This window comes from Plectropomus leopardus, chromosome 1, assembly GCF_008729295.1.
Source record: "Plectropomus leopardus isolate mb chromosome 1, YSFRI_Pleo_2.0, whole genome shotgun sequence".
Lineage (NCBI taxonomy): Eukaryota > Metazoa > Chordata > Actinopteri > Perciformes > Serranidae > Plectropomus > Plectropomus leopardus.
Genome location: NC_056463.1, coordinates 39,143,031 through 39,254,618, shown reverse-complemented (window position 1 = coordinate 39,254,618; position 111,588 = coordinate 39,143,031). Strand labels below are relative to the sequence as shown.

Sequence of the window (111,588 nt, the reverse complement as noted above, 5' to 3'; positions counted from 1 at the left end):
GATGTACTATTTTGGAAATTATTGTTTTTACTGTATTTGGTACTAAATTGCCATTGTTCTTGACAGGAACTTCCTGGGAAATTTCAGCTTCCCCTTTCATGTTTTACTCTTATGTAACATTGTATCATAGGCAGTCGTGTCCAAAGTCTGGCCTGGGGGCCAGTTGTGGCCCTCGGACAGATTTTATACAGCCTTTGGCATGTCTGTCAAAATGTACTATATAATGAACACAATACTGGCTAATCAAGCAAAATCATCTTGCATTATTTTGTTCACCTCACAATGGCAGAACAGTCACAGTTTGTAGACATGCACCAAGTAGGAACTACAAATACCTTTTTTTTCTTCTTGAAAATGAATCAGCTGTCTTTGTCTCATTTGTATGTGATTGTATTTTTTTTTATTTTTTTTTTTACAACCCCTGTGATGCAGGAAGCAGCTGCCCACCAGGTGTTTTCACATCATCTTATCTTGCCCCCATTCAAACAAGTTTGGACACCTGTCTAATTTAAAGGGGATGTAAGGTTGCTAACAGCACCTCTACAAAATGTGGGACTGTCTTTGGTGTGGCTGGCTGGCTCTTGAGTTAAAGAAATTCATGAGGCAGAGGGCAGTGCAAAAAAAACAGGCATTTTTTAACAAAACTTGCAACTGAAACAGAAATAACCGAAAAACAGAAAAAAACAATTTAAGCAAAATCAACTGAAAGGAAAAAGACAGCAGCCTCTCAGCAGGCTGCAAACAAAAAATCCTCCACCCCAGTCAAAAGCCCAGGTGTCCTAATAACCCCTCCTGGCCCCACCCTATTTGGACTCATCCACTTCAGAGGGGCAGGGAAATCCACGAGAGGGAAACAACAGCCAAACTCATCCTAGAGATCAACATCAATGATCAGCTGGCAAAACTCAAACAGCCATACATGAATCACTTCATTGATAGCCCTCGGATGATCTTCACTCCTCAGTTCTATATTTGTCGCCAGGGCCTAATCACAGCCACAGCCAGAGGAACTCAGGCTGCTGAGCCCCCCAGCCCTCCTCAGCCCAGGCTTCAGCAATTACAGTGATTCTTTTGAACAAAGAGCAATACATGTTGATTAAATATAAACCAGGTGTCGAAGAACCAAAATACAAAAACGAACACAAGGCCTGGTTTATAAAAACCCAGTTTTTGAGTCATTTCAGTGGGTACAGTACAGAAAAACACTTGACTGACAGCTTCAATCTGATAACAGGACACAGATGTCCTAATCAAGCCTGCAGTCAGTGGCTGCTATTGGGGATCAGGGCAGGAGGAAAGGGTATGGGGAGAGAACCCTTTCACAGGGAATTTTTTTAAAACTAATTGTTTGTCAAATCAGAGATAATTTGCACCTCACAGTATGACTGGCAACCCCCTCGTCAGGAATTTCTTCTCTGGAGCCTCATGTTCTCTGTTATTTTTTGCATATTATGGAGTAACCTCAAGCGCTGTGCCCATGACTGAAAGATCAGAGATTCATTTCATGGCTGCAGTTGCTCAGATGCAGCTCTGTTTTCAGTTCCTTCAGTCAGGGGATAACTCTTACTACAGCAACCGTTAGTTCTTAGAGAAACTGTACTTCAGGGTTCCCACGGTCATGAAAGACCTGGAAATGTCATTAAATTTCACAATCTCATTTTCTAGGAATGGAAAAGTCATTGAATTAGTAAAAAAAAAATATAATTAAAAAGTTTTGGAAAAGTTGTGGAATTTTGTTGTGTGCAGTAAAATTAATTGTTACAGTAATCTTACAATGATAACCTTCCACTTAATGTACCATATGGGGGAATGTATTTTGACTATACCAGCCAAGCCTTCCTTTTTAAGACAGGTTACATGTGTGTGTGTGTTGTAGGCTAGTGTGGCAACATTTTGCAGGAAACTAGACTCTCCTGGGTGTGTTTGTAGAAAAGTACTGTAACCCAGGCTGGCAAGTGCTGCAAACACAGTGAAGTTCATACGTTTAAAAAATTGAAATTTATTATTTGACCTTGAAAAGTCATGGAAAAGCTCTGAAATTTTGTCCATGAAAATTTGTGGGAACCCTGGTACTAGTAAAATGGAGTTAAGAGTGATATAAATTTCATCCCTATATCCCTTCGGTTTGTTGCATGACCACAACATATGTTTCCAGGCCATTGATGACTCAATCTTTGCTGTTATGTGTGGAGGTATTAAAGGGGATTTAATTTGGTTTTTTTTTTAAACTGATAAAGAGAAAAAGACCCTTTTTTATGGCAACATGAAAAGCAATCTATTTCATAAAAGTGATCTAAATTACTTAAAAATCTAAAAAAATAAATGCAAGAGGTAAGTAAGCACTCACTGCTGTCTGGCATATGATATGTAAATATTCTTTTTCGTTCAGAATTTTTAAAAAATGAATTTGTAATGAATTCCATTTTAACAACATCACTCTACTCATAACTGCAGCTGAGGGCATTATACATATATACAGTAAGCAATGAACAAAAGAACAAAACTGATATTACAAAAACAAACAACACAATATCTAACTTTTCAGTAAGGATGTGATAAGTCCTGTATTCACCAAAGGCCTATTCACATCAGGGTCCCTGGCGTTTTCACATACCAATAACTGGGTTAAAATCGACACTGACATTCCAAATCCAACCAAAGAGATACTCGAAAATAACCAACACCTTCACACTGAAAAATCACTTTTATAGTAAACAGTAACCTGAATAGCAAAAACCGATATGGTGAATTCAGAGGTATTTTGGTTTGTGGTCGGACTTTTCTGAGGGTTGTGGGGATGTGCTGGTTGCAGTGGTTGAAAGTAATGACGTACATTTATTCAGGTACTGTATTTAAGTACACTTTTTTATGTACTTGCACTTGACTCTAGTATTTCCATTTTCTGTCTATTACTTATATTCCACTACAAGTCAGAGGGAAACATTTTGCTCTTTACTCCTCTACGTATATAATATGGCTTTAGATTCTTTAATTCATGTGAAATATCATAGAGGCTCTAAAGCCTCTATGATACTTTATTGATTGCACAGGGGAAATTGTGATTCGTTACAGTAGCTCTGCATAGAGAATTATAGCAAGTAGAATAAACGATAAGCACCAATAAGAATGAAAAATATATAAGAACAGAAAATAGAAATACAGTAAGAGCAAACAATTGGCACATTATGTAAATATTTAGATATGTAAAAAAGTATGTAATTAAATATGCTCAGTATGTAAGTGTGTAATCTTAAATGTAAAATACAATCAGCTCTAATCTGTGAAAATCTAAATTTTAATAAGGATAATGTGCTGAGTGTGTAAGTGTGTAAAAAAACCTATAAAACTATGCATATGCTACAGTGCAGTGTACCAACTAGTATGTAAGTTAATTTTTTTTTTTAAAAAACAAAACATTAATATGTGTGCATTTATAAAACACTAATATATTAACATGTATAAAAGTGTAAATGAGAGATTAGTGTTTTTCTGACAGATGTCCATTTTCAAGCGTCAGAAATGACCATAGGCTGTATATATATTTATGTATACTGTATTTATATTTATATACAGTCTATGGAAATAACCAAGATTTCGTATCCCCGCCCATTTGTGACGTCAGTGCTGGCAGAGAACGGGATACTGGGAGAGCCGGAAGAGCCGCGGACAGCACATCAGATCCCAGATCTGTTTCTCCATCAACGGACAACATCCAACAGGGGGATTTTTAACAGCCACTTTAGACTCTGGTCGGAGCTCCCTTGTCGCACACGGTGAGTAATCAATTGTAGACATTTTAATACTTAATTGACGTTACATGGAGAAAAAAAAAAGCCTCGCGGTGCTCGCGCTGACTCAGTGAATCATTCCAGAGGCATGTTAGCTTTAGCCAGCTAAGCTAACTGGGAGAACTGGAACAGGAAATGCCTCAGACACACAGCCAGCACTATTCCACAATTCGGAGCTGAATGAAGCACATTTTACCGAAGCTCTGGACTGAACGCTAATCCCCGTGTGTCTGTATGAGCATTAATAAGGTGTAAACCTGTTCCCAGAGGCTGTCTATAGGTAAGAGCCCCTCTCTCTGGATACCAGACTGAAAAACACTCTCTCTCTCTCTCTCTCTCACACACACACACACACACACACACACACACACACACACTCTCATGTGTCAGTGTTGTAATGAGTTGCTGTGGAGAATAAGCCCTCACCGGTGCTTTGTGATCCTCCATGTGTGGGGCTGATAGTCCTTTTCTAAATGTGGCCTGACCTACTTGGATTGAAGCTAACTAACCTAGAAGCTAGGATAACCGAGCTAACTTTGTCCCCATATGGAAACAGCCTGAAAGCATAAGTTTTACTTCACTCCACCAGTTGCACCCTGACATCCAGGATTGAGTGTCACCTCACAGTCATGTCTACCAGCACTTTGCTCCTCCAGCCTGCTCACAAAGACTAAACAGCCTTCTGGGTTCAGTACGATGGGTGTGGTTGTGTTGTGTCCTGTCATGGTAGTCGAGACTTGTCAGGCTGCTTCCTGGTCTCTCAGAAACTTTTTCCTCTGGAGGTGAATGAAGCCACGTCTCCCGCTGCCCTGGGCTGAACACAGATGCTGGTTGCCCACATTGTGCTGAGTCAGGATTTGGGACTAGTACAGACAGCTTTTATTAGACACCAGGTCACTTCAGATCAGCCAGAACAGGCCAAACTGAAACACTGTTCATCATGTCTCCATCAGACTGTGCCTTTGAGTTGAATTAAACTTGGAATAGAGTTTAATGTTGTCACTATAATGGGATTTCTCACTACATTACAGTACCTTTAATGCCAAATTTTAATTAGCATTTTCGTTATCACCAGGAAAAATTGACATTGATGGCACACTATTGAATTGTTTTAAAAAGATAAATAGCCTAGACTAAGGCTATAACATGACAATGTAAAGTGGACTGCACCTGTGTAGCACTTTCCTAGTCTTCTGATAACTCAAAGTGCTTTAACACTACATTGCATATTCACCCATTCACACATTGGTGGCTGAGGCTAGCGTACAAGGTGCAACCCGTTACTCAATAACCATTCACACCATAGACTGTAAAGATGGAGGACGCGTCCCCTCTTACCCCTGCAATGCCTCAGTGAGGTTAAAAATATCTGAGATATGGATGATGCCATCCTGCGATGGTGATGTCATTGAGAGCCGGAGTCTGCACGGTAGCTATACCACCAATATCTGCGGTGGGGGAGTTCCTGCCAAAACACCCGTCTGACCAATCACAAGAAGCTCCGTTGAATGTGAGCGCACAGATTGGTTTTCATTTGCTGTCAATCAAGGTGGAAAATCCCCTTTTTGTAGAATAAATAACTTTATCATAAATAAGCTTATCACAAAAACAATTTCTTGAACAAACATCAGGGTGATGAACGACCTTCAGTGACAGAAACCACCTTTGGGAAAAATGTATTTGGTGTGTACTTTGAGTTTTTTCTTGGTTAGTAACAGAGAACAGCAGATTAACTATAACAAATACTAACAGTAAGAGAAAGCGCAGGAATGCAATATAATACTGTCAGGTCATCGGTATCAGCAGAGAATGGCTTTAAAATGAATTATTGGCATCAGTCTTAACATGAAAATTCCTGCTGATATGACGGGCTGGCAAAATGACTCTTTAATTATGTGACTTTATAGTTACAAGAGGTCAAATTGTCTCCGGTTTTGGTTGTGGTCAGGAAGAGCATCATCTAAGCCTCTTAAAGTGGGACAAGTTGTTCCACAAGAATAAATGTTTTACATGTAACCAAGGTCAAAGTAGCTTTCTTGTTTAGCCCAGTGACTCAGTACATTTTGAAAAATATTGTGATTTAGGTCAATATCTGCCAGTAGTAGGCCATCACAAAAAGAGTAGGCGTGCTGTGTCAATTCCATTACGGGAGAAACTTGATGTTCTATGCAGTTAGGTGGAAAAACTCATGTGCCTCTATCGGCATCAGCAATCAGCTAAAATGAGTTAGAAGATACTTGATCAGTATCCTGCTCAAAGTCAATTCATCATGAAGAGTGCCTAGATGGTCAACACCTATATTAGAGCTGTAACTAATGATTATTCATGTCACTGATTTATCTGTAGATTATTTTCTCAATTGATCAACCAATCGTTTGGTCACCACAACACTAGAAAACAGTAAGAAAAGCATATGCATTTTTGCTTGAAAAATTACATAAATGATTAATATATTATCGAAATTGTTACCAGTTTATTTTCTGTTGATCAATAATGGATTCCTTGACTAATCTTTGCAGCTGTAATCTATTAATACTCACATGCCCAATGTAGATTAGTAAACTGTGCCTGAAGTCATTTCACCTATCCATACTTGCTGTGAAGTGATCGTCCTCTAGCCTGACTCAAATGTAATCGAGCAGAAACAATCAGTCGAATAATTTGTAAATGGAATATCTTTGACTTTTCGACCATTGATTGGATGAAGTTTTAAGATGTCACTGTCAGTTTTAGGAAATTGTGATGGAAATCTTTCCGCTAATTTCTGACATTAAGAAAAATGAATTGGCAGATTAATCAGAATTGTAAATAGCAGCACCCCGGGATGTAAGAACAAAGTCTTTGTTCTTTTCAAGCCTGCATCTTCAGTTCAGCTGAAGCTAATAAGAAGCCGAGTTAGCCAAATAAAGGTGGTACCTTCCTAAGTTTACAGTCTTTCTTATATCCTGATGTTGGAGAAGCTGGAACCAGAGAATGATGGGAGTGTTGGATTGATAAATGACTTAAATCATTCATTTAAAAAATGTAATTCCTCTATATTTGTCTAATTGATTAATAATCTAATTTTTCCAGCTCTACATGCAAGTTTTGTATAAAGATAGATTTAAAAAAATGGCACACAAAACTGCAGTTAATAGTCTAAACATAAGGTCAACAGGCTGAGCTATTCCCAGAGCTTTTGAACATATCCCTTGGCCATCCTCAGCTTTGAAAAAATCTTAAATTATCCTCAAAGACAAAAGCTTTGGATCTGGTCTCTCCGACCATATAAAGTATGTTTTTCTCAATTAAATGACCTTTTTCTCGTTTTCAGTGTGTGTTGCAGTAAGGATGTGGAAGTCAACAGTAGGACAGCAGGTCACTGTGTCTGTAAATGACGAGGGGGACGACTGGGAGACTGACCCTGACTTTGAGGTACCGATGGACGCTTCTTCCTCCCACCATGACCCCTTTAGTTCTCCTCAGTCCACTTTAAACACTTTGTGCTACATCCTTCACCCTCACCTTCTTTACCCTTTAACATTCCTGGATATATAGAATGACGTATCAGAGAAGGAGCAGCGCTGGGGGGCCAAGACGGTGGCGGGCTCAGGACATCAGGAACACATAGAGTGAGGAAGCAAATATGTTTTCCTTTGGTATTCAATGCAGCATGGAAAGCCCCAGAAAGTGTCTCCTGACTTTTTCGTTTCCTCTGCATAGTATATGCCAGCTGCGTATGACCGTGTCGACGGAGCATACCAGCTTGAAGCAGAGGGAGTTGGACACCATGCCCAAGGCCTCACATGGATATGGAGGAAAATTTGGAGTGCAGCAGGACCGAATGGACAAGGTAAGAGGGACCACAAGACTTGAGCTCACAGATATGCTATTACAGACATTTCCAAACTTTTCAGAACTTGTACCACTGTACCACTATGTGCCAAACCAAATGTCACAAGTACCACCTCTCACTACAGACATCAACAAGGCAATAATGAAAGAGCCACCTCGCCTATGATAATGATAATAATAAAATTAATTTAGGGATGCAACGGTAACTGGTTACAATGTTAACTGTGGTAAAATTCCCAGATGATTAGAAATATCATTCAATTTTAATTATCATGATAACCGTGTGAGATTACCTTGCTTTGTAATTATGGTAGAAACTGCCAGCGGGGTTCGAAATTTACACCCCTCGAGCTCCAATTACCAGTTAATCTCTGAGGTTTATCCGCTACACTGGTGGATAAATGTTTGTGCCTAAATAGCCATTTATTAAACTCTGTTGAGAGTCTGCAGCATTTTTAGGGGCGCACGTCTCTGCTGCTCTGTGCAGCTGCTCCTGAGGTCTCTGTCACACATAAGTCGAGATGGAGAAATAGGTCCACATGCATAGGGTGGATTTTTTTTTGTCACCTGTTTTTCTTAATCTTTGAACTGTCTATTTTAAGATTCTGCCAGGTCCCAAGGTAAAATAATGTCCCATGGGGTTTATTTTTAACCCTTTATTACACCTTTCCCGAACCCGATCCTGAAAAAGAAAAAAATGAAAATGCAAATGCAGACAAATACACACATTTTCCATAAAATTCTGACCTGAGGAATTCAGTAAAATTATTATTTTTAGGATTCAAACACATCTTGACTCTCGACTAAGCAAAAAAAAAAAAAAACAAGCAGAAAACGCTTAAATTGCATCTATATTTTCCTTATTTATTGATAACCTTTAAGTCCCACTGTTGTAAAATTGTGACATCTATTTGAAGCTGGCACTCCCGTTGCCTTCGTCCCCATAAGTGCAGACCAGTTGGCGGGATCCCCGTTGTGGTGCAGGGGCCTTTCGGCCCATCTTCTATCCTGTCTGCGCTATCCCCCTCTTACCCTCCTTCTCCAGCCCCCTGGAGCCGGGGCGTGCCCCGTTAGATCTGCATGTGTGGCCGTGGCTGCTGATGGACTCTAAGTCTCCGTGCTTCCCGTGTTAAACATACGTTGCTCCTGTGGAGGTAAGAGGGGAGGCAGAAGGGGCTGGGGGTGTCTAGTGGGCCCTCCTTTGCTATTGCGGGGTAATCGTCGGCACATTGAGAGGTCATGAGTTTCCCATGGTTGAAGTGGCCCCCTGCTGCCTTCAACAGATGCCACATCCACACCTATTGGACGATGACCTCAGCTCAGATGAGACAACCCGCCTAATATAAGCATATTATTTAGTGTAGGAAAAAAAATAAACCAGGATTCCCTCAGTAGCAGCGAGTGAGGCGGGAAGAGCCCTGCATCGAATCCCTGTCGGATGGGCAGAATGGGGAGATGTGGCATATGGTAGACCACTTGACTGGTGTTGCTTGAGGGCATGAGTCCTTTTGATCAAGGATCAGCCTGTGGATGGTGTGAGGCCTGTAAAGGCCCTCATCGTGCTAGGGGCCAGTGTCTTCAGAGTTGGTTTGTTTGGGAATGCAACCAAAAGCGGATGGTAAACTCCATCTAAGGCTAAATACCGGCACAAGGCCAATAGTTGACATTTACCTTAAGGGAAAGTTGAAAAGAAGCTCAAGAGAGAGAGTTCAAGGGGACATGAAAGTTGGTGGGTTGGGGACGGTCACTTGGTGTGGGAGAATACCCTTTTGGGACCTTTCCATGGTGCTGGCCTTAACTTCACAAGGTAAATTTCCTCTAGGGCAATGCCGTGTAACTGGCTCCTGGTTGGCTTGGGATGAAAGTGGCTCGAGACTCTGGCTACAAGCTTTACAGCGCCCTGCGCTGGGATCTTAACCCTCCCCAGGGGAGCACTCATTGTGCCCTCTCTCCCTGCAGGGAGGAACATGGCCCCCTGCTCCCAATGCAAATGTAGGCTGGAACAGTCTGTCCTCAGTGCACCCCAACCGCATCCCGTTACCAGGGCGGAGTGCGGGCCATCTAAAAGGTGCCAGGGGTAAGCGGCGATGTTGGCAACCCACCCGACCTGTCTTGAAACATCAATCAAGGAGCCTAAAGCATGCACGAGTCAGAGGGTGACACCCTGTGGTGCAATAAAAGTAAGGGCCATCTTGTACCAGCTGAGGTGGATCCTGCCCCCGGGGGTCGGGTGTACCACTGGCCCATCTCAGCCACACCGTTGAGGAGATGAAGCATGAGTGCAATGTATAGGACTGAAAAGATAGTTAACAATGCCAGGGCAGGGCAAAACTAGAGGAAACTCTAGTGGAGGCCCGTAACAATTCAGATGTGCAAATCGACTATCTGACCTGGGTATGAATCAAATGCCGGGTTGGTTGGTTGGTTAATAATAATTAATATAGACACCCATGTTCAACGGCTGTTCACACCGTGTCAACAGCCGTTGAACATGGGTCAGTCAAGTCAAGTCAATTTTATTTATAGAGCCCATTATCACAAAACATTGTTTGCCTCAGAGGGCTTTACAGTGTACGACATCCCTCTGCCCTGAGACCCTCACATCACCCAAGGAAAAACTCCCGAAAAAGAACCCCTGTAACGGGGAAGAAAAAGGAAGAAACCTCAGGAAGAGCGGTAGAGGATGATGAGGGATCCCTCTTCCAGGACTGACAGACGTGCAATAGATGTCGTAAATAACAAATGAAATACAATCATGGCAAAAAGGAAAGAGAGAGGGGAGAGAGGGGGAGAGAGGCACAGCAATAATAGAAACAGATGCATGTCATATTACAATAACGATAGGTGTGAAATTATTAATTACACTCTATGATGATGTTAAGGGTGATGATAAGAGTCTCATGCGTATATTGATAGGGAGGTGTCCAAAGGCAAGATCACAGCATCAGCGCAACCAGGACCAGACCACGATCAGGGTGAGTGGGGGGTACAGTATCAGTACAGCCACAGCACGAGCACAACCAAAGGCAGGGTCACAGCATCAGCAGCTGTCACCATGGTCAGGCACAGCCAAGGTTACGGCCAGTCTCTTAGTCAGTCCTAAGAGACAGGCGAACGCCGTTTGTAGGGTGGGCTGATGGCCCGTGTCACCCCCTGGCCGATCAAAAGAAAGTCAGGTTCAGATCCCTGAATCTGGAGTGGCAGAGATAGGCACTGTGATGCATCCAGTGTGATAATGCAGATGATCTCAGAGAAGCTGGCGGGAGCCCTGGGAAAGTTCTCTTCTCTTTGTGAAGGGCAGAGCGCCCTGGAATGGGTTCGCCCCGAGAGAGGCCCCGCCGGGTTTGACACACTCAAGGGACAGTGATAGGTTGGGAATTTGACTGGGGGGTTACACCTAACAAACGGTAATGCAGGTGCTCTAAGGCTATCTCAGGGAGGACAGAAACCTCCCGTGGAGCAGAAGGGCAAAAGTTTGCTTGATCTTTATTTTCAGTATGAATACAGACCGTGAAACCAGGGCCTCACGATCCTTCTGACTTTTGGGGTTTTAAGCAAGAAGTGTCAGAAAAGTTGCCCCAGGGATAAACTGGATAGTTGCGGCTGAGCGTTCATAGCAGCATAACTGTTTCATCCTTCGATGTTGGCTCTTCGTATCATTGTGAAGCAGAATTCACCAAGCAATGGATTGTTCACCCACTAATAGGGAATGTGAGCTATGTTTAGACCGTCGTGAGACAGGTTAGTTTTACCCTACTGATGATGTGTTGTTGCAATAGTAATCCTGCTCAGTACGAGAGGAACCGCAGGTTCAGACATTTGGTGTATGTGCTTGGCTGAAGAGCCAGTGGTGCGAAGTTACCATCTGTGGGATTATGTCTGAACGCCTCTAAGTCAGAATCCCGCCTAGACGTAATGATACCATAGTACTGCGGATCTGGCATTGGCCTTGGATAACAGACCTTGGTCAGTCATCTGGGGCCAACCGAAGATCAGCAGTATTACGAATCTTTGTGATCTGTCGTTCGTGACAAGGCTGAGGTGCGGACAGATCATGGTTGCCACTCTTCTATCTTGCATCTCATGTTTGTGGAAAACCTGATGCTAAATCACTTGCAGACAACCTGATTCTGGGTCAGGGTTTCGTATGTAGCAGAGCAGCTGTCTCGCTGCGATCTATTGAAAGTCAGCCCTTGATCCAAGCTTTTGTCAGCGGTGTGCATGGGCCCCACAAACTACCATTCTCCCTATTGCTCTGTTGGAGTACCAGGGGCGCAAGTCTATGGTGTCCGACAAGGCTAAAAATATGCTGCATAAACAGAAACAAGTTGCATATATAGAAACGCGCTGCATAAACAGAAATGAGTTACATATAGAGAAACGCACTGAACATACAAAAACAAATGCAAAAGGAAAACGCAGTTGGACTGAAAACGAGCTACACCCTCATTTTCATATAAAATAGTTGTCCTCCAAGCAGGACAATTTACATTGGTCTTAATGTGCAGCAAGCGGTGAGACGAGTGCTTAAGGACCGTCTACAAATTTCAACACCATAGAGCGAAAATATTCAATAACTCAATTTTTATATGGTGTATATGGTGCACCAAATTTACCTCACACATCAATGGTATACCAGTGATTGCGCTACAGCACTTAGTTAGGGAAATTGTGCCTTCATATGTATAGAGGGAATTAGTGCAGTGTCATGACTTTTACTTCTCTAAAATAATACACTTACCAATTTGGTGAGATGGATGAGCCTGTTTGGATTGGCACAGTCTTGAGGTTTTGACATAGGAGTTGCACAGCTCTCGATGGTCGTCTTTCATAGTCTTGATCCATTTAATTTTCTCAAAAAAAAAAAATCCAAGAGTCCTTCAGGTGAGCGTTTTCATGAGCAATTTGCATGGCAAATGAGACAGCTTCATGTAGTCATTGCTCAGAACTTTGCCACAACACAGAGGGGTCATCTGTCACTCTGATGGTAAATCCCCAGATTGAGGTGCCTAGCAGGATAAAGGCATTTCATTTTCTTGCTGTAAGTGGTGCTAGAAGTGGTCATTTGACTCTGACTCCTCTTCACCTTTGAAATGTTCCTCTGACTCTGGATTGTCAGCGCCAGTGCTGTCACTTGCCTCTGGGCAATTTTTTGGACCATGTAGCCATCCCAAAATTCCACTCATTTCGCTAATTACCAACTGAAAAGTCAGAATCCGACTGTGTTAAGCTTATGTGACAGCATGGCATTTGACATCATGTCACGTCTTACCATGTAGCTATGCACAGGTTTTATTTATAAAATAATTGAATTACTAAGAACCATTTTTTATGCAATTGTAATGGGGTTTTATGCAATAATTGTCTATTATAAAATGCAATTAAATCGCATTTTTTTTTTGGTTTAACTTGACTTTTACTCTGACTTGGACCAGTCAGGTCTTTCAGCAAGGCTCTTGCATACCCACTAGGTGGCACACCACATTTTGGGGTTCACTGTTCTATTAGGACGAAGCTGGACCGGACAGGTTGGTTTTGCTTTCACACACGTTTTGCCCTCACCCAAAGGTCCAGTTAATAACTGTTCTGGACTGTTAGTCAGCAGAGGATCTCAGTCTGCTCCCAGATGGCCTTTGAGGATTGAATGTTTTGTGTTTCTGTTTCCAAGTTCAACAATGAACATTAAAACTTAATATTCAGTGTTTCCCATAGAATAACGGGGAGCGGGGGGCTGACAGCAAACTTTTTCCCTTTTTTTATGGTGTGTCATTTTGTATCATTCTGTGTCTCCTCTCTAAATTCAGAGGTTTTAGCAGGCATGTGAATGCAGCAGGCAGAGCTCTCCATGACCTCTTTTTTTCCTCAGCAGCAGTTTGTGACTTGCAGGGTGCATGATTGATCTGTCAATCCATTTACAGCTGATCAGATCGATGGATGAGAGGAGTAGCTGTTTGTGAGTGAATGCAAACTAGTAGACCCAGCAGAATGAATGGTTAGGTTTCACTTTCACTGAGCCTGGTGTTCTGCTGCTCAGTCTTTGCCCACGGTGTATTCTGCACTACAAGAGTGTGGTGCAATGCATAACCATATGGTATATTCACATATTACAGTAGCACTCCTAATGAAAGCTCCAACTCCAAAATAGGAAATCTATTTGTGGTGGCAAATGTTTTCGTCATGGCGGTCTGCCACAAATAAATGAATGCATGTGAAATTTTGGATAGAGAATTAGATTTTTTTGTGAAATCTGTTTGAAGAGGGAACCTGGTATCCTTAAATTGTATTTGTATATTGCAATTACTGTAAACTATCCTCATCTTCAGTGGAGTTACATGCTTCTATTGTAAAAGTTAACACACTCAGTCTTGTCTTTTCCCCACCAGCCTGAGCTTCATAATGATAAACATTTCATTGTATTTTGATGTCCTTGTCAAGCAGGAAATCTGTTTGTCATGTCTCTACAGGTTATTGTTATTATCCTCAGTGTAGTGTAAGACTGAAACAGAAATGTGGTCAAAGACTTGGAGTCTCTGGTTTCAAAGTGTGTAGCGGTTCATCACTACAGATGAGTGGCTGACACCAACACGACCACAGGTCAATCCCTACAATCATATTGGCCCCAACGTGCCTCCTTTTCACTTCATTCTTAACACCTTGCGTGTGTACAGTGTGAATTGAAAAAAGCTAGAAAGATAAATTCTTCTCTTATGCTGCTGGTTGCATTACTTTCACCATTTTCCTTTGAGTGGTGAAACTGGTTTTGCTGTAGTTGTAGCTTTTCCTGCAGCTGCAGCTAAATATGAACCAGCTTGCTAGATCCCGGTTTGTATTGTTTTGTAGCTTTTTATGTTCTCAAAGTGGGCACTTAGAAAATTTGACAAACTCCATTTCACAGTTCTGTAAGCTTGCGCAGTAGTTTCTCTAATGTTCACCTCAGTGTGTGTGTTTGTGTGTAACAGAGTGAGTCAGTTGTGGCCATTTCACACTCGATAATCTCTCCTGGCAAGCAACGCCATCCGTCCACACCTTCCTCTCTCTGGCCTGTGTGGTCATTGCAGCGTGAATGTGATGACTGAGCACTGTTTACACCACACTGTGTGCATCTGTGATGAGTCAGATGTCACCACTTCAAACTGCTGGCTGTGTTTTCAGCGCCTTTGCTCATTTTGTGTCCCTAACCTCCTCAAATGTTCCCTTATTGCCCTTTTTTATGTTTGGTCTTTTTCTGTGTTTCTTCACAGTCTGCTGTGGGTCATGACTACCAGAGCAAGCTGTCCAAGCATTGCTCCCAGACGGATACTGCCATGGGATTTGGGGGAAAGTTTGGAGTGCAAGCTGACCGCGTTGACCAGGTTATTTCCTGTAGCTTACCAATCACCAGTGCTGACAACATGTCCATAATTTCGAATATGATTCTTTGTCGATGTGTAAAATGTCTGGCTGCCTCTGAAGGAGACGACTCACACCTGTTGAGACAATTCTAGAAAATGTTTGTAATCAACGTAATTTAATTAATTTCAACTCAATTCAGTTTTGTTTTTAAAGCCCAATACCAAAAATCCCAATTTCCCTCAGAGGGCTTTACAATATCAGATATCTCTCTGTCCTTCAAAGGGATAGAAATTCTGTCATTATGTACTCACCTTTGTGCCGATGGAAGGTCTGGGGAAGTTTTATAGTCCACAAAACACAGCAGGTGGGTCCTAGGGAAAAGGCATTAAAGTAAATGGTGACCAGGATTCAAACGTTAAAAAAATACATAAACCAAATAAATACAAAACCACAAAATGTCTCCATACTGCTTGTCCGAAGTAATCCAAGTGTCCTGAAGCCCCGACGTGCCAAGTTGTTTTGAAAACATCATGTTTTTAGCCTTGTTGTAGCCTGTAGCTGCTAGTGTGGAAGCTGCTTTCACATATGCATGAGACCAACAAGAGCTTGCAGTGTCTGCGCGTCAGTGTTTACATGCTACCTGGAAACTTCCCTCTTTCTATCATGCAGCATTTTTGGGTGAACCATTCCTTGACCTTTACAGCAGATGAGGAAAGGACCGTTTAACAGGGGGAAAAATGGAAGAAACCTCAGGAAGAGCGATTGTGGAGGGATCACTCTCCAAGGTCAAACGGATGTACAATAGATGTTGTAATCTGGCATGTGAACCACTAATTAAACCTTAAAATGGGATTATCCAGAAAACATATTAATTGACAGCAGTATCATCCAGGGTTGAAAATTAACTTTTTTGTTCACCTGCTACTCACTGCGCAGTATCCAAACACCTCTTTATGTGGAGCTGGAAATTTGGTCCTTTCTTTTTATTTTGTGGCCCTGCTCTCTAAACACTTTTCACTATGACCTGATGGACAACAGATCCATAATAACGTGTCCCTCCTCTGTCCCTCCGGACCATCCATTCTAGCACCAATTGCTAATGAACGCCTGGCTGAAAGTATAGTTAATTCTGACATGGGTCAAATATAAAAACTGTTGTATTTTATCTGTTATTGTTTAATTACACGTCAAACTGAACTTGTGAGTCTAATTGCAGTCTATAACTATGTGATTGGGATAAAGCTAGGGGTGTGCGATATGACGATATTAGATCGTGAAGAATTAAAATGTGTCCACGATCTGCTATCACGGAGAGATCGTTATATGTGCTACAGTGCACATTCTATCTGTTGTAGTTCAATGCTCATCCACGCGACGCATCCAAACATTTTGACTGGACCTCAGAATGCGGTTTGTCTCTGGGGAGGCGGCAGGCAGTGCAGTCTCCGCCAGTCACACAGGAATGTTCATCCTCGGGTCTGAGTGGAGCTGCAGAGGGAGGATGTGTTAATGATCAGAGAAAGCAGCTCCCCTCCACTGTGTGACTGTCTAACGTTATAAATGTGTTGTTTGCATTTTAACATATTTCAGGGTTGCCAACTCTCACGCTCCTGGCGTGTGACACATGCTTTCACTGTCAGTTTCACACTCTCATGGCACCAAAGCAAATCTCACGCCAAAACACTGACAGCAGAATTGTTTAACAATTATGTAGCGCAGTGAAGGACCTACTGTAGGATACAGCTGATTATTTGACAACCGATCAAACAGCTGATTGCCCCCGTTGTTCTGCTATTCTTTTTTATTTTAGGACTATATTTTTAAAATTGGGAAATTAACTTGGTTGTAATGTTCAATAACATGCACAATAATCTTAAAATCCAAAATAAGAAAGACTTGTGATAAAATTGTGATCGTGATTTTGCCTTAAAAAAATCGTGATATGATAATTTTGCCATATCGCCCACCCCTAGTGGAAACTATCACATACGTGGGGTACGAGGGGTAAGTCACCAGTAGAATGACTGTGCTGCTTCTTCCTCTCTTCTTCCTCTCTTCTTCCAGTCAGCTGTTGGGTTTGAATATGCTGGGAAGACGGAGAAACATGCTTCGCAGAAAGGTGATGTCCCAACTCGTCTTTTTACATGTCTGCCTCAGATTACTTGTAGTATAGTTTGATGGATTTCTCTGAATAAATCCCAATAAAATGCAGCTGTATTAGGGGCATGGAACTAACTTATTTATTCAGTGGACCTGGTAATAACTTAATGCAATCGCTGTCTATCTCTACCCTTTTCTTATGAGCCAGTCAGATTTAACCAAAAGCATAAGCTCTCCATATAGCCTACGGGAGACACAATTTCCAGCCACAGACAGTTTGATGAGCCTGTGGCTGTTTGCCAACTGTACCACGTGCACTGCTGTTGTGCTGATCACAAGCTGCCTGATCTCTGCTCTGCCAGGATCCTACTGTACACACAGGCCATGTTTGGAAATGTGGTGATGCTGTTGGCTGGTTAAGCTGTTGTTTTTCTATTTGTTTTTCTGGCAAGTTTTAAGTTACGCTACAGTTGGTGAATGACGTGAAACTTTTGAAAATTTTTGTTGCTAAAGCACATTAAAATTTGAAGTAAAGCAAGTTTAAGTGCAAACATTCAGCTTTAAAGGGATAGTTTAAATCTTTGAAGTAGAGTTGTATGGGGTACTTATTCATACACAGTTCATTACCTACAGTAGATAGCAAGCAGGCTGGGAAAATGATGCCGTTGTGTCGCTCTCTTCAAAGCCAGATTCCATTTAGAGAAACAGTGATTTAACATCACTGAACACAGGAGCTGCTGGTCTGCTGCTGCCTTGAACTGTTATTTTGTTTGTGTTACGGTGTGATTTTGGTGCTTAAAAGGGTTTGTTGAGATTCACCAAAGTTACACAATAACACTAACGAACTGATGGAAGCAGCAGTAGAACGGTTGCTATTGTGATCAGCAACTAAAATGACTGTTTTTGGCAGTGGAGTCTGGTGGCTTTGATGACACACTGCAAAAATGGCCTGTCAAATTTAAGGCCAAACACCCTAGATTTAAGCATACTTGCACTTAAAAGAAGCAAATTTGGCTGCCAGTGCAGTAAGCAAATTTTGCTTGTTAAGATGTCTTAAAACCAGTAAAACTGTGTGCACTAGATAATCCATTTATACTTAAAACAAGACTAACTAGATTTTGTAATCTAAATATAAGATTATTACACTTGGTTAGATCGGCAGTTTTTGCAGTGCAGCATACATGGGTAATTCAAGTTGTTAGCGGCTTCCTTGTTGGAACGGGCTGTCTGACGGAAAGGTATAATGGTGTTATTATGCTCAATATAGTGCACACTTGAAGTGATATGATTTGTTTGGGTTGGACTTATTTTAGGTGGCTGAAATAAGTTTTGTTGCTTACCCCTCCACAGCAGCACATTGCATAACTTAATTGTCAGAAATCCCACCAAAAAATCACAGTACTATTTGAGCTTGAATGAATTGAATGAATGGATTGAATTTGAGTTTTGGAATAAAGCCAAAACAAAAGTACTTGTAATACTTGTGCACTGCACTGTGTACAGTATGAAGAGTGAGCCCGGTGCTCTGGGAGTCCACTCAGGCTTCTTAGCTTGTAGTATTTTGAGGCTGCATTCCCATGGCCCCATACTGTCATCACTTTTGTGTTGCGTTCATCTTCTGCACGGAGGTGCAGAACATTTGCCCAATTCCAATGGTTCCTCAGTAGTGTCACTGTTGAACAACAGTGCAGATATGCTCCTGTTGTCACAACACACACTTAAGTGTATATCTTAAAAGAAAGTGGGTTTAAAAACTGCATGACATGATTGTGAGATAATGACAACAATAAATATGTCTTAAATGAATAGTTCACTCCAAAATCAAAAGATGTATTTCTCCTCTTACCCGTAGTGCTGTTTATCAATCTAGAAAGTTTTTGTATGACTTGCAGAATGTTGGAGATATCAGCTGTAGAGATGTCTGCCACTCCTCCAATATAATGGAACTAGATGGCACCTGGCTTGTGGTGGCACCAAAAGAATAAATTTGAAAAACTCAACAGCAATGTCTCGAACTAGAAATCATGATCGGGTTACTCAAGGTTAAACTACACCCACCAACCCTTGTTCTTGTGACAGCGCGACTTGTAAACATCAATGGTAGAGTCCCCAGCTGAGCTGTAATGTTAGCTAGCACAGTGGTGCTAGGTGAGCTAGCAGTAGATGCAGGCTTCCTTCTGTGCCGTGATAGGGTTGGCAGGTGTTGTTTGGCAGAAAATAAATAGCTCTTACCTGGGTGAAACTGCTCACAAGGTCTGTGGATTATCTTGAGTAGCCGGGTAATGATTTCTTGAAAGAGACATTGCTGTTGAGTTTTTCAGATTTTTATTTGGTGTTCTGAGCTATAGTTGGGCTATACTGAGGAAAACAAAGATTTTGATAAACGATCACCAGTAATGTGGATATAATCAGTAAATTGGCAAAGATAAACAAGAGTGCAGCTTAAACAATCTGGCAAATCAAGAGTTACATCACTTAACTGTAATGCAACAATTAAAACCAGGTAACACTTTTATATTACGTTATCCAAGATCTTAGGCAATGTCTAGTCTCATATCACATTATACATATAATAGATATACTGTATTACCCAGACTAAGTTTGAGCAGAGGAGCAGAGTGCCATCCAGTTCCATTAAATTCAAGAGGAGACTGGCATTTCTATGGCTAATATCTCCAGCACTCAGCCTCTCACATCAAAACAGTCAGGACTGATGAACAGCACCACAGGGGAGAGGGAAACTATGTGTTTTTGATTCTGGGGTGAGCTGTCCCTCACGTGTTTGATTCTGTCTCAGCTCTGGCCACTGACAAAATATATCAATGGAGAATTTGGAATTGGGCTGCTTTGAGATCAATGCTTCCACACTGCTTCACCCTGACCTTTGACCCTTGCCCCCCCCTGCTTTGCTGTGTAGACTACTCCACTGGGTTTGGGGGGCGATACGGCGTGCAGAAAGATCGTGTTGACCAGAGCGCATTGGGCTTCGATTACCAGGGCAAAACTGAGAAACACGAATCCCAGAAAGGTTTGTCTAGATTTCTTGCCATGCGGCATTTCCATTAACGTGGAGAGAAATGGAGAAAATGTGAATAATGTATACACACTAACATCTGCACACTCACACAAACAACTTGGTCTGACTCAGTGAGCGCAGCTCCACGCAGGTCCTGACAAATTGTGTTATTTTGCATTTCTTCCTCTTCCTGCATTCCTCAGCCTTTGCTTACTCGTATAATGTTGCAAACACTGGCTTTGTTTTCTCTTAGTTGCCTGTGTGGTGTGATGTTTGTGTTCGTCAGTGTCTGTTTATAAGATATTGCCCTCGGTGCATCTGCCTCGGAGGACTTAAAGTAATTGGGAGTCTTTTTGTACGTAGGTGGCCATTTCCTTTCTGAAAGTTGTCTCCTGTCATGTGTTCCTCCCTCCTGGTCTCAGATTTCAGGTGATTGGCACAGACCCGCCAGCGTACTCCAGTCTGTTGCTGGTCTGTGGCTTGAACATCACCCAGCTGGTTTTCTGGGGGAGTGGGATATTTTAATATGCTATCATTTTTAAGCATGTCCTTTATTGCAAAGGTATTGGTTTTCTACCAGCTCACTCTTTCTTCTTGAAATGCCAGATATACATCTCTGAAATATGCTCAGACTTAGATAAGGTGTACTAATTTTCTGTTGACAGTGCAGTTGTATGGGGAGAGGAACATTAAGGGGTGGAAGACTTAACTCTGCTACACTTCCTGTCTTAACTTTGGATTTTTTTTCTCCCCACCTCCCCTTCTCCTGCTCTGGCCACTGGCAGATTATGCCAAAGGCTTTGGCGGCAAGTTTGGTGTGGAAACCGACAAGGTGGACAAGAGTGCCGTGGGCTTTGAGTACGAGGGCAAAACGGAGAGGCACGAGTCCCAGAAAGGTCGGTATCTTCACAGTCACAAGATCACTTAATAGGATAAACATATTGGTCATGAAATGACAAATACTTTCAGTTACAGTGCTGTGAAAAAGTATTTGCCCCCTTACTGATTTCTTACTTCTTTGCACCTTTGTCACTCTTAGCCATTTCAGATCAAGCAAACTTAAATATAAGTTTGTAAGATAACTCACAAAATGCAGTTTTAAGTGCCGATTTTATTTATTAAGGGAAAGAAAGCCATCTGAACCTACATGGCCCATGTGAAAAAGTAATTGCCCCCTACACCTAATAACTGATTGAACCACCCTTAGCAGCAACAACTGCAGTCGAGCGTTTGCGATAACTGGCAATGAGTCTTTCACATCGCTGTGGAGGAATTTTGGCCCACTCTTCTTTGCAGAATTGTTTTAAATCAGCCACATTGGAGGGTTTCCAAGCATGAACCGCCTTTTTAAGGTCAGGCCACAGCATCTCAATTGGGTTCAGGTCTGGACTTTGACTAGACCACTCCAAAACCCTCATTTTGGTTTTTTTAAGCCATTCAGAAGTGGACTTGCTGGTGTGCTTTGGATCATTGTCCTGCTGCAGAACCCAAGTGCGCTTCAGCTTCAGGTCACGAACTGATGGCCGGACATTCTCCTTCAGGATTTGTTGGTAGAGAGCAGAGTTCATGGTTCCTTAAATCAAAGCAAGTCGTCCAGGTCCTGAAGCAGCAAAGCAGCCCCAAACCATCACACTACCCCCACCACCATGTTTCACTGCTGGCATGATGTTCTTTTTATCAAATGCTGTGTTCATTTTACACCAGATGTAACGGGATGCACTCCTTCCAAAAAGTTCAACTTTTGTTTTATCAGTCCACATAATATTTTCCCAACAGCTTTGGGGATCATCAAGATGTTTTTTGGCAAAAGTTAGACGAGCCTTTATGCTCTGTTTTGTCAGCATTGGCTTTCGCCTTGGAACTCTGCCATGCATGCCATTTTTGCCTAGTCTCTTAATTATGTTGAGTCATGAACACTGACCATTACTGAGGCAAGTGAGGCCTGCAATTGTTTAGGTGTTGTTCTGGGTTCCTTTGTGACCTCTTGGATCAGTCGTCGCTGTGCTCTTGGGGTAATTTTTGTAGGCCCACCACTCCTGGGAAGATTCACCACTGTTTCATGCTTTCTCCATTTGTGAATAATGGCTCTCACTGTGGTTCGCTGGAGTCCCTAAGATTTAGAAATGGCTTTGTAACCTTTTCCAGACTGAGACATGTCAATTACTTTTCTTCTGATCTGCTCCTGAATTTCTTTGGATCGCGGCATGATGTCTTGGGTTCAATATGGCCGACTTCACCCTGTCAGACAGGTTCTATTTAAGTGATCTCTTGATTTGAAAGGTCTGGCAGCAATCAGGCCTGGGTGTGGCTATAAAATTAATCTCAGCTTTCCACAATAATATGATTAAACACAATTACCTCATCATTTAACAAGGGGGCAATTACTTTTTCCACACAGGATCATGTAGGTTTGGATAGTATTTTTCTCTTAACAAATAAAATCATCACAGAAAAACTGCATTTTATGTTTACTTGGGTTGTCTTTGTTTAATATTTAAATTTGTTTGATGATCTGAAACAGCTGAGTGTGACACACATGCAAAAAAGTAAGAAATCAGGAAGGGGGCAAATACTTTTTCACAGCACTGTATGTTCAGATCAGTTGATGAGAGGAGAAGCAAAGTGCAAAGCGAGTGAAAGCAAACTTTTAGACCCAGTTTAAGGAAGTTTCACTTTCACTGCACCCGGTGTTCTGCTGCTCAGTCTGTGCCAAGAGTGTAGTGCTTTGAATAACTGAATTGCATGTATACTTCAACAGCACTTTTTTCTCAATTCAGCAATTTTGTTTTTCCCGTGCTGCACTCGTCATATCAGGACTACATCATCAGCAAAAAAGTCATGTTTAGAAGAGAATGGCCCTTCTGAATATGGAAGTCTTAACTTTGCGTTTTTAAAGATACCTGCGTTCATATAATACCATTATGATAATGATCCTTGTGTAAATAGATCCAAAACAACCAAAAAAGGTTGTAGTATGCATGACAGGACAGCAGCTGGAGGTCTAACTTTGTAATGACACACCATAGAAGAACACCATATGGATGTGACGTCACTGTTGTAACAGGATCCGTGCATTGCCAGTTTACACAGTGACAGAAGGGATGATGTCTTCATAAGATTACACTCTGGAACCCAGGTTTCATTTTCAGGACCCAAGATCGCCATTGTAGTGTGAATGAAAGGCCAAACTGCAACAAAAGCTTAACGTTCCATGCAAGAACCGTTGCTGTGTAAAACGCCACTAAATGAGCGCAGTGAGGAAGACTCCGAGTAACTTACTTAATATAAGTTAAAGTTAACAATGACAACATCAAGGCTTGGGACAAAGAAGTGAAGTGATCAGCCAGAATAAATTGATTGAAATGTTCAACATAATCTGATAACTGAATCACTGAAACAGAATGATGAAAAACTAAACTATAACAAGAACATTGACACAGGTTTAAGACTTTATAAAAAAGAAATAGCTGACATAACAAGACATGTTTCAATGAGTGAACACTCTGCTGCTGATGTGTTACCAGTAGGTCATTTGTCCAGAGGGCCTGGAGGAGTCCCTCTCATGTTTGTCCTGACTCATCTGGACTCAGCTGCTGCACAGTGGAGCAGCTTTACATGTAATTTCTTGTTTGACAAACCTGTGCAGACTTTACTGCCTGACTGGCCAACGGCAACGTAGTAGATAGGGGCTAATGTTAAAGTGTTGATGACCTCAAGAATTTCCCACAATGCATCGGGCTGTATTTGCTTCCTCGGTTTGGCTATGTGGTGGCAGCTGTGATAACTGGGTCACATGCTCTGATAACAGGGCTAGCCATTTCAATGCAACACTTTTAAAATGGCTTGTGCAAAAGGCTGATATCTATTTACAAGTCTTAATATTGCACACATGGATTAATGATTGTGTTTTTAAATATTTACATCACCCAGCTGCTCCACTGTGACAAACTAGATTCACTTGTACAATGAAATAAGTTTTTAATAAATTTTTTATTTTAAAAATCTTCATCCTAATTGACATCACCCGCTTTACATTATAGAGATATTAGTGAAGATTCCCCCTTTACAGATGACACACTGCATTGTGAAAACATGAAATTCAGTGATGTGTAAATCTGCTGTAAACCTGCAAAATATTAGAGCGCTTCCTACAGATGAGCTACTAGAAGTGTAGTAGCTAGCCCTCTGAAACCCGGAGCGACATCACTTTTCTTGTCCCGCATTCAGATGCCCTTTCACAATTATTTAAACCTCTGAAAGTGGAACTCTGAACAAATTGGTGCGAGTTGTATCACAAACAGGAAAAAAGGCAATGAGCAACTTGGCAAGAAATTTCCTGCAAAGTGCAAGTAGATATAGAAAATTATTTTTTAAAAAGCCCATAGAGCTATATTTCTAATAACATAATTATATATTTTTATTTTTTTACAAATGTATTATCATTTTCAAGCAGTTTTGTTGTCGGTAGTGTTCTTTTATCTTTTCCTTTTTTTGTGCTGATTTTCAGTTAATTTTCTTGTACTTTTACTTTTTTTATTTCTTGCAAATTTGTGTCATTTCTCCTAAAGACACCCATTACCTACTTTCCATGTTTTTGAGAGAAACAGGCCAATTGGCCCCAGTTTTAAAGGAATTATTAATATCTGGGGTTAATAGATGATTATAGACAATGTTATGTTATTAAATATGGCATATTTGCCTTTATGTTTGTATCTGTGTGATAAATTGGCTTTGTATAGCAAGTATCTAAATATATGATCTAGCCAGGAGCAAACTCTCCTGTCAGCTTCTCTTATCTAAAACCAGATTGTCAGTAGAAGGAAATTTAATATATAACAGTGTATATCTGTGATGCAGTATAACAATAGTGGAACTGTGATTGTATCCATATCATGCACCTGTACTTCACCTTCTTAAACCAGATGAAGACATTTGGTGTCAGAAACATGTTAGGGTGTTAATGTGTGCTTCTGTCTGTGTTGTGTTTCTGCAGACTATGTGAAGGGCTTTGGGGGCAAGTTTGGTGTGCAGACGGACAGACAGGATAAGTCAGCACTGGGATGGGACCACCAGGAGAAACTACAGCTTCATGAGTCCCAGAAAGGTATTGGCTGTGATTTGGTTTCTAAAAGTTTTAAGAGACGTTCAATGTATCAAAAAGATAATACAGCTGTAGGGATTTTATTTCTATCTGTGGTTTTGCTTATAGGATGCCCATACCCAAATAAATATAATGTCCTTACCGTTTAAATCTACCAGAAATGCCCCCATTTATCAGACTTAAAATGCCAAATCAGTCATGAGCCTAAGCTGATGTTCTGTCTTTAAGCTTAGGAATGTGCTGCTGTGGAGGGGTGAGCAACAAAACTTATTTTAGCTGACTAATAATAAGACCCTCCTAAAAAAATCAATATCAGTGTAAGTGTATGCTATATTTAGAGTATTTTGTCTTTTTTACTTCTCTTTCAGTAAGCCTGTATAACAACGGGGAAGCCATTGATGATTTCAGTTCCCCATCTACGTTCTCATCAAAGCCACCAGACTCCACTGACAAAATCATTTTAGCTCGCTGATCACAACAGTTGCTGGTCTACTGCTGCTTCCATCTGTTAGTTAGTTTGTGTTATTGTGTAACTTTGGTGAATCTGAACTAACCCATAAAAACACCAAAATCACACAGTAACGCAAACAAAACAAGAGTTCAAGGCAGCAGCAGACCAGTCCCTCTTGTGTTCAGTGATGTTAAATCACTGTTTTTCCAAATGGAATCTTGATTTTTTTTTGGTAGGACTATTTTAGGTGGCTAAATGATATTTTATCGCTGACTCCCTCCAGCCTGCTTCTCCAAACTGGAGTTGTGTTGATAAGTACCCATACAGTGCAAAAAAGCCTGAGCTATCCCTTTAATCTTCATATATGCGGAAGGAATTTATGCCAGTTTAACACTTATTATCTTTAGCTGAAGCTTGTCAGCGTTTAAATTGATAAATAAGTTCATTGTAAATATATCAGATTTACCGAGAAATGTATGTGGCTGCTGGATGTTAGAATCTATCATAAATAATAGCCACAAGTTTCTCTTGTTTGAATTGTTGCACATCACACCTCCCATTTGACTCTTGCTCAATGTTTAAACGGAGAGAATATCCACCAGCCCCCAGCCTTTACAATTCGTCTGCTCTGAGTTCAGCACACATGTTCAGCACTCAGCCCTGCACTGCAGCTCTGTTGTGGTTTTATTGTGGCTTTAGATGCGGTCTTTCAAAGGTTGACAACTTCCTTAATCTGCAGGTTAAGAAAAAAAGCCTCTGATTGAGGAAGTGAAACCACAGCTCAGATTTGTATTTGCATGTCGGTCTTTATAACTTATGATGTCATTTAAAGCAGTTGGTAATAATGTCAGGGCCACGTGGTACTCGACCAGTCTCTAAACAAGCTTCTCCACAGCATACGCATTAATCTGTGTTCAAACAGGGCGTATAGACCTTTTAAACACAAATCCAGGATCGTTCAATATTTTCTACAAACAAATCACCTCAGACCACGTGTTACACACAAAGGATGAGCCCAGCTGTCTTAAATGGGAACACGTAGCTTTTATCTTAATGCAGAGCATGTTTAAACGGCTACATTTAAGAAATCTTAAATAGACAACAGGAGTAAAATAGCTAATTTACAATTGAACTGGCCAAATGTATTAAATAACTGATACTGTCACTTTCATCCTCAACAGCTGTCATAATTTAAATATTCAACCACAATATAATTTACAACATGAAAAAGGCATCAACATCAGTAGCAAGAAGGAAACAAATATGGTTGTAAACCTGTTACCATTGAAACAGTTGGCTGTCATTTATGATTTTTTTTATGAGTCCTTTAACTTGTATTGGGAGCACCGCAGCATTTCCCTGAGATTTTACTCTCAGGGTGATGTGGTGAACATACTTGAAGTATTGTGGCTTGTTCCATGTGCGATACATAAAATAACTATATCACTAACGTCACATTATGTGGTTTTTATAACCCACCACGTTTCAGTTCTCTCACTCTCTCCTATGGCTCTCTCTCTCTTCACAGACACACACACACAGCAGGGCTTTTGCAGAGCTCCAGACCATGACTATTTTACATTTAGCAACCATGGAGCACTACTGCAATTTGCAAATACTATTAATAATGGACTTGAGAGCTGTTAGTTTGTTGCCCATAACAGTGAATGAATCATCACAGTTAAAGGTGCTGTGGTATCTGTTTAACTTTCTGCTAACATCCAACTGTTGACCGGAAGCTTTAGGTCTTCAGCAAAAACATCAACGCTTCCAGCCTGAGAAACGCCAGGTCCTTCAAAATAAAAGCACCATGGGTCCAGCTTTGATTTATTTAATCATAAATATACTTTTTAACAATGTTATTATAAAAGTACTTTAACTTCTTTATAACAATATTTCATTAAATGTTATTACAACAGCAGTGTATTCAGTGTTATTATGTGACAGTAGCTACTTTGTTTAACTTAATTGTAACTTATTTGCTCAGATGTAAAAGGGTTAAAATTTGGAGGTCTACATCTTAATCACATTAAGTTTAGATTCTAGTTCATCAAAAATGAATCTAGAGCTCTTTCTAGCCTAACGTGATGTGTATTTACTGTACAGCCTCTCGTCCTGCTCTTAAATTTAGAATTGCTCTAAAACTATATACAACTTGACATTTTTAACGTGTAGACAGTGTCGGCTGACCTCATTTTGAAAGCCCACATATCTTCAGAACGGCAGCCAATCACTAAATGTCACCAGCACAGTTCTCTCCTGAGAGCAAGCAGGTGAAGAAATGAGCCTAAAATGGAGACCAGGTACAGAAGAAAGAAAGATTCCTCTTGTGCATAGAGAGGGAGTGACTTCCTGAAAGACCAGCTGACCAGAGCAGAAAGGTTTTATCCTTTTAATCACAGCTCACACATTATGTGTATATGTATATTAATCACAACATTATGTGAAAAAGAAAAAAGACTTTAGATGTCTCCTTCATGTCAGTAAGTGTTTCTGATCCTGAAAGGCCTGTCCGCTGTGTCACTGTCTCTGTATGCTTGTCTTTTTATATGTATATATGTGTGTTTGTAATGTGTGTCTGTCTGTCCATATGTGTGTGTGTGTGTGTGTGTGTGTGTGTGTGTGTGTGTGTGTGTTATGTTGCAGACTATAAGCGGGGGTTTGGAGGGCGGTATGGGGTAGAGGTGGAGAAGCAGGACCAGTGTGCTCTGGGCTATGAGCACAAGGAGAGCCTGGCTAAGCACGAGTCCCAGACAGGCACAGATACTCCCGGACTACCCCACCCCCACCCACAACCCCACCTCCCATTTCAAAATCCCTTTTTATTATCGCCCATCCTTTGTCCGAACAGTACTCCCTCCTAGCTTACTCCTGTTTCTTTGGCACCGTCCTGTCATCCTCAGTAACAGCTGTTTTCTGTTAAATGACGGACACGCCTTCCTTTCCTTACAGACACATCCCTTCTGGCAGAACAACCCCCACCCCTCACTGTAACACAGCCTCCCACCTCTGCAGCACCAACCGAGTAATGTGAACAAAGTAGCTCAGTAAAGGTTCAGTCCACCTAAATTACACAGAACATGTTTTCTCACTGACATCTGGAGGCTTCGAGCAGTGCAGATATTTGTTTGCTGCTGAGACTTCTACCGTAACACCCATACAATGGAAATGAATGCCCACATTTGTATTTCACAAACCAAAGTGTCTCTCCAAAACAATCTCTGAGGTCATCACATTTATTCACAGACCTAATGGTCCCAATATTAGAAAATAAAATAGAATCTGTAAGCTGTGGTCTATAAAGTTTTTGATCATGTTTTTCATCAGCTACATCACACACAGCTGGCTGGTTATCAGGGAATCATAGGGTTTAATTTAGCTCATTTCTCTTTTCCAGAGCGCTTTGAGCCTTAAACATAAATTATGTAAAATACATCATGTAATGTAGTGTAGTGTAGTGTAGTATAGTACTATATTTTATTTTATTAAATTTAATTAGAAAATGTTTTATTTTATTTATTTGTGTTTTTATTTATTTTTTATAAAGTAAAATGTTTCAGTGGCAGGCAAAAAAGATTTAAAAGAAGAAGCCATTTTATTATTCCTGTGGGGAAATTGCTTTTTTTCCACTCTGTAGCTATTAACGTGTTACGTTCATACAAGCTGGACATACACAAACAGAGCTTCTACACATGCATTAAATGGAGAGTGAGGGGGATGCCCATGGACAGGCACCAAGAGCAGATCCACTTGTGGGTCCACTCAAAATGGACACAAGTGGCTTGCAAAAGTGTCAAGTGTGAGGGAACAACAGACAGCTACTTAACAGAGACCACAAACTAGCCTGATGACATGGATGACATGGCCAAATGCAGGTATGACGCTGAGCATATTAAACTGTGCAGACCTCGAACTAATGACCAAAGACAGCTGGAGCCCGTGGCTGGACCAGGTGGGGGCCACTGTTATAGACATGTCACTGAGTGGGAAAATGTGAATCTTTTGTTATTTGGGTGAACTGACCCTTTCATCTGAAAGAAATCTTCTTTGTCTAAACTCTTACCATACAGTGTCTGGTCTGTGCTGCTCAGGTGTCGCTAATTTCCCCAAGTCCTAGACTTTTTTTTCCATTGCTTTATTTATTTATTTTTGAAATTATGGTGCTAGTTTGTGCAGAGCATTCCCTGCTACAGACAGCCTTCATTTTGGCCCAGGTGATGTTAATCAGTATGCACATAATATTAATAATAATAACAAAAAGAATTCTACAAAACAAGGACAAAAGTTTGATGATGTAGAGATCTTTTCGTGGCTTGAGCCATACTTTTCTATTAGGGCTGTACAATTTACAGATTTTCTTACCGACAACACAATGTCAACTTCCGCAGTAAAAACATCTTGAAAAGCTTTGATATTGCACTCAGAGATTTTTTGCGTAAGGTGAAAGAGAGTGGAAAGCTGCACTTTAAACGATGTAACTTTATTTTTGATATTGGCATCTTTTTTGCTCATGAGAAGAAGAGAAGAATTCAATAGAAGAATGTTGGCAATAATTTTCCTTTTTTTTATTCAGCAAGCAATTTTGCTGATTAAAGCAGTACACTGAAGCTGCAGGATATCTGTTAATTTATTGCACCTAATACCCTTATCATGATTTTCAGCATCATAAAGGGTGTCTGCAGGTCCTAAAAGTCTTAATATGTCTTCAATTCAATTTTAGAAATTTTAATCCATAAAAGTCATTACATAATGTTAAATATAAATTTGTGAGGTCTCAGTTGCCACAAACACTTTATCTTATTTCATTTATCCATCTTTAATGTTTTGGTCTTTGTCAAAATAAGTCAAGCCATTGGGTGTTTAAGTCCACATTTCTGATTTTTCAAATCTTCAAACCTACCACTGAACCTAACAGTGTCCTTTTACTTGACTTGCATTTTCTTGTTAGGCCTCGTTTATTAAAAAGAGACAGTGTAAATCAATAAACACACAAGGTATAAAAATGCCAGAATTAGTTGGGAGGCTAATTTTAATCTGTAGTCCTTTTGCCAAAGTGTTGCAAAAGGCTTCCTAAAAAACAACAAGGCAAAGGAACAAAGAAATAGGGCATACGGTAAAAAAGACTTCTTTAAACACACGGCAAGAGAAAGAGAAACAAAGTGAGACAAAATAAAGCAAAATAATAATAAAAAAAAATAAATTAATCAAACAGGGCAGGACATGCAATTTAAAGACTGGAAAAGAATACACAGATTTACTATAAGCGGTAATGACATATGTACACATAGGATGACACTGCTAAGCAAGCAGGACAGAGTTTCATGCTAACTACAGTTTATTGTTGGCAAAATGTAGATTATCCTAACTCACTCACATTATTCACACGTAAACCTTCCGCTGCACTGTACTGTACTGTACTGTACTGTTTACCTTTATAATTACCTGCAATGCAGGTAAGTATAAAGGTAAAAAAGAAAAAGAAGATGATTAGTCCAAAATTTGTTCTTAAATTTGGTTCAAATTATCTGGAAAAGGCCTTAAAAAGCATTTGATTGATGTGTCTGATACCTGTAGACACCCTGGTTATAGCACATCACATATTCTCATATTTTGCAGTAGAAATGACAACATTATGAGAGATTTTCCATTCTTATTAAGGTGGTGTGTAGTGGCACAGTGATGCTCCTTGATCACAACCCTGCTGTTTCTGCCATGACGCTGTTTGGTTTTACTTCTGCATTTATGTTGTGCATGATGTCTTCCGGGCACAGTGCATTTTATCACATCCTCCTGCTGCGATCACACACAGACGTGGCTGATCTTTACTGCAGAGACTGAGCAAAGATGGCTGCTTGACCCCAACTGTCTGGCATATATTGAGATACTTCTATCTGTTCTGCTGCCGTCACTGTCTGCATATAGTTTTTTGTTTAGTTTGTTTCTCCTCTACAGGTTTGCATGAGCTCATCAGCCTGTCCTTTTGATTCCAGCTGTGCTTGTGTTTATCAGTGCGTGTGACACCAACCACAGTCTGCTTCATCGGAACTTCTGCAGACCAGAAAAACTTCTGATCTTTGTCTGTCACAGCAAAATTTAAGAAAGAGCCTGATCAAACTACATAGTCCTGTAAAGGTCTGCTCTAAAAAAACAAGTTGTGATGCTGCTCACTGTGGATGGGACATTCATGTGGAACAGGGACTGACAGTTACTATCTTCTGTTGGTCACCAGATTATTCTAAAGGATTTGGAGGGAAATTTGGTGTCCAGAATGACCGGATGGATAAGGTAAGAAGTGTTTCAGTTTGAACTTGTGGATCAAGCTAGAAGGGGAGAACTTTGTCATCCATCTTTCCCTCTGTGTTTGACAGAGCGCAGGGACTTTTGAGGACGTTGAGAAGCCGACCTCATCTTACCAGAAAACCAAACCTGTGGAGGCTGGTGAGCGTTCTCCAACATCAGCTGCTCTCCAGTCAGAACTTTAGGCCACCCGTCAACTCATCACATCATCTCCTCATTCTCCCAATTTTTCACTCATCAGCTTGCAGCAGCACGGGAAGCATCAAGGCCCGCTTCGAGAACATCGCCAAGCAGAAGGAGGAGGAGGACAGGAGGAGGGCCGAGGAGGAGCGAATGCGTCGACAGGCCAAGGAGAAGCAGGAGCAAGAGGAGGCGCGCCGTAAAATCCAAGAGACGGCCAAGGCCCCTTCTCCAGTCCCTGCAGCAAGTCCCAGCCCCACTCCCAGCCCGACTCCACCAGTCCAGCCAGCCACCACCCCGGTGTACCAGGTGTGTCATAGTGGTTTTACATGATGTCTCTCTGTTGTGGCCTTAACCCTTTGAGACCTGGAGTGACATCACTTCTCTTGTGGTACTTGCAAGTGCCTTTCACAGGTATTTAAACCTTTGAACCCTGAGCACATGTGTGATTTCTTTCAAAAACATGGGAAAAAAGGCAGTGAACAATTAACGTGTTGGTAGGAAATGTTTTAACAAACTGCAAGAAAATAGTAGATGTAGACAATTATTTTTATGAAAGGGAGAGAAACAAATCTAAGGAAAAATGAAAAAAGCGAGGGAAAAAACTGTCTGATTAAAAAATGTCTCATTATCATAATTACATATTTAAAATTGTGTTTCACAAATATGTACTTTTCCCATGACTTGTATGCACTGTTTTGGGGTTTTTGTTCTTTCTTTTTTCTTTTTTTTCTGTCATTGCTCATTGTCTTCTTCCCATGTTTTTGAAAGAAACCAAGCAGATTATCGCAGGTTTCAAAGGGTCAAAGCTACAAAGTAAAACTTTTTAGAAGAGACACAAAGAATTTGGTCTGTAATGTTTATAATATTGCAAAAGAGGAATTAATGGAAAGATGCTGCAGGTGAACCAGTTATGTAAACACAGAGGTGGAAAGAGCGCTAGAATATTGCAGTCAAGTAAAAGTAAAAGTACTTGAGTAAAAAAAGGCTTGAATAGAGCAGAAAATTGGTTAGTGAATATAAACTCACGTTACAGGTTTCTGCATAACATTTTTAAAGGTAAGGGAGTGTGGAAAATCTTAAGCCTACTAAATAATCACATGAAAGGTCAATGCATGCACTAATGGAACAACATGAACAGCATGGCCCCTTGTGTCCAAACCAACAATTGTGTTTCTTTAGGCAGCACTTTGCAGCCTGTACACACAACTGATTATCATGTTAGCTGAACTAGAAGCAACCTGAAGGATTTCCCACACATTTATTATATACGGCGGCCTGCCAAGATGAAAATACACTCACCGGCCACTTTATTAGGTACACCTTGCTAGTAACGGGTTGGACCTGCTTTTGCCTTCAGAACTGCCTTAATCCTTCGTGGCATAGATTCAACAAGGTACTGGAAACAGTCCTCAGAGAGTTTGGTCCATATTGACATGATAGCATCACGCAGTTGCTGCAGATTTGTCGGCTGCACACCACATCCCAAAGGTGCTCTATTGGATTGAGATCTGGTGACTGTGGAGGCCATTTGAGTACAGTGAACTCATTGTCATGTTCAAGAAACCAGTCTGAGATGATTCGAGCTTTATGACATGGCGCGTTATCCTGCTGGAAGTAGCCATCAGAAGATGGGTACACTGTGGTCATAAAGGGATGGAACATGGTCAGCAACAATACTCAGGTAGGCTGTGGCATTGCAACGATACTCAATTGGTACTAAGGGGCCCAAAGTGTGCCAAGAAAATATCCCCCACACCATGACACCACCACCACCAGCCTGAACCGTTGATACAAGGCAGGATGGATCCATGCTTTCATGTTGTTGACGCCAAATTCTGACCCTACCATCCGAATGTCGCAGCAGAAATCGAGACTCATCAGACCAGGCAACGTTTTTCCAATCTTCTATTGTCCAATTTTGGTGAGCCTGTGCGAATTGTAGCCTCAGTTTCCTGTTCTTAGCTGACAGGAGTGGCACACGGTGTGGTCTTCTGCCGCTGTAGCCCATCTGCCTCAAGGTTTGACATGTTGTGCGTTCAGAGATGCTCTTCTGCATACCTCGGTTGTAACGAGTGGTTATTTGAGTTACTGTTGCCTGTCTATCAGCTCGAACCAGTCTGGCCATTCTCCTCTGACCTCTGGCATCAACAAGGCATTTTCGCCCACAGAACTGCCGCTCACTGGATATTTTCTCTTTTTCGGACCATTCTCTGTAAACCCTAGAGATGGTTGTGCGTGAAAATCCCAGTAGATCAGCAGTTTCTGAAATACTCAGACCAGCCCGTCTGGCACCAACAACCATGCCACGTTCAAAGTCACTTAAATCACCTTTCTTCCCCATTCTGATGCTCGGTTTGAACTGCAGCAGATCGTCCTGACCATGTCTACATGCCTAAATGCATTGAGTTGGTGCCATGTGATTAGAAATTTGCGTTCACAAGCAGTTGGACAGGTGTGCCTAATAAAGTGGCCGGTGAGTGTATATATCGGGCTACGTTATAAACATCTTTTTTTGTAGCTGAACCTTTCATTATATGCACTGTTGGAAACACATACACCGTTCAGGCATTTTTTTGGTTCACACTCTCTCAGTGCAGAGCGTACTCTGGGCACAGAGGGAGCAGCAGAACATCAGGCGCAGGGAAAGTGAGACTAAATCGTTCAATGCACTGGGTGTACTCTCATCCATCAGTCTGATAGGATCCACTGATCTGCTATCCACTCTGCGAATCAAAGCTCCACAAACTGCGAGGATAAAAATGAAAAACACTCAAAGTTGGCGATTATCGTCAAAATCAGTAAAAAGCCCTTGCACACCGAATATAAAGGCCAGAAAATTCGTCAGTGAAAGGAGAAGTCACAGCTGGCATAGCCATATGAGTCAGGCTAACATAGCACCTGCATCATGCAAACATCCCATCCCATTCTCACTAACATAGTAGCTCAAGAACGCCTTACTTCAAATGTGGCACAAACCTCCACTTGAACTCAAAGATGAACTGATTAGATTTTGGTGGTCATAGGCCACAATGATCTCATTTTTTTAACCTCTTACTGGCATTATTAGAAGTTAGTTAATACACTGAAGCTGATTAAGATGAACAGTAATTTTATTGTCATTAAGTAGATTGCGTTTGCCTTTGTTAGAAGACAGAGGAAGTGTCCCATGATGCCGCTGAGGAGAACGGAGAGCAGCCGTACGAAACAGAGCCACAGCACCAGGAGGAGGAACTCTACCAGACCCCTGAGGAGACGGCAGGAGGAGGTGACACTCCTTTCACTTGTGTTGTTGGTGACTGTTTCCTCTCTCACTTTAACCTGGCTGCTGTACAGAAAGAAGCAGTTGTTTGGTATTTATGCTTGATACATGAGTCATTAACCCTTAGGGCCTGCTTTAATATAACACACACTCACATCGCTCTGCACACAAAATGTGCATTTCAAAATCAAGCTTTGAATGATACTATACATTATTAATATTTTCTACTTTCATCGAGATCATGTTTTACCGACATCAGTCCTAATCATAAATATCAAGTCTTCATTAATTTTTTAAAATTTTAACCCTTCAAATGCCAGGTTTTTGTTGTGATGCCACTATGTTTTAAGATGAAAAAAAAAACAAACACAAAAAATGAATTATTTGATGAGCAGAAACATTGATATATATATATATATATATATATATCAAATATATATATATATATATTATTCATGCAGTGTCAAAATACTCACTCATACTGCTCTGCACAAAAAATCAGGCTATATAAAATATTATGCATTAATATAATTTTCTACTTCCACAAAGTTTATTCTTTAAACCAGCATCAGTCCTAATCATAAATATCAAATAATGTATACATTTTTTGAAATCTTAACCTGTTGCATGCCAGTATTTTTTGTCATGATGCAACCATGTTTTTTTCTGATTTAAAAAAAAACACACAAAAATGAATTATTTTCAGTATACTACATGCAATGTAGATTTTTTGTTTTGTTTTGGTTTTGATGATCCCAGCCTGGGATATGTCAGTTATTAGTAGCAGCATTGATTTGTTACAGTGCACCTAGTGGAAACAGCCTATATTTGCTCCATATGCCAAATATGGGATAAATGGGATCAAAAATTGCAGTTTGAATGGGTTTCAGTGGCGCATGAATGTAACAATTTTGTCTCTGCAGTGTTTTTTTAGACTGTTCTTAAGACGTGGAAATTCCAAGATTCAACAGAAGTACACAGTCTTGCCAAAATGTATGCTATAACACATGAACACAGCCAAAATTATCAAAAAATGAAAATGAAAAGCGTGTAAATTGTGGCAAACAGTCCCTAAGGGTTTAGATGAATCATAGTAAGCTTTTTAAACCATTCAAAGGCTGGCAGGGTAGATAAAGAATGACATCATCAAGGCATGTAAATCTATATTTTTTATTGAAAAATAGGCTACCTTTGCTTACACATAATGTTCCAAGTAAAATGAGTCTCATCAAGGGTTGCACATGAATAATAACCCTATTTTAAAAATCAATTATTAGTATGCTAGTCAAGAAGAGGCAAGACGTTAACACAAATAATTTTCCTCAGTTTTAGGCTGAAATATTGTCAGATAAAACAAGAAGAAAAAACATTTGCTAACAAACAAAAACATACATAAAGATTTTTTCTGGCTAATTAGTTTTTTTTATTGTTTTTTTTTTTTTTAGATTTTTTTTAGGCTTTTGCCTTGATTGATAGGACAGTACAAGTATAAATATTTATGTGTTCTGAGTTTGTCACATCACAGAAAAATGTATTATTTACCAGCCTGCCAAATTTGAAAAAGTAAAAAACATTATCATATATTTAAAATGAAGTTTCAAAACCATGAAAAAAGGCAGTATTGTCCTGCCCAGAGACACTGGGGGCGTGTCTGCTGAAGGGCTGTGTTTAAGCCATTGTTAGGTGACTGGCCGAGTAGCTGAGTTGGGCTGACACATTTAAAAGCTCTGTTAGTGATGGATATTCTGCTTATGCTTATATGAGTGTGGCATTTGACAGTAAAAAAAACCCTTTAATGATCTAACTCCATAATTCTAACATTTAGAAATGCCTAGAGAAAAAAATCCCAGATTTTGCTTTTACCTGTACTTCAACAGATTTTCTCAGTTTAAAAAAACAGTAATTACATGTGTAGTAGTAACTTTGTATCTGTGGTAAGCCAAGTAGTAGCATAGAGCCTTGCATCTGTGATAGCCATGTGATAGTCAGCCTAGCTAGCTTAGCTAGCTCAGCTTAGCCTCCTGAGGGATAGCCATGTGTTAGCTTAACTTAGCTTTTGTATCTGTGGTAGCCCAGTAGTAGCATAGCCTTGCATGTGTGATAGCCATGTGGTACTGTCACTACCTAAAGCTTGCACAAACTTAAACTGTAAGGCAAGTGTGATGCAGAGAAGGTAGCATCAGCATGGTCACTACCGGGAGCTGGCATAAACGGAGCCTGCTGAAGGTGGCATTGCTGTTTGGGCTGTGATCACTATGAGATAACTAACCTAGCTAGCATGGCTAGTGTATCTGTGATAGCCATGTTGTATCGTAGCTTAGCTTTGTGTCTGTGATAGCTTTGAAGTAAGTAGTTTAGCTTGTATCTGTGATAGCTTTGTAGTAGCTTAACTTAGCCTTGTACCTGTGATAGCCAGGTGGTACTGCCATTACCTGGAGCTCACATGAGCAGAGCCTGGGTCTGTTGAAGGTGGCAGGGCTGTTTTGGGCTGTATAGGAGCAGTGACAGCTGGCACTAGGCGAGTGGCTTTGGGACGCCTTCACTGCCTAGCCTCCTGGAGGTGTTGTTGGACCAACTAGGTGAAACACTGATGAAAGGAGGTTCCCACCTGATGACCCCAAAGATGTGTTAGTCTTCACTGCTCCCTGACCTTATATATTTAAGCCATAATAGCTGATTGGTGACCCTAGTTTCTTTAGTGAGTGCTTATTCTTTTCTGGAGCACAAGTTTCTTGTGTTCAGTCGAAATCCCGTCCGTGTGACGGGGAAGAGGGAGGAGCTTGCAGAGCTTTCAGCTCGATCCGGCAGTGGTGGTTTTTAGTCCGTTTAGACCTGCCACCCTGGCTCTGCCTCCTCTTTCTTTCTTTTCTATTACTGCTCTCTGGCCTTTATATTTAAGTCATTATTGCTGATCAGTGACCCTAGGATCATCATTGAGTGCTTATCCTTTTCTAGAGCACAGTTTTATTTGTGTTTTAGTTGAAGTCAGACAATGGAAACCCTGGAAACTATATACAATATACAATACAATACACAAAAAATAAAAAACATGTACTAACTGTTTATGTGTACTCACAAAACATCATCCTCTTGCAGATGGCCAGCAGTACGAGTACAGCGAGGACCTCGGGGTGACAGCAGTGGCCCTGTACGACTACCAAGCAGGTGAGATTTGAGAGCTGTGAGTGGAGCTTCATCTGGGACACAGTATGAGACAACTCAGTCACACCACTGAAAGTTTCAACAGAAATCTATTTGGATGCACCAGAATCTTTGGATTTGCTTCCAGAAGCAAAGTAAATTCAGGCATTGCTTTCACATAGAGTTGAACTTTGGGGTAATTACACAGCGGAATCTGAGCTGATGACCAGCTGCAATCAAGACAGTGCTGAACTTTGATAAAGAGCCAGAAAGTCCCCCCAAAAAATCATGGTGCTCTGCAGAGCGACATGCAACATCAGTAGCTTTTGTCTTGGTCATTGCTAGTTTTGTTTCTAAAAAGATCCCAACACTTGTACTGCATGTGAGTTTGCTCCATCACTGAGCTCCAGCAGCACATTCTTCAGAGGACATGCTAACTAATGTCTCTGTGTCACTCTGCTGTGACTGAGCTCCCACAGGAGCTCCTTTCACACATGCAGCCACATACAACCATCTGAGGGCAATCTAACCTGTTGAAGCCACGAGGGCTCTCTCACAAGGCTGGAGCTTTAGCCTTTACATTTATGTGTCACTGTCACACACGGCATCATACACACCTGAATGTCATCATAGAGATGTAAAGGCTGCAGCAACACAAGGTTCAATATGCAGAGAGAGGCATCTGTGTGTTGTTCAAGATCACATTGGTTAATTTGGTTAATCAAAGAAAATTACAAGATAATGTTTGGAAACAAAACAAAACCAAAGTCAAACAAAAACTAAAAAAATTAACGATGTGGAAAAAGCCCTTAAAATTATTATTATTATTGTTATTATTATTATTACTAATAATAATAATAAGTTTTAAAAATGTTTTTACAGAGTTGCTCATTGCTCCATGTTTTTTAAACCAAACCCATCAACTCGAGGTCCAAAAGCTTTAAATACTTTGAAAAAGTAAGAGTGTAGTCACACAAACACTGGCTATGGTTACTTGCACACCAATATTCCAAGTGATGTGGGTCATATAAACAGCATATTCTGTTTAAATAATCTGAATTAGGCTGTTTTTCCAAAAGAAACATTTTCTGATTGAGACATCCTTTAGGAGCTTTATGTGGACATGTACACAGACAATTTGAAATATATGTCTCATTAAATTAAAATTAATTTCCCGTTTTAGCTGGTGATGATGAGATATATCCTTTGACCCCGATGACATCATCACCAACATCGAGATGATCGACGAGGGCTGGTGGCGAGGCGTGTGCAGAGGCGCCTACGGCCTTTTCCCGGCCAACTATGTGGAAACGTTCGGCAATGATGACGCCCTGTCAAGCCAACCTGTGTCCCCCCGTCCTTGTGCAAAGAAAAAAAAAAAAAAAAAAGGAAGGAGACAATTTGAAATCCCTCTTTTCACACTTTGTCCTCTCTCTCTCCATCTCATCTTGCGACACTGCGAGACGTCCTCAGGTCTCCTACCCAGCTTTGTTTTTGCTCCTTTTTTCCCAGCCCTCCTTTACCTTTCCAACTCTCAGATCACTTTGTTTTCTGTGCGTGCAGCAGAGGACAGGGAGGACGAGGCATCTTTGAGAATATATACAACTCATTATCTGGGCTTAATAAAGCTTTGCTCTGCACCTCCACTTTGTCTTAGTTAAAGCTACAAAATGCAACATGTATGCTCAGGGCCCGAGATGACTTCAACAGTTCACCTCCTGCCTCACAGCCAGAAGTTACATTTTGAAACTTTGTTTATAACCGAATTCGAGTTGAGCTGCAGGTATCGTTGCTTCTTTACATCGGAGAGGAATTTCAGTCTGACCAAAGACCAGAGTGACGTCAGCAACGAGTCTGAAATGTCTCTAATGAGAGTTGTGCACGGGGCTCAGGGCGCTAACTGTAACCTTAATGTAAGCAGGAGCAGACACGAGTGGAAAACAAGCCTCCACTTTGGATTGTTATGTATATTGATGGCTATATACTGTCCAATACATCGACTGTGGACCAAAAAGCTGATGAAGGGCTCTGCTCCTCGATCTGTCCACATACACATTGCTGTGTTGCACAGAAGTTAAATTCCATTTAGCTTTCCTCAACACTTGCATCAGTTCTAGTGCTGATCATAAATGATCCTCCTTTACTGATGTTCAGACTGGTCGCAGAGGAACGGGGCCAGAATGTCCAAAACTTCATCTCCGCTGTGGCAAATCACACGCTAAACAACAATACTACAGCTTTGAGTATTATTTTAATCATCTTCATACATTGTTTGTTGATATTATGCTCAGAATCATGTACAGAGAGGTCATGATTTATGAGGCTTTGAGAGAAATGATTGATCTGAAACATATTTTGTTCCCTGTCACTGTGGTTTTTCTTTGGATGTGGACGAGACTTGTAAATTTGTGTCTTGCTGCCGTGAACGCTCTGGTTTTCGTGTCATAGCACGTTGATGTGCACATGGAGGAATGATGACGAACACTCGGAAGCACAGCTAACATTCGTCATGGTGACCCCAAAAAACAGTGTGTGCTGAGTGTGAGTACGTATGATTAATGGGCAGTTAAGAGTAGAAATGTATATCAGGCTGTTGTGAAGGGAAAATGGTTATGTGTATTCTCCAAACACTAATTATTTCTAGTAGACGGCAGCTTTGACGAAGTGCTCGTCTGTGTTTCGCAGTAGTGTAGCGTAAACAGGTATGTGTGTGTGAGGGCCTGCTTCATCTTTGGGGTTTTAAAAAAAAAAGTGACCTTTTCAAATGCATTTATTTTTATCTCTACATCTGTTTGCTTAAATCACATCATTACCTGCTTGTTCTTTTTTTTTAGTTTCAATAAATGAACTATGAATTTTAAGTTTGTTTTTGGTGCATTATTTTTAAACAACATATGTAAATATTACGTTTTTATAAATTTTTTAACGACATACTGTATATTTAAATGGCATGCTATGCTATGATATTTTGAGGATTTTTTTAAACAAAATACTATACAATGACATATTTATTTATTTTTAATAATAATATTTGATATACTTCACAATGACAGTTTTTATGAAATGATACCACAATGACATTTTCAATTTTTTGTTAACGACATTATACTATGACTTTTTTATGATTTTTTAAAAAATATATCACTACTATGACATTTTCATATTTTTAAACGACATGATATACTTATGATTTTTTTTAATGAGAATACATCGTTTCTTTTTTTTAATATAATGAAAGTATAATGACTTGTTCTGATGTTTTAAACAAACATACTATACAATCCCACCCTGATTTCTTTTAAACAACATTATATTATCACTTTTTAAAATTATCTTTTAAAAATACATACCATAACTATTTTGTGATTCCTTTAAATGGCATACTATACTATGACACTTTAATAATATATTAAATTACAGGCAATATTTCCTGATTTTTCTAAATTACATACTATACTATGACATTTTTATGATTTTTTTTTAAACAACATGCTGTACTAACATTTGTTATGACTTATAGATGACATTATATACTGTAGCTTTTTTTAAAAAAAAAACTTTTTTTGGACAAAACATACTGTACCTCGACATTTTTTAGGATTTTTGGATGAAATACTAAACTGTCATTTTTGATGATTTTTGAAAGACATTTGCTCTGATGTTTTCTGTAATTTTGGACGACAAACTCTTCAAAAACTTTTTTAAATGATTTTTGAATGAATTAATTCATTCATTTATGAATAACTTTACAATAATGAAAACAACAGTCCACAGTACATATTTCATGACATGAAAGTCGCATCCTGTATCACACTATACTGTGATGTTTTTATGATATTTTTTAACAACATACTATGCTATGATGGTTTTTTGAATTATTTTTGGACATACTTGACATACTTTCGTATGATGTTTATATGCCATTTTTTATGCCATTACTTATATATTGATCATATGATTTTTTTTTAACTTTAATACAACCTTTATGTGCTGATTTTTTTGATTAAGTAATTGAATTATTAATTGGTAAGTTTAGGATTTTGTTTAAATGTAATTTTATGATGCATTATTTAAATTCAATTTCAATACTTACAGATACAATACAATACAATACAATACAAAAGATAATAAAGTCATTAATGTAACCAGAGGAGAATGAACTCCTCTTATTGAACCACCTTGTACAGATAATTAATTTTTATTAATATGTTACCTTTGAATCCTGAGCTTGATTTCTCTCATAAACACAGAGAGAAGGCAACAGGCAACTTAAAAAGAAATTAGCCATGAATTTGCAAGAAATTAGTAAAAAGTGTAACAAAAAAATTACAAAAAAAGAGGATGTCAAAAACAAACAAGCAAATTACCTGAAAAAAGTTTAATAATACACTTAATAATTATTATTTTTATATTATTATATATAAATATATATTATGTATAAATTATTAATAATAATTTTAAAGATATAATTATGATCATTATAAATATAGTTAAATCTACTAATTTCCTGTAGGACATTTCTTCCCAAGTGCCCATTTTTTCCGAAGAAATCAAACCAATTTGCTCCAGGTCCAAGGGTTAAAAAACACATGAAAGATGTCTTATTATAGCCTAAGAAAACTGACATCACTCTAGGTTTCTTGGGGTTCTTATAGCTCTGTGTTTTCGTGTTTTATGGTAAAAATAAACACAAGATAAATTATAAAGGAGTTAAAAAAATATTAAAAACTATTAAAAAAGTAAGTATGAGTTTAATGAAAAAACACTTTTTTATATATAAAAGTGTATAATTATTCTTGTGGCACACTAGAGCTATATGGTCAACATTTAGCCAAAAGTTTGAAAAAACAAAGACCCTCACCTGAAACAAATATAATTTATTATAGATTTGCAAACTAAAAATCTAAATAACTAAAAGAAAAAAAAAAAAAAAAAGCAAAGACAACCCCTCAAATAACATTAGTAGAAATTAACCCTTTTCCACCAAATTAGTTCTATTTTTTGAACTGGTTCTGTTCAGAATTTATGGAACCTTGGTGCTATCTAGCAAACCAGCCCGCATTTCCATAAGTTTTGTGCTGAACCATTATCATGAAGAAAGTTTAATTAGTAGAGAACCAATTTTTGGGGTACTGAATCAATTTCCTCTGCTCTAAACAGTTTAAAATTAGGTGCAGGAACTGGAACAGAAGTGTTGGTGGTTGGCTCTTGTTGTGCAGCGTGAAACACAGGCAACCACCCAGGTGGCGCTGTAAGGACCAACAGGGATAACACATAGTGCAATATTATATTTATTTCTTACAGTGAATTTTGGTTGCCATACAAGAAGTCTCAAGGATTTGAGGGGGTAGGGAGAAGGAAGAGTGCAGTTACAGGGAAATTCTCTCTCTTTTCATTTCAGTAATTAGTTGACTCTATGATGATTTAGTAGCACAAAATTACAGCAACATAGAAAACATGAACACAAGTCTTTGCACAAATTACTGAAAACATCTTAGCCTCTATGAAGACTTAATCAAAGAATAAAATCTATTCATGAAAAAAAAATTAATTAAGAAAAAAAAAAGAAAAAAGAAACAGTTACCCAATTGTTGGACAATGAGAAAGGTGGGAGCAGTGTTTTGAAGGGGAGTGGAAGTGGGTTAGTGAGCCATGCCTGTCCTAAACATGGCCTGGTGAAGCGCCACACCACAGTGATGCTCTTTAAAGATTCCTACTACATCTACTGAGCTCTACATTTTCACAGAGAAAACTGTTCAGTGACAATGTTGATCCACAGAGAGAAACCAACAGCCACCACTAATCTTTTTGGTGGATTTATGTATGTATACATGTATATAGAGGTTTCATATAGTTTCTTACCAAGATGGCCTGCAGATATATATATATATATATATTTTAAAATTTACACATTTTGCTCTTTTTATACACACACTGTAGACTGGGGGGGTTCAGGAGATGAGGTCAGGCAGATGGTGGTCATCAGAAGATACCTGGGTTTGTGGTCAATTGATTGGCCAAAAGTCTGCTATAGCAGTAGAGAGTGTATCTATGTTAGGCAACACTTCATTAAAACACTGACAAGAGATTGCGTCATGATATGTAACTTTTAAATGGGAAAATAAAACACAACCAAGGAGATTCATTCAGAATAAATATTGCTTCATACATAACCCATAAGTCTAATAATATTCACGTTTTTATCTATATAGTATTTCTTTTTTTTTTGGCAATCCACACGTCAGTGTTAAACAGCTTTTGTTCAGATAACCTCTATAAAATTTCATAGAACTCTATACAAATCTTAAAAATACTGTGCTTTTCTCTACCCCCTTCAACGCTTTGCTGTTTGCTTTAAAATAAGTTACATGTTCAAACAGGAACAGGATTATAGCAGCATTGTCCCATGCCAGCCTCCCAATGTTCACAGAACACAGAGCTTGTGTATGTTTCATTAGCCTCCTCTAAAGCTGCAACTACATGAAACTGCGCAGTGAGAGATGAAACCAGATAAAGGTGTTGTCTAACGATAGATATTTCAGACGCTGGGTTATTGTTGAGCACGTGCTCTGAAAGAATCTACTCTGAGAGGAAACACACGCTCCTTTTTTCTACACTCTTACAAATAGAGGTTCCAAAAGGGTTTATTCTGAAGGGCTGTGGTTCCACCCAGAAACCATTTGTTTCTGAAGAACCTGTTCTTGAAGAAACAGTTCTTTGTATGTATAAATGTTATTAGTGGGAAAGGTATCTATGGGTAATGTAATCAATTACTATTTTTAGAACCCCCTGGGTGAGTTCCAGATGAAACCCTTTGAATATGAAAGGGTTCTCAGTAGAGTTCTCTGGGTAGGTTCTAGATGAAACCCTTGGAATATAAAGGCTTCTCTGTAGAACCTCCTAATGCGTTTTGTGTCAACACCCTCAGAAGATGGAAAAGTTCTGAATAGATCCCCAAGAGGGCAATGGGTGGAACTATTACACCATAGAAAAGTTCTCAGTAGAACCTATCATGGGGGTTCTGTTGGGTTCTAGGTAGAACCCTCTGAAAGGGCTTGAGTTGGAATCCTAATAAAAGGTTTGATGAGGGACCAAAAAGGGTTCTCCTACAGAAACAAGCCAAAGAATCAATATGGTTCTAGTTAGCACCTTTATTTCTAAGAGTGTGTAGAGCGATAGAACCTGCCAGTGGTACAGGTCCAGTGAGGGAGGGACTGAGAGCTGGTTAAGGCATCCTCTGCAGGATGATGGGTGATGAGACCACTGCTGCGGTCCTCAGGTCAGCTCTGGCAACTAAAAATCAGCTTTCATAGAATTTCTTTTTTTACTCTAAACCTTTGAAATAGAGCTATACATAGAATCAAATAGACATTTTTATCCTGTTAAACACTCTTATATACACGTTTCAACACAAACTGTAGTTCTACTTGTGACCAGCCTGTACTCTACTAGCAAACACACACACACATTTCCAGCTTTATAAATGCTGATTTCAAATTGGACCCTTGTAAAAACCGTTGTCACTGCTGCTGGAGCTGCAGCCAGACAGGATAAGAATGTGGGACTTGGAGAAGCTTCTAGTCCCGTGTAGTTCATCTGCAACAGACCACAACTGCTTTCTAACCCGCTCTAATCTCACTCAGGGCTGATGAACATCTGCCGGCTTTGTCAGGTTGTTCTCTGCTTATTTTTTGCACAGTGGTTAGAGGGCAGGACAAGGCATGTGGACTTACGTGAACACGTAATTCAACATAAAACCCTGAAGCCAAAGAATCTCCATCTGCTGTAAAAGCCAGCAATGTTCTGTTAGATTCCATGTCATCTGGCTGAGGTCAATACCTTTTTCAAAAAAGATCTGTGCTGGGACTGTCTCTATGACAGCTTTGTTAACGCCGTGTTGCATCTCCAGCCTTATTTATTAGAGGAAAACACTCTACTGAAGGCTGTTTCTATCTAAAACATGACTCTTGGTTCCCCTAAACAGCTGCTCCAGATTGGGATGCTGTTTGGTTTATTTGGGACCTGGTTAAAGTTGAGCTCGAGTTAGCTTGATGCTAACAAATCTCTTATTGAATCCTAATTGTCCTCGCTTTTTAAGAACAATGTAGAAAAAGTTCAGGTAGTCACTTAGCTCTATAGAAAACATGTCATTTTAGGTTTAAACTCTTTAAATGTCAACCTTTGAGTTTAATCCTTAGATTTTAGGTTGCTTATAACTTGTGTGATTTTAAACAGTTGAAAGCTAAAAAGGCCTCCAAAAGGATTTGACACTGGATTTAAAGTCAATAAAATGCTATCGAATGACAGCCTTACACAGTTTGATATTTTGGGAAACATGCATCTTCATTTTCTTACTGAGAGTTGGAGAAGATAACATGAATATGGAGCAGATCCAGGAGTAGATTAGTTTAGCTCAGCATAAAGAGGGGAAACATTGAGAGACCAAACGCCCTATCTTACATCAAGTGCAAAGCCAAGGTCAGCACCACTCTCTTTGCTAGTTTCAGATCAATATAGTTGGTATTTTCATGGCACGGTGCCCATGTTGTGTAAGTAGCAAATGTATTTGCTGCAATCTGTGCACCCATGGATATGTGGGTCTTCCGCTGAGGTAAGGTCAGGGGCATGTTTTGCATTTTATCATTTTGAGACGGCAGAATGCAATCATGTCATTGATTAACAAAAAAGAACTTGGTCAAAAAAGGTCCTAATTGTCCTAAGTCCTCAGTATTTGTCTGCTATTTAAAGGGCGCATTGTTCAGATAGTAAGATGCACCTGGGTTCACAATATGTGCACTCTCTGCTTGTTACACACACTGGCATGCACAGATGAGTTGCCCTTTGCCCCAGGCCCCCAGGAAGTGTGCCAGGCTCTGAAGCAAATTTTACATATTAGCCAAAAGTGGAATTACACAGTCCAGGTCGGTCATGTAATGCCCATGGGTCCAGAAAGACTTTTTCCCCATTGACTACATTGGGAAAGAGAAGTCTGTAAATCAGTGGCTAATTTTTTTGTGAGCATCAAACCCCCCGCGAACGACTCATTTTACTATCTAGATTTAAGCCATCCAGCTCAACAACGTTTAGAAAGTCTAAAAGAGCTGCAAGATTAAACTTTTTAGACAAGCTAGCAAAGTGCTAAACCAGAAGTCCGTCATTTTGCTTGCAGATGTTATCTGCTCGGGCACACTTTGCCATGCTTGGACGCGTAAGTCTCTAGTGTGCAAGCTTCATGCCTAAGGTGGAAGATCCAGGTGTTTTCATATTATGGATATAGAGCTTTTTTTGCTTCATGCACTGCTGAGCAACTCTCATAGGAATGAACAGGGTCTCGCCTTTGTGCTGTATCCAGATCTTCTTAATACATCCATGCTTTGCCCCTTGTGCTTGACTTTGCACCAAGATTATGCGCAGTGTAAACATCAAAAGTGGTTGGACATGCCCTAAATGCACTTGCGCTATGCACTGTAGACCATGTACAATAGATAGTTTAAATAGGGCCCCAAGAGTCTAGAGCCATGCTAATGGCCACGGGGAATCTGTAGGGCTACTGGTCACAGCAGTACTTTGAGCTAAATGCTAACATCAGCATGCTAACATGCTCATAATAACAACTGAGAGCATATCTATGTTCCCAGGGTTCCATGTTCCCCAGTTTTATATCCTCTTAATGTGACACTATGACCAGACCGCTCAGGGGGCCTTGTGTTCTCAGTGATGTTTATTTCTTCACGTCAAATGTTGATGTCACTCACCTACAGCTCATAGCTACTGATCTTCTACTCGTTGAAAGCCATACTCTCAAATTTGTGGGCAGGACAGTTATCCTGACTTTAGGGACTGATATCTTCACAGTTGCTTAACAGATTTTTACCATTGAGACTGGAGTTCAAATGCCCATCTCCCTTCCATGGTTTTTACTTTGAACTGGAAGATAGCTTTTACCAATCTCTTACTGTTAGTTTTTATCAAGATCATAGGAACATAGAGATGACTTCATATAACTGCTAACAGGCTGATGTTATAGCAGGTATAAGGTACCTTCTTCGCCACCTTAGTTTAATGTGTTAGCAAGCTGCCAACTACAAAGTCCAGCTGAGGTTGATGGGGATGTTATTAGTATTACAGGCATTTTAATATAACGACAAATCAAAATATTGACCTGATTTTGGTCTTAGGGGAAAAGTTTTTGGATCGTTCAAGGTTATAAGATTTCATCCAGAGGGGAACATGCATGTCTGGACCGACTTTGAGGGCAATCCTGCCAACAGTTGCAGAGACATTTCACTATTTTAAATAACTTAAAGGAGCTGCTTTTAGTCTATATGCTAAGCTAATTGCCCCCTTATCCACTTATCTTTTCATCTGACTCTCAGCAAAAAAACGAATCAGCATATTTCCCAAAATATCCAACTATTCCTTTACACATAAACTTTGGAACACTCTCCAAAAAACCCTCAACTTCTACCACATACACACAGGGTGTTGTATACATTAGTATTTTTGTGGGGCCACATGAACACCAAGTATTGACCTGCTAATGGTGGAGTGGAAGGAGATTTGACACAATGAAGAAAGTAAAGTACAAAAGTAAAGAACAGCTCTAGTTTCACTAAACTGTGGCCTATAGCACATCCGTGAGAAGAGCTAAAATGGCCTAATGATATTTTGGGTCAACCACTAACACACATGCACACACACACGCACGCACGCACACACACTCACACACACACACACACACACGCACACAGACAAAACTAGAAGAGAGGGACAAGGACACCCTTTGTAGACAGACAAGCTGGTCAAACCATTTCAAGGTGAGAATTTTTCTGGTCCAACGTTTGTCTGTCCATCTTGTACCTCGTGTCCTCCTCTCGGTTTTCCTTGCATGATGCGGTGGACACCAGGTGGGTGTAGACTGGCGAGGGACCCTGGGGCCCGCTGCTACAGCAGAGCTCCTCCTCTGGTGACCACCTCTCTCCATGCTTTGCTCTCTCTCAGGAGAAAAAGGCCATTGTAGTAACGGTGTGTGTATACATGCTTAGGTTGTCTGTGAAGAAAGTGTGTATTCTTGTTTGTCAGTGTGTGGCACTGTGCATAAAGTGTGTGTGTGTATGTGTGTGTGCATCGACACGAGATATGGTTTCGCATTTATTTAAACATGTTAGCTAATGTTCTTTTTTGACACAAACAAGTGAAAAGCAAAAAAAAATGGAGTCTATCTCAAATTTTTCTCTACAACCTTAGATGCACCCAGAAATATAACTCCGGTAGGACTCTAGTGAAGAAATATTATTCTCTGAACAAACTCTAGCAAAGATAGAAAAGGAGCAACGACCAGCTCAGCTGGTTTTTCATGCACCCACACCGGGTGTATGGAAAAAGTCTTTAGTATTCCAAAGCAGTTGGGTGAGCACAAGTCATTATGTGAAAGAAACTTCCAGACGAGTTAGTAAGCGCACTCTCCTAGAGTTTTTGTTTTCTGGTCAGTCCTTTGTACTGGCCTCCTCTGCTTTCGCTCTCCTTGATGTGACATAGCAGCTATTCTCTTCTCTCTCCCTCTGCAGTTCTGCCCGACATCCCATGATCCCCTGATGCTCAGGGCGGTGAGAAGGAAGCAGAGGGCGGACAAGACCGGAGCACTGAGATGAGGGCGACAGAGGATGAGAGAGGACAAAAACAGCAAGAGGCAGCATCAGCTTGGACAAAACTTCTACCCAGTTCAACGACTTGAGATTATGTCTAATGAAGAGATCGGTAAAAGTGATCGGTAACACCTCCCTCTCCTTGGCCCTGACTCTGCATGTCGCTGCGCGTCTCCTTTGGGCTTATCTGTCCTGCAGCAGCTTGAGGGCCCTCTCGATGTTCATGCGGTGGCCCACCCTGGTCACACCCAGGTCTATCAGGTCCTCTTTTTGCAGCGAGGGCAGGTGGGCGCCCTCGATCTCATTGTCCAGGAAGGCGTCCCTGTGCTCCCCCAGGTTGAGGCTCTCTAGCCAGTCTGCCACATCATGCTTGCTCCAAAGCTCCATGGGCTTGGAGGCAAAGGGCTTCCCCGAGGCTGCCACCGCCTGCATCAGCGTGAGCGGTGATGGGGAGCGTGAGCTCCCGCTGCCACCGCACGAGGAGCTCAGGCTGTAACCACCACCACTACCCATGGGTGGGGTAGGCAGGCCGAAGACATCTGTGAGGGTGGGCGACACGGAGGGCGGCAGTGAGGAGCAGGGGGTGAGGGAGGAGCCGGAGTCTGGCGGGCTGCAGGGGTTGGTCTGGGACGGGAGGCTGCTGGGAGGCGTGGAGGTGAGGGCAGCAGCTGCAGCGCTGTTACGCATTCCTGAGTCATCTGTGGGAGGCCTGAGAGGAGAGTGAGGAGGAGACAGCTTAGTAAGGGTTAAAAAGAGCTGCTGATGGGGAGACAAAACATATGACATTAAAAAGTTATAAGTGAACACCAAAATGTAAAACGGGTCACTATTGGTGAGCCGTTTTACATTACACATCATTTCATTCCTTGTTGATCCGAATAAGAAAACTGATCAGAGCAGCTTCACAGTCATGCTGATGAAGGGGCAGCTGAAGTTATAGAAACTTTATACTCATTTCACCGTGCATTGGTCCTAACCTGTTCAGAACCCAATTATGTTCCAAAATATTGTCATGATGGCTTTCCGCTCTGAATGTACTCATGAATCATTAGTATTTTTTTTGGCAATACTTAATTGTGTTTTTTTTTTCTATCAACTGACAGCAGAAATCACCTAATAATGCAAATGACAATAAATGATCTTAACAGAGCTTTTTTTTTAATCAAAAAATGTCAGGTTGTTTATTTTTAATGAACTTTAATGAAATGAATAAATGACTAAAGTAATGCTTTAAGACAAACATATATACATATATAACCATTTTGACCCAAAATATCCTCCATTTCTGAACTATCTCATGAAAACAGTGAAGCAACATAGACCATTATTCTGTAGACATAATCAATAAGCTGCATTAAAAGCCGATTGGTTAATCAGAAAATCAAATGAGAACATTATTTTCTACCTAAACTGTGTTCCCCCATTCTTTTTCCTGTGACACTCAGATCTTCTGTCCATTCTGCGAATGGATGTTTTGGAAAAAAATCCTGAATAGAAGCTATAAATCTTTTGTATGATATTTTGACATGTATCAGTAATATAACAAGCCATGTTCACTTTAAACGCAGTTTAAACACAAATTATGAACTTTAACAATGTGATGAATAGACCTAAACTAGACTGTGATTGGCATCAGATCAGTCTACATTTGGGTGGAGTCAGATGACACTAATCATAGATCTAGACATCTGGGAAAAATTATCTTCACTGAAATGGACGGTGGAACTGAACAGGTTAAAACACAAATCTAATTGGATGACCAAACAGGAAGCAAACACAGAGGCTGTCAAAATAAGTTGGCAGTTCTTTACATAATTAAGGTCACAGTTTGGTAGCTGACATTTAGCCAAACATTAGTTTTAACAACAAATGTCTCTTGGTAGTATTGTTATTAAACTGAAACTGCAGATGGTCATCATGCCGTTGCTTGAAGGATTTAATAATGTAATGCTGCCAAATAAACAGTAGGTGGCATCATATGCTAAACCTTTGAATAGAGCTGCAGCAGCTGATGGAAAGGATGCACATGAAACCAGGCCGCAGCCTTTTAGATTTTAATCTCCATCCAAACATTTTAGTTACAACAGCTTTACTTTTCTATCTGCTTATTTACTTCCTGATTTTTTAAAATCAAATGTCCCGCCATTCACCATTCCATGTAACATATTTTACTTACATATATCTTTCCATTAAAGCAAATTTTTTTGGTTCAACAAAAGCAATCATTCCAACCCCAAACTCCCAAAGTAATCAACCCATTGAAACCTGATCAAATTGGCATTATATTTTAAATTTTAAAAAACAAAACAAAACAAAGAAACAACAAAACATGGGAAGAAGGCAATGAGCAATTAAAAAAGGAGATGATCCAAAAATTAGCATGAAATGTGAAAAAAGGTAAAACTACAAGAAAATAACCTGAAAATTAATTAAAAATTAAAAAAGTAAAGAACAAGAAATAAAGAAAGAAAGGAAGAATGAAAGAGAGAAAGAACAAACAAGGCAATATTTAATTTTGATAATTATAAATATAGTAAAAAAAAAAAAAGAAATTACACAGGTTTGCTCAGGGTTCGAAGGTTTAAAACTTGTGAAAGGTGTCTGAAAGCAGCACAAGTAATGGGATGTCACTCCAGGTTTGAAAGGGTCAACCTATTACTATTATTTTAATGCATAAACTACCACTAGACAAAATAAAACAGACATTATGTCTATCTATATGATATATTATGATCAGTTGACAGACATTCTAAATGCAGCTTTTTTGTTTCAATCAGTGACCAGGTATTTTGATCTTTATATGCAGTTCATAAATTGCCAGCTTGGCTTTTATATGACAATAATTTCAACCATGTAGTGTGATTTACATGATTTCTTCCTAAAGTTCTAAACTTTATTGTTTTTTCCTGTCAAATTAAGTAACAGTTAAGCACGTGTTTCTATGTAAATAACAGCAACTATGTTTCTAGGTTATCCATTGCATTCATAGGAAATGTAGTATAATACATAATTAAAAAAGATGATTAAAACCCACACTCACATGGACCTTCAGTGGAAGGGCTTCAGAGTTTAAAGGCTTGACCTAATTTGATGGAATCTATTGAAGTGTCTTGATAAAGTTATATTGATCAGAATTTTGCATCATATTTCAGTCATGCTATTATGCCAATACAAGAAATGCTTGATCCTTATAGATACTTTGATCCTAACACAAACAGACAAGAAGTCTCCCCTCAAATGTGCAACATTTAAAGGTTTTAGCCGCCTTAATCAGAAGCCCTTCACAGTGCAAACTCCCGGTTGTTTATATGTTTAATGTTTTTTTATTATATGGGGCGGCTGTGGCTCAGAGGTAGAGTGGGTCGTCCTCTAATCAGAAGGTCAGCGGTTCGATCCCCAGCTCCTCTGCACAACATGTCAAAATATCCTTGGGCAAGATACTGAACCCCAAATTGCTCCCGATGCTGTGTCATCTGAGTGTGAGTGTGTGTGAATGATTACTGAGTCGCAGGTGGCACAGTACGGTAGTTGTTGTACAGTAGCCATGGCCGCCAGTGTGTGAATGTGTGTGAATGGGTGAATTTGACATGTAGTGTTAAAGAGCTTTGAGTGGTCAATAAGACTATAGTCCATTTACCATTTATATTTATGTGAAATGATTGCTGCAGCAGTTGCAACAAAGAGTGAGTGGCGGCTTCCGGGTACAGAAAGTCTGTGCATGCTGAGTGTTCTGCAGCCAGAGGGGAGCCTGCAGCATTGCATCCACCCACAGCTCCTAATGGACGGGTGTGGACAACAACACAAGGAGGGGAAGGTTGGCCACTCTAACCTTTTTATAGACTGAGTATGAGGGGGAACAGAATAATAGAATACTAAAGTAACAATTTCCCCTTAGAGAAATTCACATTATACTCATTTCATTTCGTATAGCATCCTGTTTTTTTTGCATTATTCAAAGAATTACAACAATGGATCTGCTTTTCTGAGCTAGTGCATTGTGTGTAGAGTTTTTCTACATATTATACATTTCATTCTATATTCTTCATTGCAACAGTAGTTATTTGCCTTTTTTCAGAAAAAAAAAGAATTGTAGCTTGTCACAAGACCTACTGGGGGGGGGGTGGGGGGCAATGATTAACACATCAAGACAAGGAAAAATAATGTCCTGCTACTATAATTCATGCCTTTCTTTGGTTAAATGTCAGCTACCTTTCTAAATCAGAAATTGTTTGTATAATCCTTCCTAGAATATTTTAAATATTAATGTTGAGCTCTGTGTGACATTGTCCTGACATTGTTCAACAGGGGGAGCCACGAGATCCAAACAATTGCATTGGCCTTTCACAAAATTTGGCCATTGATAATTAACGATTTTTACAAACATTGCCAAATTTAGTGAATATGTCTGACTGAGCAATTGAATCCTTTCCCAAATAGGTTTCTGCAATTGACCAATAGGAAGTGATAGAGTGGCCTGGTAGAGATTTAGATGTAAATGAATGAAAATCTATCTGATCGTCACAAAAACAGTTACTTTTCTTAAAGGCTGTGTCTTTAACCAGCAGGTCTTGATCCATCCCAGCTTTCAATATTTAAAGGTCAATGCTGGATTGAAACCTGGACTTGCCGTTTTTCTTATTGTTAAAAAATCAGATTACAAAACCAAACCAGGATAACTAAAAACACATCAATGTATACTGTACATGATACCCAGTATATGTTTACTGAATATCATATTCTTTGAGTACTATAAACACACACACTGTTTATTTCTGACTTGATGCTGCCTGAAATACTCACTGGAGCACTAAATGTGGATTCATCCACCACTGAAATTACTACCCAGTAAATGCTCTATTTTTCTCTGTTTGATCAAAACTGCAGTGACCAACTGTTACATGAAATTACTGAGCTTTCTAAAAAATTAGATGTTGTTGTTGTGTTTTAGCTTGCATTTTGCAACGGTTCAAGTTCGAGATCTAAGATATTTCACAAACACTCAATAGATATATTTCTCTCAAATTTTAGTCACAAATTTGTTAAAATCTGTGTTAGTGAGTGCTTCTCCTCTAAGATAATCCATTCACCTGACAGATGTGGCATAAGATGCTGATTAAACAGCATCATTACTACACAGGTGTGTCTTCGGATGGTCACAATAAAAGAACACTGTAAAAACATGCATTTTGATCACACAACAGAATCTTACACACACAAAACTTACTAACACTTTTTTTGTATTTTATAGACAACATGATACTATGCTACTGCATAACTCTTTATAACATGAGCAGATCATCTGGAAGTTTTGAATCCGCAATTCCTCTGTGAAATCGTGGACTATCACCTTCCAGAAATCCCTCATATGTGATCGCTCCAACTCATAAGAGGCTGGTCTTTCCATTATGGCTCCATAACACGCCTACGTAGCCTTGCATTGTAAATAATGATGGCTAGTGAGCAAACAGCAACTGAGATTTGACCTTCCCACTCTCTGCTGCATGTAGCCTAGATATTGCTCCTTCCTACTTGTAACATATGGAACAGCCCAAGGGAAAGTGAAGGGGAATGAGGGGGTCGTTATGCCAAAGTGGAACTGGGCCATTGTTAAAGTGTCGCCTTCACCAAGCTCCAACACGTCCAACAAAAACTTACAGTCTTCACTTTTCAGCACCGGCTTGTCCACAGGAAGTCATGTTGGATGGATGAGATGGAGACAGAGGACAACATTAGACATGTGATGAAAACACATATGTGATATAAAAGAACAAAGGGGGGTGCATGGAAGAACAAAACATATTTCTCAACGAGTCTCTGCAATCTGTCTGCCTTCTGTTTTCACAGTTAGTGACTAACTCCACTCCTGCTCCTGGGTCACAGTATTCTACTGTGATCTTTCCGTAATGACATGTGAGACTGAACGATCACGCTCCAGCTCTGATTCAAAACAACTGCACAGATATACTTAACCTGAGATCTGTCAAGCACTTCTCTACTTGCTATCCTGGCGTTCTATCATCTATTAAACACTTTAAGTTTCAGGAGTGAAATTCATGTGAAAAGTATGTAATTGCTTATTAGACGCACAGTGCCTTGTTAAACTTCTCTGACTGTATTACCATTTCTTGTAGCTTCCAAGAGTCGGGTAGAGCCAAAGAGGACAGAGCCATCAAGTCAAGTCAATTTTATTTATAAAGCCCATTATCACAAAACACAGTTTGCCTCAGAGGGCTTTAGGGAATACGACATCCCTCTGTTCTTAGACCCTCACATCGTCTAAGGAAAGACTCCCCACAAAAAACCCTGTAACGGGGGAAAAAATGGTAGAAACCTCAGGAAGAGCGACTGAGGAGGGATCCCTCTTCCACGACGGAAAGACGTGCAATAGATGTTGTATATAACAATTAAATTGCAATAATGACAAAAAGGTAAGAGAAAGAGAGAGAGAACAAGAGAGGGGAAGAGAGAGGGGGAGAGACACAATAGCAGTAATGGTAACAATAGCATGTCACCATGCCACCATGCTCTGAGTTTCACAATGTCGGACAGCAGACAGCAAACCACGCAATTTGTGCTTACACATTTTTAATTGCAAACAGACGTTCTTTATTTGCACAGACATTGTAAATGAACAACCACAAAAAGCCCTTTTACAAATCACATTCACCCATTTACACACACATTTAAGTGGCCAAGGCTACCATTACAGGTACCATCTGCTTATAAGTCTTTACCCTTTGAAATCTGGATGAACATCAGTTTTTCCTGCTGCATTCAGACACCTCTCGCAAGTATTTAAACCTCTGAAACCTGAGCAAAAAGTTATAATACTCTTCAAAAAGGCAATAAGCTACTTTCAAGAAATTGTTAAAAAGTGATAAGAAAATGAAAATCAATGTTAAAAAAAACCCCTTATGATAACTGTAATTATTTTAGTATTTTTTTCAGGTCATTTCCTTGTTTGTTCTTGTTTTAATTTTTTTTTTTTGTTAATTTTCTGGTAATTTCATTGTAACTTTATACTAATTTATTGCAAATTATGGAGTCATTTCTTGTTGAGTTGCCCACTGCCTTCCCCCTATGTTTTTTAAAAAAGATAAATCCAATTTGCTTAGGTTTCGGGGTTTAAAAATCACTCTCACAGCCAAACTGTAGGAGACACGGGCATGGCGTGATTCGTTAGCAGTGGCATGCCTGCAGCAGAGTGCATCCATTATAATAAACTGAAGCTGCTACACTGACCACAGAAGCCCACACAGGCACTGTGCTGCTCCTCCTTTTTACACAGTTGGCCTATCTTTCCCTATCTTTGTGTGACTTTTAAGAGGTAAAAACCACATAGAACTGTAAAAACTAAGTGCAATCTGTTTAAAAAAATATAAAAACACCTTGTTGTACCAGAGGAAAAAGAGCAACCTTGTATATCCATTTTACATTAAATAAATCACTAAAACACTTCAAGATATTAAAACAATCCAGTTAATTGATTCAGTACCTGTAAATATAGTCTATATGCTTCCACATCCTCCATAACAAAATAAATTATCACTTGGCAAAACTCAGTACGCACATAGTGACGCTGGCAGCAGCCACACACTGCAAAGACTGAGTCTGTGTAGCAGGTAAAAATACTCTGCTGCACTCAGCTTACATGAAGTGCGGCATCCGTGACCCTTATTTCAGCTTTCACAAAGGGATTTGCAAAGCCATCAGGAGCAATTTGGAAAAACTTCGACATGTGGTCAAGGGACTGAACCTTTCTACTTCCTGAGCTACAGCTGCCACATCAGCTAAAAAGCATCACTCATGTCCATAAGGGGCCGGGTATCATGCCAAACACTCATCATTCATTCAGTCAGTAAGTACGCTCAATGCTTACAGATGACAGTTGAAGAAATATCATAATTTCTGTTGATCTGAAACTTGAAAAAGTTGGAGATTCAAATAATCAGTCACAGACCTGTCAGCTTTTTTTTGTTCAGGGTTGAAAGTTTTACTTGTAAAATAATAAAAGTGATAATAATCCAGGTATCAAAGGCTTAAATATCACATAAAGTCATCACATAGAGCTTTAAAACTCATATGTACAAGCTATAGACAAAAACCAACAATAGAGGCCACACAGCCCCCATCCCTTCACAAACACACAGACACACACAAGTAATGTCAGCACGTGTCCCTCGCTGGCCCTCACTGGGCTCTCTGTCAGCTGTGCAGGCTGGGAGGAAAGTGATGCAGTGCTATTGATATCTGTGGTGGGAGACCTCGCCTTCACCACGCCCACACATCGCATGACTCCCTGCCGCTTTCTAGCACACACTGGCTCACGCATTCAGTGTTGCATTCATTGGCATGCATGAACACGCTGCCTTTATTTATAGAAGCTTGAATGCATATACAGACACGCACACACACACACACACACACACACACACACACAAACACACACACACACACACACACACATACACACACAAAAGAGCCACAAGAGCCATGTGTGGCACGTCACCTGCGTGAGATGGTGTTGAACTCTGCTGAGGGTTAGGCCTGCCATCCTCTTGCTCCATCTCTCTTTCTCTCTCTCTCTCACACACACACACACACACACACACACACACACACGCACACATGTACAAACACACACCCCTCCCCTGACTCAGACTGACATCACTGCAGGCCTCAAGGCTGCTCTCATCAGCTGGTTGCTAGGCAACCCTTTCGTCCACAGGCACAACCAACGCACATTTAATCTGGGAGGCGAAGAGACGGGGATGAAAAAAAGAGGAGAAAAAAACGCACACAAATGTCCAATGGAGAAATTCTGCTGTCAGCACTGGTGCTGAGGCTGATTCCAACACACCGATGAAGACGAGAGAACCACCATAAAAAAAGACGAGAGAAAGAGCACGAGAGCAAAGGATGGAGGAGAGAGAGAGCGAGAGGGAGAGCATGTGTGAATCTAGGCCATCTTCTGTGCATCTCTGTTGCCATCTGTTTGACAGTCACAGAAACAGAACCACCATTACCCTCCGCAGGCCTCCTCATATGACGAGGTGGTCCCTATCTGCACGTCTCTCGCTGCCTACAACCTCATCTTCCTCTGCTCAGGGCCTGATGACCCTCTCCACGAGACAACAACCCCATCTGAGGCAGATAATCAGAGACCCCAGTGACACACAGGAGAGCAGGGTTTAAACTCTATCTGACATAATACACACACACACACACACACACACACACACACACACACACACACACACACACACACACACACACACACTACTAACCCTTCAGAGCAGAAGCAATTGAAAAGACCAGATTACAAGCAGCTGAGTGTTTGGAGTAGGTTGTTGGGTGATGCCTGAGGAATGGGGATTGGATGCAGAATGAAATCTGGTTGTTTGATCCAACAATGTGCAAGTTACTGAACTGAGTTAACCAGATCAGTTGAAGGGATACTTCCACAATCTTCAACCAGCTTTGTATCAAAACAATGTGACTAGTATGTGGTAAACTCTCCTGAAAAATGAGAATAGCAAAGTACTTTTACATTGACAAAATAAAAGGCATTTCCACTATAAATTGAAATGAACGCAATGAACCACAATCGAAGAAAGCCAGGTGAAAATTCTGACTTTTGGTTTCACATGAGACACACACCCTGGTCTCCCGGGTCAAAGTCCTATGCTTGTTAGAGCCATCCGCCTCCATTCTCATCCACATTAAGCAGGCTTTGTTGCTCTTTATTCTACATCCGCTGCTCGGACCATCTAATAGTGATGCATAGGAGCGTAAAGTGCATGACCAGACCACCACCCTCTGGACTGCAGCAGCGCCCACCTTGATTTGCTAATTCATAATATAACCTTTTCCTTTATCTCTTTATTTCTCTTTTTAATCACCGTCTTGTTTTTTTGTTTGACTATTTGAACTTCAAGTTTCCCATGACTATAAAATGCACTTCATACAGACAATTAAGTTTGCCTTGCCTTGGACTCATTTTGATTTTGACTGCTTTGTTGACGCATGTGAATTCTCAGAAGCATTTCTCTTCCTCTGCCGGCACATGTTTACGCAATGCAGGAGGCCAACAGGGAAAAATTGGGACCTAAAATCCCAGCACATCCCCACTTATAATTGACACTGAGAAGCTGACGTAAAACACTTCTCCCAAATTGCAGATCATATCTGCAATAAAGCGGACATGAGTCACATGACATTAAATAACACACAGAAAGGACATAAAAATCTTTGCTTTCTAGAATTCACAATAAACTTCACTGTGCAAAACAATCCTCTCAGTTCAAAAATCACTGCAGCTGCATGGTGTGGGGGAAATAAAGAGTTTACTTTGAGAGGCTGCCAGCTTTATTCGCCTGACACCTTAGCATCACAAAGCTACCAACAGCACAAACACATCCCTTTTCACTTTATAGGCTAAGCAGCTGCTGCCAAAATGGCAAAACAAGAGACACTGAAGATGCCTAATGTCACAACATATTCACGGTGAGATTAATCCTTTTCTAACCTGAGAAGATTGTCTTGATTTCTTTCAAAAACATGGGAATTAGGTCAAAAAGAAGAAACAACCCAAAAATTGGCAAGAAATTAGTAGAAAGTACAAGAAAATTAGACCTTCTTCAAGATAGGTAAAAACAAAAAACAAAAACAAAACAAAACAAAAAAAGAAAAGTATGAAACAACAAAAGGGGAAAAAAACAAACAAGGCAAATAAAACTTTGATACTTAAAAATTCCTAATAATTATGTAACATAATTATAAATATTTTATCATAAAAATTATATTTATTGACTTCTGTCCGGCTGCGTTCTTAGCTGATGCCATCCAGTGGTATATTATGCACCAAAGGTGGCATTTGGCGTTGATGTCTTACACCAAAAGCACTGCACAAGTGGAGGTATTTGACCACAGAATGACAACAAGTTGAAAAGAGATCTCTGTACTTTTCTGGTCATTAGCAAAAAAGTGGTGGTAGCTTCCTCTGAAACTGACTGTTTTAAATGGGCAGACTGTATTGGCTTATATTGATCACAGGCCCCTATATTGAATCAAATCAAAATTGTACCATGGCAGACTGTGATATTGGCAAATATCATATTGTTTCCCACAGTATCAATATAATATCTTATAGTGATGAAACCAGTCATCACATGCTATCATAGAGTGCATTTAGTAATATTACACCTATTGTTATTGTAATATGACATGCGTTTGTTTCCATTATTGCTGTGCATCTCTCCCCCTCACTCTTTCCTTTTCCTTTTTGTCATAATTGTAATTCAATTGTTATTTACGACATCTATTGCACATCTGTCTGCCGTAGAAGAGGGATTCCTCATCATCCACTGCCACTCTTCGTTTTTTCTTAGGTGATGTGAGGGTCTAAGGGCAGAGGGATGTTGTACACTGTAAAGCCCCCTGAGGCAAACCGTGTTTTGTGAGAATGGGCTTTATAAATAAAATTGACTTGACTTGATTTACACCCCTACTCAGTACCTCGGTGTGTCTGTCTCTGTAACTGTCTAACAAATGAATGAAAGGAAATATATCCATCAGGGATTTAGGATTTTTTCCGCTGTAACAAACTTAAACTGAACTGTTACTTCTAAATTGGAGAACTGAACAGTGACTTCTGTGTAGTGTTACACCCATATCAGTGGCATTAAATGTAACTATAGGGTAGGGCTGGGTGATATGGAAAAAAGTCTTACCATGATATTTTTTTTCATATCAGTTGATATCGATATATATCATGGTATACATTAAATCACTATGTCTGTCAAGCTTAAAGGTTCCCTTTTACTCCTAAGTGAGATATGAAAAACATCATAAGGTTAATTTTGGTTTAAATGTTTATTTTCTGTTAGACATTGAACATGATAAATATACTGTAGAACAGGCACCACCAACTGGCGGACCTGTTCTACTAAAATTCAAAGGGGTCCAGTTACTAAAATTTTTATGATTGTGATTAATGAATTTTTCTTTTTGCTTTCTGCTTTTTTGTTGTGGTTTGTTTATTGGCCTCATAGTTCACTGACACTGCTTCATTTGACCATGGTGTGTTGGAGTGTAATAAACATATGATTTATTATTATTTATCAAACTTCCCAGCATTATATAAAAAAATAAAGCTCCATCTTAAACAAACTTCAGGTAAATTTAAGCACATTGTGCTGATAATAGGCCAACCTCTCCTGACTGCAGGACTCTGACTTCAACTTCTGTGAAACTTCTGTACTATTAATCATTTTCCTCAGGAAAAAAACAACTTTTGAGTAGGCCAACTTCTCCTATAGTGCCAACAGCCTGCCAACATTCCCAGTTAGAGAAAGTGTGAAAATAAGGTAATGTGCTTGTGGCCCCAGGCCTCAAAAACATTATATCTGCCCCTGGTAATAATAATGTCTACACCTCATATTTCAATTGAGGAAAAGTTATTTTGCGATTGATATCATTATCGTTTTATCGCCCAGCTCTACTATGGGGTATCTACTTTTACAGTGAAATGAGTGGCAGTTATTTCCATTTTTCCTCCATATTCAACTTTAAGCAGCAAAGTGACCCAAATTAGAATAATATCTTCTACTCCATAAGAGCAGCCAGCTGATTTTCACTCCAAAGTTGGCATATATTGGTGCTTGGTCAGTAACTTCATATATCATATCATACCACCTTTCACAGTGTACAGCACCAGTTTATAAGCTGGAAAGTGTCACAGCAGGATGATATACCGTTGGATGGCATCAGCTTGAAACTTCGCTCGCAATTCTATTTTTTGTTGTTCTAATGTGCTTGTGTTGCACAACGAAATATATGTTAATGCAAGGTTTTACTGATGTAAGCTATTATGAAAAAGTGTATGCATCAAATGGGCACAGCACACACATTTCCTGTGAAAACAGAAGTGGCATAAATTGACATGTAACATCACCAACAGATGTAGTAGGATACTAGCAATCATATGAGGAGATGAATAGCACTGACCAAGCCACTATATTTGTCTAGTTGGGATGAGAATGTGTTGGAGCATCATTTACTTCATAGACTTCAACACTATGCAGCATGGCAGTGATGGATAAAAATGAACACAAGCGGAAACAAGGCTTTGGTGAGATGTGATAACAGCGGATAGGACCTACCTGTTAAGACAGGAGACACTGAGGACATGAAGAAAGAGGAGATGAAGGAACTACAGGAGACTGGAGAAAATGGAGATGAAGATGGAGAGGCGTGTGCTGAAAATGAAATGAGTACAAGGTGTAAAGGTCAAAAGGCATGACTTTGAACTGCAGGGGATGAAAATGAGGATAACATGATAGTATGTGGCGTGAAGCGTGAAGGAGGAAACACAAGGCTGGACCTAAGCAGCTGCTGGGCATCTCACTATAATTACCACAAATGGACGTCAGCATGTCGATCTAACAATGTTTACTAGATGAGAAGGCACAGAGGAATCAGCTCTTTCCCTCTGCTCTCTACACCTCTCTGATGGACGATGGGACTGTTCATACAAAATGCATGTGAGCAGTGAATTATTTATTCTGCTTTTTATTTCCCTTTCATACGGGGAAGAAGTGAGTTTAAAAAAGCATGAGCTGAGCTGGCTCAGGTGCAGGGTCCATCAAAACGTTGTCCCGGTTCCTGCAGATTTGACTCCAGTGTGTCCTGAACAATCTTAAACATGGCTGTGCAGGAAATCAAGCTTGTTATATCCAATGTACCATCACTTAATCTGATTTATCAACAAGTAAACAGCCTCCACTTCACATGTAGTCTAGTGACTGTCCTTTGTGTTGCCCTCCAAGTAAACTCTTTAGAAGTGTGACAGAAAACAAATAAATTGCAAATAAATGCCATACATTTATGCTGTATTCATGTGACATCGAAGGTTGTAGTTTGAATTAGGAAGTCATTTTTCCAACTGAGTTGTATTTATGTGCTTTGAGGTCGTAAAGTGGAAACAACATGGAAGCTACAAGGAAGATGGGTTGCATTTTAATGTTAAGAGCGTTTAAACAAGAGGTTGATAGCAGTTTCCAGTTTATTTATATTTTTTTATTTTTTATATATTTTATATATTCTATATTTGTATATTAAATCTAGGTCACTCTACATGAAAAGCAGTTAACATGAATACCATATTACACTTTACATGTGATCAAAAATTTATATGTGAATTAATAAAAAGTTTCTTATCATCATGACCAATTGCTGACTTTTTCCCGCCAAGTTTATGCATTTATGACGTTTAGTTGGCAACTCCTGTTATAAAACAACCTTATCAGTATTATTATAATTGCGTCGCATGCTTTATAGTTCAGAGTTTTCTGGCTTCAGCTAATAGATGCATATACTAAAATGTGCAACTACTAAAAGTAAATGATAGTTACTAGGAACAAAATAACCAAATATATAATATTTTACCGTCAATTGTTGACACTGTTTTCATGCTTTCTGCCATTTCTACTGCCCTGAAACATCACCGAACGTTTCCACTCAGCATCTCGAGTACCATAGAAATTTCCCAATTTCCCACTTGTAATTATGACTTTGGAGGGCTGTTCATGTGCTCGTAACTTGTAAATACGGTATATATGATATTTCTGAGGAGCACGTGAGGGCAGCATAAAGGCGAGACGGTGAGCTGAATGAATGATGTCTACATATGTGCTACAATATAAACAGGCGATTCACCTCCACAGAGCAACTCTTTTATCAGATCTTCATTTTAAGGGCCTGTACAGGATGTCCATTGATCATGGCACACAAACTTGGACTTCATAACAAGAAAAGCATCTTCTGACACAATGGATATCACAATTCTCCACAATCTCCACTTTCAACATTTAGGTCGCAAAACATTTGATTTCAAAATTTATTGTCAGCTCCGACGGCTATAAAATTCTTAGACTATTGAGTCTTGATTCATAAAGATCAATAGATAATTGATTATATGCCCTCATAGCTGTCATTCACATTTTTAAATTGTTTTTTAAAGGAATAAGCTACATGGTATCAAATGTGATATAACTGCCGTATTTTGTACCACACTAAGGCTGTATGATCATATTTAAATAATCTGTTATATGTTATATATATGTTATATGGTATATGGTATATGGTATATGTTATATGTTATATGTTATGTTATAATAACATATTATTTCACCGATCATTTGGGAGCAAACTGTAACACAAAATCAAAAAGAAGATTTACTTGATGGCAAAGGGGCACATCTGCAGCTTGAGTTTCTATGACCCAACCTACAAACTACTTTTTCTTTCAATGACAAGTCCATTGTTAACATAACCATCGGGGCAGGCAAAGTGGTGTCACAGTGATGACTCTGGCAGTGGCCATGGTGTCTGTAAAAGAGGCTATGCTGTGTGTCTTTGAAATGTTTTTTTCCTTCTGATGTGCACAAAATATAAGCTGGAAGGGAAAAACAAATCGAATCCAACTTTCGCTTTTTTCAAAGATCAAAATCGAAAGTTGATTTCAATCTACCTTGTATTTATGCTGCATTCACACCAAATACAGCAAAAAAACATATCATTTGAAAGTGAAAGTGCATCTACCCTTTGTACTGACATCCCCTGGAGCTTCAAAAAGTTGAAACAGAATCAGCGTGTGAAGCAACCCAATGTCACGTCATGGTGGCCAATCATCTGACCAGTGATCAGATCAGAAGATGCCCACATTTCATGGAAACAAGTTATAGTCTCTTTCTTTCATCTCCTTCTTTCATTACAGCGGGATGTCCATAGATCATGGCACACAAACTTGGACTTCTACTGCAAGAAAAGCCTCCTTTGACACAATGGGTGTCCCATTTTCCACAATCTCCACTTAGAAATATTAATGTTTTATTATAAATGAATTGTGTGTATTAACCTTACACAGGAGAGCACCTGCTTTGTGTGTGTGTGTGTGTGTGTGTGTGTGCATATGTGTGTTTTTAGTGGCGGTAAAGAAACTTCAGTAATGATGATCAAAGGAATTATACTAATCCTTTAAACCAACATAAACCAACTTACCAAAGTCACTGAGATGAGGAGATTGGCTTTTCTATAGTTGGTTTCCACCCGCAAATCCACCACAACACCTGATTTGGTGAAAATGCAGCCTAAGGACCAAAATCATGACTTGTCTATTCTACAATATTCTTAACTGCCAAATACTGTTGACCAGAAATGATAAACATGGTTAACTGAAGTAAGTTGCTGAAGAAAACAGAATGTGTGCTTTAAAAAGGAGTTAAAGTACACACTGTAACTATTTCTTGACAAACAACGGGTGACATGACCGTGCACAGCTTCCTGATGGTTGGTTGTAACAGTGAGGTTTCCAGGTTTGTCATCATCACGCCTGTACAGAGACCTATATTAAAACCTGTCCTCACTTTTGACAACCTGCAAAGCTACTTTCTGGAATTAATGATACATATACAGCATATAAAAATAAATATCTGTAGAGTGCCAGCCACAACTACATATATGAAGCCTGTGAGGAACCTTTTGTTGCTTCTATAAACCCCTTCAGATGACATACAAGCAGACCCCTGCAGCCTCATATATACCGCACTTCACACAAATCAGGACTTCCAGCTGTGTTAGAATGCTCAAACCACCCAACGTTTGGCTGCTCATTAAATGGACCACAGCTATAATCAACAGGAAACGATTGAAAATCCTGTCTACACAATACCAAACTCATCAATGATCAGCATACTGTAGATCTGAAGATAGTCCCTTTGCAATAGATATCACAAACTGGGGAAATGAAACCAAAACTATCTGCATGGCTACGTCAAGGAGTGATTATAAAAAAAAAACATGTTCTGTTGTATTTAGGGTGAACTGACCTTGCAATAACATCTCTGGCATTTCTAAAATTTGCAACTCTTACATAACTCTCAGGTCCACTGTGCTCATGGTTAAAAATACAGTATGAATAACTAGTCAAGTCAAGTCACTTTTATAGACATGGAGTCTATTTTAACATTTTCTGTGATCTGCTGGTATGGAAATCTGAGTGTCCAGGCCAAAGCTGCGCTTTCCAAAACTGAAGGCCAGAGGTAAAATCATCAGTGTCTAGCAAAGCTGACTCACTGACCTGTACTATAGACACTTTCTGCAAAAGGCAAAATCCATCCTGTCAGTCAGTGCTCATCCCTGAGAGTTTCAGTTACTGCCCTCTGGTTCCCGGTTCAGATTTCCCTCTGTGAGAAGCGATACAGATACAGCAACAAGCACTCTTTTGTCCCCAGTGCCATTTCTCTTTTTAATTCAGGTGGGGATAATTGTTTTGGATATGTTGTAGGTACAAATGATGTGGATGATGACATCGATTGTTGTGGTGCTTCTAACTTTGGCTGTATCACTTTGGTCTCTTTAGCCCCTTCTTTGCACTGTAGTATTACTGTGGTCTCGTATCGTATATATCTCACTGATGTATGAATTGCACAAATGACTTTTATCATTGGTGATGATTACATATGATACGATGATTATATGATTAACATATTTATATTTTTATGACTTAGCACTTAATTCTGTTGTTTCTCCAGGGTTGCTATCTTCGGTGCCTGCTACCTCATCTTTGCATTTTGTCTTTTGTATTTTTATACAAAATTTTGTATTTGTATGTCCTGTTTATGCCTTGCTGCAAAACCAATTGCCCTTTGGGGACAAATAAAGTTGCAGCTGAAGTTATGTTTTAAGCACATCTAAGAACCAAAGTGCTTTCGAGTCAAGGCAACTAGTCAAGTCCTCCTAAACGCAATGCCTGTACCCATGCTATGACACAACATGCAATGATACTTGCAAATACTGCAATCAGCATAACTGCCTCACTAAACACTGTAAGGGTTGGGGTTTTCCCAATCTTTACAATTAATGAAGTTCCTACACAGGTAACTAACCTTTGAAAGAAATAATAAAATAAAGTACTAGATGAGGGTAGGTCTAGGACTGATGTTTACAGTGTTGGTCATGAAAACGTACTTAACTTATTCACATCAGAATTTGGAAACCCAGAGTGAATGAGTGACTTATCACGTACCTTGTTCCGAAGCCCCCCCTGGTCCCTGTGGGGGAGTCGAGGCTTTCTCCTGGCTTGGCTGGCCTGTCGCGATTCATTTGCTGCAGAATGGAGCTCAGCTCGGTGATGACAGTGTTCTTGCTGTCTGGTGTGGATGGGGGGCTGCGCAGCTCAGGGGGCTGATCGCCCCACAACTTGGATGTCCTTTGAGTAGGAGTCCTAGGAGGCTCAGAGGAAGAAGGGGGAGGGGGAGGGGCCTGAGGCGGGGACCCATAGGACTCTGGGGGCTCTTCAATTAGAGCGTCATGATAAAGTGATGTTCTGTTGATGACGGATTTGCCCTTAGGTTTGGGTGGAACAGGGGGGCGATCCACCAGAAAGGCATGTCCGTCTGCTGTGGCATAGAGGCTCTCCAGAGCGCTGTCACAAAAGCCTCCCTCTGACGACAGGGTAGAGATGCTGGAAACGGTGCTGGTGGTCTCCATGTGCTGAGGATCCCCGCTACTGCGGCTGTCTACCTCTTCGATGCCTGAGTCGCCCACCCCAGACTCTGAGTCAGGTGGAGGAGGAGGGTATGAGGGGGGCATGCTGTTTGCCACCCTTTTGTGTTGATCAGTGACAGGTGGTGGGGCGTGCGCATGGTATGGAGGTAGGGGGGGTCCTCCATTCCGTCTCTGTTGCTGAAGCATCTCTGCAATGGCACTAGCCTGATCATCAGGAATATCAATACTGTTGGCAAACTCCAGTGGTGGGGGGAGGGGCGCTGAGAAGTCAAAATCCTCATCAATGTCTACTGAGGCCAGAGGGGGAGGGGGGATGCGGAAGGGCAACTTTACGGGTTCATCCATCGACTCACCTAGTGGAATGCTCCTCCTCCGTGATGAGGGTGGCTGGGCGGACAGTGTTGTAGCGTTGAGAGGATCAGGTTGGTTGGGGTCCTTCAGCTCAGATGGCCTGTTGCTGTCCTGCCCCTCCACCTCTTGGTTGTTAACCTTGTTGCTTGCTTCATTGCTGGTGTGGACCATCAACAACCCGGCTGACTTGGGCTGTGATGTGTCTGCCACATCCACTGGTGCGCTTTTCCTCTCCTCAGCTGCCTGATGTTGCCGTTCTTCCCGAGCCCCATCAGACTCATACTTCTGCTCCGTCATCTGCCTCCGCAGGCCGCCCCGGCCAGGTCGTCCCATTGTTGCTGTGGAGATTGCAGCAAAGCTGGTCTCTATCCCAGAGCGTAGTTTGGTGTCAATAAATAGCGGTTGGTTGAGGTCTGGTTTGTGGCTTGGCTGAATTGGAAGGGACTGGGCTTCGTGCTTCTGTGTTTGCTGAACCTGAGGAGGATTTTGTGGCTGATTCTGAGGATGGTTTTGTTGCTCTTTCATGGCCCGGTCACGAGCTGCCAAGGCCAGAGCAAGTGGAGAATTGGGATCCAAGGGCTTTCCGGTGACAGGATGGAGGTAGGTCCCATTAGCCCTGTAGTGGCTCTTAGGAGGAGTAGCTGGGAGACTGACGGGACTGTCCAGGTTGGGACACTGGCCCGTTCTGGTGTTTAGAGGTTCCCGTACCACCGTGGGCTCAGGGGTGTTGAAATCTGTCATGTTGCCACTACCACCCCCAACAGGGGGCCCAAGCTGAGCTGCAGGAGGAGGACCCAATATCCTTCGAAGCCGCTCGTCGCTACTGAACATGCCTTCATCAATGGACTTTGACTGGCGAAGGCGAGGGGTTGGTGTGGGACTACTGAAGTCATCATCCCCCATGTCTATTGACTGAAAGGCAATTGAGTGCTTTTTTGCCTCCAGCCTCTTCTCTCGGTCCCGTACTGCCCCGGCAATGGCTGCTGCAAAAGGGTTGCTTAGAGACATAGGGTCTTCAGGACGCAAACCTCCGCTACCACAAACAGTGGACGTGAGAGGTGGGTGTTCAGGGGTGGTGGGCTCAATCTCCATACTGCTGCCCTGGCTGCTCTTCCCACTGCTGCTGGTGGAGGGCTCCTTAACAATGATGGTGGGGATGGGGATGGAGGAGCATGTTCGTTCTACAGGTGTAGTAGGCATGGAAACCGCGCCAGAGGGATTTGCTGGCATGTGACATGTTTTCTCTGGACTGTCTTCAACATTGGACTGCTTTACAAGCATGCCCTTCCTTCGAGCTGGTTTGGCTGGCACATACAGTGTCTTATTGCCCACCTCGGAGTAAGGGTTCTCTGGCACTGGTGTGCGCCCTCGGGTGCGTGTGCTCTCAAACTGCTCTGAGCTCTGGCGGAAATAGCCACGCCTTAACGTACCAACATCAGTGGTTCGGCTAATTGTCTTCACTGCATTGGGTGAGTTCTGGGTGAAGGTGGGTCGTGTGGTGCCGTAGCTCTTGGGTGTAGGGCCAGCAGCTGAGTTGTAGTCGGGTGGTGAAGGGGGTGAAATGGCTGGAGGAGGAGGGATGTCCTCTGAGGTGTCGGGCATAGAGAGGCTGCGGGAGAACTTGAGTAGGGGAGGTGTGAGGAATCCCTGTTTCTCATCCTCCCCTGTACCTTGGAGAAATGGAGCAGAAAGAAACATTATTTGAAGACCTGGGGGAGACAGCCCTATTTTTTATTTCCAGCATGGCCTCCTCTTTACACAGCAAATGTCTCAATAATCGATGTCAGCTTTTCTTAGCCTTTATTTATCCGAGTGGGGGGTTCCTGAAAATTGTGAGAGGCCAGATAGATAAGAAGAGTAGTTAAAGGGATACTTTGCCAATTTTAAAGCCAGTCTTGTAACAAGATGATATGGGTAGTAGGTGTAGATGACCTGTGTTAAACTTCCCTCTATCTACCAGTTCCTGAGTATCCCTTCTTCGCCTTAAGCAAAACACCACTAGATGACTTGGGGCTCTTGGGGCTATTGCTCGAAGCATTTTTGTATTGCCCGCCAACCATGCCGCTGCCACCATGTACTGAAAACTGATGGAGAGACACACCCACCTCTCTCTCTGTCTCTCAAACTTGGACGGAGATTTGACCAAACGGAAAAACTATGCAGTGCTGATCAACTAGATTATGATGCTGAACAGCCTTTTTCTTGCCTAAATTTTTTTCAGAAACATATTTTCACACCCTGTTTCACCATAATGCCAAGAGTTTGTGAACAGGAAGCTGGTATCATACTGCTTCCTGCAATGAAAACTGAGGCCAAAAAAACAGATCAAACAATAAAACTCAGCAGCGCAGATCAAATATTAATTAATTATATTATTCTTTTTCTGACATGCATATTTCTTTCCTCAAATGTTTTCAGAAACATGTTCTAGTTTACCATTCAAATGGAATATGAGATTCAGTTGGCCACCATTGTTTCACACAGACTACTCCACATTACATCAGGCACATTGCATTCTGGTAGTTGTAGGTTTTCTACCTTTTGTGAGAAAGCACCCTTTTTCTCTCTTTTCTCATGTAATGTAGCAGCAGTTTCAAAAGTATCTGTGTCTTTCTACTGCAGAGACGGCCAAGCGCTATTTGCTGAAATACTTCTTTAAGGAACAGTTGGAATTGGTATCAAAGACCAAGATGGCTTGCAAGTCACACCTATTTCATTTTTTGACACTTGGTCAGTGAGTGACATTATTTAGTAAAAACATCAGTGTCAACAAACCAGAACTTGCTAAAAGTGCTTTCATTGTGATTATTGCAAAAGAGGCTTTCATTTTTTATTGTAATAATAATGGCATGGCAAAGCACAGGCGCTGTGAGTAATATTAGCCGGCATGACGTCCCTTTAGTACAGCAATGAGAATGAGGTTTCAGCATATGCTTAATGACCTCCAATATTATTGCCTGAAAGCACACTTTGCTGACTGGATCAGTCTAATTTATCTATAATTAGCCTTCATATAGCTCGAGCACAGAGCAAGTCCTCTGAGCATTAATAGAATATTACGACAAGCTAAAAGCACAAGGTACTGGACATGCAGCTCACAAGTCAAGCTGACACTTGCACTTTCTTACACACACACGCACGCACGCACGCACGCACACACGCACACACACACACACTCATGACACACACATCATACCTATGGACTTTTGCTTTTTCATTGTGCCCTTCTCAGGTATCCCCAGGAAGGCCCCTGGAACAGTGGGTGGCACCACTGCCACTCCCTGGCGGTCATGGTACATGGACTGCAAACCAGAAAGACACACTCTTCATTACCTCTTTGCTCACTGTGAAAAGCAACACTTACAGCATTTAGATTCACTTATTTAACAGTTAAAATAATGAGTAAAAGAAACTGCTATATAACAGATTGAAAATCAAAGGATTGTTTTTCCATTACAGATGTCATTTGTAGAGGTGGTACAGAAAACAGCCAAAAACACACTTATCCAAACACCTGTGAAACACATTAAAAGACTCAAAACCAAAATAACACAACACCTTCAGAATCACAAAGGAAGACCATAATATACAGTATAATCTGTGTAATTCATAATTTAGTTCTGAAAAAAGATCAATTATTTCAGTGATGTCTGCAATGTCCTGTGTTTTTTAATCTTGTGTGTTTTGTCCCTTTTATCGTTCTGTCCTCCTTCTCTAAATTTACACTTTTGTAGGTCCATGAATGCAGCACAGCCAAAACACATAATATGTTATGTGTACCCCCCAGCAGCAGAACATATATAGAAAACATATATACAAACATTTTTGCTTATTTTTGCTTGTATCCAGGATTTGTTGTTATTTTGCATGAATATAATTTAATCAAATTTAGATAAGGTTTCAGAGGAATTTCAGTGCTAAAGAAATACTATTACAGTTGGTCCGTTGATCCAATTACCATAATGTCAGTATCTGTGTGTCCCTCTGCTGACCAGTGCTGGAATGTAACTAAGTACATCTACTAAAGTACAAATCTGTATTTTAATCTCATGCCACTTTCCACTTCTACTCCAATACACTTTCAGAGGAAAACATTGTACTTTTTACTCCACTACTATGATTAGATAACTACATTATAAACAAACCATGAAAGTATGTAAGTGCAGTTAAAACAAGTAGAAAATTGATTAGAAGATGAATCGGTAACTTTCTTTATTATTGTGAAAGTCATTTTTCTGGCTTCTAATATATACTATATGTATGAGGATTTGCTGCTTTTCCTTTTAGTTATCTTAATTATTCAGATATGTGATATATATTTAAACCTTTATGCATGCATAATTTTACTTTTAATACTTCAATACATTTCCCTGAAATCTCATTTACTTTGTTTAAGTTGATTTAACAGTCCCTCAGTTTCACTACTACAGAAGTTTTTCTGCTTATAACCTTTTTAGTGTCATCTCTCCAGTCTTGGCCATGTGCCAGAGTCTTAGCACACAGCACAAAACCTGTCCTTATGTAGTGTTTAGCTGGCGTTACCTGTGCTAACAGGTAATTTATGATCAGTGGGATTCATCATTGAGCACACCTGGTCAGAGCAGATTTTGATGGTTAAGAGCATTTGGTGCCTCTGGAGTTGACTTCTCTTAAATTTTGTCTTACCAGAAAATTAAAGTAAAAAAATGTAAGAGAAACTATTGCTACATGATGCACAATATACACACTAAGATGTTTACATGGCTAATAGAGATGAATATTGCATAGACACTCCTCTTTACATGGATGTTCCCACTAATGTACCCAAACATGGCATTTTTCACATCAAAATCTGGAAAAGTAGAACAGCTGGAGCCTCTTGTCATTCTGTTTCTTTGCTTCAAAATAGGATTTTTCAGTTTCCTAGTGGTGGTGGACTTGTTGGACCATGTGAGCTCAGCCTCCCTCTTTAATTACTTCAACCACCCTTTTGAGAAGGTCACTGCTGCAATATCTGTGAGTATCCAAAAAACCTGTTGATATCCTAGTCCTTCATAACATTTGAAAGAAGCTGTGTTTCTTCTTTTGACCAGAAATGTGGGCAGCCATGCAAACTGTTGGCGAGTTGGTTTGTGTACAAAGTATCCATGACAACGCACAGAGAGAGACAGACGAGAGGCCATGAGTCGCAAACTGCAGTAAAAACCCTGTTGAGACGCATAATCTGAAATGGCTGTTTACATGCCAAAATAATGCATCTAAAACCAGAATAATACAGACATATCCAACATGTCCTAACTGGAAAGGGTTAAATTTGGAAAACGGCCTAATTCGAAATATTTAAATGAAATTTGGTGTTTATATGACTCACATCATCAGAATATTGTGTTTATTTGGAATAATAGGGCAATATTGGAGTGCATGTAACCATAACCATTAATCAGTTGATCTGGTCAGAGCCGATCAGATCAGATCACAGGATGATAGGAGCAGCTGTTGCAGAGTGAGTAAAAGTAAACTTTTAGACCAAAATCTGAATGAGCGGTTAAGTTTTACTTTCACTGCACCTGCTGTTCTGTTGCTCCATCTGTGACAACAGTATGCTCTGCGCCCCACGTGTACGGTGCAATGAATACTGTAACGGTGTAAATATTCCAACAGTGCTCCTAATGATAAATGTGTGGGAAACTCTGTATTTCACAGTTTTTTTATGTATATTCCACACTTGCATGTATTTTTCAATATCAAGAGATTTCGGTCTTGTTCACTTACATTCATATCAGCCGCCGTCACCAAACAGCGGCTGGATGGGCGTGGTTTGATTGTGGCGATCTTCATATCCACAGGTGAGGTCTTCTGAGCGTGTGTCATCTCTTCCACTTTGTCTGAAAGATAAGCGAGCCGTAATTCATTAGCAACAATATCTGACGAGGGCAGGACTGAACTTGCAAAGCCTAAGTTTCTCATGGGCCAAACGCAAGCTAATCATTCACAGTGACCCTTCCCTGTGTTTCCACACTGAGTTGCAGATGAGACTGAAAAAAAATAGAACACTGAAACACATTTTTTGGGAGGGGAGGGGAAGGGTGGACAGGAGGACTTTAATGAAATGTGTCGGGTGTGTCCAGCCTTGCAAGCCTTCCAAGCCGTGCAAGCGCTTTCCAAAAACAGCCGACTCAACAGCATCATCCAACTCTCAGGGTCGTTCCCTCATTAAATGGAAAATGAACAATGATTGTGAGGTCTGTCAAGTTTGCTGTTATCGTTCTTGTTTTTTTTTTAGCCTGCAGTGTGGGAAAGGTGTGAGTGAACAGCAAAATTGGCAGAAGTGAACTTCCCTCTGGTGTGTGATGATGCCATCAGATAGAGTCACCCAAAAGGTTTAAAAGCTACATGCTAGCCCTGACCTAGCCCCGAACTGTATGCCCTCCCTGGCTTGCTCTCTCTCAGATGTGTAAAGCTTCCATGCATTAGGGGGAGTGATTACTTAGAGTGACTTGGAAAACAATCCTCTTCTTCTGCGCATCTACACACAGAGGAGAGGAGTGGGGAGGGGAGAGGTGAGGAAGGGAGGAAAGGGGAGGAAAGGAGTGTCAATGAGCTTAACTACAGTTACAGCTAAAACACAAAAACACACACAGAAGAGGAAAAAAATGCACAATTCCTCGCTCTCCCAATTGGATTGCTGCTACGGCACATGAGACAACATGCAACATGGTTGCCCTGGAAACCTATCTGTGAGTGAAACATTTCCTGGAATAAACCTCCCCCTCCACGCACATATGCACAAACACACACCCACAGACACACGAAAGCCTGCAATGACACAGGAGGGGAAAAAAGAAGGCACAGATGAATAAAAGAAACAAACCTTTACATCAGGTAAAATTAACAACAACAAACAGAAATACAGGGTTTTTTTCACTTGCAAATGCACACACACAAACAACATGTTCTCTTATTCCTCAGTAAGGCTCTGCTGCTGTTTCATTGCATCTCAAATTCTCCCTGAAATGTAATAATGTGGGCTTTCTGCTGTTTAGAAAGCAGTCCGAAGTGAACAGACTTCTTTTTAATCAAAAGTGAATAATGGGACGACTCAACATACGCGCAGTGCGATATCTAAACCGAGTCAAAAAAAAAAAGAAACATCTGTGATTGTGAACAAGGGAAAACAGGAGCTTCCACATCTCTCTATTCAACATCAATACAACATTAAACCATGCACCAATAACATTTAGAACACAATGAAGTTCAGAACAGCTGCAGTCAAATACACACTGTAAATCATGCAAATACACTACAGGTGTAACACCATTTGGTTGGAACGTTAGAAAAATCAAATTCTTATAGAAACATCAAAATAAATAGTCAACAAACAGAACTGGGTTAGTTCATCACAGTGATGTGGGTAAGGAAGGTACGTGACATGAATCAATCATTGGAAATACTGGATCAGACTTAAAAATGCCTACAGTGACTTACCACCTTTCTTTTTCCTTAGAGTAGCTTAGGGGGTGACAGAAAAATATTTCTGAGTCTTTAAATCACAAAAACAGGCTTAATCCCTCTCACAAAATGAAAAAAGTATTCATATTTTAGCTTTGTTTAAAAGGGACAGTTCACCTCAAAATCAAACTAGAAATACTGACACATGGTTGTTTGCCTCCACGCACCAGTCAAGTTACGCTCACAGTTTACATCCATGTCTGTGCAAACATGGATGCTTCACACGTATCTTCTCTTGCCAGCAAAGATTACAGATTAGTGTCACCAATTCAGTGTCTGATCAAATGTCTGCCCTTGAAAATGTCTGTTCCTGAGAAATGAAGCACATTATGATGTCACAGTTGACCTTTGACCTCCTGCTTATAAAATGTCACAACTTCATCATTATAGTCTATGAGACGTTTGTGTAAAATTTGCGAATATTAATTTTTGAGTAATGGCCAAAAACATCTTTTCTGAAGTCACTGTCACCTTGATCTTGATTCTCAACCACCAGATTCGAATCAGTTCAGTCTTGGGTCAAAGTGAACGTTTGTAACAAATTTGAGGAAATTGCCTTCAGGCCATCTTCAGATGTTGCATTCACAACAATGACACTATGCAAGGTCACACTGACCTTGACACCAAATACTAATCAGCTCATCGTTGAGTCTAAGTGAATGCTTGTGTCAAATTTGAAGAAATTCCTTTGAAGAAATTCGCTCAAGGTGTTTTTAAAAGACGGATTCAAAGTCGTCCTTAAAATATTGTATTCCCAAGAATATGCAGACAGACGTACGTATGAAATCATAATGCCTCCAACCTCAGCTATTGCTGGTGCAGAGGCATAAAAAACATATTTTTCCTCTTACCTGTAGTGCTATTTATCAATCTAGACAGTTTTGGTGTGACTTGCAGAGTGTCAGAGATATCTCCAACATAATAGAACTAGAGGGCACTTGGTTTGAGGTGCTCAAAGCACCAAAAAATACAATTGTAAAACTCAACAGCAATGTCTCCAACCAGAAAACATGATCTGGTTACTTAAAGTAATCCACAGACCTTGTTATGCGCAGTTACATGTTGGAAATATTTTCCTTCTACCAAACTATACCCGCTAACCCTATCGCTGCGCAGAAGGAAGCATACATCCACTGCTAGCTCAGCTAGCACGACTAAGCTAGCTAACGTTACAGCTCAGCAGTGGAGAACACTATTACTAAATCTCACACAGTATCAAGCACGAGCCTCTCGTCCATGAGCACATGTATACTTCTTTCTGTGATATGGTTGGCAGGTGCAGTTTGATAGAAAACACAGGTAAAAGAAAAAATATGAATTTTGATGCTGAGGATCAGCACACCCAGGGCCCTGCCCCTGCCTGCCACCCAACACACAACACACTTGACCACGATCCCTTTCCCTGCAGGTGGTGGACCCACAGGGAGACGGCTTCATGTATTCTTTTCGGGCTGAGCCCGACCGACGGTTTGGTGCGGCGTCTGCAGTGATGTGGGAGTTGCATTGGACTGTTGTGGTAAAGGGGGAGCTGAGCTAGAAGGCAAAGCTCTCGATTTACCGGTTCATCTACGCCCCAACCCCACCTATGGGCAAAAAAAGCCGGAGCCGCTGAGAGCTGCTGCTCCTTCACGTCGAAAGGGGCCAGTTTGTTGGCATCTGATCAGGATGCCTCCTGGGCACCTCTTGTTGGAGGTGTTCTGGGCACATACTACTGGTAGGAGGCCATTCTGGGCAGACCCAGAATGCATTGGAGGGATTACGTATCTCGTCTGGTCTTGGAATGCCTTGGCGTCCCCCAGGATGAGCTGGAAAGCGTTGCTGGGGAGAGGGATATTCTGCTTCGCCTGTTGCCCCCGCGAACCGGCCTCAGATAAGCGGACGACAATGGATGGATGAATTTTTGATTTGGGGGTGACCTGTATAATGTTCATCTACCTTTCTCTGAATTCATCCTACTGCAGCAGATGCACATGCTGAACATGACCCAACTAGTGCACGTTAGACTTAACAATGCTATAGAGCAGAACTGTTCCTACTATAAATGTGTAATGTAAAAACATATTTTTCTGTCAGCAATTTTCCTCTCATGTCATTTATTTATTCATTCACCTCTCCGCTCTTTTTGCAAACCTCTAAAACAATGCTGAAATGACTTATCTTTCAGTGTGTACACTGAATCACAAGCTGCTATACAAAACAATGCACTGATGTAACTGCAAAGTACGTCTTCATGATTGATTCATTCATTCAGTTCTTTTCATTATTTGATTAATCTTTCTATATATACATAAAGGAAAACTATAGGAAGAAAATGTCCAATATATTCCTAAAGCTCAAGGTGACATTTTTAAATGGCTTTTTGTCTAAAAGAAAATCCAGAACTCAAATGCATATAAATAACAATGAAACAAACCAAAACTGGCAACAAAGCAAATCCTCACATTTGCCTGAACAAGTCATTTTGTGCTTAATAAAGGCTTCATCTCGTTTCAAAGTTGCTGCCATGTTTTTGTGAATTGACAAATCATTGTATCTTCTCAGTTTCAGCACAGAACATCCACAAAGAATGGACTGTGGCCGCTAATTGTACCATGAATTGTGCAACATTTGCAAATGCATCCCTAAAGTTTTGCAGCTGAATGCAATTTGTCCTTTTTTATCTGATTGCAAAAATCCATGTATAAACGTTGCCTTTGTGCCACAAACACATTTGGCAGAACAATGAGAAAGAGGAAAGCAAAATTTTCCGATGAAGAGCTACAGCTGCCGAGGGACGAGGTGCATTTCTCCAAACTTCAGGCAGGCTGGAAAGACTTAGTGTGACACCGCTTACAAATGTGCTCTGTTTCAGCCAGCTCTCTGAAGACACTGATAATTTCACTGTAACTGTATGCAGATGTTAGTGCTGATCTTTATGAATTTGACTGTTTTTGCGTTGAGGATCATGTGTATTAAAAAAAAGAAGTGGCCATTTTTAACCAAGTTTATGTATATCACCTAATTTATATACGTTCAAACAGAAAAGAAGCACAGAGATGCTATTTTCTTGGCAGCACAGTTTGAGGTGCAGTTCATCCTTTACAGGTGCTTTGAGAAGTTTTAAAGTTGCAAAAGCTGTGCAATCCTTCTGTGAATTTGCCTGAGATTTCTGGCAGTGTTTTATGAAAGATTATGATTCATAATCTGTCACATTTCCCTGAAATTAAACCCCATTTTGAATCCTTTTATGGTCGCCATTTTTTCTGAAAATGCCATTTATTATACTCTTCAAATTTAGTTATTATCCCAGTAGTTCACTATATCTCTATGTCAGATTGTTTACCTTCTGCGAGCATGGGGAAGAAAAGAAGTGATCCATGCATATAATCCAGTGCAATTTGATCTCTCTAGGCAGGTTTCCATTAACCCTTGAATTGCGCAAACTGAAATTATGAACATAAAATACTTCTAACAGAAACAGGTCAATTAAAAAAAAAAAACTCCCATTTGTAGTAAAAAAGTTTTTTCGGATTGCATGAGGTGACATTTCAAGTGATTCGAAAAAAAAAAAGATTTTGCAAAAATGCTATGGAAACACTTTATTGGCTTTTCTAGGTCACATGGTGCTCTGGCTGTGTGCTTGTCAGTAGGAACTGGCTCCCTCATGATGCAGCAGGAGATACAAGAGCTGTTTTTGCATCACATAACTCTTCAGAAGTTTAGCAGATCATCCGGACGTTTTGAATCCAGAATTCTGCTGTGAAATCTGTCACCTCCTCGAAATTCCTCATATGTGGCCGCTCCCATGTATAAGGGGCTCGCCTTTCCATTATGGCTCCATAACACGCATACATGTTCTGGATTGGAAATAATGACGGCTAGTGCGGTGGCTGCAATAGAAATAAAGCTGCTGATGTTTTGAACATCCAACACCATGCTTCCTGGAATGTGGAACAGCCCACTGAGCTTCACATTGAAAACGCTCAACTGTTAAAATGTGATGGCTTTTATAAAAGAGACTTTAGGCTGTGGTCTACTTACTACATCGATCACAACATGGGTGGATTGTTACCCCCTGTGCTTTATAATATTCTGGAAGAAAACTTGCCACACTATTTCTTCCTTTCTATCCCACAGACTTCCTCCCTCCCATGCTGCCTTCATACCTCCTGATAGGGGCTGGTGATATATTGAATATATTTGAGGTATCACTGCTCATTCCACATGTGATCTATGAAATGACTATATCGTGAAGTATAAATTGTCATGTCGTTTTCATAAGCCACCTCTCTCTCTCTCTCTCTCTCTCTCTCTCTCTCTCTCACACACACACACACACACACACACAGAGCAGAGCTTTTGCAGAGCTCCAGACTGTGACTATTTGACTACTACTACTACCACTACTGCGATTTGTAAATACTCTGAATATCTGAAGTGGAGCGCTGCTAGTTAGTTTCCAGCTGACAGAGAATAAATCATCAGGTTTAATGGCGCTGCAGTAACAGTCTAAGTTAATGACTGGTAGTAGTGGTAGTGTGAGCAGGTGAGGCTTGTGTGTTTTTCTCTCTGCAGAGCTACGATCATGACTATTCAGTCATATTTTGAGACCACAGAGCACCAGTGAGAGACTTGGAAATCTTTGCAATCTATGAGAGCTGTTAGATTGTTTCCAGTTGGCAGTGGATGAACCTTCATACCGCCATTACAGTTTAGGTGTCTGCTAGCCTTCAACTGTTGACCGGAAGCTTCAAGTCCTCAACAAAAAAATTGACACTTCCATCCTGAGACGAGCCAGGTCCTCCAAAATAAAAGCACCGTGGTTCCTACTTTGATTTATTTCATTAGAGCAATATTTTAAAAAATGTCAATATAAAAGTACTCTATTTTACTTCCTTACATATTTTATTCAATTATAACAGCAGTGAATTCAACTTTATCTTATGACTAGCTTTTTTTATTTAACTGTATTGTAACTACAGTTTATTCTATATATTTTCTAGTGTCAATATATATTCTAGTAGTTACCATTAGTTTAAAGGACATTTAAATATATCAAGATATCTATCGTGTATCGCGATATAGCCTTAAGATATTGCCATATTATTTTAAAGCCAGAACGCCCAGCCCTACCTCCTGTCCTTCCTCCCTTCCCCTTCTCTTTTCCTCCTCTCTCAGGCCTGTTCAGCACTGATGTGTCCTCCTGTGTGTCTTTCTGCTGATGTGTCACAGAAACGCTGACTGCCCTGTCTGTCAGAAGATATTACATAGCACACAAAGGACCCTATGGAGTGGTACTCTCCACACACACACATATAAAAACATAAATAACAATAGAGATGATACTATCATATAAATGTCCTATTTTTTGACTTATTAGCTCCTTAAAGCCACAGCAGCAGCTCAGGGGTGCGAGGAGGGGTCTTTAGAAGCAACAGTCCATGCATGATGGCAGAGGAGGGTGGGAGGTGAGCAGGGAAGAAAAGCAGTTTTCTTCTGTTTTTAAGAGGCAAACCAAAGCAAGATGATCAAATGATGGCATTAAATAGCATTAGCTGGAACAAACACTTCAGCAGATGGATGTTGCAGTTAAGCAAAATGGATGGCAAAAGGTTATGCAGCTTTAACTGCTTACCTTTATCCACTATTGAGAGATTAACCAATCAATGAGAATAAGAGGCACAAAAAGAAGAAAGAGGTGCTGTTAGACACACACACTTCCTGATGACATCATGAGTACAAACCACAGCAGGATGTTCTTACCAAGTTCCTCCAGTTCAGAGGTCATGGACTTGGAGCGCATAGAAAGGGCTGTGGTGGGGGCTCTCTTTGGAGGTGGAGGAGCTGAGGCACACAAAGGGACACAGTAATGGCATCAAAATATGTAATTTTGTTTAATTCAGACAGAATTGGCATTACATCTTTTCATGGATTGTGTTTGTGAATTGGAATTATTAACCCTTAGGGACACATTTCACTTTTCAGTCTTCATCTTTTGATAATTTTGGCTGTGTTCATGGAAATGGCATACATTTTGGCAAGATTGTGTATTGTTGTTTATTTTGTGAATTTCCAGCTCAGCTCCTATAATAAGTCTAAAATACACAGTGGAAACCAAATTGTTACATTCAGACTGTTGAGTGCAAAAAATGCTCCATTAAAACTGCAATTTTTGATCCCACAGCCATCAAAGCATAAAAACATGCATTGTATTTTTACCATATTTGGCATATGTACAAAATACATGCTATTTTTTTCATTTTGAACTTGGACTAATGGACTGATGTTGGTTAAAAAAACAAAAACAAAAAAAAACCCTTGATGAAAGTAAATTATATTCATCATATCGATCATATTATTTTTTAATAGCCTGGTTTTAAAGAGTTCATTTTGTGTGCAGAGTGGTATGAGTGAGTATTTGACACTACACAAAAAATACTTATGTATAAAAATTAATGTTGCAATCAGTGCTGCAAATCATTGACATATATGCCAGGCTGTGATAATAAAAAAAATCTACTTTTTTTTTTAAAATCTAAAAACAAAGTGGCATCATGACAAAAACCTAGCATTAAGAGGGTTAAATTTTTAAAAATAAATGAACATTTGATATTAATGATTAGGACTGATGTTGGTTAAAAAATCAGCTCAATGAAAGTAGAAAAAAAGTATAATATTTTTTAAAGCTCGATTTTGATACGAGTGTGTGTAATATTAAAGTGGGTCCTAATTATAATCTTGTCTGCTTTAAAGGTGCAGTGTGAAGGATTCAGTAGCATCTAGTATTGTGCTTGCAGACTGCAACCAACTGAAACGCCTTCTTTGTGGAAAATGTGTCTAGAAAAGCTATGGTGGCTGACACTAAAAAACAAGAAAATATGAATGGTCCTGTCTAGAACCAGTGTCTTGTTTGTCCTCTCTGGGCTACTGTAGAAGAGTGGACTCTGCAGGAGAAGACCCTCTCTGTATGTAGATATAAATGGCTCATTCTAAGGTAACAAAAACACAACAAATTTTAGTTTCAGGTGATTATTCTGTAATAGAAACAAAGTTATAAATATTATATTCAATTTCTACCAGTTCCTTTTTCCCTAAATCTTACAACCTGAACATTTAAAGACCCCTTCCAGTGAAAATCTAATATTTAACCTTCACATATTCATTAGGGTTTTTTTTTATATGCTGCAAGACATATTGGGCAAAATAAGCAGTCAATGACAGGGCAGAGAATTGTAGCCTTAGAACTGCAGTCTACAAGTAACAGACTCAAAAACACAGAGTCTGATGTCTAGTGTTTGTTACTTCAAAAACCAAAAGACCCAATCCTGCCGAATTGCAAAATGAGTTGTATCAGAGAAGAAGCAAAGTTTAGCTACAACCTTACAGCTCAGACAAAATGGAGCTGTACCATCAGAGATTGTGGAGGCAGTGTAGTGTAGTTACGACTGTAGAGAAGAAATTTTCATAATGGCAGAACAGAACAAATTGTTAATATATAATAATATATGGAGAAATTAGTAGAAAGAATCCTCTGTCCACATGTTGGGATGTACACAATGATCTTTACCGTCGTCAACACTGCCTCCTATTACAATATTAGGACCTCCTTCACCAGCGCCATAATAGCTGTTGTTGGTAACTTTTGACTCTGCTCTCCTGTGTCATCTTTTGGCTGTATTTATGTTGACAAAGAATACACATGGAATATTAGGACAGTGATGTTTGCAACGTTTGAAACAGATGTATCTATTTTCATACGTAAAGGGAGTAGTCTTTTTATGCCTTTAATGTATAGGAAAGACTTAGCGCCTGCACTAGCCACTGAGCCATCGGACACTCAGGTATAGTGTTACATCTAAGCCATTTTAGGACATGAAAAGATTTTTTAATGGAAAAAAAAGTCTAAATATGTCAATTGTTTAACAGAGATGAATTTTTAGGGGTTTAATGGTGTCAAGGTAGAAACTTTAATTTTTTGGATATTCATAGCTAAAACCTGGAAACCTGAGCCTTAATTGTCTTCAAAAACATGGGAGGAGGCAATGAGCAAATTCCAACAAATTGGTAAAAGGTGACAAGAAAATAAACTGAAAATTAATGTTAAAAAAGAGGAGAGAGAGAGTTATTTGAAAATGTTTTTTTTGTTTTGTGTTTTTACTTTACTTTTTTTTCTAAATTTCTGGTAATTTTCCTGTAACTTTTTTTACTAATTTGCTGCAAATTATGGGCCCATTTCTTGTTAAGCTGCCCCATTGCCAAGCTGATGTGCTCAGGTTTTAAGGGGTTAACTAACAGTAAATGAGAGTTTGGTATTTACAGGTCAGTAATCCGTAATGCAGAAAAACGAGGCTTCTAAAAGAAGAAATAAAGGCCATCTGCTTTTAACAAATGAAAAGATGACGCTTACGGCCACTGCTCAGCAAAGTTACATAGGTTCCCTCTAATTGTTAGTAAGAATGGGCAGAGACATGAAAGTATGTCGTTTTGAATTGTTAAATGGTTTAGCTCTGACAATCTAATGCTGCCTTCATCAGCCAAACACGAGACAGACACAGCTGACTGTAGACAGCCTGCAGCTTTATAGGAAATGATATGAACTTCTGGTTCGAGTTATTTTTGTTGTTTGCATTGTGAACATAGAGTAAGTCAGATTTCTTTCTGCCTCTGAGGAATATTATTACATAACACATCATTAGTCAGCACGCTGCTCTGCTGCAGTCTTTGGTATTTTAATACGGTAGATAAAGCTGTTAGCAGATCCATACAACAAAAGCTTTTTCACACCTTTTTACTACATGCAAGGCGTACAGCCCTGTCCTGTGGCTCCACACCTCAACATCTGCAGCATCATTGTGTCTTTTTGTAATGTCTAGGAAATTATGTTGATTTGCTTTTTGTCTTGTGTTTTTGTTGTCTTGTGATTTCCTGTTTTATTTTGAAATTCCAACTCTGTCGTTTCAGGTGACTTACTTCCTCCCTGTGTGTGGTTTCCCACCAGTGTGACTGTCAGCCCCGCCCCTGATTGTCTCCACCTGTTCCCCCTTACCTTATGTATATATAGTCAGCGTCTCCCTTTGTCCTGTGCCAGTTTGTCATGTCCTTTGAGTCAGAGAACCAGCGCCATTACTATGCTCTAAAAATTTTGTCACGTTTCATTTACTGCACACTCCTCCTTCATAGTCAGGTCAAGCATCTTGTTTAATTTTTCCTTGTTCGAGAGATTTTTGTTTTGTCAGTTTTTACTGCCTTGTTTGAGTGATTTTTAGTTTTTGCCTTCCCTCTGCAAGAGTCTGTTTTTGTTGCCTTTTTCTTAGTAAATCTTTTGTTTGTTACTTTGGTCTCTTGTGTCGTGCATTTGGGTTCATCTCTAAGTTCAGTTTTTGCCACTTTTCTAATGTGTGTATGATTTGAATAGTCATTCATCAGTCATTTTTCTAGAGTTTTTAACAGGGTATCTATGTATTTTCCTTAGTGTAAAATAGAATACACAAGTTGTACCTTTTTTGCGTGCTGTATCATCAGGATCCAAATTCCGGCTCACTGTCACCACTTTGATTAGGAGTCGGTTGCCACCCTGGCGGATCATGTTGACCACCTGTCTGTGGCCCACCTTCACCACGTTCTCCTGGTTTACCTGACACAGAAACACAAAAGTGAATTCATTTTTGAATGGCAAAACTTTAAGGAAGTCCAGAGATCCTCACATTTGTACAAGGTTGGTAGAAAAGTTAAAGGCTGCAATATAAGTTGACATGTGTGATAGGCTTGGGCTATATCATGGTATTCAGGTATACCAGGGTATTTAAAGTTTTTTTCAATATCGTCATGAATATAGGCACTCCTCTTTTTTATTAAACTCATTGTATGTAGTGCACAGCATGCGCCACCAGTCTCCAGTCTCTCCTGGTGGAACAGGCAGTTGAGCTGAAAGTGGACTTACTATTCAGATTACTAGCAAAAGTAACCAAGACGGTTTGGTTGACTTTTATTTTGTTTGTGTAGAGTTTAGCACCGCACACTTATACACTCATATACCATATACTGTGTTGAAATTTCAGGATGGTATTAAATATAACACACTGCCCAAGCCTAATGTGTACCTGGCGTCAGAGAGGCAAACATTGTTTGATCCTTTCAGTTTGTGTATTTGAGCACTTTCTTTAGCCCAGACTCAAAGGCTGACTGCCCATCTTGTCCACTAACTTGATTTGCCAGGAAACACTGCAGGTGACCATGAAACCTCTAACTCTGAGGCTGGAACTCTGAGTTTATCAAGACAGAATGTGAGATATCATAAAAGTTTTTCAAGGCTTGTTGAAATACTCAGTTCTGTGTTGAAAGTGTTTTTTATTAGAATGGCTGCAGTCCTATCAATGTTTACATGAGACAGTGGCAACAAAACCATCTCTGAGAAACAAATGTAACGCAACAATCCTTAGCTTTTATATTATGTTATAAAAACAACAGTGGTGAAAAGCAGCAAGGAACAAAACAACAGCAGACAAGACACTCAGCAGTTACTTTAAGCCTGCGGTGGCCTCACGCTGGGACGGATGCTATTTCCAGGTACATAGCTCATCAAAGTGACAAATGATGTGGCAAGAACTACAGGGAGGATGGATGGACTACCATTATACTACAGTATGAAAAAGTGCCCGAATCACACACAAATCTTTTTAGCATGTGTACAAATGCACATCTCTGGTCCACCCACATAGCTCACTTGGCTGATTAGACCTTTCCTCAGGTCTGTGTGGGTGTTTATAGACTGCCTGACTGAGCTCTCTCACTCTCCAATCAGCTTTGTTACACCTGTCGGATGGGACAAATTTAACCCTCATCATCATGATCATCATGATCATCATCATGATCATGATCATCACCATCATCATCACCATCACCATCATTCAGATGGTGTGATCTAATCAGCTGAAATAAGTAAAAACTGGATGTGCAGGGCATTTAAAATGGGTTTGAACTTCTTTTTTCTTTTTATCTCAGTTTTATTTGAAACTATTTTTAACAAAATTGCAGTTTGACTGACTAACGTCCAAAAGTGCATGTTTTACTATATTTGCTATTATATACTAATAGCCAAAATAGAACACTGTCAACATTTTAATACTAATAATAATGAAAGTATTGAGATGAACAGAGATAATCAACAGGCAACAATTTTGATTGTAGATTCATCTTTCGTCATTTTTCAAACAAAAATGCCACCTGGTTCAAGCCCCTTAATTTGTTTTATTTCCATTTTTGGTTGCCATATGTAGGAAGTAAAACACAGTTTAAATATGATGAACCCATTAAACCAGTGGATCCGAACTGGTGGGTCACTGGTCCATTCTAAATGCACCGGAAGTGGATCTTGAATGTGTTAAGTTAAAAAAAAACAACACCATTTATTTTGAAGTCCAGTGAATTTCTGGCATAAGTGCTGGTTCTGTTTATTTTTGTTCTAAGCGAATGTGATATTTACACTTTAAATTTTAATGTTTGGACTTTGAACTAAGGAGAAATCTGGACCAGTTGGGAAACACTGCCTTAAATGACCATTATCAGCTCTCATTGGGAGCACAGATTTGAGGTAATATGGCACTACTCTGTATTTAAGTTTATTAGTAGGCGGCAACCTCTGTGACTGCAGGTTTGACATAGAGATTAAGAGTGGCAAAGTCACAGGACTTTCACCTAGAAGATAAGGAGTATGAAACCAAAAGTCAGCTGTGACTTTTTTAAAGTTCAGTTTGTGCTCAAGTACTGTGGTGTCTGGCTTATTGGTAGGCAGGGGTTCAGATGACAAGTTTCTTCACAATACAATATTATATTGATTCCTTGGGCAACAATACAATATTTGTTGATATCACAAAGCCTCCAATTCAATTCAGAGGCCTGTGATTATTATGAGACACAGACATGTCATTGGAATTTCAAAATTAAGGCAAATCTTAAGGACAATATTGGATCGTTGATCACTGAATCTGAATATATATCCAGATCAATGTATCGTTACATATAGGGTTGGGTATGTTTTTTTTTGTTTTTTTTTTCCGGTGCCTAAAACTATACTTTAAGCAAAATTAAGCACAAAACGGATGATGACACTATAGAAGCTTTTTCATAGCTTTTTCATTAATCGGAAAGGCAAATATATATTTTGAGTTGTTTCAGTATAGTTAACAGTTTAAACTATAGTTACATATACAGTATACATATGGATAAATACAAAGTATTGTTAACAAATTCACTTAACACTAAATAACAGTTACAGGACTACTAACAGCAAAATCAATTTTGATTTGGGATCTGTAATTAGCTCACTAACTCTGGAGCGATTCAGCAGACAGACACTTCTCTATTATCTGATCAGGCGTGGCTCAGACTGTCACTACAATGAGAACAGCTGGTCCTCCTTAACAGTCTGCCTTAAGGGGGCCTGCGAGGCTAACTTAGCTTGCTAACTTTGATGCTAACCCCCTTCACTCTAATCTGCAGTTGACAAGCAAGATATGGAAGCTTGGCGAGGGTCTTGAGGAGTTGTAGCATTTATTCACTAACAAACAACCTCATTTGTTCACACACTGCACTGCTACAGTTAACTGCACACTCTGCTCCGCTCACCGCAACCTCACTGTCACTGGCACACACATGCTCGCTTGCTCGCTCTTTTTGTCGCTCACGCTTGTTCTCTGTCTTGTTATTCACACAACCTGGCACTGAAATACGGCAACAAAATCTGCATTTTCAGTTGGGTTGGTACCAGTTGTATTGGTTGTTGGCACTGACTTGCGGTTCCGAGTCCTATCGTTGGTGCAGCCTTCCCTGTCTGAAGTATTAGGGTATGGTTACACATGGGCAACTGCAGGTGAGTGACCATCACCTGCAGAGGCAATATTTCTGTTGACTTTAGGCAGTGACAGTTGTGACGCACACGGAAAGCTAGCGAGCTGGCTAGCTTGGGTGAACTAGGTTGCTAATAAATACTAAGAAATATGATGTTATTGATACATTTTCCGGCCCTGTGATAGTCTGGCGACCTGTCCAGCGGTTACGGACAATGAATGAATGAATGAATGATACATTTTCCATTTGTATTTGTTCCATGCCTGTCTCCAGACTGACTGCCAGCCAGACAGCATATCTGGGGCACTTGAATGGAAAAATATGGGAGGCGCTGGTATTAATTTTGCTAATTTGTGACCATACCCTTATAATGATAATATTAACAATAGTAATAATAACTCATAACAGCCATTTAATAGGCTGATAATATTTGAAACTGTTGAAAATGGGTAGAAGTGATTTGGATTGTTGGTTGGACACCACTGGAATGATATTTTAGAACACAGTTTTTTTCTCTCCAGGTGAAAAGTTGTGACTATAACTTTGATTCATCCTGCAGATAATGGCAGCTCCGGACCTAAGCAAACTTCAAAGAAAAAGCTGAATGACTCAATTTAAAACCTCACCACAGACACACAAATGCAGTGGTGGTGGGGTGTTAGTGCTCTCTTCCTGTCCTCCTGCCAGTCTTCATAATTGTAATATTCATGTTGGCAGCAGAGGTAGCGACAGCCGCTGCCCTCACAGTCAGTCTTCAAAGACAATCACAACAAGTTGGTATGTGGCCAAAAAATCCTCCTGCTGAAAATTCAGCTGCGGTCTACTTCTAATTAAAGCTGACAATAGAGTGTGTGTGTGTGTGTGTGTGTGTGTGTGTGTGTGTGTGTAGAGGACACAGACACCAGCAGGACACACAAAGCTCATCGATTAACATCTGAAAGTAGATGGGTACCCAAAATGCTACACAACCCCACGCTCATATCAGATTTTTTGGCTGTGCAAATGAACACACACACACATTTTATTTTCTCTCTTTCAAACACAAGCATGCTCACATGGATGGTTTTAATCTCATTACTGCTCGTTTAATTTAATATGAGCCCTGCTGGACCGCTCCTCTCATCTCCTCTCCACCCCCCCCCCCCACCACCACCACCGTCCTCTATTCTTCCAGAGAGGAGGAGGGGTCAGAAGGGGGGATGAAAGAGAGACTGGCCTGGAGCAACACAGAGGGATGATGGATGGGAAGAAGGAAGGAAAACTAAGGTGAAATCGGGGGGGGTAAAGGAAGATGGAGTGTCAGCGGTGTGGGGAAGCGATAAAGACAGAGACATGGACATGAGCAGAGAAAGACTTTCTCTCTGTGGGTTTGAATACAACAAAGGCTGCACGGGCGTCACAAGGGTGGCTATTTTGGTAATTAGAGAGAAATGCTCCAACAGCTGTTTGAGTGTGACCTAGTGTTCCCTCCTTTGTGCTCCATCACACACACACACACACACACACACACACAACTCCACTATAGGGGTAGCCTTATGTAACCTGCTCTGTCTTTCCACCCTTTTATGTAACTATGCTTGAAGGATGGATACAGACACACACTTGCATGAACATACACACATACACATGAATATTTTCTTCTGCCAAAATCATAGTAAAGAGCCTGTTATAGATTGTGGAGAGGCCTTACGAAGATGAGAGACGTGTTGTACAAGGATCAGGACATGATGACGACGGGGTTTAGTTCATGTCGTTTTTTTTGCAAGTATGGGATTTTTACTGTCTCTCTAAAGTTGCTTAACAGATATCACAAAATAAAATGGAATTGTGTCACATAGAGATTTCTCTTTATAGGAATCATATCATTTTTTTAGGCATGTTTGGACTTGATTAAGTTACATCCTAGGTGAATGTTTCTGTGCAGTGTTTCTTTTTCTCAGTTATGAAAAGCAAAAATTATAGTAACTAGTAAGTTGGGGGGTTGAATTTGCATTATTATGGAGAGAGCTTACGCTGAAACCATTATTAATGACGGCCTTTCTTTAAGAGAGGCTTCCCCTCACTAAAGCTGCATTAAAAGACCACACACAGGGTTTTTTCATGAACCCCACTTTTGGAAGTCCTAATGGACATGGTTGGTTCTTAAACAAGCTTCTAAATTTTAGTAGTTACTTTGTTTACTGTTTGTTCAGCACAGCACAGGAGATGTCACACAAACTCCATCTAAAGATTATCAAATGTTCCATCATAATAGTAATGGCAAATAATACTATAAAAGTGATCTCCTCTAATGTAAATGGAATACTCAATCCAATTCAGGAAAGTAAAATATTATTGAAATTGAGAAAGGAGAGGGCACAAGTGGCCTTTTTACAGGAAATGCAATTAATAGAAATTGAACATGCAAAACTGTAAAGAGGACGTTTTAAACGTGTTTTACTCCTATAAATCAGGGCACAGAAGGGGAGCTGCCATTATCATTTAGAATCAGGTCCAATATAAAAAAATTCAGAGACTTAAGACAAGGAAGGCTGATATATAATGATCATAGGAAGAATTGAAGTGGTGATGGTAACACTTTCCAGCATATATGCTCCTCCAGGAAGCGATTGGCCTTTTTATAAAAGATTATTTGACATGGTGTCTACTGAATCTCAGGGAGGCTTATATGTGGAGGTGATATGAACATAAGATTGTCAAAGATGGAGTCATCTGGTCCCAGCTTAGGACCTAGCAAACCCTTAATTAATAAAGTAAATTCTGTTATAGAAGAAGATGAAGATGACTAAACATACTTTTCTGCACCAAAATCTACTTACTCTATGATTAATTATTTTTTCACATTTAAGAGAGACCGGTTCAGAATTCAGTCCTGTGATATTGGAACAATTGATATTGGCATATAAATTGAGGAAACAGCAGGCAGATGAATAAAATTAGATGCTCTCGAGCTAAGAAAATACATTATAAATTACAAGACATCCAGCAAAGGTTTGAAAAATACTATCAAGAGCTATAATCACAACCACATCTAGACAATGAAAATGTAATAAAAAAGTTTCTTGCACATTTGAATTTGCCTGTAGTCACACAGGAACAAAATAAAGCCCTGGTTACCGATATACACCCCTCTAAACTCCAAAATTAAGTCAGACATTTCCAGACGAAATAACCTACCACTCCTAAGTTTAACATCAAGAATTGAATCAGTTAAAATGGTCATTTTGCCTCACTTTTATACTCTTTCCATTCTCTGCCAAATGAAATGAAAGATCAGCAATTCAATGAATGGGATAAACTAATTTATCTGGGCAGATAAGAAACCAAGAATAAGATACAAAGTCTTGGAATTACCGAAAGAGAAAGCGGCTATGGCGTTGCCAAATTTAAAAGATTACTACTATGCGGCTCAATTGAGACCTCTGGTGTGACTTTATGACTCACAGCTTAAAGATAGGTGGAAAGAAATAGAGGAGGGTGAAACTGCAAGACCACCATTGCAAGCCACAAGCAGACAAGCAGATAATTGATAGAAAGCTTGGCTGATGAAAACAATCCTTGGATAAAAGTTACTTTAAAAACCTGGCAGAAAGTGTTTAAAAAGCATAATTTGAAGGGGGCAGAGAAAATATTACGATGGTGTGCACATGATTTAGACTTTATCCCAAACAAGACAGAAACCAGATTAAAAATATGGAAGAGTAAAGGGCTAAGAGCATACTGTTGCTTTATGCAGTATGGAATTTTAAATTCTAATTCTCAAAGGAGATTATGGATTGTAGAACCAAGATTTTTTTTTTAGATATTTACAAGTAAGTCATCAGATTAATGACATTATGTGAGGGATTGGGAAAAGTAGACAATGGTATACTAAATATCTTTGTGACAATGTATAAATCTGGGAGCGGACGTGGATTAATATCCAGGTTATATAAAAGTTTTCGAGACTCTTTAAATTCAAACACCCAACATGTTAAAAGTAAATGGGAAATAGAAGGAGAAATGGTTATATCTGATGAGGAATGGGAAAATATTTGTAAATTACAGTGGAAAACTACATCTTGACACAGCTGGAGAGAATTTGGGTGGAAAAGCATCACAAGGTACTTCATTACACCTGCTCAGAAGAAGCATCAAGGTGTTGGAACAAACTGTTGGAGGTTATGTACATTGTTACATCACACACACTATATATATATATATTTATATTTACAACTAACACACATAGTTTTATACATTGCATTGTAGCATAAGGCACACTCAGTAAATTTTACATATTTCGAATTTTAAATATTGAAATACTAGTGCTAATTGTTTTTTACTGTATTTCTTCACATTTATATTTTTACACACTTAACATACTCAGTAATTATACATACTTATATTTTAAATATTTACATATGCGTGTGAATTGTTTTACTGTTACGCGGCCGGGCAAAACCATTTGCTGTTTTTTTATACACCACTTGACCGTCAGTGTCAGCCAGCCAGAAGGGAACTGATGTGCCTACATGATATGCCACTAGATAGCATCACCTGAAAACGCTGGACATTCATGCGGGAGTCCAGTGTTCACTTCCCACCTGAATGTGACAGGTTTTTTTATACACCTTACCACGTGCCTATTTTGCCTAATCCGAACCATTTGTGCCAGCATGTGTGTTTGTTAACGTGCCGGTGTTGGTTGCTTGTGTTGTCTAAACATAATCATATACCACCATGTGCTTTTGCCGACATCATAGTAGTGCCATCCCAGAAATAAAAAAAAAAACCCAAATAAATTGTTTTAATATAAATATTACAATCAGCAATATTCACCAATTAACAACACAGAAAACGGGATTCTAAAGGGCTAAAAGTATGTCAATGAAGAAAAAACGTGAGTTAAGTTAAGTTAAGTTACAGCACCGTTTCTCTGTCTTTAAAGCTTTTTGTACTATCAGATGAATCAAAACATTACCTTTTATAGTCAAGGTTTTTCTGTTTGTCTATTTCAACCATCAAAAATATGGAACAGGGCTGGGCTTGTTAACAAGGAACCAGTGTTGAGCGACAGTTGTATGTATTCAGAATTGGTCGTTTTCAGTAGTCCACTGTTTCAACTGCAAAACTGTTCAATATGCAGTACTAATATGAAGCCCTCTACATTTTTCAGTTCGCCTTTGTTAATTTTATTGCTAAAAATTAAAAGCAAAACTTGTTTTGACTTATTTCTTTGTCATTTGTAATTTGTTTTTAAGAAGGAAAAAAAACAATTTAAATCATGAACCGAGTTTGATGATTTTTAGGCCATATTGCCCAGCCCTAATATGGAAACAGGATAAAAGAGAAAGACACAATTTATCCTGATGGAACTCTACTGTATGTCTGTAACTAACTGGTCAGACACTGGGAAAATCAATGCGTCGCCTATCAGTTGCATGCAGGCGATTAGGGATATTGATTCATTTCCACAGTCATTGAAACTAGTGTAAATGCACCCATTGAACACTGACACATATGGGCAATACATGTGTGATTTACTCAGTGAATGAGTTAGTGAGTGAGTAAAGCTTTGCTTGTCTTGCTGGTCAAAAAAACGAGGAGTGATGAAGCCTGAAGGCCAAAAACTGCCAAGACAGTCCAGAACCAACAACCACAAGAAAGAAAAACAGCTTTGAACCGGCAGCTTTATGGATGGACATTTACAGTTTAATCAATAGTACACAAACATACGCACTGAGACAATCACATGCACATACGGATGCAAAACCCACAACAAAATCAGGGCTCCAATACAATATGCGTCTAAGAGCCGTCTCTCTGTCAGATCAAGCAGAAGGGGCCTATTCAAAAGCTATTATCATTATCATAACCATTACAGTCGTTCCACAACATTAAACATCATCCGGCCCATTTAGTCGAACACGCCCTGAATCTATCTGATCATTCAGTCCAGTCTCATCTAATGCAAACAGTCCCAGCTAGTTCAGTGCCAGTCACTAATCTGATTAATCTATTATACTCTGACCTATGCAAGCATGCACTTGGATGACACACCTCTAATCCAGGCTGTCAGAGCAGGGAGGGGTTAACAGGCCCACACACAGCTCATCTCTCTGCAGTAACAGAAATACATGCGAGAACTCACACACAGCTCAATCTGGAAAAGCTCCTCTGCTGCTGTCCACTGTGATAGAATCTTTGTCTGAGAGTGAGAGATTGAACATTTGTTAAAAACTGGTGAATCAGAGTTCACTTTGATCAATTTGATTTAGGTAAAGCTCTAAAAGACATGTAGACTTATAGCTTAAAACTGAACTGAATTTGATTTAGAAGTTGCCAAACAGCATTTCAGCAGCTTTTCCTCTTCCTATACATCCACGTAAAATTTCCATTCTACATGGAACTTGTGCCTCATTGCCAATGCATGATTAGGCTCAACTGAACTGAACTCTAATGTACTCTATTTCCCAACACTTCTTTGCCCTACCCAACTCTACTCTACTCTATCCTAGCCCCCCACTCCACCCTATCCCACCCTGCCTTATTCCTTTATTATTTTTTGGGCTTTTATTGCCTTTAATTGATAGGACAGTGTGAGTGTGAAAGGGGTAGGGAGAGAGGGGGAGACATGCAGCAAAGGGCCGAGGCCGGACTTGAACCAGCAGCCGCTGCGGCGAGGACACAGCCTCTGCACTTGGGGCACTGCTCTATCCACTGAGCCACCAGGCGACCCCCCTGCCTTATTCCTAAGGCAACTAACTCTACACTGCCTTCCCCGACTCAACTTTACCCTACCCAATTCTACTCTACCATACCTGACTCTATTCTACCCTATACTCTACCCTTCCCTAGCCTCCCCTATTCTACCCTGCCCTACCCTACCCCCTCCTGTCCTACTCTACTCTTCTCTACTGTTCTCTGTACTTCTCAATTTTGGTAACAAGTCCTATTCTTTATTTAATTTTCCACTACAGATTGTGCCTAGTCATTGTAGGCAAATTTCTTAGCTAATCATCATAGAAACACCACATGAAACTGCCATGACAACATTCTGAACGTGACACAACATGTGCTGTTTCAGCTCTTGCTGGATCGTTCCATAGACAACCAAACAGGGACATCTGTGCATTGTCTATTGATGTGGTTTGCAGACTACCATTTTTCTTCTGCTATTGGCTCAACCTACTTGGAACCTTGACCGAGGTGGTACCAAAATAAGCACCAGGTAAGTGGTACTATCCACAGTTTTTACTAATGAAAATACAAAAAGTAACTGTTCCAACAAGCTAAGTTGAGCTGTGCTGGTACAATGTAATAACAGAGAATGTGGAGGCTCATGAGCACTTTCAATAACTTGTGGACAGATGCATAGATGGAAAATGTCCATTGATAAGAGAAGAGAATCCCACACACTGTCCTTTTACTCACAATAAACCTTAATTTAATACACAATGTTTTGTTCCATAGGCTGCATTTGATTTAATTAAGGTCTAAGGACTGAAATGTTGCTTAGTTACGCCTATTGCGAGTAGTAGGACAGAATGCAAGAATTCTCTTCTTATACAATGAAGCAGAAATGAGGCTTTATTTTAGGATTTTTATATAAGTGACATGAGGCCACCACTAACAAGTGAGCTAGAGGTCAACTGTGACTTAGTGAATGCAACTGATTGCGGAAACACTACATTTGAAAAAGACATCAATAAAGAAACTGTACCTAATGGGGATTGTCATGTCACAGGTGATAGCTAACTGACTTACAAAGATCAGTATCAGCCAATCAGAGCAGTGATCCCTAGTCATATGGTAATCAAGACGTCTTCACTTTTCAAAAAGTTTTGCCCAGTTTTAGCTGTAACATCTGATGTATTTTCTCCTGCCAGTCAACAACGCCATGCTTTCAGGTCTGTGTCTCACAAAAGATGCAAACTAGACTTCATAAAAGACAAAGAAGTAACAGTAATGTCAAGAAAATTACATGGGACAAGACTATGAAAAGACTTTAACAACAATTTAAAATAACAACAAATAAATATTTAATTTTCTTTCTTTGTGCACTATAAAAGAAGTGATGAAATATGTTGAAACACACACACACAGAGGCATACGCATGTGCATTTACCTGCGTATGCCTGCATACCCTCACCCACACATAAAAGCAGCAGCATTCATCGGCATTTGGAGCATGAAGCTGATCTGCATCTAAGACTAGGGGCTGGGTAAGAGCTCTCTGAATTCTGTGTGTGTGTGTGTTTTCCCCTTGTAGGAAGCCGGAGTACATCAAAGCAGGCTCATTAAATGCAGAAATATACACACACAGAAATTCTCTCTCTCTCTCTGAGTGTGTGTGTGTGTAAGAGAGTTTTCACAGGAAAACATAAAGGAGACTAAAGTGAAGGATTGAAATGGATGAGAGGGGGCAGGGAAGATAGAGAGAGATAGAGACAAGAGTTTTTTTGTGATGACTCAGTCCTAGTTAGAAGAGTCTTGACTCTGATGAATCATGTAGCTGAATATCAAACTGACGATGAGAGCACATGTTGGGCATGCACACACATACTCTACACATAAACGCACACTTACACACACACACACACACACAAACACACACACACAATTCTTACAGAGTTGGCCTGCCTCACCTCAGTATATAAACTGCACCCATAGTGTATGAGTCTTCCTGGAAACACACACACAGCAACACACACACACACACACACACACACACACACACGAGGTCGGGCTCAATCATTCTCAAGTCCTTCTCTTGAAATACACTCTGACGGCACACACAGTGACACTCCAGACACTAGGGTGTAAGACTTAGAGCTCAGGGACGCCAACAGACTGACTGAAAGAATGGTCTATCGTTGAGTCTGTCGGCTGAGTCCAGGTCACCAAAGAGAAGTCACGAGACAGAGCAGTGAGCCAATAGCCAAACAGAGATGAACAAGCCTCTCATGCAACACAGAGGAGGACACTAATGGTTAGTTCACAGTGTTAACTACTGCTCTGCCCCTCTGGCAGAGATCCAAACAGTCGACAAAGCAGCGACAAGCACAAACCCACATCTGCATCACAGGCCGAGCTCACGCCCACTCACCCTGACACACACCAGGCCTCAGGGTGCATGCACAGCTATTGTTTGTTTTGATCACTCTTAAATATATGTGTTTGATTTTGTTAACAATTTACTCTAAAAGTTAATGCATCTGTTCAGCCAAATAACAAGGACATATTTTCTCACTGACTTCTAGTGTCATTGAGATGTTTTATTTGCCAAAGTTTTGACGTATGTCTTTGGAGATTTCTGCAGCTATGAATGGACTTTTAGTATGAACTGCTATAGCTCAGTAAGTAGAGGTTATTCACAGATTCTACCCCTGGTTCCACCTGTCCACATGTTGAGGTGTCCCTCAGTGAGACACTGGACCCCAAAGTGTTCACAATGATCAGGCAAACACCTTGCATGCTGGCATGCGGCCATCACTGAGTGAGTATAGTGTGAGTATAGTGCTCCCCCTATACAGCCATGCTGGACAGGAAGGGGAAACACCAACAGGCCACTCAAAAATATTTTTTAATGCCAAAAATAATGTCAAATAACCCCTACATTGTTTCCCGCAGCAGCTGTGTGCTTTGAACTGCAGCACTGTGTTTCCAAGATGGGAACAAGCGTGAGCACATGGTCAGTACATGTCTTTAATAACAACAGAACAGGTGAGTGTCAGTTATCCAAACTGCTGAATTTGAGATAAAATTAGATTTGGATTAGACTAGAAAGTATTAAATTTCCCTGAGGGGCAATTTTAGTTTGCATCAGTAATTAATACAACCCATTCACACCATCAAAATAACTACAATAAACAGAGGCATAAATATTGTAGATGCAATGTTTAAAAACCCAAAAGCTGAGAGTACGAGTTATCTTAGATATTTGTTTGACTTTGCCCTCAGAGGGAAATACCTCCCCCCTAACAGCAGAGAAAACTCTGCATTGAGAGGGTGATGTGGGTCTGCTAAAATGACCTGCTAGACATGATCTTCTACTGCCATTATTATGAGTCATGCCTCCAGTATTAATATACCTATGATATGTGCATGTAACATCACATGCTATCATATTGCATTTATTAATTCTATGTCTATCACTATTGTTTTATATGTTATTATGTTATATTACCATTATTGCTGTGCACCCCCCCCCCCCTTTTCTCTCTCACTTTCGCTTTCCTTTTTGTCATTACTGTAATTTAATTGTTATTTACAATATCTATTGCACATCTGCAAAACTGTGATTTGTGATAATGGGCTTTATAGATAAAATTGTCTTGACTTGACCTTTGCCCTCCTAATGGCTCTGACTTGGCAGACATCATCAAGACTATGCAAGTTATTGCCGATGATTTTTTGGCAACGTTTAACAATGCTTCACTGCCTCTTTGTTAACCATCTGAGGCTGCTGAACCAACAGATCATTGCAAAAGTTTAAACTGACTGAAGAAAAAATATTTAAAAAGGCAATCTGTCTACATTTAAATCCCTTCATTTTCTCAAGAAGAACAGTCTCCAATTGGCCCTTTTGCAGATGTAGTCCGTGTTGGCCTCAAAAGTCAGTTTGTCATCCAAGATGGTGCCCAAATACTTATATAGGCTTACTGTCTAAACAGCTGTACCATTAATGAAAGGAGGTGCTACGGCAGGAGGACTCCTACGAAAATCATCAGCAGCTCTTTGGTTTTGCATACACTGAGTCGTAAGCATAAACCATTCAATGAAATTGTTTTGTTGAATAGCTGAAATAAAGATAATGCTGTTGGTAGGCTCCAGGTTACTAACAGGCTCGCCAGTGAACGACACACTAACATGCTGACAGTTTTGTGTTTTCAGTTGAGCTAGATAAGCTAATATTCTGTTAAAGCAGATATGTGATGTTATTTTGCCCTCATTGTTTTCCATGTTAATGAAAACCCAACTCCTGGCATTTGCTCTTGGTGTTCTTCACCAATGTTTTGGAAGCAGGAAATAATATACTAGAAAAGTGCACTCAGCAGAGTGCAGATCTCCACCAGGTGGCTGCGTGGACTAAAGACGGGGCAGCGTGCTTCAGCAGTGCCCATAAGCTAGTAAAAATATGTGCAAGCTAAAAATATGTGCCTTATCTTTTTTTTAAATAGAGCTACAGTGCATTGCACAGAGTAGATCGATTTCTCCAGCAAACAGGCCCTAGGCGGGTTTTCATTAACCCTCAAAACACGCATATTGAAACTGTGAATATAATTACGCCTAATGGAAACATGTCAGTTTCAAAAACCTCCCATTCATCTCAGTTGTGATGCTTGGTGGCATGCTTGGTGACGAGGCAGTATTTCAGGCAATACAAAAAAAGCCATATTTTGCAAAATTGCAAAGGAAACACTTTTTAAATTAATCAGCAGGTGCTCTGGTTTAGAACAAGACTAACTTCTTCTATGGATGTCAGTTTATGAGTTGCAAGGAAGGCCAAAATGTGGCCTTCAAAGACAGCAAGGCTTGTTGTTTTTAGCTGAGCTGAGCCAATTTCAGAGGAACTCATGGTTCCTACTGGACAGTTATGTGAGGTTAAGAGTCAGCAGTCAATGATGGTATAGAACAGTCAACAGGTTTTTCAACAATTGTGACTCACTGTAACCATGAGAGGTCCTTGAGTACACAGTCATACATGTGCACAAAAAATATCAGATTGGTTTTACCAGTAGTTTGTAAGATTAGCTAGAGACAAACAGATACAAAGTCTTACGTCTGATAGAGATAAGTGCTGTGCAGTGGATCAAATCCATACAGAGAGGAGTAATTCACCTGAATCTCAAAAAGTAACTGATAAATATTTGGAAAAGTCTGCTAACTGAAATATTTACAAAGAGTTGGTGTGGCAGTAGTTGGTAGAGTACAGAGGTTTGTAGAGTCATAAGCAAAATAACAAAATTCTATTCACCTTTATTTTGGTGAACTGATCATTTGTGTTGTTGATTTGGCAGTTGAGCATCTTAAGTAGCTCCTGAAGGGAAATAATGCTCTAACCAAAGTGAGAATTAGCTTTTGGGGGGGGGGGGGGTTGTTAGTATCAGGAATCAATTATCTATCAATTATCTATTATCAGCTTACTAAAACCAAGTATCTTTGATTAAACTGTGGACATTTTTTAAAAAACATTCTGCTGGCCCATTTATAGAAACGACTCTAACCTGGTCCCAGACTTCTGAGTCACTACTCACAACTCAAGAGTTGTGGCCAGGATTAAGACTTCAGTCTGGCTTACATCATTCATATCTATGGCCATAGATATCTGTATCATCCATACTGTTAACCTGATTTTGACACTTTTTTTATTGTATAGATATTTAAAATAGCAACCTCTTGTTATGTAAGACTTTTTTATGTTTGCAATCTCCCCATTTCTTATTGCAACTGCTGCACAACAACTTCCCTTGGGATAAATAGTTTTATCTTAAAAGCTTCTGGGTACTCACATCACGCAAAACTTTCTTAATATTTAATTTAGGATCTTACATACAGACCAAAATGTTTCAAGAAATTATTTTATTTAGTTTTTTCAAAGTTTTCTGAAGCTGGCTTGATTTGTGTGTGGTTATCCCTGATCCATATCATGTAAATCTGGATTTAAAAAAAACTCAAAGTCAGCTGTCAGATGTGACTAATTAAACATGCCAAACTGAAATCCCTCAACACTCCTTTTAATAGGGTGCATTCAGAAACACTCACTCTGAGGGTTGGAACACACTCTGGCACGAACTGGACTGTTGGTAAATTCAGAGTACTGTTGGAATGTACTGTTGGGTTATCCAGAGCAGTGCACTCTGGGAGTGTCAGAGCAACTCTGGGCACTCTGTCTGGGGAGAGTTAGCAGCAACTTAACGCTCTCTCATGTTAATGTAGAGTGTCAGATTGGATTTAGGAAAGCAGCCAGAGTCAGAGCGCTGGAACAGATAGAGCTGTACCATGCCGACTCTGCTTTGCTCCATGGCTGTCATTGTGGAGACAAGAGACAGTTGACAAAGGTGACATCCATGGAGGTGTCAATCAAAACGTGATCTGCCACGCCCACACAGTCTGGAGAAATGCTGATATCTTCAAAATGAGCTGTTTTCAGCTCACTTTGATAATTGTTGGGAACATTTCTTTTCATTTAGATTTTTGTAAATACTTAATGAGACACTCAGCTGTGATATAATATGTGCATTGTAAGTATTTCAAGCCATGTTTCTAGAGGCTTTAAAACATTGTTATCAGGAACACAGTGTCATCAAGTCAAAACAAAACGGTATTTGAATGATTATCAAGCCATGGTAGCTCAAATGTCCTCAACTTCACAGAAAAAAAGGTCCACCACCTTACAACTCTGTATTTGCCTGGAGGACAGAAAATGGTGACAAGTAAAAAGAAAAAAACAACATAGAGTGTCTCATTGAGGTGTTGGCCCACCGTGTGCCGACAGAACAGCTTCAGAACCTCTTGGCTCTGATTCTAAAAGTCTCTGGAACTCTACTGATATAGAATAAACACCATTCTTCCAAAATATATTCCCTCCTTTATTGTTCTGATAATGGTGGTGGAGAGTAGCCTAGTAAGACCATCCTGACGACACAAGCTCAACATTCTATTTCTCTCACTGTGTCAGTCTGGACTTCTCCCAAACCAAACAATTTCAATCCACCATAGTCTAGTTCGGCCAATCAGGGATCCGCTCTCTAGGTCCAATGGAATCAGCCAATCAGGGACGCATGTTTGGAACCATAAAAACTTTGGGTGAACTTTGAGTTATTTTAAAGTTACATGCTCATCATGTTTCTTTTCCTAACCCTAACTACAGTGACTTTACTTGCCTAAACATAAAGACGTCCAACCAAGTTTCTTATCCTTAACCTTTGCTCCATAACATCATGTTAAAAACATAATTGTACGTTAAGGGCATAATGTCATACGTGGGGCGCTAAATCCTGAGATATCATATTGAACTGTTGTGTGAGCATTTTTTATTGGATATCATGCAAAGTGTTCCATGAGAATATGTTGCTCAGAAAAACTTTGTATTAATTTGCAGGGACATTTCCCTCAAAGGCGTCCAGTGGACCCAAACCATGCCAGCAAAATGCACCCTAAAAGAGCCACCATATGCCCTCAGTAGTTGGGTTTTCAGCAAATTCAATGTGCTGATATAAAATATGCCTAATGGAAACACGTCAGTTCCCATTTATTGCAAATAAAGTTTTTAATGCTCGCATGATGTGGTATTTCAGGTGACTTGAAAAAGCCATATTCTGCAAAACTACGCTTTTCTCACTTTGCTAGGTCACATGATGCTATGGCTTTGTGCTTGTCAGTAGGTACTGGCTACCTCGTGCATGATGCAGCAGGTGCTACAAGAGGTGTTATTGCATCACATAACTCTTCAAAAGTTGAGCAGATCAAAGCTCAGAATAAAGCCAAAAAACTGCACAAATGGAGCAGGTTTCCATTAACCCTCAAACTGAGCAATTTGAATTTGCTAACATAAAATATGCCTAATGGAAACACGTCAGTTTCGATAAGACTCCTATTACTGCAAAAACTTTTTTTAAGCTTGCATGAGGTGGTATTTCCGGTGATATGAAAAAGCCATATTTCGTAAAACTATAATGGAAATACTTTTTAAATTTATAGGTCACATGATGTACAACAAAAAGTCACTACAAGAGGTGTAGCCCTGTCCATGTCGCAGCCTGGGGCTCAGACCCTGACTCAGCTCCATCACCCCCTTAGCAGCCTCGGCCCCTCACTCTGTCCTATGTCCTCTACTTTCCAGCAAACTACACTTCAGACACTGTGTCTCCGAAGTCTTTGCTAAGCTTTACTTGTAAAAGCTGCATTATCACTGTGTACACAGTAAGGCACAACATGTTCCCGGTTGCTAAGCGACAGTTGCTGTGGAGCAGTGCTGAAAATGTTATCAGTGTTTGGGGGGGGGGTGGATCATACCATTCATCATTACATGGGGAATTAATTTGATACTGAGCTTTTTGTCAATGGACTGCTTCGCCAGATTTCACCCCCATTTCCTCCTTCGCCCAGTGCAGCCATCTTAAAAGGTTTCAGTCTCATGCCATATTTTGACAGTGGGCTGTGTTGTGGTTGTTTTGAAAATAAAAAGCAGCTCCCAGAGCCCACGGTGCTCAGGGAGCTTGTGCTCTGTATCTATAAATAAATTATTTATAGGAAACGACGCTTGCACTCTGTTATTTTAAGACTGAATATCGTGTGATTTCAGTGCATGTGTATGTGCAGGGACTTGTGTTTTGTGTACACACAGCTGCATGTGTGAGGGACTCCTGACCGAGAGGTATTGACTAGTGTTAAAGTGTTAGTGAGTAAATAGATGAGTGGAAGTGAAGATAATAATGAAGATAATGATGATGGAGGGCTTACTTAACTCTCTCCACATTAGAAGCCTGAGGCTGAAGCATCAGCCCGTCCCTGGGGTTCCCACATCAAAAATCGATAATCAATAATAGATTAACTTGACCAGGCTTAGACATGTAACAAGTCATGTGAGACACAACTCAGTCTGACAGAAACACAAGTTATGGGGACAAATTCATGAATTCAAAAATAAGAGAAAACACAAATAGCATCTTATGTGGAAGGTAAAATGATATATCCACATAAAGGTAGCTGATGGAAACACCCACTGATTGACATTTTACTTTCCTGACATTTCAGAAATTGGCAGAAATTGAATTTTTGCTATTTGGGAACAAGCTGTGAACACAACACTGACATACAGTCACATTCTAAAGTTGATACTGGTGAACGTGTGAGCAACAGTTGCAAATTTACACATCCAACAGACGTTGATCAACACATGCACCTACACAACACTCCCTGTCCTCTTAGCTCTATTTTTGTCTTCACCAGAGAAATAGCTGCCTCTGGAGCTGTGAAAGGGAAACTTTTTTCAACCAACTCTGTATAAAAACAATGTAGGTAGCATAAATGAAATTGGCTTGGACAGTATGTAATTTTTCCCACCCTCATAACGTCCTGAAATTTTACTGCGGTATATGAACAGTATGAGTGTGCAGCGCTAGCTTAACTTTCTCTCGGTCACAGAAGACTGACAAGGTTTATTTGCTTAATTCAAACTCAACAGACACAAACAAAACTCACCCAAACCTAAAATGTCAGAATCAGAAACATATTTTTACCAGGAAGTGTAAGCTGCTTCCTGCACAGTGAAAACGAAAACGTCTGGAAAAAATATAGGAAAACACTCAGATCCAGTGGTAAAACTACTCAGTGCTAATTAAATATAAACCAAGATTCTGTTGCTGAGTCACAATTTTGTCGACCTGAATGTTTTCAGAAACATTTAGTTTACCATTTAGCTGGATTATTATGAGATCTTTTTTATCAACCGGCCTCATTCGTTTCATACATATGAATTCGCATTAGGTTACCCACCAGCAGGAGCCTTTATTGGTCTGGTGTAGGGCAGTGCATCTTCATAGTTGTAAATTTTCTCCCTCTTAAGCAAAACTTTCCTTTTTTCCTGTTTTCTCTTGTCATGTAACACTATTTTTAAACATATTTTTTACTGTATACAAAGCCATGTTTTATGTAAGAGCCTTCTTTATATACATGAAATATTTTGTATATGTTCCACTTTCTTTATCAGCTAGTTCCTGACAGTGTTTGCTGTTTGGTGCTGGGCAGGTAGCATACAGTTGGTTTATGAGACCCTGTTTGATGAAAAAAGCTCTCTGGAGGAGGGACTTGTGTGTTTTAATCTTGACTTAGGTAAGCGACATAAACTTGAAAAGGTGGTGATTTATATTTCTTTTAAATGAAAAAAAAGTCATTGTGATTAGGTCAGCATAGACTGTATAAATGATAGGCCTGTAGATTGAAACTAGCTGAAAGAGGGCATATCTCCACCTGCTATGGAGGAGTTGGACATACTTCAAAACTGAACTTTAAGGCTGACTGTGAAGCGGCGTGTAAAAAGGCTCATCAGCATTTGTATTGTCTGAGGAAACTGTCACACTTTCACATTGACAGAACACTAATGACCATGTTCTACCGGGCTTTTATTGAATCAGTTTTGTCCCTGGAGTCTTAGTTTGGTCACACATCTTTGAAAGATAAAAATTCCTTGAATCAAGTAGTGAAATGGTCAAGTCGACTGACTGATCCCACCATCCCTATATGCTAAGCAGTTGCAGAGGATAGCTAACTCTGGTTTAAATGATGATTCCCACCCTTCGCACTGTGAATTTCAGCTTCTCCCCTCTGGATGGAGGTTTTTAGTCCCAAGGTGTGGAACAAAGTGGTATAAAAACAGCTTTGTCCCTGTTGCTATTGCTGAGCTGAAAGAGTTATAGTCTTACCTAGAATACATGCATTTATTTGTTCATGCATTTTTATCTACTTTTTAGATTTTTTCTTACATGTGAATCTTAAACCTGGTTTTTATCCTGGTTTTTGAGATCTGTTGGGTTTTTTTTTTTTTTTTTAATGGATTGTATTTCACACCCTTTTATGCCTATTTCTGTTTTATTGATGGAACCTTGAGCACTTTACTGTTTTAATGTTTTACCTTCGTTTATGGCAACCTGAACCTATATATATATATATTCATTCATTGGACTGCCTTTTATTCCAATAGCCCACAAATCAAAATTTGCCTCAAGGAGCTTTACAAAGGAAGCTGCAGATGCAGCCTTGGTAATAATATACCTGCTGACAAAACAAATATGGTTGCAAAGGCTTTGTAAACATAGACACAAACATGTCATGTATATACTGTGTATACAGACAAAGTCACAAACAGGCCATCTGGGCTGAGAGGAGGCTCTGAACACCTTTTACTCCATTAGCTTTCCTCCATGCGATTTTAAGTCTGCTTCATCACTCCCACAGCATTATATTATATTTACCTAGACACTTCCTCTTGTGGGTTTTCATTGAAACTCTGAAAACAGGAAATGTAATAGCTGCAGGCCATTTTCTTTCTATACAAAGCAAGGTGTAAGAATGATAGGAAAACTTGGAGTAGCTCTTCATGCAGATACTCTATCTTGTTGATCGAGAAAGTATGTAGGTCACATTCAGCAACATAACCTTCCAGTGACCTCTTTTTCTCATTCTCAGGTTCATACTTGTATTGTGGGATTTTATTAGAACATGTTTACATGCTTTAATGTTCTTAAAGCTTTAATTTTCCTTGTCCTGTCTGTGCTGGAACACCTGGATTCACCCTGTCTAAAACACTCCATCTTTCCCAGCTAGCAAGAAACATTCCCACAACATTGGCTAATGTTACCTACAACCTGCCACAATGTTTTAAAGAAAACATCTAAAAATTCAGATCAATAAAGTCATCACAGATCTCATTCCTCTCATCAAATAGTGACAGTGACAGTGAGTCATACTGTCAAATGATCTGTCCCTGCATCATATCACATCCCCAAATCCTCTTTCAACAGGAAATCAATCACATTAATGAACGAAGGATGCTCTCAAAATGTTTCATGTGACTAATATCAAAGCAAAATCCTACTTAAGCGGATACCTTACAATCACAACTATTTGTCACCACATCAAAATATTACTAGAATCTTCTAAAAACTACAGCTCTTATTCTCAAATGTAAACATAATATAGCTGTATCAGTTGTTCTGTGTGTTGTGTTATCTGGATGTCCGGTGGTGTGTGTGTGTGTGTGTGTGTGTGTGTGTGTGTGTGTGTGTGTGTGTGTGTGTGTGTGTGTGTGTGTGCGCGCGTGTGTGAGCTGCTGTGAGTCTGGGAGCGGCTAGGGGAGTGTCTCCTGCTGATAGCATCCTGAGGCTGATAAATATCCTAAAACAGGCAGGTGCAAAAAACAACTAAGCAGCTTTAAAAAGTACTGTAAATAGTTGGAGACTCTTTTCAGCTAGGGCTGCGTGACATGGCTTTAAAATAATATTGTGATATTTTATGGCGATATCCTGATACACTATATATATCTTTCTATTTTCAAATGTCTTTTAAAGTAATGCTAACTAGTAAAATACAAAAATATTGAATAGACTGCAGTTACAATAAAGTTGATTAAAATAGCCACTGTCATACAATAAAGCTGAATACACCACTGTTATAATATTTGAAAAAGTACTGTTATAATTAAAAAAGAGCTTCACCATATTCACCTTATACTCTCTGCTGCAGTCACTGCTGCCATCCCCGTCACCGTCACCAGCACACATCCTTGCTTGCGCTCACTCAATTTCGCTCTCTTTCGCTTTCTTTTGCTCTCTTTTGCATATTGGTACCAGGTTTTGTTATCCAGCCCTAATTAAAGTTGGGTCAGGTTCTGGTGGTCCAATCACATCCTGTCAAAGCTTTGAATGATTTGGACAGCCATTGTAACTATATTTTATTAAACAAAATGTACTGATATCTCTGATATCTTTGAATTTATTATGCTTATTAGCACAGCACACAAAAAAAATGTTGAACAGGTATGAAGAATACATCACACATGGAGCATCCCACACACAAAAAAGAATGAAAGTCATATTTCACATTAACATATTTACTATGATTCTGTAAGTTCATGTGACAATGTAAAATCCATTTTGGTGAAAATAGAGAGGAGGACTGAAAATCTGCTCAGAGAAACTCAGATGTCTTTGATAAGCCAACAACCTGCCACAGTCGGCCTCTTACCCTCCGGTCAGCCACACTGCCACCCGCCCAACTGGCTGCCCAGCCACGCAGAACTGGGTCACTGCAATAATGCCTGCAGTCCTATCAGGAGCTCAGACACATGACCTCCTGCTAGCACTAAACCAACGTAGTGTGTTTTTTTGTGTCATCTGTTTAATTCTAAGATTATTCTGTCCACACAGAGACATATGATGCAACCTGGGAGCCAAATCTAAACATGAAGTCAGCACCAAAGTGGGAAAGCAGACATTCTCAAACAGCAGCTCATCTCTTCTGTATGTAACTGCATTTGTAGGCTATATGCCTTTAGGACAACAGACAGTGAGTGGACACTGGCAAAATTACATTGATAGATTTCGGGATATTTTGGCCAATTCTGCTGGGAAAGCTTCAGGATCACAGACGTCACACAATCTACTCCAGATGTTAATGACATTTTAGGTACCAATTTTAACACAAGACACCAAAATTTATGCTAACATTGTACAAACACCACTTATATTAATACTCCACGATGCTTAAACACCAAAGACACTGTTGAAGATATCATCTCTTTAGCTGGAAATCAGGTTTTACATAACTGGATGCTTATATTGTTATCTTGGCCAATATCACAGCCAGGCCTTAACAAAAACATGGAAGCTTTTTTATTCCAGATATCCAAGCTTGCACACATTGCTTGGATATGAGACTCTGGATGTTTTTTGAAGACAGAATCAGTGAACTGCCCACTGCACGCTGATGACGGAGCCCTCCCTTTTCTTTAAGAGCTTTTGCAGGGAGAAATGGTGAGGACTGCTTGTGCTAGTTCACTGCACAACTGACAGTTGTGTGCTGTGTTGCAGTCCTCAGAGAGATGCACGGAGGCAGAGATCTGACATAAGGACAAGTGCACAGAGACACACACACACACAAACACACACACACACACCTGGGGGCACAGCAGGGAGGCAGATGCATTTGCATGTTACACTGGCCACACATCCTTCTCTTGGCCAAAGTTGTGTGTTATATAAGAGAGTAAGTGCTTTCCTTCATCTACCTCCATCACACACACACTCACGCACACACACCCGCGTGCGCGCGCACACACACACACACACACACATATACAGGATGTTAACTTTTGAGCGTGGCTGTAATACACTTACTACATAAACATGTCTGTCTCTCTCTCTCTCTCAGACATGCACCATATCAGCAGCTTTTTCACAACCTTTCTCTTCTTTACAGATATATGTTATCTTGTTACTGTACCTAATAGCTTCCCTAAGTTTCCTCCTGCTCATAGCTGATATTTTGCAACTAACAGCTGAGTTCAAACATTAACAGTGAGTGAGTGAGAAAATCTGAGGATAGAAGAGTTTTTGGAAGAGCAGTTTGTGTACATCCCAAATAGTCATTCAGAAAACTAGATGACATCAATAGGTGAAATATAGGGTTAATCTATACCTGAGTATGTCCGCTGGTAAGTCATCTCTGTTAAAAGATATCTGCATATAAATGCAGAATCTGCAGCAAACAGGATAAAATTCTGGTATTGGAAGCGTTCTGGGGCCGTATTCACAAACATTCTGAGAATCTTCTCTGAAAGCTAACTTAGCCTGAAGGTTTCTAGGAAGAAGTCCTAGCTTAAGGGGAATTTTAGAACATTCTCAGAGCAATTCTGAGCAAGGAAAGGACAGAAACCTTTATCTTAGAGAGGATGTTTGGTTGACCCCCTTGCTAGGTATGATGCATTCTTTTGACCGATATGATTGGTTGTCACAGACATTTATGAGCCTGCACAGTGTGGACATGCAGTGGAAATGAAATGAACTGTGTTTGTGTGATCATTCTGCTGTACTGTTGTATTTTTTCAATTGCCAAACATCTCAATGTTGTGATCACTGTATTTCTGTATTCTGTATTTATTGTTACTGTGTTTGGTGGGAGATTTTCTATTGCTTTTGAAAGTGTGTATACCGTACGTTAGGGCTGGGCTCACATGCTGAAAACTACCAGCCGCCCTGCCTCATCTGTACAACTGAACATGTGAAAAGATCGCAAAGAGCTGGAGGGGATGTCGTTTGACTCCACTACTACAGTACAACGGTACATTCATTTAAACACAACCAATTACATTATTTGTTAACATAGAACTGGTCATAACTTGTGATCCCCAAATCATTTGGATTAACTGTTCAGCCCTGATACCTTTGATTCTTTTTGATTCTCAAATATCAATGTTGGCCTAAAAAATGCAGCTAAATTCCACCTCTAAGCAATCACTGGACTGTAAATGGACTGTACTTGTATAGTGCTTTTCTAGTCTTATTGACCACTCAAAGCACTTTCACACTAAATTGTCACATTCATCCATTCACACACACATTCACACAGTGGTGGCTGAGGCTACCATACAAGGTGACACATTCACATGCACTCACACTCTGATGACGCAGCATTGGGAGCAATTTGGGGTTCAGTATCTTGCTCA

At 40.0% G+C, this 111,588-nt stretch overlaps 2 protein-coding genes across 4 annotated transcripts; one reads left to right on the top strand and one right to left on the bottom strand.

Annotated features, from left to right (window-relative positions):
- Positions 1-3,652: 3,652 nt before the first annotated feature.
- LOC121941893 (src substrate protein p85-like) lies at positions 3,653-39,802 on the top strand. 3 transcript variants are annotated; one of them, XM_042484876.1, is made up of 16 exons: positions 3,653-3,773; positions 7,102-7,202; positions 7,326-7,399; positions 7,491-7,620; positions 14,864-14,974; positions 17,019-17,073; positions 19,972-20,082; positions 20,856-20,966; positions 25,064-25,174; positions 28,269-28,379; positions 31,852-31,907; positions 31,991-32,060; positions 32,161-32,408; positions 35,253-35,367; positions 38,458-38,526; positions 39,686-39,802. In XM_042484876.1, the coding sequence occupies exons 2-16, from the start codon at positions 7,119-7,121 to the stop codon at positions 39,742-39,744; spliced, it is 1,515 nt and encodes a 504-aa protein (XP_042340810.1). In that variant the 5' UTR covers positions 3,653-3,773; positions 7,102-7,118; the 3' UTR covers positions 39,745-39,802. The 3 variants fall into 3 exon arrangements, with proteins under 3 accessions (XP_042340810.1, XP_042340802.1, XP_042340818.1); XM_042484868.1 differs by having other exon boundaries at positions 35,250-35,367; XM_042484884.1 differs by lacking the exon at positions 28,269-28,379 and having other exon boundaries at positions 3,654-3,773; positions 35,250-35,367.
- A 10,224-nt stretch (positions 39,803-50,026) lies between these two features.
- Positions 50,027-87,400, bottom strand: LOC121942226 (SH3 and multiple ankyrin repeat domains protein 2-like). The gene is made up of 10 exons (XM_042485372.1): positions 87,326-87,400; positions 86,034-86,169; positions 82,299-82,379; positions 82,171-82,179; positions 76,533-76,556; positions 75,535-75,573; positions 74,820-74,932; positions 72,265-72,370; positions 68,236-70,738; positions 50,027-50,856 (listed from the first exon to the last, which is right to left on the bottom strand). Exons 1-10 carry the CDS (start codon positions 87,398-87,400, stop codon positions 50,331-50,333), a joined length of 3,612 nt encoding a protein of 1,203 aa, XP_042341306.1. The 3' UTR covers positions 50,027-50,330.
- Between the last annotated feature and the right edge of the window lie 24,188 nt (positions 87,401-111,588).

What these genes read in the sequence shown, in the direction of transcription:
- LOC121941893 (XM_042484868.1), top strand. Translation starts at nt 7,119, where the DNA reads ATGTGGAAGTCAACAGTAGGACAGCAGGTCACTGTGTCTGTAAATGAC. An exon ending in GCTTCATGAGTCCCAGAAAG is followed by an intron (nt 25,175 to 28,268) that starts GTATTGGCTGTG and finishes GTTATGTTGCAG; the next exon opens with ACTATAAGCGGGGGTTTGGA. An exon ending in CCTGTACGACTACCAAGCAG is followed by an intron (nt 38,527 to 39,685) that starts GTGAGATTTGAG and finishes TTCCCGTTTTAG; the next exon opens with CTGGTGATGATGAGATATAT.
- LOC121942226 (XM_042485372.1), bottom strand. Translation starts at nt 87,400, where the DNA reads ATGATGATCATGATGATCATGATGATGAGGGTTAAATTTGTCCCATCC. An exon ending in GTAACAAAGCTGATTGGAGA is followed by an intron (nt 86,170 to 87,325) that starts GTGAGAGAGCTC and finishes TTTCTGTGTCAG; the next exon opens with GTAAACCAGGAGAACGTGGT. An exon ending in TGATACAGCACGCAAAAAAG is followed by an intron (nt 82,380 to 86,033) that starts GTACAACTTGTG and finishes TGTGTGCCTCAG; the next exon opens with CTCCTCCACCTCCAAAGAGA.